General features: G+C 42.6%; 3 protein-coding genes across 7 annotated transcripts; all 3 read left to right on the top strand.

Moving 5' to 3' along the window:
* Positions 1 to 3,307: 3,307 nt before the first annotated feature.
* On the top strand, positions 3,308 to 7,382 carry LOC143170339 (TLC domain-containing protein 5-like). Of its 2 annotated transcripts, none has more exons than XM_076358542.1 (3): positions 3,308 to 3,349; positions 5,969 to 6,165; positions 6,844 to 7,382. In XM_076358542.1, the coding sequence occupies exons 2-3, from the start codon at positions 5,970 to 5,972 to the stop codon at positions 7,380 to 7,382; spliced, it is 735 nt and encodes a 244-aa protein (XP_076214657.1). In that variant the 5' UTR covers positions 3,308 to 3,349; position 5,969. The 2 variants fall into 2 exon arrangements, with proteins under 2 accessions (XP_076214657.1, XP_076214658.1); XM_076358543.1 differs by lacking the exon at positions 3,308 to 3,349 and adding an exon at positions 5,537 to 5,594.
* LOC143170338 (TLC domain-containing protein 5-like) lies at positions 7,380 to 19,214 on the top strand. Of its 2 annotated transcripts, none has more exons than XM_076358540.1 (3): positions 7,380 to 7,615; positions 14,674 to 14,873; positions 15,296 to 19,214. In XM_076358540.1, the coding sequence occupies exons 2-3, from the start codon at positions 14,675 to 14,677 to the stop codon at positions 15,832 to 15,834; spliced, it is 738 nt and encodes a 245-aa protein (XP_076214655.1). In that variant the 5' UTR covers positions 7,380 to 7,615; position 14,674; the 3' UTR covers positions 15,835 to 19,214. The 2 variants fall into 2 exon arrangements, with proteins under 2 accessions (XP_076214655.1, XP_076214654.1); XM_076358539.1 differs by lacking the exon at positions 7,380 to 7,615 and adding an exon at positions 11,913 to 11,959.
* An 8,009-nt stretch (positions 19,215 to 27,223) lies between these two features.
* ARHGEF12 (Rho guanine nucleotide exchange factor 12) lies at positions 27,224 to 104,832 on the top strand. Of its 3 annotated transcripts, none has more exons than XM_076358662.1 (41): positions 27,224 to 27,858; positions 60,924 to 60,947; positions 61,672 to 61,760; positions 63,397 to 63,453; positions 70,788 to 70,886; positions 71,350 to 71,399; positions 72,224 to 72,281; positions 73,018 to 73,196; positions 73,804 to 73,881; positions 74,505 to 74,624; positions 75,254 to 75,388; positions 76,985 to 77,056; positions 77,853 to 77,945; positions 78,557 to 78,667; positions 79,150 to 79,248; positions 79,850 to 79,892; positions 80,299 to 80,404; positions 81,237 to 81,374; positions 81,864 to 81,896; positions 82,648 to 82,762; positions 83,875 to 83,980; positions 84,202 to 84,414; positions 84,867 to 84,996; positions 85,309 to 85,344; positions 85,999 to 86,153; positions 86,827 to 86,973; positions 87,779 to 87,864; positions 89,365 to 89,490; positions 90,300 to 90,414; positions 93,026 to 93,126; positions 93,380 to 93,457; positions 95,037 to 95,112; positions 95,524 to 95,691; positions 96,205 to 96,292; positions 97,248 to 97,337; positions 97,490 to 97,566; positions 97,930 to 98,157; positions 100,012 to 100,497; positions 102,182 to 102,495; positions 103,283 to 103,355; positions 103,980 to 104,832. In XM_076358662.1, exons 1-41 carry the CDS (start codon positions 27,827 to 27,829, stop codon positions 103,988 to 103,990), a joined length of 4,635 nt encoding a protein of 1,544 aa, XP_076214777.1. In that variant the 5' UTR covers positions 27,224 to 27,826; the 3' UTR covers positions 103,991 to 104,832. The 3 variants fall into 3 exon arrangements, with proteins under 3 accessions (XP_076214777.1, XP_076214778.1, XP_076214779.1); XM_076358664.1 differs by lacking the exon at positions 27,224 to 27,858 and adding an exon at positions 49,716 to 49,795; XM_076358663.1 differs by lacking the exon at positions 63,397 to 63,453.
* The last annotated feature ends 214 nt before the right edge of the window (positions 104,833 to 105,046 follow it).

The raw sequence follows: 105,046 nt of genomic DNA on the forward strand, positions 1-105,046 counted from the left end.
TTTCCTGGATCCCCCCACCACTCATTTACCTCTAACTGAAACACTTTCATCATCTCTGTTTTTCAGTGGAAACATTAAAATTAAATGAAACTTTTTTTTTTCAACAAAATCTGTTGTGATTTTAAAAAACATTTTATGTTGGGAAAGCAAGAAATGTAGATGGGAAGTATTAATCTAACTCTCCTGATTGCTATGGCCCTTCTTTCTGCCATTAATTAAATTTTCTTATATGCTTGGAGGGTTGATTTCAAGCCTTGTTCTCCATTGCTTTCCAACTATATTTAGAGATGTGAAACAAATTATTTGAATATAATCATTCTAAAGCTAAGCCGTGACAGGTTTGGTACAGCTGCACGGGTGGGTTTTCTTGGCAGATTTCTTAAGGTTCCCATTACTGTCTTTAATAGGGACTTCCCTGCGAGAACTGTCTTCTACAGCTGGAATGACAGGGATTAAACATGACAGCTTTTTCTATGGTGTGCCTTAATCACAGGATTCTTGAGGAAAAAACGAATTCTCCTCCAGCCAAGAGAATGATACTACAGCAGTATTTTAAAACAACTGCGCTACGACAACTGCATTTAAACTCAGCTAGTTAGTTGTTCGCTGGGTCAGCTGCAGGGGATGGATCATGCCAACGTGCCCTCCCTGCACAAACTTACCCCTGCCATTTGCCTCCATGGGATTGCTTATAACGGTGGGCTCTCAGAATGAGCTAAGGCGAGCTCTGCAGACACAGAGCGATACCTGCTCAGCTCCCCTCCGGCACTGGCTCTGTCCTGCTGGAAAAGCCTGCGTGACCGCTGCCGAACGCTAATAGTGGAAGATGTCTAGAAATGAATGCACCTACGTATACGCAACCAGGGACTGGTAACGGTTTTTATTCGCACGCGAGATCCTTGTTACCAGATAGAGATTTGGGGTTGATACTATATTTAAGTATTTTGCCTGATTCATTTCCATTACTTTCACATAAGCAGCTGAGTTAAACTGGCTGGGAGGCTGGTGGGGTGAGACTAAGGGATCTGTACTAAAATGGTGGAGGGTAGAAGAAACAGGAATGAACAAGTCAGCAGAAATTTGCTTTGCTTTTTAACTAAAGCATGCCAGCGTTTTGTTGTTTTTGTTGGAAAGAAACCTTTCCAGAGTTCTGTTTCTCTCTTATCTGGTCTAAAAGATTAGAAAAAAGTATAATTTTACATGAAAATTTCAATTCTGTCATAAAAAAAAATCCATTCAGAAAACAGATCACTGACCTGTACTCGTGTGCAGATAAAGTGTGTGGGAGGAGAATTTTCCTCTCCTGTCTCTGGCTGGGATGGCATAAACCCCACGGCGTACTAAGATGAGCCAATGTGTGTTCATGAATCAATCATACCTGCCACGGCTGAACCCTGCCAGGTGCATTGCTATGGGCTTGTGCCCTTGGAGAAGAGATGCTGCAAGTCCTAAGGGAGAGGTGTAGGTGACAACGGGCAAATTCATAACCCCTCCCTCAAGGAGCTGCCTTTCCTCGCAGGCCTTTCATTGAAACATCTCCCCCGAGCTCCTGTGAGGGCTGGCCGACACTGTGAGAGGAGGATGGAGGGTGAAACAAACAATCTTTTTTCATGCCAGCCTGAGAAGTTATTTGCATGTGACTGTTCACTGAGTGTGCTGCAACCCTATGAATAAGTCAGCAGGATTTGGATTGTGACCAAACAACAGCCCTGGCTGTTGCTCTGTAATTATAAAGACCGCTTAAGAAGCTTCCAGCTTTTACAATCCTTATTCAAAGCCAGTTCCATATGAAAAAGATGTTCAAGTGGCATGAAGGGATCTTGCCGCAGTCTCTCCCTCCTAAGATATAGACCTTCTTTAATACTCTACATCATGGAAATAAGTGCATGACAGGATGGCACGCTGCTAAGACAATGACACTTTCTCTCTTTTACTTCCCCCCCTTTTTTTTTTTTAATTTTGGCTATTATCAATATTTAAAGATTAGCAGATAGGAAGAATGAATTTAAACCACCGATCTGTACCTTTGGGACACCCTATCTTATTTTACTTCCTGCATGACCTTGAACAAATGACTTAATCCCCATTAGATGATGGTGATAATAATCCTTCCCTTCTCCCAGTCCTCAATTTGTGCTAAATAGCATAGTTCACGAATGATGAACGTTACAGCTGATTCTGCTGCCAGCCATCATAGAAGACATTTATTACACTGACTCTCAGCAAAGCTCTAGTTTCCAGCTTGTTTCTATTGTGAAAAATGTCAAGTTATTTCATAGATTATAAGCAATTATTTAAAAGCTCAGAAGCGACCATTCTGATTGCCTTCATAACCCTAGCCTGCAAATCTTACCCAGTAATTCCTGCGTTAATCCTACACCTGGTAGCTGAGCTGTAACTTGGCTACTGATTTCAGAGTCAGTTGACAGTCTACTTGAACACTTGGTAAAGGGTCCCAGGGGTTTGTGAGCCTCTTTGTCAAAAGAGACCAAAAATAAAGTTGTGAAAGGCAGCTAACTATTTACAACAGTATATTTACAAGTAATGGTACACATATACACTCTTATAGTATAGAAAAGATACATCAGGATCAAAATCTGGCTCTTAACTGACAAGGACTATTCCATTTAATTTTCAGAAATTCCTCTAAGTCATTTGCTCCCACAAAAGCAGCACTGCATAAATTTTGGAATATTATTTCTGAAAGCTGGGAGGGAAATTACAAATGTATTAAATGCTGAATAAGGGTATCTGCACATCAGTATTGCAGCTGAGATCAAAGCCAAGCTGTGCCAGGTGTGCAAACACATCACAAGAGTTGCTCTCCACTGAAAAGTTTATAAACACAATAACAAGTCTCTCAGACTTGTTGATAACTGGTCCTAAATAGGAAAACAAACACTAGGAGCCTGTTTGTTTCACAAAAAGCTACAGTTGGAAGGCAAAGGTCTTCACTCCCCTGTCTTCCAGGAATACTTCTGGCCTCACAGGAGCATCTAAGGGATGAAAAATATATAGAGCAGGAAATTCCAGCTTTCCAAGACTAATAGTCACCTCCCACAGCCATAGATAAACAATGCAGGGAACAATTGCTCACAAGCAGATGTGCCTCACAGTGGCTATAAGAACTCACATAATCTCCTGAACAACCTGATCTGCTACCAAAGCAGCCCTTGTGCCTGAACAGTCTCCACGCTCTCTGTGCCTGCTCTTCTCCTCAGGAGCTCCTCCGCTCCTCCACCGTTAGGACTCAAGCATCAGTGACGTGAACCCCAGGTGTGAGTGAAGAGCCAGCTGTCAGCTGAGTCCCTGTCTAAAAACACCTCTGTGGGTCCCATCTCTATCGCTTGTGAGTATAAGGGGTGCAACCCCATTCATCTTTTACTTTTATCTGTGGTCTGGTCATTCACGAGCTCTCTGGAGAAATGAGCCAGATCCCACTCAGCTCCAAAATCAAATCAAGGACATGGTATACCTTTGGAAGTTATGGTCTGTCTGTAGGTAGACCTCTCTCTCTAGTTCCGGCTCTTCTCAGCCAGAGACAACTGAACTGGCATCCTCAGAATATAAAAATGGACGAATACTCCTGACTTCCCCCTCTGTTGACAGATGCTGGAGTGCGTACAGGAGATGCACTCCTATTAAGGACTGACATCAAGGGTGACTTTTCCACTTCACTGCTGTAGCAACTGCAGAGCTCTAAGCGAGTGTGCAGACCAGATAGGAGGTGGGGTACCTGATACATCCATGATGTTTAGCAGTGCCCAGGTTCAAGCAAGACTCGGAATGGCTGGAAAATTAACAATTTGCTGTTGGTATTTAATTTCTTTTATTGGTCATTGCCCTTTCTTTCCTCCTCTGCTTTCTACCTGTGAGGAGAATGAGTGCAAGCTGGGAGAACAGGGCTCTGTTCCTTGCACTTCCCGTTTTTTCCTGTGGCCTGAAGGGAGACTTTGAGCATTTCTAACTGTTCAAGTGATCCCGTCAAGTGCCCTCATCATTCCTGATGCTCACAGCCTTAGGACTTACAGTCCCGGTAGAATTAGCATAGATCCTAACACTCCAATACAACGCCTTCAGCAGCTGAGCTTACATTCTTTACAGATGCCAGCAGGGACTAGTGCCGGAGCTGCAGTGGGACCCCCTTTCTCTGTGCCGGGGGGTCCCTGCTTGCACAGCCCCAAGCTGTGGGCTTGCTTTAGAGCAGGGGCCAAAATGCTGGCAAAGGAGGGAAAAACCAGGAAGTTTTAGCTCAAATATAAGAGCAATGTATAATCTACAATCCAGCTAGAGGCTTATTTTAATGTGTTACCAGAGTTTTACAACACAGAGAAACATCCTGTGGAGTGCAGCACACTCAACAGACCTAAGTGACCACAGGTGAGGACTCGCATGCTCTGAGTGATTGGTTTCACTCCCAGCATAGAGCTCTTTGGCTGTAAGGGAAGGTTTGGGTTGTTTGGGACACACAATCTCCTTTAGACAGTTTTTAAAGCAAATGGAATAAACAGAAATTACATGAGTCCGCTGTCAGGGCTTGGAGGAAGCACAGTCCTTTCCTGGTTACTCACTCCTGCCTCTGCCCGGCCCTGGTGCTCGGCCCCAGCTCAGCTCCTCGCTCACTCATCCTGTTCTGCGTGTTCTGTGTCACATTTCCCTGCGTGTCCCGCACCACTCCCCAGCTCCGGACCCAGGCAGTCCCAAGCTCACCGACTCCTGTCTCAGCCTCCCCTGCTTGCAGCCAGCACAGGACTACACAAAGGTGGTCACCGTAAACCCACCCACCCGGCCTCTGCTTTCAAAACCAGGTACAAAACTTGAAAGAGGACTCCAGGACGCTTTTTAAAACAACAACAACAAAAGGACAAAAGCATCTCCCCTCTTGCCTGATCCAGCTTTATTCTCCACTTTATTCTCCATCATCAGAGAGAAAAACATTCAACCAAATTAAAGTCTGGGGACCCTATGGGACACTTACAGCCGGAGGGCTGAGGCTGGATGGAGGTACCAGCCCGGCTGACACACTCCAAACGCCTGTCCTTATTTCTCCTACCCTGTTCCCCCTTCCCCGCACTGTCCCCCAGCAGCACGGCCCTCTCTCTGCCCCGGAGCACGCAGCTGTGCTGCTCGGATCCCTTTTCGCCTCCGGGGTAGGTAAGCGGGGCAGAGCAAACGGGGATGGGGAGCGGAGGGGCGGGAGGTGCCCAGCGGCGGCTCGGGGCAGGGGGAGCATCCGCCGGGGGCGCGGAGAGCTGGGGCGGGGGAAAGACCCTCCCCGGCAGGAGCTGCCCCGGCCGGGGGAGGGAGGGAAAGGGAGAGGAGCGGAGGGGAGGGGAAGATAAAAGCCTCTCGGTGCGCGCCGGCGCCGCCTCCCTTCCCGGGGCCCGCAGAGCCGGAGAGGGGTAGGCGGCAGCGGCGAGCCCGGGGTAAGGAGCGGGCAGGGGGCCGCCGGGCGGGCGCCGGGCTGCTGAGCAGCCCCGGGGCAAGCGCCGCTCTGGGCCGCTGCGGGGGCGCCTGTTCTGCCCCCCGCCCCGTGCCGGGGAAGGGGGTCCGGCGTCCCGGCGCCCCGCCGCTCCGTCCACCGGCCCCCGAGGGTGAGCGGGGCGGTCGGGGAGGGCCGAGCCGAGCCGAGCCGAGCCGCTTTGGCTCGGGGGGGGTGCTGCGATCTTGTCTTTCCCCAAACACGGTAGGGTTCTGGTAACGAGGAGGGGCGCGCAGGGAAATGGTGCTACAGAGGGTCTCGGGAGAGCGTCATGCTCACGGGAAGGGTACAAGGCCTGTTTTGGTGGGGTTGTTTTGTTTGTTTGGTTTGGTTTGCTCGTGTGTTTTGGGTTTGGTTTGTTTTGGGTTCCCCCTCCCGGGGTTTCTGCGAATGGGCTGGGGTGGATACTGAGGCAGATGGTCTGGATGAACACCCTTTGCTGACAGGGCTGCTGTGTTCATAACGTCCTCACTCTGTGTTCAGCAGGATGGTTTCCATCGTTCTCGAGGTGACCTGCAGCCTGGTTGCCTGGCTGTCTCTGTACGCCTGCTTCTGCTACTGGAACAAGCGCCGTTCCTACGAGTGGAGCTGTCGCTTGGTCACCCTGGTGCATGGGGTGATTGTCACCTGCCTCTCGGGTTACGTTGCTCTCTTGGATGGCCCCTGGCCTCTGACCCATGCAGGTACGTTTGGAGTCTTACCCTGACACATGTCCTTGTCATGCAGTGTGGACACCTCTGGTTACAGGTGGGGTTGGGGGGCTGATTGCTTTTGCTGTCTGTTCTCTTCTGCGTATGTTTTTGGGGCATGTTTGGGGCAGGATTTTGTTTAACTCCCTTGCTTCTTCTCCAGCCCTTACCACTTGTTGCTGTTAATCTTTTTATTCTTTTTTTTGTTTTATCCATGTACATATTGAAAGTTTTCAGGTTGGCAGCTTGAGTTTATTGCCACATTAGGTGTAGCAATGTGTTGAGAATAGACTAAGTGCTGTTTGCATCTTTAAGGGTGTAATAACTCCTGGCATTTGGCTGTGGGGTTTTGTTTGCTGTTTCCTATCATTAAATCTCAAATAGTTCTGCTGATAGGGGTCAGGCTTTCCATCCCTGATTTCTAAAAGGGTGGCGAGAAAAAGGAGAAACAGACAGTGTGGCAGGATGGGATGGCCTGCCTGGGTCTGCTGGGCAGGCTGAAGTGTGAAGGGAGAGCAGAACCAGACATCCAAGCTTCCAGCCTGGCACGTGGCCCATGGGATAAGGCTGGAAACTAAGGAGGAAAGAGGCATGCTCACAACCTGTATTGCTCCATATTGTAGAAGAATGTCTTAAATAAGACCCCAAGCTTATGTACATTTTTCATTTCAGGTTCACCAAACACATCTCTTCAGATCCATGTGCTGTCCCTGACCTTGGGTTACTTTATCTTTGACCTGGGCTGGTGCCTATATTTCCAGACGGAGGGGGACCTAATGCTGTTCCATCACATGCTGAGCATCTGTGGCATGATCATGGTGCTGGGGCTCGGGAAGTCTGCTACAGAAGTCAATGCTGTTGTATTTGTTAGCGAGATCACCAACCCACTGCTCCAGACCCGGTGGTTTCTGCGGGAAATGGGGTGTTACCACACTTTTCTGGGAGAGGTGGTGGATTTCTTCTTTGTGTTCCTCTTCCTGGTGCTGCGAATCGGGGGAGGAGCTTTGATCATGTGTGCGATGGTGACATCCCCTGATCCCAGCTGGCTCCTCAAGGCTGGAGGCCTGGCCATGTACATTGTATCTTTGGGGTTCATGGTTGAAATCTGCCACTTTGCCAGGAGGAAAATGTTGAAAAAATACCGTTCCTGGACAAGCCTGAGGAGTATGAATGCACCTGTGAAAACTAATGGGCACTTGACAGCTCATTAACAGCGTGTGGATGACAATCCCTTGGGCTAGGAGCCTGGCTACTGAAGCCTATTGCTGTGAAAAGAACTCCTAAAAGTGATGTGGAAACGACTTTCTGGCACTGGTCTCCTACCCCTGGAGGAGATGAATCAGCGCTAGGAACACAGGAAAGCTGACAGAAGAGGGGTTTGAGAGGAAATCTGAGGAACCTGGCACGTCTACTGAATTCTGATTCCCTGACTTCTCCAGCAATGGTACAGTCTCGAGGAGGGTGGCAATGCCAGACCTATTCAGTCTGCAACCAATAATGGCACAGTCTGTATGTTCTGTAATCATTTTGGAGCTAGACTTATTTTACAGTGTAGAGCCAGGAAATCAAATCTGAAAAATCCCATCTTCCTGCCAGTGGGACCAGGTAGAGGTGTGACCTAGCAAGATTTACTGAGCCTCACTTTCCCTTAATCCTGGAGTTGGACAACACACCTGACTGAGTACTTGGATGAAAGCCTCTGAACAAGACTCCAGTGCTTGCAGGGTTATAGTGGAGTTGTTCTTTGAGTGTGTGAAGTGATGGTACTTGAGGTGAGGCAATGTTTTGCCTCGTTGTTTTTAATTATACTTTTTTTTTTAAAATACTTGCATTCAAGCAGATACAGATCTTAGAACAGTGTGACTTCACTGGGATTGAGTCAGGTTCTTGCAAACTCCCTTGCAAACAAGAGTCATGAATTAGACCTGTGCCAATAAACTCTGTAAGCAGGTGTTCACCTAGCCTTGGATTGCTTTAAAGAAAAATCAGGCATTTTGTGGGTGAGGGATGACAGAGAAGAGCCGCCTCTGGATGCTCTTTCTGTTCTGGGGTTGGCTCATTTACAAGCCACTTTAAGCTGAACGCATGGCTAACGAGTCTAAGAAGTGACTATATTTTCAGGGGTGACAGTAACGTTTAGGCAGATCTCAGTGTAACATCTGCTCCATACCAGCAGGTCTCAGAGTATGGACCAGTTCTCTTGTTTTCTTTACCTCTCAGAATTGTGTTCTGACACTTCCCCTGGGGTTTTAATGTGAATTTCCCTCTGTTTAAGGCTGCAGTTCAGATTTACTCTCCCATTAAAACCTTGCTTACAGCTGAGGAACAAATGGCCTTGTGGTGCCCTCAGGCTTAGCAAGGCTGGTTGCCTTTCCTTCCTGCTTTCAAAGACCTTGTTTAGAAGAGCTTCTTCATGGAGCTAAAGAGCCCCTGAAACAGCCTGTGTGGCTCTTGCTCAAGTGCCGCAGAGGTGAAGGAGGGGAGCAGTGGGAATACAGCTGCTGTGGGGATGCAGCTCCTCCAGGCTTCTTACCTCACTAACTTCGGCACTGTTCAGTGCAGATATCTGCCTTGGCTGGGGGTTAGAATAAGGTGTATGGAGAGATTAAAAAATGATATGAAATAACCTAACTTTTGACATGCCCTCTGAATGCATTGCAGCTGTGAATCCAGGCAAGTTAGCAGGCTAATAAATTTAGAAAAACAGGAGCCTTGCACTCCTGATACCTTGCCAGCATGGCTCTGGGCGCCTGGCCTCATGAGGTATCAACTCCTGCCAGAGTCACTGTGCTCTTCTGAAAACTCCTATGAGCGATTAGACTTCTAATAAAGTTATGTTTTCTTTTAAAAAAGAAACAATTGCTGTAATGTTCTTTTGTTCTGGGTCTTAAGGAGGCAACTGAAGTTAATGCTGAGGAAAACAGGCTTGAGGGTAGCCTAAGCATGCTAAGGCTAGTAGCCACTGGCAAAGCTCTGACTCGGGCAGTTCAGGAAGGAGTGAGCTGGTGGGGAAACAAGCACAGACCGAGCCATGTGGTCTGGAGCTCAGGCTTGAGGTGTGAAGGATAGATGAGGGTCAGCTGAAGCTCAGATTTGTGACTAATGTACCCATAACCTGCCTTGCCAATGAGTCCCGGTCAGTATCGCGGGGAACTTAAGAATGGGCCATTAAACTGAGGTGTTTGCTCTTGGCAGACGCCAGGTCACAGGGTAACTTAAATTCTGGTCACGGCCTACATCCCAGGTTGCCTTTTTTCTCTGCAGCACCAATGCCTCTCTGTTGCTGCCTTTCATCCTAGGAATGACCAATTCAGAAGGCTTGGGTTGCAAGGTGGTTTGTCTACACTGTCTTTGGAGAAGCAATTGAAAGCATGAGAACACCTTTGGTGTTATGAGATGTCCTAAGCTACTGCTGAGTGGCTGTTTCTGGCTGAGAACCTGCTACTGCTGGGCCAGGACTCCGCTGTCTGGAGTGGAGGTGGGCCTGGGCTTGGCTTCCAACAAGAAAACTCTCTTCCTTTGGCTGAGGGACGGTAACCCAGTGCACCCAGCTTGCTTGCATGCAAAACAGAACTGATGGTAGTTACCCTCTGAGATCTGAAGCAAAGTAAGTGCCCTCAGGTGGTCATGCACCACATCTCATCTAGGGGTAGTTTTAGTGTTAAACCCTCTAATGTGATGCTAGAAAAGCAACTGGCTCCACCCTCAGTATCCCATTGGATTTCTTACTTGCTAACATTTCAAATAATGTAACTTTTAATACAGGTGCCTGATTTTTATCTGTCAAATATCCTTGAGGGCTTTTCAGTCACAAAAAGTGAGCATCAGTCTTGGCCTATCACTGAGGAAGGCTATTGGACTCTTCTGTATTTCCAGTTCTTGTATATTTCCAGTTTATTTTTGAGAAGAAGTTTCCCAGTGTTGGCAAGCTAATATGTTCTGTGACCCTTCAGTGTTGTAAGCTCTTGTTAGAATAGGTACAGAAGGAAGACAAGAAGAAAGAATGTACTGCTGAGGGAGGGTGTAGCTATACTAAAACGGGTAGCAGTGTGTGAATAACTGTTAGCAGAGGTTCCTGTCCTGGGCTGTTTTGCTGAACGCTATTCATCTGCAGGCAAAACGAGCCAGTGCAACTCAGCCGGCCTATTTAAATGGCTGACTCTGCACAAAGCAAACAAGAAAATTAGTGTATAAGCTGCACCTAACTTCTGGTACAATCCACTGGGAGATGATTTAACTTGCCACCTTGCATCTCACTAGATGCAAATTTTGCACACTGTATGATCTAGAACAAAAAAACCTGCAACTCCTTCTCTATATTCTACCTCAGGCATTAAATGGTCCTTGCCTTGTTAGGACTTTTGGAGTATTCTTTTGCGACCATCTCTGTTGTTCTTCCTGGTGGCTCAGTTTCTGTGCTATGAGTCAACATTAGCCCTATAGCTTTCTGTCTGTCAACACTGTTCTGTGTCCTAAGCTATTAGAACAGCTCCATCTCAGTTGTTATTGAGGCTATGGGAGGGGGCCAGGTGCCTGGTCCAGCAAAGGTGGAGGAAAGCAAGATGAGACCTAAGATTTGTCAGAGAAGCAAATGGACTATTAATGCTAGTGAGGATGTTGTGCTGAAAAAGCTGAAGGATGAGCATCGTGTAGCCATAGGAACCTGTGCCTTGCCTGAACTGGAAAAGTAAGATAGATATCCAGTTGAAAACAGGCTCATTACAAGTGCTGTAAGAGGCAGGACAAGCCACTCCCATCATCTGTATTTCAAAAGGTAAAGCTTGACAGGATGAAGGGGAAAAAAAAAATATTTTGATTGCAACTTACGAAAGGAGTAAGCGTGTTGGTTGGAGGAACTTTTTTGTAAGCCACTTTAGGTGTCCTGCCTAAGTCCTGCATTTTGCTACTCTGGATGTAGATGAAGGGAGGAGAGAGAAAAGATGTGGTTTAGCACTGAATGCTTGTAGCGAGAAGAAATTGCTAGGCTTTGTAACTGCTGCATAAGCATTGGATGAGAGGGTATGTTTAGGGCAGGGCTGTGTGCTTTCCCAGCCTGCTGAAGCTGCATGCTCTGTGCTGTGCCTGGATGATGAACCCTGCGGGGTATGTTACCTTGAAGCTGGTGCTATACTGACGCAGTTTTGCAAGTCCTGTGGAAGAGTCGGTTCACATCAGGTGCTGCCTGGGCGCGAGTAAAGCAAGCCCATGTCTGCCTGCAGCTGTGTGGTCATGCCTGTTATCTCGGGGACACGTGAGATGATTGAAACAGGTCGTGGGTGCGTGGGACTAATTTTCTGTGCCCGCAGGCTAAAGCGATGCTGTATGCGTGTGTGCCCGGTGGGAACACGACCTGCCTCTTGTTCTGTGAGCAGCAACCTGTTGGGCATTGAACCGAGGTCCTCCCCGCCAGCCAGAGAGGCCTGCAAACCTGCGAGTTAGAGCACTCGGGGCCAGCGCCGAAGGTCGCCAGCCTCTTGGCTGCTGTTAGGAGGGATGCGCAACGGGGCTGCAAAGGCCGGCGGGGCGAGGCAGGAGCGGGGCGGCTGCGGGGGAGCGGCAGTGCCGGGCGGTGCGCCCCGCGCCCTCTCTGCGGGGCCGGCCGGGAGCGCCGGGGCCTCTTCCCTCCCGCGGCCGAGGCGGGCGGCGGCCCCCCCTCCCCGCGGCCCTTGCCGTCCCTCCTCCCCGCCAGCAGGTGCCCCTCGGCCGCCGCCGCCGCTTCCTCTTCCCGGGCGCCGGGGGGCGGCGGAGGCGCGGCGCCGGGCCGGCCCCAGCAGCCGCGTCCCTCCAGGTAGGTACGCGGGGCCGGGGCGGCCCCGGGAGGGCTGCGGGTAGCCGGGGCGAGGGGAAGGGCCTGGCCCCGCAGCCTTCCCCTGCGACTTGCGGGCTGCGGCCGCCGGGCGCTCCCCGGCCGTGCCTGCGCCGCGGGGCGGGCGCCTTCCCCCGAGGGCGGCTGCGTGCGGGGGCTCGGCCCCGCCGGCCGGCCCCCGCGAAGCTGCGGGAGCCGCTGGCGAAGAGCGGGGCCGGGAGGCGCGGGGGCGAGCGGTGCTCGTTCGTCGCCAGGCCCGCGGGCAGGTGGGGCGGGTGGCCGCGGGGCGGGTGCGCGGGCGGCGGCGGGGAGAGGGCGGCTGCATCCCGGAGAGGAAGGCTGCCGGCTGCGGGCCGGCTGGGCAGGCTGTGTCCGGGATTTGGGGCACGTTGTTTTGGCTCTCTGGGCGCCTCCATTTTTTCATTTGTACCTAAAAAAAAAAAAAAAAAAAAAAAAAAAAAGAAAGGAAATAACGGTGCTTTGCTGGAGGTGCCCATCTAGTTTTTAAGCTCTTTCGGGTAGAGCAGGGCTGTTCTGGACTAGGTTTTTAGGCACGTGTAATTATCGTAGAGCCTGCTTTTGTTCGTGACCCCATTGCTACTGGTGGTACAAACGATTATAATTACTGATGCTTTTAAAGGATGTTGCCCTTTCCAGTGTGTGGGGACAGGCGTAATTCACAGGTGCAATATATATTGTATATGCTAATGACAAATGTTGAGCTTTGATGTGTAGCCCCCATCTTTCTTTCCAGGGAACGGAGAAACATCTTTTTCACGAGTAGGTGTGGAAGACACCTCAAAATGTTTAAAAGGTCATTCCTGTTCCTTCTACCAGGCTTCTCCAGCTGGTCAGTCCCTTTTGTCACATCGGAATTCTTACTGCCTTATCTGCCCTGACTCTAAATGCATACAAACCTCAAGTACCAGGGATGTCAATGGAAACACCTGGTCACAGCAGTTAATTGCATCCTTATTTCATCTCCCCATGTTCCCGAGGCCCATTATACCATAATGGTTTTGTTTACCCAGCTCCTAAGTCATTCCTGGTAATAGTTGCAACAGGCCAAGCAGGAAAGTTGGGCATTGCAACTCTGACTCCTCGTCATGTGTAGTCCTTTTGGTGTTCCCCAGCCCTGGGTGTGAATCCAGCGCGCTGGTCAGCAGGTACCAGCAGGACCAGCGGCGCTTTTGCTATTACACATCTGGAAACTCGCGTATCCCAAAGCGTGACTCAACTTCTTTTGATGCACTCCCCTGAATGCTCAGGAGTAATGAGACGTATCTTATATTTCATGGAAAGGTATTATAAATATGAATGAGATGTAGATATTAGAGTATTATGTATTTGGGGGGCTTTTAGCAACAACAGCAGTGTCCTCCACAGATGTTTATGCACTGTGATTTTGTTCTGGCAGTATGTCTTCTGCTTGTTTGAAAGATTGTGTATTGCATAGTGAGTGAGGGAAGCTTCTTTTATAAAAGAAATACTGTTGAAAAAAATCTTTATGGGCAGCTTCTACAGCTTTTGTATCAAAAAGATTTGGAGGTCTTGGTGCCAAAAAAGATGAAATGAAGTCTGCAGTTAGGAGAGCTAAGTGGTTTTCACCTTGTATCGCTCCTCTCAAGCTGCAGAGGAGGGAGCGTCCAGTGCCTCGCCCAGGGGAGGTGTGGGGCAGGGCGGGGGGGCACTCATGGAATGCGGCTGGGGGTAGGAAAGGGACTGGCTGTATGAGTGCCTGGCTGCTCCCGAAGGTGGTGAGCCACTTTATCCGATCACCATTTGCTGGGGGATGCTCTGTTCTAATCTGAGCTTTGTCCTGATGTGCTTATGAAGAAGCTTGAACTGTATGTTGTTCCACTGGAAGTTTTCCTTGGGAGGACAAGGGGATTTTATAGCGTTTTTTTCCCCAACTGTCCTGGAAATGTGTTAGTGCTAGAAGGTTAAAATTCAGTAGCAGGAGGAGATGGCAATGCCTTTGTGTTCCTCTTGACCCATTTGCAGTTGGTGTCACTGCACTGGGAACATTATCAGTGGACCTAGCAAAAGACTGTGTGTTTTTTGGGTTTTCTTGGGTTTTTGTTTCAGGAGAGGAGGAACCAAGCTAGCAAACAGCATGACAGGATGAGTAGGTCAGGTGGGGCAACACAAGCAGACCAGTCAAATGCAGATATATGGGCAGGGAACTAAAACGAAGGGGGAGGCGTAGCTCTGGATCAAAGCCTTATTGCTGGATGTGGCGCTTCTCAGCCTGTCCCTCGGGCAGTGCAGATGAGCACTAACATATCCCAGCAGATCCTGCATCATAGACTGGTTGGGGAAGTCCTCCGAGGTGCTTTACCGAGTCATGGTATGTTTTCTGTTCAGCCAGGCTAAGAACGCACTGCCTTACAAGGTCATTGCTTTCAGCGTGTCTTCCCACAGCTGAGGTGACACTGGTGGGGGTCTGTGTGCTGGTGGCCACATGGTGAATCTGCCCTCATTCTCAAGGATACGCTTCTTTGATGTAGGCCTTTTCCCAGAGGAACCGCAGTTCCTCTGCAGAAAAAATTTGTCATGAGCAAGCAACACCATCAGAAAACGGCACTGTACACTCAGTGCTGGGATGGTTACGGGTGAAATGCTGCACTGGGTTGTGCTAACACTGCCGAAGGCTAGACCTTCTGATGCATTTTGTCTTTCCGTTCCTGTGACAGGATGCTGTTCCCCCTGCCTCTGCGGGTAGCCTGCAGTCTGCTTGCCTGGCTCTCTCTCTACGCTTGGTTCTGCCATCGCTACAAGCACCGGAATTATGAATGGAGCTGCAGGCTGGTCACGCTGACCCATGGCATCCTTGCTACCTGTCTCTCTGCTTACATTGGCTTTATTGATGGTCCCTGGCCTTTCAGTCACCCAGGTAAGTAAAGAAAGTTGTGGTCCCAAGTCCCCCAGTGGGCGATGGCACAAGGTGGGGTTCTCCTACCACCTCAGTATCCAGCCCACTTGAGGAATGATGATTGTAATGATATCTGAGCTGCTTTGTGGTGGAAAGTACTAGAGAAATGGAGGGACTGGTACTGTATTTTGCTAGTGTAATGGCCCTCCCCAGCTGCAATCTGGCAGAGTGTGTGATCACGTTGTGTGGCCATTACGTGTGTACAGCTGTTAGACTAACAACTGTAGTATTGTGACTTGTCTGACTTCTCCAGCTGAGCTGTGATCAGTACAAGCTAATACCAGCCTGCCAGTGCTGAAGGTGAATACCCCTTCCTTGTCTCGGATCCTGCCTGCTTGTTGCCTCCATGCTTTAAAGCTCTGTGTGGTGTCTTTATGTTTCAGGATCACCAAACACAACTCTTCAGGTACATGTGCTGTGCCTTAGCTTGGGCTACTTCCTCTTCGACCTTTGCTGGTGTGTGTACTTCCAGACAGAGGGTGCCCTGATGCTGGCCCACCATCTGGTGAGCATCTTGGGCATCACAGTGTCATTGGCACTCGGGGAGTCAGCTGCAGAGGTCAATGCCGTCATCTTTGGTAGCGAGATCACTAACCCGCTGCTGCAGGCCCGCTGGTTCCTGAAGGAGATGGGGTGTTACCACAGTTTCACAGGTGATGTGGTGGATTTCTTCTTCGTGGTCCTCTTCACTGGGGTGCGGATTGGAGTCGGGGCCTGGCTGATGTACTGTGAGCTTGCTTCTCCCAAACCCAGGTGGTATATTAAGCTGGGGGGCGTCATCATGTACGCTGTCTCCTGGGTTTTCATGGTCAGCATCTGTCGCTTCGCTAGGAGGAAGAGCATGAAGAAGTACCACACCTGGAGGAGTTGGAGGAGTGATGAGTTATACTTGAAAACTAATGGACATCTGAAAAACCATTAGCTGGATGCTGAGTAAAGACTTCCTCAACTTCACAATCTGGGAAGAAGGGGATCGTGCCTGAAATGCCACTGTCGGGAGAGGAGCCAAAACACGTTAGCAATTCTGGAGCCAAATTTATCCCTGGCATAACTCCATTGAAATCCATGGAGCTATGCCATGGATTCATTGGATCTGCAGTGTTTGGCCTGGCAGAAGCTGGCTCCGTGTGTACGTAAGCATACGCTAAATGATACGAGTGAAAGAAGGGCTAATTTTACAGGCTAAACATAACTAGTCCAGCAGTGCAGGTGTAAATAGTAATGTTAGTAGCTAACTCCTTCAGCACTGGTAGAATCTTGGAAGAGAGGAGAAAATAACACTAGATCTTCATGTTCAGTGTCCTGTACAGTCTAGACAGCTAGAGTGACTCTTCATACCGTTAGGAAGAAGCATGTTCCAGTGTTTTGTCAGAGTTGGGATTCCTGGCTCTTCCACCAACTCGTTATGTGACCTTGGGCAAGTCACATAACTCTAACTCTGTGCCTAATTTCCCCATCTGTGAATTGGGGGTGATGGAGCTGATCCATCTGTGTTATGCACTTTCAGATCTTTACTTGAGAGGTGCTATATAAATGCAAAGTGATGGTTGTTATCTGCACTTCGTTCGTTATCCCTGCGTTTCCTTTGGGAGAAACGATTTTGGTGGTTGAGCTAGAGTGTGACTCTAGAAAGAACAGTATTTTAGGTAGGTCGTTGTTTCCTACCCTTTCTAATTCCTTTTAATAACTTATTTAATAACATATTGGTAACTTATTTTTCAGTAGTGTCCAGAAACTCTAATCAGCACTGGCACCTTGCAGGACTAGGTGCTCGGTGAATACACCCAAAGGCACAGCCCCCGATGTGAAACGCTTCTCTGACTTTTTCCCTCTTCTTCATTCCTGACTGTTAAAACTCCACCCACGCCCTCCAAATACTGCTTTTAGCTCCTTGAGTGACCAACACTCCGTTACGAGAAGCCCCATCAGGACTTGCCAGTAAGTGGTTTTCTTGCTGATGGCCCAAGCCCTGGTTTGTCTGCAGAATGCCAAAATTCCCTCTGCTGTGCATATTGGCCCAAATGCAGGCATAGTGTGGAGCCAGCCTGAGACCAAACGGCATGCCTTGAGATTGTCAGACAAATACCTTCCCCAAATTGTAAGTAACTTTTAAAAGTAAGAACAGTAAATGCAGTGTGTTTTACTGCAGCAATCTGCAAACGATCTGTACTTGCCGGTTTTGGCAATCTAAAGGGAGCAGGGGCCAGAACCTGATTTGTAGTGAAGGCTGTGTGTTTCTGTTGCCCTTGAAAGTGTCATCCCAGATTCAGATCAGTGTATCTGAACCCAGAGTCTGCCACAGTGTTTGGGGATAGTGAGGTACTGTAGGTGAATGTCTGGGAGTTCTATGGAAAAATGATTGAAAAACACTTGAAACTAGCGTTGATGCTTTTCCTCAGGACCATAGATACCAGTTTCGACAAGAGTGTTTCCTCAGATCCAACTTGGGATTTCTGGTTGAAGAGTGGCCAACATGCGTCTTCAAAACACAGTGGCTAAGGTGGAAGAGCTATGCAGCTTCAAATCTGTCCTGTTCAAGCCAGAGACCTAACCTTGGCTCTCCTTCATCTGAATTGATGCCTTGACCCCTGGACTTTGAATTCACTTCTGTCTCCCTGATTGGATCTGGGTCACTTTATAAAAGTGAGCATTTATAGGGTAAGAGAGACTTATTTTACAGCCTAATTAAAGAAGTGAGAGGCACAGAATCTGGCCTTTTTTAAGTGAACCTAACTGGGAGAAAAAAATAAGCGTTACTTACCTGGTCCCATTTGCAGGGAAAAACTGTCCCCCAGTCGGCAGCTTCTGGTGTTTATTTCACTGTATGTTCTTAAGCGCTGTTCCTTTGTTATTGCTTGTCATTATTATGATCATTTATTTTGAGCCTCAGCACCAGGCATCCAGTGCAGCTCAGGTGCCAGTTCTGCTGTGAGCCTTGCCTCCTGCAGCCAAAGACCTGAAGAGCCCAAAGCACTTCAGATTAGCAGAGCCAACTGATGGGTGAGCTGGTCCTGAAAAGGAAACTTGACTCATTTTGCACAGCACAGTGATACGACTGTTGAGCCTTGAAGGGAGACAAGAAGGGCTAGTTGGGGCTTGCTGGTTCTTTCGCAGCTCTGCTGCTGCTGTCGGGCACGTCAAGGAGCCTTTTTGCCTCAGCTTACCCACTTTATTAAGCGGGTACAGTACTACCTACCTCGTGGGGCGTTTTCATTTGTTAACACTAAGCCAGCTTTGATGAATGCTTGGTGGTCTGTGTCAAGCTGTGCTGTACAAAGGCAAAATGCTGTTGCTTTGAGTGAAGCACTTCTCACTATGACCCATCATCAGTACTTTGTCACCTGAACATGGCACTTCACAGCATCTGGCTTGCCTTACAAAAGCAGGAGTCCAGGGTGTTTTGCAGTGGTGCTTATGGGTAGGAGTCAAAAGGAGTAAGCTAGACATGTGCGTAAAGATCAGCCGTGCTACTTCTTGTTCAGGTGGACTCCCAAGTTGAAGAAAGGATGTCTGGAGGGTTTTCCCTAGTAAGGATTGCAGTAAACCTGGAGCCAAAAGAGTTTCAGCAGCCAGCCTGACCAGGGAATAAGGGCTTTCAGCAGCAAGTCCTGAAGAAATGTAGGTGAAAACATCCTGTTCATTTCTCAGTGCAGCTGTTGACTTGCCCACCAAGAAGAGTTTCCTGAGCAGTCCTGATGATTTGGACTCTGACCTCTGCTGAGGTTTGGTGTGCAGCTTAATGCATGGTTACAGCCCTTCTGTGGGGGCTGTACAGCCCACACCTGCCCAAGTGAATAAGGACGTCAGTTAGTGACTGCAGGTATCTATGATACCTTGTGTGAAGATGTTTTGAAAGATAATGCACTTAATGGCTGAGTGGTCTCCTTCTTTGAACTGGGGGGAAACTTGGTTGGAAGAAGTAGAGGACCGTGATCAATGTTGAGGCTTTAGCAGTTAAACCAGGGCACCAGAAAACAAAAGAGCAATTAGGAATGTCTTTATGAGGTAGAGCTAGCAACGATGTCTCAGAGCAAAGCCTTGTAGTCTATCTGGTGGGCTCCAGCATAGAATCACAGACCCATAAGAAGTATAACGTTCAAGCTATGGAGCACATGGTGGGACCTGTCTTCAGGCTAGTCCATAGTGGCTAAAGCAAATTGTAAGAGGAAACTGCAGAACTAGTGTGAAATAATAACTTGTGTTTGAATTACTGTGTAATAGCAACTAATGTTCCACCAGTGAATGGTGTAGATGCTTTGTATTATGTTTTATAAAATAAAGATTATTTAATTATATGAGGAATTTGTCTCTTTGGATGCGGTTTTTAAGTCATGTATTGCTGGATGAGTCGGCATTGCCAGTGTAAATGAACAGAGTGGTGGTCTGTGGGTGCTTTTTAGGGACTGAGCCAACAACGTGTACAGCTTTCACCATTATTGCTTCTTAGACATGTTAACAGGCAGAGAAACCACTCCTCTTTGCAAGGTTGTCGTGAGGAGTACTTAGTAGTTCGGTGTTTGCTAATAGGTGCTTTCAGGTTGTTGACTGGCTGAACAGGGTGCATTTCTTCCATAGTGTTTGTTCCCAGGCTTTTCATGTGCCTATCCTCAGGCACTCACGGAGCAAAAATGTTTCCTTTGTTTTCCATGCCCTATATGCTAAAGAAGAAGGTTCTCCTGTGTTTCCACACCATGAACCATGAGCTCTTCTCATTCGTAAACTAAGCATTGTTGCCTAGGAATTGCTTCATTGGAAAGTCTGATAGGAAGAGCGTATATTTTAGCATTATTTAATGTTGCCTTGTGTGGGGGTACTTGCAGCTGTAGAGATGAGCCAAAGTCAGCACTGTGCAAAGGTGCAGATTTAATCTGGGGTCCAGGTGGTGCTAGTCTGTCTCTCCATGTGCCTGCTGTGGTGTTACTGCTTATGTACTGGGGAGCTGTCTTCATTCAGAGCCAGAAAGAAACTGCAGGGCTGTGCAGCATGTGTATATCATGTTCTTTTCATGCCCCAAAGCTCCCTGGGCAGGACTGACTGTGCCACATAATCTGCTGTGGGAGATGCGAGCTGCCAGGAGGATGTTGTGCAGGGCTCAGGTCTGTTTGCACAAGAGCTTCTTTTGCCCTTGATGCAATAGCTTAGCACCGGGAAAGCCACCAACAGAACAGATTTGTCAAGTGATTTAGAAAGTTGTGCACTCTTTTTAAAGGCTCTGCTTCAAAGGATGCTCCTAAAATAAGAGGAGAGGAAAACATATCTTTCAGTGATGCTTTCAGCGATTGCAGTGAGAGACCTAGGCACCAACAAGAATTTCTGTGAACCAGGCACTGTACAGACCCAGAACCTAAGAAGGGCCCTGCCCTGCGTGGCCTGTACCAGCAGCTCTGAAACTGTGTGTAGCCAAGCCATGCTCAGGGAAGACCTGAATGTCGTGTTGTGTGTGTTGTGTTGGTAAAGAATAGCTATCTGCCTTGCTTATGGTCACAGCATTTTACCAGAGGTCCAGCATGCCAAAAGTCTGTTTTTTATAAATAGTTAAGCCAACTTAGTTTGGATGTAACCCTTAAATCTACCTCAAAATCCTCCAGCGCTGGGGAGCAGCTGTGTAGTGTTGAGCCCTCTAGAGATGCTGGCCTGTTTATACTCTACAAGCAGCCTGGCTGCATGATGAAGTGGTCTCGGGGACTGCAATAATTTATCCTGGGAGTTTGTTTAACCTCTGAGGTAGTCCAGAAGCAGAAAAGAAAGCACAGCAGCATTCTGAAGCTTTGCTTTAGAGCTGCAAGCGTCTTCCAAGTTTCATGTCTTCAGGAATGACATGCCAGAATCTAGCCTTAAGTCAATGGGCAAATGTGCTTTGACTGTAAAGACTGAAATCCATACCCCTCCCCATTTTATTTCACTTTTTATATTCCCATTATTTCTTTTAGCCATTTCTTCTCTGCTGCCTGCCTTTTGCTGCTACTGGCCCTGCAGTGGAGCTTTATAAAATTAACCTCCTCTTTCAGTCCTCTGCCCTCTTTTTCTAACTGAACTCCTTACTTGTATTTGAAGAAATTGCAATTTTATGATATTCAAGGCTTGATTCCCTTGCATATGTAGTCCAAGCACTGATGTAAAAGCATAGCATTTTAAGTCTTTGGAGTCTGCTACTAGACTAATACCAGTGCTGTCAGCAGGTCTGTTTCTTGGACAAAAAAAATATGAGAGAATGTTTTAAGCTTCATGGAAGTTGTGGGTATGTTCCTGATACTTGCAGATTTTGTATAGCTTGGCTGGGAGTAAAATAACACGTCTGCTGCCATTTCTAAAGAAATCAAATTTCAGAGAGAGAGAGAGAGAGAATCAGTCAGCATTAGCTTTGTGTTGCATAAGCAATTTCTGGGCAAGGAGCAACTCTTTGGTTATACCGATATACCAGCACTTTTCTCTTTCCAAGTCAGCTTCAATATGTGCTCTAGTAAATCCATGTAAGAGAAGGTGTTAGCTTTTGCTGGCTTTGTCCTGTTTCCCTCAAGTTCCAGGGGGAGTTTGGCAGCTGGTAAGTTGGCAACATAAGTGATCTGTAGAAAATGACTTTAAGAAGGAACTGAACAGATCAAGGTCGATGGAAAAGCTTTTGCAAAGTAAGAACAGTTTACCGGTAGTTAATTTCATATGGGAAGGAGAAAGTGTCACTTTCTGTGGCTTCTCAAATGTTACAAAGTCTAGGTTTTCAGCAATGCTTGTATTATGTTGTTGTTTGAATTGTGTATATGGTGTCAGAAGGTTAAGATCTGTTCAGTGTAACTGATAATTCTCAAATGTGATGAGAAATAATGTTATTCTCCATCTCTTTAGATTTTACCCTAATAACAAATACCTCTTTTTTTTTTTTTTTAAAAAATCCCCCCTCCAATCAGAAGATATTGATTCTAGCAGAGAGCAAGAAGGAAGCTTGTGACAGAATGCACAGCAGCTTTGTCCTTACAAAGGTTGCTGCTTTAATTATGCTGATATGGAAAGAAAGCTTAGTGCTATAAAAATGCTTACTGTGATGTGGATTATCCAGGTTTAGGAACTGTAATAAGCGTCACAGTAGAAGCTCTGATAGATTAGGCTATCTGTGTCTCAACAAAGTCAGCAAAGTACTGCATTTGTGTCCAAGTGACTTAAAAGCATCGACCAGCTCTGTATGCATTTCCAGCATTTACAGTGAACTGGATGCAGAACAAGCTGCCTGGCTGTAGGTAGCAAATCGTGTGCCTATTTTAAGGTATGAGATGGTAAAAGGCTTTGAAATTGCATAGCAATGTGGAGCACAGCACAAATTCATGGGGGGTTTTTTCAGGTTAGAGTTGCAGCCAGACGGCCGTTAGTGGCCATTGCATTGGTCGTATCAGTTTCTGAAGCAGGTTGCATCCATCTCACAGTGAAGCTGGTTAGCATCAGCCCAGCACCTGGCTGGAAAATGCAGTGGATGGGCAAGGAGATAGACACATGTCTGGATTTGATTCAGGGTATTATTACTATCTTCAGGTCCCTCAAAAGTAGAATCTCAGTAAATAATGAAATCCCACACACATTCTCAGCTGGCTCAGAAGTCTCATGTTGGAGCAGTTCCCTGGGATCAAAGGATGCTGAACTAAGCAGCAGCCATTCGTGCTTAGGTGAGTTTGACTGGATGGAATTGCAGGGCACTACAAAAGATCGGTAAGGCAGGAAGGTTTAAGTTGTGCTAAGCTTGAGAGCAGAGCCAGGCTTACCCCAGTCCTGACACAAGGTCAAGGTCCTATCCGTTCTTCAGGAGTCACAAATTCATATATGCACATTTGGGAAATGAGCTGTCTTCTCTGTTGGCCTTGGGAATAATTTCCCCTGTGCCTTTCCTCTCCAGCTGTGCAAGGTGTAAAGGTTCGCTGTTGCCTTCCAAAAGCAGCTGACTTTTTTTGCCAGAACAGCAGCTGGCATAGCAATTTATGGTAAGTTTAAATAACAGTACAAAATACTGGTGCATTCTATCATTGGTTTTAAATTGATTACTTGTAAATAGCAAAAGTTAAAAGACTCTTTATCCATTTAAGTTTTATGATGGAGGTCAGCAAAACTCAGCTAGCAGCCCATCATGTCTGACTTAGAGCGCACGATTTTACAAAGCTATCTATTCTTCACTTGAGGTCTGCAGGAGATCCGTTGCACTCACAGGTAAGTTGCTCTAATGGTTGATTATCCTATCTGAAACGTTGTGAGGGGAAATTTTCATACTTAAAATTTGATGTATACGAGCTATCAGAGGCAAGGCAGTGTGATAAATCTGGCATCAGGGAGTAAAAAAAGTATCTTTTGCTGATTCCCTACCTTTGTTTGCGCTGAGCCCATAGCGGTGCAAACCCTGATCAGACCGCCACATCTGAACCCTTAGGTGGTCAGAGTGCAGCGACCAGAGCACCCCAAAGCTCCACAGTCTGACACCGCTTTGAAATGCTTGTCTCAAAAAGGGACCGAGGGTGTTAACCCGCCAGCGGGGACGGTTTCGGGCGGGAGCTGCCGTTCAAGGGTTTTCCAGCAGATGGCAACAGCTCCTCAGTGAGCTTCGGGTGCGAGGCTGGAAACCTGGGTCTTCGCGGAGCAAAGAACCTCAGTGCAACCTTTCTCTGTGAGCCTGCCTTTTCAGGAGTCCCGTGTAAGGCACCTCCAAGGATCTGTCCTTTTTGTGCCATCCTTTACTTTAAGGCAAAGTGAGAAGTCATCCTTCGTAGGACTCAACCTTCTTCGCTCCAGGATCCTCCTTACTTGAGCCGCTTAGCTCTGCTCTGGACCGTAAAAAATACACTGTTGGGGACGTTGGTGCTTTGCCCTGGAGACATGGACTGATGAGGTTAATACGCAGTTTCCACTTCCAGCGCCTGTCTGTGTGACAGTACTCTCTGTAAATTCAGGCTAACTGAGGACTTTATAGCTACAAAAAAAAAAAAAAAAAAAAAAAAATCTATTTTAATTGTTACTGCACAGTGCAATTGCTTATTGATTTCCCCTTCCACCCCTGCCCTGGATTTCACATTGTAAAACTGTCCAAGCAGCAGAAGTGTCATAAATAGGCATCTATATTAACGTAAGTACGCAATCAACTCCCACCAAAAAAATCATTTGCAGAAAAGAGAAGCAGTTATGGTTTCAGAGTCTACTTTTGAATTGTTTTATTAGCGCTTTTTCTTTTTAATTGTTGCATTAAAGATTGAAATGTGAATGCAGCCCATTATGAGCTAGAGTTAATCTACTGAACATAAAGGTTTTATGCTTCCTTTTTGTCGTTGGTGTAGTTTTGTGTGATGCTTCTTTTGAAAACACTGAGCAAATTTTTGGCGAATGTTAATCACTGTCACTCCACTGAATTTTACGTCAATTTACTGCAGCAGGGGATAAGTTTCCTTCTTGTTCCTATTTTTTTTTTTTTTTAGGATTTCCTCCAGCTAATTGTTATTGCCATCATGTTGTCATGCACAATAAAATGTAATTAAAGTAAAAAAAAAAAAAGCATCGACGCCTAATATGCAAATGCTGGGCCTGCCATGAAACAGAAGGTCTCCCAGGAGCCTTCCTCTCTCAAGGCACCGTACTTGATGTTCCTTAAGTTAAAAGCAGGGAGGGATTTATCGCAGAGAAGATGCAATAAAGAGATATATAATAAATATAGATAGCTGGAGGTATTCAGTCACTCGATTACTACTGACCAATGTATTGCGTACAGCTGCAGAATGAGAAGCAGGCATGGCTGCATGTCGTGCACACACACCCCCTTTTTTTTCCCCCTGAGCTTCTATCTTCCTCAAAAGGAAACCAAAAGAGGAAGTATATATGTCCTGCATATATATGTCAAGTATCACGTAGAAAATTATTTCATCCCACGCTTCCCCTCTTTGCACTGAACTTCTTCAAAACAAATTCTTCAGACTATCAAACAGTCTCCTGGCTTCCGGATTCATGCTCACTTCGCTCCAAGTAAGAAAAAGCTATATGCTGTAGAGCGGCAGGGTCCTGAATATAGCTTCAAGCAAGGTATGGTCCTGTATGCTTAATGATGTAGCTGGTCCTGAGTTTCCAGAAGCCTGTTTTCCAGACTATTTCCAAGTCCAGTGTCCTGGCTTCGAAGAAGTACATCAAGGTAAGATTAATTAGAGGGAAAAAGGATGGTGTCCTATATGATTGGGATTAGCTAATAAGATTATTTTGGTCTGTTGGTGTTTGGTAGGAAAGACTGATGTTCCACAAGTTCCTCTGCGCTGGGAGGCCAGGTGTTAATGCCCACCCGCCCCGGCAGCGGAGCCGTCCTGCTTTCCATTCTGCTTGTGTGGTGCTCATGAGCTTTAATTCCTGGCAACATGAGGCACAGTAGCGTGGAGGGTTCCTGAACTTCTGGTATATAGATGTTATTCCTAGGTGTTTGAGAACAAGAGTGCCTGGCTGGAATCTTATTTGTCCCCTTGTGTTGGCAACGAGATTTTGGGATTAGGTAACGTACCTAGAACTCGACTTCTGATCTGTTACAATTCGCTTCATGCCGTTCATGCATTGTCAGAAACAGGCTCTCCTGTTTAAATGCAGGGGGAGTTGAGACAGGCACTTCTCCCTGAAGCGGTGTTGTGTGCGGCATAAATGGCAGGGAGTTACAGCAGCGTACCAGCACGGATGTGTTTCTGTTGAGAGCTGAGGCCGAGGAGAGGGAAATCCACGCGTGTTGAAATCTGAATGTCCAAATAGTCTGTGTTTAATAGGTATGGTAATATACAGTCTGTTGCTCACCTTTTCATATCGGAGGAAGTTTTTTGCGTTAAGAGAAGGGGAGCAGGAACAGGCCCTGGGCTGCAGTGTTTCTGGAAGGCCGAGGTGTGCGCAGGGAGGGATCAGTTCTCATTCTGATCTCGGATTTTTGTTGACCCTCACCTGTGAGAAAAATTCCTGATGAAATGTGTTGTGGAAATGCAGGGAACGTGAGATTCCATAGGGAGCTATGAAAGGTCTGGGAGTAAACAGCACGGCCGGTGACCGTCTGAGGCTCCAGAGCTGCACAGCCCCTGGCACCCTACTATTTTAATTTGCCGTTTCTTTTCTTTCTGTTACAAGATTTTTCGGTGTCGTATTTCCCACACGGCATGCCGTGCAGATGGAGGCACGGACGCTCCCTGCCCCTAAGAGCTTGTGACAAGACGAAACGGAGGAGCGGGCTGGGAGGGGAGGGAGGAGGATGGCTGGAGATGGAGCTCCGGGAGGGATGGGAAATGCAAAGGGAAACCTCTTCGGCAGCGATACGGCAGGCCAAAGGAGGAGTAACTGTTAGTAAGTTGTGATGGGAAGAGAAGGAAACGCCCCGCCGGCCTGGGAAAGGCTGAGGCTGTCCCGGCAGGGGCCAGCGAGTGCGGGGGATCCCGGCCTGGCACCCGCGTTCCCCGCCTCCGCAGCCGGGGCGGGCACCGCGGCCCGCGGGGAGCCCTGGAGGAGCGGGCCGGGGCGGCCAGCGGGGATGGCGTGTGTCTGCCGGAGACGAGCCCGGGGGCGGGGAACGGCGGGCCCCGGCCCGGAGGGAAGGGGCTGGATGAGGAGGAACGCCCCGTGAGGAGACGCCCCGTCCCGGCCCCCTCCTGCACCGAAGGGGAAAGGAGAAAGACCCCCGGCACCCAAACACCCCCACAGATCGCCCGGGGGAAGGGGAGGGACGGCGGCGCCGCGGCCCGGAGGGAGGGAGGAGGGGCGGCCCGCTGGCGGCGGAGGGGTCGGGCGGGCGGAGCGCCGGCGGAAGGATACGGCAGGAGGGGCGGGGGCGGGTGTGAGGCGGCCCGGAGGTACAAGCCCCCCGAAAGCGCGGGGGAGGGGCGAGCGCGGAGGCGGCCCGGCCCGGCCCGGCTCGGCGCAGGCTCTGCCGGGACGCGCCGCTCCCGCCTCGCAGCAGCGCGGCTGGGCCGGAACCGAGCCGGGAGGAGCGGCGGCGGCGCTCGCCGCGGGACTTTGCCCCGAACCGGGCCGGGACCGAGGCGCGCGCAGGCCGAGACCCGCCGGCTCCGCGGCTGAGCGGACCGAGCCCGCCCGGGGCCTCGCCGGCAGGCCGGGCCGCCGCGCCCCGCTCTAGCTCGGGCCGAGGCGGGGACTGGCGGAGCGGCGGGGCATGGACCTGCGGGCCTAAAGGCGGCGGCGGCGGCGGGGCGGCCGCCCTTCCCGACCCCCCTGCGGGCGAGCCGGCCGGCGGGCGGGGGGTCGGGGCGGGTCGGCGGCGGGACATGGGCCCCTGCGCGGCGGCCCTCAGGACACCGGCAGCTGGCGGGGCGCGCCGCCCGCCCCCCGCGGGCGACAGGCCGTAATCAGCGGCGGGGAGGGGGCACCCCGCGGCGGGCGGGCACCCCCTCCTGCCGAGAGCGAGCCGGGGAGGTGGGCGTGCGTCCCCGGCGGCGTGGGGGGCCCCGCGAGCAGCCGGCCCCGCTCCGGCGCTCCCCGCTCCTCCTGCGCGGACGCCGGGGGTTGCCCTCCGCGCTGAAACTCCGGACCGGCGAGGATTGGTCGCTTCGGAAGATTTTCCTTCTCGGCACGCGTAACTTTTCCCCTCTTCCTTGGGGCTAAGGGAGCATCGAGGGGAACAGCTTGTTTTGTTGTGGGTTTTTTTTTTTTTTTCGTTTTGTTTTTTGTTGGAGTTTTTCTTGAACATCCCCCACACCCCACTTCCGTGATCTGGATATTCTGGGTGACTGCAAGAAGAGTTTTGGAGTTGTTTGGATTTTTTTTTTTTTTTTTTTCCTGCCCTTGAACTGAATTTGTCCTCTGTGCATGCCTCTTCTGGAGCAAGGCTGGATCCTGAACCTCAGTGCATGTGGGGGGCAAAGCCTCGTTAATATTCCTGCAGTAATAGTAAAATGTAAATTGGATAATACGACTTCTTGCCAAAGGCTCCAATGAGTGGCACACAGTCCACAATCACGGACAGGTCAGTATAAAATGACATTCCTCTTTTTCTTTTTTTTTTCTTTTCTTTTCTTTTCTGAAGTCTAGGCTCTTCCCAGAGCTTGTTACTTTGCGTTCTGACTTCAGTGACAGCGTGACAGACGGGATCAGAAAAGCAGGATTAAATCTGAGTTTCTGGGAATTGGTACGTACCTGGGGTGGCTGACTGTCAAGACAACTGGGTTAACTTTGAAGCTGGAGTATTTCAAGTCCATCTGCTTTCAAGCCTGCTAGGCTGACTTTGTAAGAACTAGGGATTGTAATTCAGCTTCCAGCACAGGTTGGTGCTGGGAGGAACACCAAAAGGAACTATTTCTGTGAGAAGTTAAAGCAGAAAAAGTGACAAGAGTTTAGGATACAGCTTGAGTCTGAACTCAAAAAACGTGTAGAGGACGCACTTGCTTCTTGTAAGGTCAAACGTTGTAGCCGTCCAAAGAGAGGTCACTTCAGGTGAGGGCAGGAAGGGTAGTTCATGAGCAGGAATGTCTGCTGGTGCCTACACTACTTTAGCAGTAATCTGTTCCTTGCTTTAGATACCTGCTCACGCCTCTGGGCTTCTCTGCAGGTGCTGCCATGTGCATTTCATTAGCAGTCTGGGATTCTCTCACTTGTACTGGGATGCTTCAGAGGCAGGGGAAAAAATGTATTTTCTGTTGTGGGGAAAAAAAAATCAAGTAGGAAACCTCTTATGTGCTTTTGAGACAGAAGTATGGAATGAGTGTCTTCAGGGGTTTTTTTGACAAGAGGAAAAAATACCTTTTTTGACACTTGCAAGCTGAAAAAACTTCTCTTTTATGACATTTTTTATTGTATTCTCCTTTATTGTGCATATTTGGTGGTTAAGGTGTGAATGTGTGTGACAAAGGCCTCGCTGCTTGGGCTTTTCATGGCCAATACAAGCACTTCTGGCACAGGAGAGAAACCAGGGCTGGGACAGAGGAATGATGCTTTTGGGTGCCTGAGATCACATTTTAGACTCCAGGTGTGGGCAGGAGGGAGAGTGAGAGTAGATCTCACTTACACTTAGGCCTTTTCATAACTCCACAGGTCTTAACAGACAGTACAGTGCCTGAGCAGTGCGAAAGGGCTCTAGTACAGCTCAGAACCACATACAGTCTGTGTTTATGACTCTGCTGTTCATAGAGTACCAAGTCTTTGAAATGCATTGTGTAGTATTTTTGTAGTAGCAGAACAGGTGACAAAAGAAAACTCTTTTCTCTTTTGCAGTGCATGTGCATGAGATATTTTTGAGTTGCAGGGTGTTTTTCTTCTCTACCAGACAAGACAGTGACAGTAAAAAGAAGGTGGCATTTCAGTGGCTTTGTGAGAATTTTGTCACGTGCTTAAGAGCGTGTGTCTTATGGTAGGTTGCAAGATATCAAAAGGAACGACAGGATTTTCATACTTTCCAGAAGCAGTTGAGTGATGCTTGGGAAGGAAAAGCACAAGGACAGGGAATTTAATTTGCTTGTTAGTAAAACAAAATACTTTCCATTACTGAATTGGAACAGCTAAATTGAAAATATAGGGGAGACAAAAAATGTCTCATTTCCTTTTGCTTTCAGTCATGTCAAGAGGATGTTTCTGCTTGGTGTTCCATTAAAGTTCTGGTTCAAAAGACTTAATGTCAGCTAAGGAGCTGTATCCACAGCCCTGGCAGTCCGAGCTTTCTGGCGGCAGCTTTGTGTGACGGTTGGGGGAATGCAGAGAAGCAGGGCCTGGCCTTGCCACTACTCTTCACCTCTGGCCCGAAGGAACCCCAGCTCTGGGGGTGCGAAGGGAATTCAGTCGTCGTGGCCCATTTATTCCCTGGCTGAACTTCAGCAGAGCGCCAGATGTGGTGGTGGTGTGTGTTCTCATCATGTGGACGTCTGCTTACTAGTGTCTGGAGCGAGGCTGCTCCATTCTGTCTACAGCATTGTGCAGGATCTGGAGGGGGGTGTTTTTCGGTCACTCTTGTCCTAGCAGTACGTTGGTGAAAAGCTTGCTTTCCCATTAGGCCCAAGAAGCCTCTGTATTGCCTCTTTAAATCCGACTCTCAAGCTTGGAACGTAAAGCAGGTGAAATATAAATAAACTCGATGCTTCTAGTGTCATTAGATCTGCATGGTATAAATCATATGACATGTTAAATTGTCTCCGTATTTATCAGTGACCTTCCTCGGTGGGATCGAGTTGGGAACCGCCTTAAAACAGAAAAACCCAGCTTGCATCTGTGCCAAATGGTATTATGAATATAATAGGGTAGCATGGGCCTGCATTTTTCTCCACATTAGCTTTACATATTTGCATTTTACATATGTATAGCTGCTTAAATCCCTGTTACAGACAGCAAATATTTCCTTTTGTACCCCTTCAGTTTAAGATGGCAATCATTCTGTGTGTTTTGATAGCTGTTTGACATTTCCCTTGTCCAGGTTGCACTTGTCCCATCCTTTCTGTGTTTTATGTCTTTTATGTTCTTGTTGATGGTGTCATGTATGACATTAAAGTATATGTGAATTAGAAGGAATGTATGAATGTCCATTTCTAGTGCTGTTCTGTAGCCAGTATGATAAATGTTTTTTTCATGAAGCCCCCTCCTTTTTTTTTTTCCTTCTTTTTTTTTTCCTCATGGTGTTTTCTTTTTTTTCCCAAGAAAGTTCAATGGATTTTAGTGTCTGAGACTATGCTGAAATACAGCCATGCCAGTTCACATCTCGCGTGTCTGGGATAATTTTCTCTGTGGACCAAACGTTAACCCAGTTAATTTTGATAATGGTTATGCTTCATCCCTGAGTTGGATTCTGTTATCCAGCTGGCTCATGAAGCAATGTCGTTTTCTTGTGTCTTTTTCCTCCAGTGTCTTAAGACTGGAGGGAAGTGAGTGCCTGCGGGAATGGGGGAATAGCAGGTATTGAACAAAAAGATGTAACAGATGTTAAGACTTCTGAGAATGTAATGACTGTTCAGCAAAGTTACTGAAGAAGCATCTGACACGTGCTGTTCCCGGTCAGCTACTGAGCATTTGGAGAAATGTCTAAAGGGTGCTAGCAGAAAAAAGATTATCTTGTAACGCAGTACTTGAGATTTAGAAATGCATAAGCAAAAAGTGGTCCAGGATAGCCATGGTGCTCTGTGTGGCTTCTGATGGTATGAGAGAGTCAGAACTTTAAGCAGTGACATTTATTTCCCCTTTCTTTGAGGATGTTCTTTTACTTTGTCAGCTGCTTCTTTTCATTATCCTGTTGCCCAGTGGACCATATCAAACAATTCATCTTCAGCCTTATTGCTCTGCCACTTTATGTTTGTAAACATTCACACCCTCTTAATTTAATCCTCTCTTAGCTATGCTGTATTTGTTTAGAGGCCTCCTAAGGTGGCATTTGTCTTGCTTAACTTAATAAGTCTTTGAGGTAGACATCTCTATCGGAGCTGTTCGTTTAGATTGCCTTTATAGTTAGTGGAAGAAAATAGGCACATCTAGGGGACCATTTCTTATCCTAAAGTAGGTATCTAAAATTATGACAAAATGCCTGCTTGTTTTCATCCCGCTCTGGATTTAGGTGAGACTTGCCATACCTTTTAGCCTGAAAATTTCTGGTTTTTTCTTCCACAGATTCCTGTCTAGTTACTAGTGCCACGTTGGATTTTTGTTGCTGGATGCTGTTTTGGGCTGTCAGTGTGAGGATTTTGGAAGGGGGAGATTGGACTACAGGGACTATCTAAGGCTAGCTTTGGGACCTCACTCTGGGTAGTGGGTGGCTGGGTAGGGTATGTTAGAGGAGGTGTTTTCCTGTTACTTCTGTGAGACTGCGTATGAGCGTGCCTGCGTTCGCTCGCTTCAGAGCTCTTCTGGCCCAGACACACTCGGGCAGGCCGGCTGGCTTTGGGCGTTGCTCTGTTCTGCCGTTTGTGGCAGGCGACACATGGCTGAGCGAGATAAGGGTTTTATTCTTTGCAAGGACATACTGGGGCCAGGATGAAATTCGGCCATTTGCAGGCTCTGGTTGGCCACTAAAGGATGACCAGAACTCTGCTGTATCCTGTTATGACATTAAAGAAACATTTGTATGCGATTACTTTTTTTTTTTGTCTCATAGTTAACTGTATTTTTCTTCCTGTAACCATTCCAAACACACTGCAGAGTTGAGCAATTGCACGGCTACAGAACTTGCTTTATGTTTCTTTCTGTTTATTAAAGCACAATAAAAGAATGGAGGCTCTTGCTGCTTTTGCAGTACCTTGTTGAGGAACTGGTGACTCTTCCTATGCAGTTGCTTGCAAATGAGTTTTATTTATAACAGTGCTGTAGTTTCTGTTGCTATGATTGGAAAATAGGAGAGGTAGAATTTACACATAATTACCCTTGAGAGGTTTTAGTTGCCGATTTGCTCCTGACTTGGTACTAAAATAGACCCTAATTGTTTCTTATCTGCTTAGATGCACTTTCCCTGTCTTTGGCTGTTTGTAAGTCCCTGTCGTAACTGGGACTTCTTTAACTGTATGGTGGGGAAAAAGGGGTTTATTTTTTCCAGCAGGGTAAGGGTAAGAACTTCATAGAAAGTCACACCTTAGTGTTATTGAGTAGCTAGATGTTATTATCATGCATTTATTTAATTAGTAGAGTTAGTAAGATCTAATATTTATGGAAAGCTGCAGCACAATGTCTGTTTCTATGGACTAAAAAGCGTAATAGTCATTGAGGCAAGTCTTCTTGTGCTTTCCATTGTTGTGCCTTCACTATGTTTGCAAATTAGTAGTTGACATAGTCTGTTCATAAATTCATTTTCTATTTTGCTTTTATTGAAGCTGTCAGAAGAGAATACTGTCTGTGATGTTTACTATTGGCTAGGAAGCAAATGCTACCAGTTCATGCTGCATAGTTTATTAGGGTTTTTGCTGGAGACAGAAGTTGAGGTGAGCTTGATTTTCTAGTTTTGAGTAGAGCTGTGGGCGTCATGATTATTTGGGTGGAGGCAGGAATGATATTTCATCTGTTAGCCCAATTGTATAATTCTCCTTGTGCACATAACTCCTATTATGGCATTTATTAGTGTTTCAAATGGATAGATTACGAATGGTACTGGGATGTAGGCTACTTCAATTTTAGACTTTTAAAAATCTTGTCCAGATTCACAGGAATTGGGGCACGTTATATTCAGCAGCAAAAAAATACTTGCCAGAGCTAATTATGGAAAGCCTGGAGGGTATGTGGGATTGCATGAAAAGTCTGGAGAAATGGTCTGGTGATAATCTGAGCTCTTCAGATACCATTCCTGTCAAAGTGATATCCATAGGGGCCTAGGTAAATATGAAACACATAAACCCTGCTGCAAGATGGAGGGACCTCTTTGACTTTTCCAGCCTGATACGGTCTGTTCTACAGAGAACTCTTAGACTGACTTATCATGGTAGCGTTTGAGTGCTGGTAGCGCGTTGACACAACTAATGACTGTCATGTATGGGTTGTCCTTCTCTGTGTTGTGCCCCTCCCCTTTCTTCCTCTGGAAAATTGTTTGCACATTGGAGTGCTTTAAGATCACTGTTCTGTTTTTTTAATGCCTGCTGTTGTCCTGTTTAGAGATGCCTGAGAAGAAATGTGCATCTTGCCCTTGGAGCAGAAGTTGCTGAGGTCACTGGTGAGCTTTGTGGGTGTTCATTTGTGATCTTCTCAGACTGATCTTTATAAAACTGAATTCTGTATTGATGAGCATGACCCATACAGGAGAAGACTTTCTTGGTCCTTGAGGGTGGCAGCATTGACCACAGTCTTCCTACTGGAAAGTAAAGTAGTCTTCTGGTTACTCTCGGAACTATTCTGTATCACATTGTAAAAGTAGTGATTTAGGCATTGAAGATTATTTGGCAGTCCATCTGAAGGTAGTGTAGAGCATTCATGTATTTGCCTGGGGAAAGCGGTGCAGACACCTGTACCAGTTATTTTACATATTTCATGACTATATCCCAAGATCTTTTGATTATTTCAAGAAGTGGGGTCTCCTAGTGAATTTGTGCCTTAAGCATTTTGTGTGAATCCTGTTCAGTGAGTAGCTTCAGCGCCTGTTTCTGTTTCCCTGCTTTCCCAAGAAGCTTTGGAGTATAATCAACACTATTTTTGACATTAACTGTTTGTTTTCCCATTTTTTCCACAGTGTTTGGGGTAGCACTGTTTGCCTCTCATGGTTACAACCGTCAACCCCCACCCTGGCCAGCCCAGTGCTATAGCTTGTAGTTATGCAACGTGTCTCAGAGAGGAGCAGTGTTTGCCTTGGTCTGGAGACTGAATTCTCCACTTAAACCTCTAGGTGGTCCTTCTGGGTCACCGGGGAAGTATGTTGGCTGTGCTGCTTGAAAGATAAGCTTAGGCTCTTGCTTTCAAGGCTTTATCCTCCAGGTTTCTCATTGAATACCTCTTCCTTCCCTCTGAAAATTAGCAGGAGGAGACGGATTAATGAATCCCATTCGTATTATCCTCGAGTTTCTAGACTGGGTGATCTGAGATGCTAATAAAAATGCTTCTTGTGGCACCTAAACACTCTCTCTTCTTTCACTCTAGTCCTGATATTTTATCTACTTTTGAGATAACTAGATCTTTCTTCTGTAAGAGATGTCAGTAGCACTAAGAGAAAATAGACTTGAATGCATACTTTCTGGTAGGTGATGCTATGTTCTGTTCTGTGGCCCTGTTCTGGATAATTACTAGGTTTAAAGAATAGAAGTGTTAGTTCATGTCTCAGCTTGATGAAACGAAGGGTCAGGAGCCTGGATATAGATAATGTCTTAAGGTCAGAAGAGAGGGCTCAAAATAAGGACAGGGGAAGCAGTAGCAAAGTAATTAGTAAAATGAAAAGGGATGTAAAACCTGCAGTGTTTGATTAAAAATGTACAAGGGATAAAATACAAGGCAGGATACATACAAAATAGGAACAGCACACTTAGAAAAAGACAGGAAGAAACAAGGTTTACTCATTTTTCTTTTAAAAGAAAACATTTAAAAATAAATATATTAAAAATGACAGGAAAAAGCAGTGTTCTTATGTTTAAAATGTAAGCATAAGTATAAATAGTAAAAACAAAACAAACAGAATTCAGTCTGTGACATTCACAAATCGTCTACTAAACATCACTTACGCTTTGTTATTACTCTGCATCCTTTCCTTGACTATTTCCAGTATTGTGTCTGTTTGACTTCTGAGACCAATGGGCAGGAACCCTTTCTTGCATAGTCGCACCATTTAGCAAAGTCTGATGGTAAATAAGAAATGCTGCTGTTTACATTTGTTGGCAAATGCTTAAATATTATCTGTGTGGCTGGCTATTTTAAGCTTTGTTTTGACAACACTGAAACTTCTGGGCTCTGTGATGTCAGTTGGTAAGGTACTTCATTAAATTGCTCTGGCACTGGAAAAGCAAATGAATGGTGTCCTTCCTGAGGCTGAATACTTGAGGTGGAAAAGATCCTAAGGCATAGCACGTGAGTTCCTGTACTTGAAACAATTTGGTTGTAATCTGTCTGGATCATTGTCATGTTAGTTACTTGGATACTGTCAGATGTCCTGCTGAAGATAGGCAGTCCCCCTTGTAGGACTGGCATGCTAACAGTGTGTGCTGTCCTGGAAGTGGCACTTGGGTCTCAGTTCGTTTAAGGGTTCAGAAAAACTAACCCTTTTGTGATCAGGGAACAGGGCTATGTAAAAGATGGACTGAACTGTGTGAATTGAGCAAAAGGGCCTCTTTTGGTCGTTATAAAGAAGTTGCAGCACTGATGCTAGAAACCTAAGGGAGAATCCCCAGGTTATGGGAGTTCTTGGTTGCTCTCAGTTGGCACAAGAAATGTGTATGCAAGGGCAAGACTGAAACTGGTTTCCATCTGCTCCTGAGCTCTTGAAATATGTATTGGAAGTCATATTGGGGGAAATCTTAATTTTATCCAAGTGCTGTTCCTCCTTGAAACTGTGAGTAGCAGCACAACTATTCTTGTGTATGTGAGAAGCTGATCTTGAATTTATTTGCAGACTGTGAATCCTGGTTTGTGGTATCACAAGCAATCATTTTACCAAGAGCTTGGGTGACTTCCCAAGATGAACCAGTAACCTATGAAGAGTTAGATACTCTCTAATGGAGTCCTGAGTGAGCTGTAGGGCTGGAAGGGGGTTGGAAAGCTTAGGTGGGACCTAAATTGACCTGAGCAAGCATTTCCCAGTCTGGAGGAAAAGACCCATCTATTTAATAAAGCGCTAGACTGATCCGAGACAGGTACAGGATTCTGAGTCCACCACTCCCATAAACATACAAGCTTCAACCTGCAGGCTTACCTAAAGTATCTGATGGCTGCTTGAAAGTCTTTTTACCCTGTTATGATAGTGGCTGTTAGTGTAGCTTATTGGCAGCACATCAGACAAGGCGTCTCCTCAGTACTCCTGTGGCACAGAGGCACCATTGCATGCTTCTGTTGCGCCCAGATGCAAAAGAATATTCTGATGAGTAGGGACTGAGATCAAAGCTACCAGAAAAGTGTTGGAAAAAGGGGAAAAGTAGAGAATTGAAGGAGGGAAGCTGTAATGAGCGAGGAGAAAAAGGAAATAGGAAAAAGCTGCAATGTAAGACATGGGAAAGTCAATAGGAAATGAGGGAGAGGGAGAGAAATGGGAGAGGTGGTGGCAGTTGCCAGATAGGAGAGAGGTTTCCTGTCTGCCAGTGCATTCTGCAGGCACACGTCAGCCGTAAAGGGCTAAGACCTGCTGGTGTAAGGCAAAAACCCCTGACAAGCCAGGGCTACAACTGTGTTGAGTTTTCTGTGGAGGACTGAAGATGTGTGTTTGGTGTCTGGGTGTACCTGTCTATTTCTTGAGGAGGCTGTGCGGATACCGTTTGGGGCCAGAAAGCTCTTTCAGCCATTGTAATGCCTTCTAAAATTTTGCTCTGGTTTGAGTGACAACAAGTCCCATGTGACAGTGTTTGAGCCATGATGATGATAATTCCTGTTCTTTTGTTAAGTGGCTTTTAAAGTTGGTGCTTGCAAGTAAGAAAATAATGAGGTTTTCTGATCTGTGTCCATAGGATATTTCTTTCCACCTTCTGAAAAATTATGATTATGTGATGTCCCAAATTAGGCAGTGACTTCAGCCAAAAGTAAGCTGCTCTTCTCAGATCGTTTCTGGTTTTAAAAGAGTGATTTTTCCCTGCTGCTGCAGACCGCTCTATAGCCATCTAACCTGACTTAGGTAGGCAGCATCATAACAACTTTGAAAAAAATATTCAGGGGGAACTGTAATAGGGAGAAGGGGATGAATGTATATGATGTGAATTCCCTAAATGTAAGGATGGGGGGGGGAATGATGGTTTATCAAAAATACTTCTGTGTCAAGGGTAAAAGTTCTTAGCTTAGAGATCTCATAATGATGAACTGCAGCTCTCAGGTTGGCAATTTGTTCTCGCTGTCTGTTGAGAGACACAAAATGATAGGTTGTGGTTTGCCCTGCGTAGTCCCTGCGGTTTCAGTAGCGGAAGTGGTTCATGTGGGTGCAGATCTGATCTTAGCAAACCAACAAGCTCAATCATTTTGGCTGGTGAAGGTGGTATGGGGATACTGCAGAGAGAGCTGTTTGCAATTGTTGTGGGATTTTCTTTGTTGTAAGGATGCGTCAAAGTCTGTAGGGCACTGGTAAAATGAATACCTTTGTTGCAGACTTCTTCTCTACCCTTGAGTTATAATAGAACCTTCAGCAGTAAAAGAAAATATCTTACAATAGTTCAGAAATGGGTACATGATCTAAAAGAACTTTGCTCTGTATCTGGTCTAGTTGCTTCAGTGGCGCGTGCCTTGGTGTATGAGTTTGATAATACTTACTCAGCGGTTGGTAAGTATAATGTCGCCAAGCACTGCGGCCCTCTGAGTAGTATTGAAAGGCCCAAGTTTTACACTCAGATATGTCAGGTCTATGAAGTTATGTAAAATGTTCAGCCCACTCATATTATGGAAATTGTTGTGAGAATAAAGCCCTGTAATACTTGGGGGGGGGGGGGGAAGGCAAGCATACTTTCCTGTGCTTTCCAACGTAGAAAGATGTAGGAATGTTGGTGATAGCTTTAAACGCTGGAGTGTTGTTTACTTTGGATGTTAACCAGTGCAACTTCAGCTGTATGTATTGCATAGCAAACCTTGACCTCCTCTCCCTTTTCCTTTTAGTAGACTTATTATCAGGTTTTGCACTCATCAGTGAGACATTAACTATGTTTTTTGGTGTCTGCACCTGTTCACCCGTGCTTTTGACTCACCCCTCCGTAGATTGGTTATCTGGCTGTGCTCTGGCCCTAGTAATCCAGACGCGCAGTCCCTGGTTTAGGTCAGAAAAGTGCTTCTTTCCTGGTGGTGTGAAACGTGCTTGCCCGGTTGTGAGATACAGTAATGCTGCCTGGCGGGTGCCAGGCAAAGGGGACGAGTCGCTGTGTGCGGATCACGGCTTGTTTTGACAGCACCAGCCTTACTGGAGGAGGCTCTTTCTCTCGGCAGAGCTCCTGGGTCACGTGTAAAGCAGAAGCAGATAATTAAGCTTAGCTGGAAGGGGGAGAGCGAAATAGCCTTGCAACAGGTTTGAGTTTTGGGCAGCCTGCAAATCTAAATGCTCTTGCTGGAATTCAGCCAGATGGAGAGAACCTGCCCCTTTCCTCCTTTTTTTTTTTGTTAAAATTTTTTTTTTATCATCATGGCTCTGCGGCTACTGGGAGGCAGCTTCACTGAGCCTGCTTACTCACTGCAATGACAAGAACATCATCGTAGCTCAGAGTGTGCTGAAAATTTTGCTCCATCTGTTGCTCTTCATGTACAGAGAAAATGACTCCTTTAGTTCTGTAACATGCATCTTGGAATATTGATCAGTTGTTGGATCAGCAAATGGCTTCAGAAACTTGCTGAAGCTTACTCCACCAAAATAAGTTGGTTCCTCTGCTTTTATTGGGAAGTGGAAATATATTTTCCCAAAAATAAGTGTTCCTTTAGAGTGTATGTAGGGATTCAGGGGTTTTCTTTTTTCTTCTCCCCCCCCCCCCCCCCCCCCCCCGTGTTTTTAAATGAACTGTCCTTTAGGTCAAAACTGCGATTGGCCCCAAAAGAGCATTTCAAGAGCTAGGTAAAAAGGAAAAAAAAAACCAAACCAAAGAACATACAAATAATGAGGTGCGGGTTGGGTTTTTTTGTTTGTTTTTAAAAAAAAGATTTGTAATTGGTTGTGAGGATAGGCACAAAGGGACTCTGGACACTTCAAACAAGGACTGTTCTGTTCAGGGACCTTGTTTGTTTAAATCCCCATGTGAAATCTCTTCATCTTCTTCTCAAAGTTGTATTTGGATCTGTTTGCTGTGGTAGTAAATTTGAAATACAGTGATTAGCTGTATGACAATGAGAAGCCTACTCAAATATCTGGGACCCCAAAATGGAAAGCTTGTTTCCTGTGGGATTTTAAGAAATACTTTGAGTTGCACTAAAACTAGTAGCATTCCTGAAGGTGGTCGCATGCTCTGAGAATCCATGGGCACTGCATCCTCCCTTTGTCTCTGTTACCTCTCCAGCTGTGTGCGCACTGGATATAGATGTCAGTCTGCATGAATCTGGCACAGAAATAACAGATCTGTGGGGCAGCCCTTTGTCAGTGACAAATACTTTGGCTGTCACCGTGGCCCCAGGATGTGTTTCTCAATGGCAGTCAACCCAATTCAGTTGCATGATAATGTGCAGGAAGAAATGCCCAGTAGCAAATGGATTTTGTCTTGTAAGATTGTGAACCGCCTCTGCTCTCCCCCTCCTCTCTCTTTTCCATCACGTGGAGATGTTTGCTTTAGATTAAAGCACTTCTGTTGGCATCCTGGTGGTTTCCATGCTGCAGTGGGTCTGATTACATATATTCCATTTCAGAACCCCGAGCAGAAAATACCTTGGGAGAAATTGCCTTACTGCGGGCTGTTCACAAATTTAAAGAAAACTGTATTTCCCTTACTGATTTAATGCACTGAGTACTGATGTTTTGCTGGTGACAAGTACTTAATTTTTATGTTTGCAAGTTTCTTGCATATGTGGTAACTTGAATAATCTCAGTTACTTAAACTCAGCTGTTGGTTATGGTGATAACACAACATTTTGTTTAATCCTGTGAGGATGTTTGACTGTGGACAACTGCTGATGGGTAGTGAACGTGTTCAGTTAATACAGTACAGCGGAAATTGGAGAGGGAGGTCTGTATATTGGCATTTGGAGCATGCTTTGATACAACATTGAGGGAGTTGTGGTTTCTTGCAAGCATGGATGACTCTCAGATCTAGCTGATAAGAACAAGTATATTAAAGTTTCTGTAGGTAAGCTGCATGCATGCTCTGCTTAAATGGAAATGATGATACTTAATTTTGTATGTTTGGTGATCAAATGTTATCTGAAAAGCAGCTGCAATTACTGTGTTAAAATTTGCCTGGTTTTAGCACTATTGCCTCTCCAGAGGCTAAAGCAGGAAGCGTCTCGTGAGGCTGCAGCAGTACTCAGCTTGTGAGCAAATACTAAACAATTCAGATGAATCAGCTACCAGGCCCCACTAAAGTGCTGGCCTGCCTCTTTGAGGAAATACACCATCATAATTACACTGGTATAACTAGCTACGTGAACGCTCTTGCTTTGGAATTTCAAAGTAAGAGGCAGATGCACTGTTGTAGTTACAATGGTAAAGCTTTTTGGCAAGATCTAAAACCTTCTTTTTCTCCCTGCCCATCTCCTGACCCCTTGCATGGCTTCGGTGGTGTGCTTTAGGCACGATGATTGCTGTGAAGGGGGAGATGGAGAGCCCTGGAAAAGACTGTTAATTGTGCATTGGCCTGAGGGCAAAGGAGAAATTGTCAATAGGACAGACTCTGAAATAAAATTAATTCTAGGGGAGATAACTCAAACTGGTATTTGGCTCATAGACAATGTCTGGACACACTGTGAACTCGAAATACCAGTGGTTGTATGTTTCTTGTCGCACTGAAGCGATGAGAGAACGAAAGTATGTTCTAGTGCATTAAAGAAATGGATTTCTGCATTTTCAGAGGCTGGGGCTATGCATACAGGTATTGCTACCTTGCATTTTGTTCGGGGTTTTTTTTTGTTCCCCCTGCTTATAGAATTTGGGAGTGTAAGGCTACAGATACGGAATACAGTAATGATAAAGCCAGTGCTGACTTGCTTATGGGGTCAACATTTTGATGCAGTTCATGTCCTTTAATATTTTTATATGTATTGTACTGTAAAGCTGGGGCAGGATGAAGTCTATGATGAGTTGAGAACGCCCTGCAAAATGCTTTGGAAAGAATAAGTCAAGCTCCCCCCCCCCCCCCGCACCCCCCTCCCCCTGGTTCTCAATACGTAGTAAGCAGTTGGTAGAGTTTATTAGGCCTGAAAGTATTTATTGCTGAAAATTTCCAGCTCTAGAGTGTACCATAACTAGGTATTGAGTGCTAAAACTGTTATTGGTCTTGTGTTTTTATGTCTTTGAATTATGACACAATTTTAGCAACTATGTTCAGCAGTTTGCTATGAATGATGTAGATTTTGTCTTAGAGAACGGAGTATCCCTGTTCTCATTTTTCTCTCTTTTCAAATTGTCAACTATACAATAATTACTTGTCTCTCTCTTTAGTTTCGTATGCTGTTTTGGCATTGATTCACGTTTGAAACTAGTGACTGGCATAAATATCGTATTTTGGAGCTGTTTTGGGGGGCTGCTTTTTTTTTCATAGGCTTACTGGAATTGGTTGAACTTAATTCAATGACAGGATAAGCAAAAATTTGTTTAGATAGGCTGTTCTGAAATGTTTAATGCCTTCTAAAATTGTTCATGGTAGAAGATCAAGGAAGGAAACAGTATGACCTTTTAAATGAAGCTCCATATATCCTATTTTCCTATGCCAGAAGTCAGCCCAGACAGTGAGAGACTGAAAGAATTAGGGTTCTCTTTCATAGAGGATCTTTCACTTTTTGCTTTTACAGATAGGGTGGGTTTTTTTTTTATTGTGTCACAGATTTAGCAAACTTTTTACAGCTGTCTCTTAATCTGTTTCCATATTTGTACCAGAACTTTCTTATTTTAATTACTGTCTGTAGAAAGTTGTCTGGTAGCATGTGTGTCATAGTAGAAAACGGTGGGTCCTTCTGTGATTTTTTTTCTTTGGTTAGCAGATTCTTTACTTCAGTAATATCTATTAATAGTAAATGCTTGCAATTAACAATTGTGATTAAAGTTTTAATGACTTCAGTGTTTTCTTTTTTGAAGATGATTTTTTTAAGCACTGCATTTTGCTTAGGGTTGATGCAGCCATGCATTAAAATCAGACAGATGTGGTTCAGTCTTGTAATGATTGACTCTGTAAAGTAGGTTGCCAGTCTAATCCTAACTTGTGCTGATATGTGCTTTTTAGTCAGCTGGCTGGAGCCCGGAAGGTGGGTTTTGTTCAGAGCAGAGCTAGAGGATTTGTATGGTGAATCATTCAGTGAGGTGCATAATAAATTGGGTTGTATCTCAAGCAATAGAGAGCTGTTTTATTTTTTTATCCTCTACCCCGCTTTTGTATTTTCCTGCCCTGCCCAGTTTATCAATTTCTTTCATGTTTAAATCATCCTTGCTTTTTTCTTTGTGGGTAGTACTCCTCTTGTTTCTTTTATGCCAGGTTTTGATTTGAATTTTGCCTGGCATTCTACAGATGTTGTCCCTTGAGTTTCACATAGTGACTGCTGAAGCTGTGTCCACTAATGTACTTATAAAGCTGGAGGTATTTCTTAGGGTGTTCTCATCTGGTGGTATCTAGGATCCTAAAAGCATTTGGTTAACTCTCATGTAGCATAATGCTCTGAAACCCGAAAGCTTGCAGGTCTTTTGGCTTACTTGCATATGCATTGCTAGCACTCAGTTTAACTTTCCTTCCCAAGTGTGTTGTATATGCCAAGTGTCTGTGACTTGGTTTCTGTACCTCACAGGGTGCCATGCAGACTTCTCTCACTAGTCTTTTAAAAAAGGAATTATGGTACTGATTTAAGATAGAATGGCTGAGTAGTGGTCAAATAATCTGGATAGCATTTCTACTTCAGCAATTGTTGGTCTACTGTTTTACTGCAAAAATAATTTCCTGTGTCTGTACCTCAGTTTCCTATTTTTCAAACTAGGTTCCAGTAATTTAAGGCATGTTTCTAAGGAGCTGAAATAATGAAGGGTTTGTATATGTGAAGCAGTGGTTTTGTAAAATTACTACTTTATCTGACGCAAGTGCTCCTTAAATTGTCTACTCTGACTTGCAGAAATTCCGAAGAGGAAGCTTCTGTATCTTTAACTTCCCCGGCCTATTATGTAATGCAACATACTTCGGATACTCAAATGAAATAACAACTCATTTGTTCATCAAGTGTCTTCTGTTTTCCATAAAGCATGTCCAAAGTAGCCAAACAGAAGATTTCTTAGTCATACGCTGCTTGTGAGTCGTTGATATTTCAGGCCAATAGAAGTTTATGGAAGAACACGATCTGTGCTGTGAAGGCAGAGAGGGTGAACTTACCCACCCCGCGTGCGTCAAGTCTGCGCAGTTCTGCACGTGGCAGAAAGGAATCGTCTGTAGGCGATGGAACAAGTGTGTGGGTAACAGCTGCAGGTTGGGCAACGTTTGTGTGCTGCTGCTGTCAGAAACTGTATTGAAGGATCAATATCGGTTCTGTAAAGACAGAAGGTCAAAGACCAAGATGTGTCTAAAGCAAAAATAAAATGTACGTGACTTGAAAATAAGGCAGCATAGGCATAGAGGAAAAAAAAAGGTGTAGTTTGTAGTTCTCTTGGTGACAAGAAAGAAGTGCCATTGTGAATGAAGTATGAGAGTTCTGACCTTTTTCTTTTTATTTGGGGGGGGGAATACATTCGCCATACTTTAGTAAAGTGAAGTTCAATGCCTCTGACATCTTTGTGACTTCTTGGTGGGTATCTACATTTTAAATACTGGCCCATTTTGGCCCACTATTTTTGTACTTGAAAACACTCAGATGTTTCTCAGATGTGTCTAAAAGATGCAGGTCATCTAGTGCACTCTGTGTTCTTGCTATATCTTGCTGAAAGATGTCAGATGTCTTGCATATCTTCTTGTCTATGCTTTTATATTTACATACTCTTGTTCAAAAAAACCCAACATGGTAACCTTTTGCTAGTTGCTGTTTATTTGAGATGTGCGGGATGGATTTTGTTGCTTTATATAAAAGATAGGAGAAATAAACATCCTGAGCACGTAAATGAAAGGGAGAGAATGAGGGTCAGTGCTCATAACATACGGCTTTATAAAGTATTTAGACACTCTAATGGGGGAACTGGACAGCCTTTCTGCCTATCATTTATAATTTTAGGGGCTAAGGAAGTGCGTTGGCAAGCTTTTTGTATATTGATGTGATGTGTTATAATGTTAGGGATTCATTGATTAAGAATGCATGTATCCATCTATCCCATATCCTGGTAGTATCTGAACTAAATCCTTTTTGGAGAATAGATTTCTTCATCTGTGCCTCTTTGAACTTCCCAAAAATTGTGAGCAAGGTTCGGCCTCTTCAGCTAAGCTGCAAACAGGATGCTTAGCGCTCAGTGTGGTGAGGCCTTAGGTTTTGTTGTTTCCAGCAGTGGTAGTGATCAGATGTGGAGCTCTTCTTGCTGCTCCGTGGATTTTTTTTCACAGGGGTGTGGACTCCATTCCTTGGGGACCACTTTGCTTCCGCTGTATGGAGCTCTGGGAAGCTGTTCTTTTCCCATGCCTGGCTCCTTATTGGGGTAAAGGTCTGTGAATTCTGCATAAATATTTACCATATCCCAGCCTGAGCAGCTGAGAGCTGCTAATACTGTTATTGAACAAGAAGAGCAACTTACATTGCTTGCTTGCCGAGTGTATGGTTTGTATATGGGCAAGAAGTGAAGCATTCCTTAATCAATAGAGAGTGTAAGGGAGGCAGTAGGGACCAAAATTGTGGTTACTTGACAAAGAATGATGAAACAAAGAGACTTGAAAATTCTGGAAAATGAAACCTGAAATATACAGGCTTGTAACTTGTAGTGAGATATTTTAGAAGCACTTATTTAACTTAATTGTCTTATGTTTTATTACACTTTTTCTAAAAGGACACAGAAATCTGGCTAAATGAAGAGTTATCTAATTATTCTTTTACCATCTTTCCTATGTTCTTGGGAGAGATTTCTTTTTTTAATGATACGGAAAGTGACATCTCTTTTCCGTGTTTTCTTTCCTTATCCTCCTTTCCTGCTGTTGTCCAGGACTGTAGAAATCCCTGTAGATTTAAAATAGTGATACTAAATATACGGTCCTTAGCTATATCTTAGCCATCTCTAATTTCTTCTGAAAACCTGGTTGCACCAAACTCTTTCTCGCTTTTTTTGGTCAAAGATTCCTCCCCCCCCCCCCCCCCAATTGTTTTCTTCTCGTGTCCTGTGGCTGAGAGAGTACCGAGGGAAGGAAATCTGGGAAATCAGAGTAGGAAGCAAGATATAAGCTTCCATTCCTGAATCTTTCTTGTTTTTACACTGTTTCCTGGCAGCTGCATTGGTTTCTACTTGAAAGGAATGCATTGTGTTGCTTTTACCCAAAAGCTGTAGATAAAATATAAATAAAAATTAATACTGTAAAATTATAAGTTTATTATGTGCGTAAGCAAAAAAACTGCAGCCATCAGTTAAGTCTTACATGACTGGTCTGTGTAGTTCTGTGGTGATCATACTGGCTAATAATCCTGTTAAAAATCAGTTATTCATAAGCCCTTCCCCATTGTAAGTAAGGAAGAGAACTTTGTCTCAAGTCATGATGCCTGCCACCTTTGTGATATTTTGAGTCTGGACATACATAATAGGCTTCAAAAGGTGGTTGGTGCTTTAGAAAGCAATGTTCTTTCGGAAATTCAGTATTTCAGGAAAGCAGCAATCTGCAGGACTGGCCCTGTTTACTTACAGCAATCCCTTCCGTATTGTTTTTACAGTGTAAAAGAAATGCTAGAGCAAGAAATGAAGAAATTCAATGTTGGGCTCAAGAGTTTGTTCTCGTAATAGTTTTCCAAAAGTGTTGTTGCTGTGCCCTGTGCTTAAATCCTTTTTCTACTTGATACTTTTCCTGATAGACTGAAATTTCATTTGGATTCTTCAAAGTGTTTTTGACTTTGTTGTAATGAAGAGAAGGCTGCAGTATCTATTTCTGAAGCTTCTAAGATTGTTTCATGGTACAAATGCATTTCTTTTCCCAAGCATTGATATCAGTAACAGTTTTTATGTTTAAGGGGATTGAAAATGTCCCTTCTGAGGTAAAGGCCTAACACAGCCTTGAAGCGTATTCCTGTTGTATTCCTCCATTTGTTCACAGACCTGAATGGTTTCAAATTAAATATTTTACATGCAAATTTCAAAAAGTAAGCACTCTGCTCAGAGGAATTTGAGTTTTGCAAGGACATAGTAAGTGATACTCTACAATGTTGTACATATTTGTTCTTATGATTGTAAAGCAATTTACAAATCTTAAACTTGTGGTATTTCCCTGCAGTAGGGTAATAAGCGGTTTTATTGAAGGGTAAACTGAGGCGTGCAGCTAGGGAATGTGAATTTCTGTGGAGGGGAGCAGATCTGGTTCTGATCATCTGTTCCGAGCTCCGCTTGTTGGAGTGCGTTGTTTGGACTGCTGCAGTCAGTAAGGGTACTCTGCGCAATGAAGGAAATGGGAAACAACAGTGTTTTAAGCAAAATGTAGTTTAGTAAAGTAAGGCATATTGGCCTGCTAACATTGTTTCATCTATGTTTCACTTGATTATGAGGAGCATTAGGGAGAAGAATTAGGAAATACTTGATTTTAAAATGTAATCCAGGTTTAAAAATATCTCTGTTTTGACACCCTCTTTATGCTTTAGCAGTGGCTGTTTGGTGCACGTGATTCTCACTCAGGCATGAATAAACTGGATATGAAGCTCTGCTCTGGGATTTGCAACGACTTTTCCCTTGCTTCCTTAACTCTGTGATTTCGTGTTTGCTTAAAAAAACCATACTGTTCATGTCTTCCCCCCCCCCCCCCCCGTGCTTCGGGTCATATAGCGGGACTCTGAAAGGAAGCGGTGCTAGCCAGTGAGTATCTGAGCAGCTGGCTATGTACTGGGTTTTTTGCTTTCCTCTGGTTACCATTTTCTTTTTGAGAGCTGACATTTTCTTTTCTGATTTGTGAAATTCCTAGAAAATGAGGAGCTGGGCAAATGTTTCAAAATATGAACCAATGAAATAAAGCTTACTACTATTTAGAAAATGATAATGCATGCCACTGGAAAAGATCGAAGCATGGAAAATACAAGCTCTGGCTGGGAAATTATTGCATGCTTTGAACCATGGAGCAGATAGATGTAGGGGTAGGAGTTGATTTCTTTGGCTTCCTGTCTGCTGTGTAATTGTAGCCTTGATGCAGTTGTGGCTTGGAGATTATATTTGGTACCAGCATGCATTGAACTGGGCAGCACAGAAGCTGTGGTGAGTGTAGTCTAAAAAATTTGGTCATGAGAACTGAGGAAAAGCAAAAAAAAAAAAAAAAGTAACTACTATTAATATATTATGTGGTTTGCTGCAGTTTCATCTTTTTAATAGGCCCCATGATTTGGGAAAAAAGTGGGATTTAATTAGGAATGGTAATTCAAATCAAATTACCAAAAATTATTTCGATTGAGTTAGATGGTTATATGGCAAAGGCTAATATAGAGATCTTGCTTTCTCTGTCATCCCGCTGTACGTGGGGGCTTGGGTGCTTGTTAATGGAGAGCCATGCATCACACCGCCTGGGGCATGGTTAGAGCCCTGGGAAGATTTACATTAATCAAACACAAACAGACAGTGTAGCGTGAAGAAATTTCTATCCCGCTAGCAGTGCTCACAAACTTAATTAGGTTATTGGGGCAGAAAAAGAAAACAGCCCCTTCACCCTCCAATCCTTCTTCCCCAGGGCTTGACCAGTCATATAAGCTATAAGAGCAGTAAGCTCATTGCCCCCCTGTTTTGACCTCCCAGTTTCTTTCCCTGGGTGACAGAAAGAGGCATGCTTTCATTCTCGCCCTCTTTCCTGCGCTCTTCTCTTCTAAAACAATACAGAGGCTCTGTTTTCCTGAGACTCTGTGCCTTTCAGGTGCCATGGTGGTCGGGTGTTTTCAAAATGCCTGAAAACAAAATACATTACGTGGCACGGTGTGACCCTGTAAAAAGGCTGAAAGTAGATTGAAGGAAAAAATCTTGCTGCCCTATGCCAAGCCTTTGTTCATGTGCCTCATGTGGTGCAGTTTCTTTGATCAGTGATCTGATTTAAGAACATGCATGCACATATATATATGTATATAGACATATACATGCATATGTGCATATACATAAATACATACAGAACATACATATCTATGTATTGTATATACATATACAGGTATATATTGTTCTGTCCCTCAGGACAGTTGGAAGTGCTAAATTCTAAAATCCTAGCTCTCTTCTGCTTTCTTGTTGCATGCAGTCTCTGTGGGATGTACGTGGATGCTGTTCTCTGTGTGTCCATTAGCAGTGCAGCATAGGGCCACAGCTGATGGTGGTTGGGAGGAGGTGGGAGAGAAGAGGTGGAGTTTCTTCCCTTCCCTCAAGTGGTCAGTGAAAAAATCAGGCAGATGCCTCTCAAGGATATCGGATAAGCGTAAAAAAACCAGAAAGCTTCCAAGAGGGGTAGCTGCACTCCTTGGACAGGACTTGGTCTCAGTGTACTCCCCCGGGAAATGGGCCTTTGGGATCTCCCTGTTCAGCTGACTTTATCTTGTGAAACAGGTAATATCGGAGTCTTTGTTCCTCTTCTGTAATATATGAATATACTGAAAGATGAGAAAATAGCTTCCTTGAAGGCTGAGGATAGAGAAAGAATCTTTCCTTTAATATCTATTGGAAAAAGCGCCGGGGGGGGGTGTGGGGGTGTGTTGGGTGTTGTGTTTGTGTTGTGTTGTTTTTTTTTTTTCTCTTAATAGCTGCTGTGTGAACCTTAGTTATTCTTTTGTATTTTCATTGTGAAAATGGCCAATTAAATATGCTTGCTGTGAAAATCTGTGCCTCTGTGTTCTCAGCTCAAGAACAAAGGTTTTGACAGATAGGAAAGATGCCTTAGATGTAGATGCTGGCAGCACTACCTTCTTTCCATTTCCCAATGCTGAATTACATACCAGCATGTTAGCAGAACCTTCTCACCAGCTTTTGCAGTCTAAGTGAACGTGATTTTTGATAAGCTGATATTTTATATATGTTGATGTTAAATTAGCTATTGGTGTTCAAGAAACCATCTTTGAGTGTTTTGGGTGTTTTTTTTGAATACAGTTTTCACTGATCTGTTCCTCTTTTTTTGGATTTCATTGTAAAGTGTTCTAAAAATTAAGCAAATTGCGTCAGTAGAGGATAGTCACAATAATGGTCTGGACAGTACTGCTGGTGCAGAATTGAGACTGTTAATACAGTGACAGCCATCAGAGCATTGAGAGACTTTTCTCCATTTGCAGTAGTTTCTGTTAATGTATGGGTAGGAGGATTTGATGTAGAAGGGCTGTGAGATGCTAATCACCACTGGGGGGATTTGGTTTTTACATATATATATATATATATATATATAAAAGTATATATGTAAAAAGCCTTTTTTTTTTTTTTTTTTTGAGTGGATATGCTATAAAGTGGTTACTTCCCTTTGTGGACAGATGCTCTTTTTCCAGGAAGGCAGCACTGTAGGTGGCTCTGACATGAAGAGTTAACCGTCTAAAATACTGAGCGACAATCTGCAAGTTATTGCAAGCTCTGCTCTCACCAAAGTCAGTGAGAGCTGGCAGTTCCCAGCATTGTGCCTCTATGAAGAGGAGGTACCAAGAACTGGGTAAGTGAAGTGAGTGGGGAAACAACTTAAAACTGGTATCGATGTTTCTGATAGCTTGGTTACCTCTATACCGCTGCCACATGTCTTGAGGAATTTTGGTGCCATTGCTTCTTAGCAGCTAGTAGGTTTCCTGAGTAAATGTTTTTTCTTTTCTTCTATTTTTATTTATTTTAAGAGACCCAAGAGGAAAATACTAATACAAACATATTCGGAGGCCTATTAATAGCAATGTATTTGACTCACATGCTGTTCTCAGGGTCTTGAGCCATTTTACAAGTACCATGGCTTCGCTACTGGTTTTTTTCCTCTTCCATTTTATAGTAGAAGAAACAGGGCTTGATGTTGCCATGAAATCCTAATCCTGTGTTCTGCTCCAGTCCTTTACAGTTGGTCTTTCTGGATTTATCCTGTAATTTAGATGGAGAGGATGAAATGTGAAGGAGCAAAGCATGCCACGAATGTCTGTGTAAATTTTTTCACTTCTCATGCAATATATGATATGTGCATCTTTTGTCTTGTGTTTTATAGGTGAGACCTGTGTTTCAGGGGAGAAATAATAGGTTTGCATATCACAGAAGTCCTTTTATTTTTCTTAGGCCGTGTAAATATCTAAGATAGTTTTAACTTTAGTATGTAGCATTGCTAATCTCTTCATAGTTCAGTTTACATCACATATTTTCTTTTTTGTAAATTCTGACAAACTGAGATGTATGGTTGAGAAACTTTCCATGGATACTTTTAAAATACAAGTTAATGCTGGGATAGAAACCCTCTTGGGAGGTGCTGAAGCAAGTAAGGTAAAATATTCAATTAATTGCATATTTTTAATTTAGTCTCAAATAGTTTAGATTTCTATTGCCCTTGGTGTTTGCATCTACATGAGCAAAACTTCACCAGCAGAATTAGCTACATTGGAAGCTGTGAAGGGCTGAGCTAATAATACACTATACAGGTTAAGCAACAATGTGGTAATGATTTCTTGGTCTTCTCTGTGCTACAGCTTTCGTTTGTAAAATTGTGTATCCAATTTTTCCCTGGTGTAAATTAGGCCACTGGGAGCACTTTGCCTTTGGGTAGTTTAAGACATATTAGCTGTAAATTAGTTTATTGCAGCTGGCAAATATTTAGAAGCTTTGCAAAGGTCGTAAGGGTGGATGTTGTCTGCACATCGCATGCAGAATGGGTGTAGTTTGACCAAAGGTTCATGACTGGGTGGGAGAAGGAAAGGCAGGGCTGAAAATGCTTTTTGGTTGAGTGGCTGCTTAGCTGATAAATTCCTAGTTCTTGATGAGCAGGCAAGTCTTGGGTTTGAAGTGTTGGCATGACATTTCTAGACCAGTAAACGTGCATTAACCTTTAAAACAAGCTAACGAAAATTGAAGGAAAATTTAAATTAAGACAAGGCGCCTTTCTTGGAGCTAAGTATTTTAGTCATGCTCACCTTATTTATCATAGGAGTAACTTAATGAAATTTTGCATTGTACAGGAGGTCAGACAAACTGATAATACCTTTTGAATATATAAATCCATCGGTGAAGGTGTTGCTGAGCTATGTACTTCTGCTAATGTTTTCAAATTGTAGTAACATCTGTGTCAAGGTAAATCTCCAGTGAAATATTAAGTCAGACATGAGTTCATAATGCCGAGGAGCAGAAGAACAACTTAGCCTTGTTGGTTCCTTAAAACATCTTTTGAAAGACATGTTGGAGGAGTAGTAAATATGTCTTAAGGTGGATACTTTCTTACTGGTATCTAGCACCTGAGCTACATTTATTAGTTAGAAGCTATAGAGGTGTGGTGTTCCTGTGCCAGGCAACTGTACGCACTTACTCACCAGAAATGTGAACTCTGGGCCAAATACTCAAATGTGGCTCTGAACCTTGTACATATATTTGCAAAACTTAAAGCTGGGTAATTGGAGTTAGTGTTACGGTATTTTGAAAGCTACATTTCCAGTTGTATTACGTGCACTGTGTTTTTTCTCCTCCCTTTCTAATTGCTGTCTTTTGCTGTTTTTAAGAAATGTTTCCACACTAGTCTCGTTGCTGGTTCATAACAACCGCAAGCTAGATATGGCATTAATAAGGAACTAGGCTGTGTGCCTAATGAAATGCAAAAACTGCTTGACACGCTGGGGCAACACGAGTGATCTCCAAGCCCTTATGTGTGCGCTGGGTGAAAGCAAATCCCATGGCAGTTGATGGCTTTAGGTTTCTATGGTTGGTTTAGAAAAATAAAATTGTCTGGTGCAGCGCTCTTGTTCCTTTGTCTCTTGCTTTGATTTTTGTGTGCATCTAACTAGAAAGCTTTTCCAGACGCCGTGTAGGAGGAGTGGTGGTAGGGAGGCGGGGAGTAGGGCTGCTTCCATTGAGCCAGTTCTGTATTGCAATTATTGGCAAGCAAAGCAAACATTTCATTTCCCCGTAATTAGCTCCAGTTTAGGGAGGCAGGTTAATTTTGACTGCCACGCCCTGTCTGTGCAAGAAACCTTGTTGCTTTATTTGATTCTTTCAGAGAGGAGCAGTCTGTGGGCAAAGGGATTTAAAATGATTTTCAGCAATGAAAACTGGAGAAAAGAATCAGAACACACGTGTTCTGTGCTTTTTTTCCCCTCAAAGAGCTGAAGCTCAGGTTGCCAAGATGATATGAAAATGTGGAGAAAAGGGCTATTTTGGAGCTCCTCTAGTATAGCCAAACTGTGCATATTCCAGCTGCTTTTCCTTGCTTCAGGGAAGCTTGAGCTCTCTATGCCTGGGAATATTTGTCTATAGGCTACTTAAAAATAAATAAATAAGGGAGAAAACTGGGTCATAACTTCTGAAATCACAAGGCTTGACCTTTCTCCTGTACCTGGTCAATTCTGTTAAGTGGGTCATGCAATAAAAGCTTGCAGCCAACAAATCGTGGACATTTCTTCTCTGCAGTGCACTAGAGTTTTGCTGAATTTTTTGTTATGATAATGTTTTCTGAAGGTCTTTTTAGAAAAATACTTGGCCCTTTTCAGTATTTCTGGTGTTTAATTCATTTAATTTTTTCCATTTCAAAGAAGTCAGTTTTTCTTTCCCAGACGTGGAAACTGACAGATTTAGTAACTTGTAACCAGTCAGGTTGGGAAGCTAGTAGGAAATCACCTGTGACTTGGCAACCTCTGTTCTTCATCAGTTTCTGAACAGAGTTTATTCCTGCTCTAAACTACATTCTGTGGGCAAACCACATCCCTGTTGCTCGAATCTTGCTTCTAGGCTGAATCTAAAAGCAGCGTTAGGGAAACACGAGCAACTTGGTTTATTTATGTTCTCTTCCACTGCCCCCCTCCCCAGTTTTAGTTTGTTTGCTTCTACCCCATTGTAGAGATATTAAACAATAGGTGTCCTTGTCTTAAAAGGCTGTAACTTCAGGCCCCGTAGATGGAAAGCTGATGCTTCTGAGCCTTGGAAGTCAGTCAGGAGTGGAAGAACAGTACTGGCTGCTGAAAATGTCTCTGTCCCCTCCCCTTTGTAGAGTTTCTGCGGGGACTAAGAGTTCTTGCAGGGTCCTGGCTTCAGCAGCAGAGCAGCACAAAGGCCACATTGAGAATAGCTGCTGGGGAAGCCCTCCTTCCTTGCCTGCCCTGTAAATGCAGTTCTTTCTCCATGAAAAGCCCTGACATCAGCTCTTGGAAAAATCCAAGTGCTTGTGTCATGGAAAATAGCTGAGGCACTTGCTTGGGCTGGGACTGAATGACTGAACTGTGGATGAAACTTCTGTAGAGATGCTTTTCTTCTACCCTTTCCAAACGTTTCTGTTCATAGAGAAATATAAACCTTTCCCATCTGAAAGTTTTACAGCAAAAGGGTGCTAAGGAAAGAACACAGTTGGCTATACTATATTCAAAGTACCCTGCTTGTCATTTTTCTTTTTTTTTTTTTTTTTTTTTTGTCTGTTTAACAGACATGGTTGCGAGCTCCTTTTAGAGCTGGTCACATCTGTCTGCAAAGGAGTATTTCCCAGAGGGAGCAATGTTCATTTGGATGGATGTACTACCTGTATCATCAGCAAATTCCACGTACCTCCTTGTGTGGAGGCAAAATCTTCATGTTCTTGTAATCCACTTTATGAAGAAGACTTACCTTTGCGTTCTGTTTTTTTCATCATCTTAAACTGATGTTTTTCTCTTTTCTTGCTCTCTTCCCATGCTGCTGCCTTCTCACCCCTCTTCATGAAACCCTCACCCAGAATAAATCTCCAGTTAACTGCAAGAATGAAAGAGATTTACATATATAGATACAGAGGGTTGTTTGGTTTTTTTTAAAAGCTCAAAGAGGAAACATCCCTGTGATGGAAAGGTGCTCTCACTAGCACCAGTGGAATGCTTTTTTCCTGTAGAAATACCTTCCTCTTGGGAGTCCTCACCTTCTCTTCTTAAAGACCATCAGAAACCTGCTAGCTTTCCAGACTTGTGAAAAGGCATAATTTTTTCCTTGATTTTTACCAAATTTATCTTAACCTAGTTTGCGTTAAGTGCTTAACTCAGCACTTACGGTTGCCATAGCGCTGGTCCCTTGCATTGGTCCCTACACTGATCCATCAAGAAGTATGTTGATGGGCTATATTGGCTACTCTGAACTTCTAAGCTAAAAGGAAGATTAAATGGCATATTCTAGTTATGTATAGAAACACTGGCGGGCCAGAAAAACAATATAACATTGACTGAGTTGGAGGTATCCACTGATGCTTTATTAGGGCAAATCCAACACTGACGTTGCTGGGAATGTTTAGAAGGTGGAGAACGGCATAGAGTCGACGCAAGAAGATATTAGCAATATGGGCTCTTCAGTCACTTCACTGAACTTCCAATGTTCCTTCTCAGAAGGCCTGTTCACAAAGCTGCCGGTAATCTAAAGCTAATAATGCCAGGAACGATTCTTCCATGAGTCATTGCGTCAGCTGTGGTTGCTGCCTTGGACTCCTACAAAAATAACATGGAAACTTTTATTGCCTAGCTTGGTTTCACCTCCTTGTGCACTTGCTACAAGTTCATAAGATCTGTCTGTAGGCTCTGACAGCTCCCAGGAATCCACGCTGCTTGGGTCCCTTCCTCAGCCTGGCTGTTTCTCTGCACCTTGCGTTACAATCTGTTGTCATCAGGATGCAGTGGGTTGTTTTTTTTTTTCGGAAGAAAACTCTGTGGTTTCCTGAGGTTATGTACTTTGATATGGGGAAAAGACGACACTGCATAAAACTGCTCTTTAAGTGGGTTAATGCTAAGGTAAATAGACTTGATGTGTGGAATCAGTGTTGTCCACAGAATAGCTGATGTGGTTACAGCTGTAGTTTGTGGGCAGTACAGTGAAATGGCAGACTTCTGTCTGCGTTTTTTCTTGGTTGCTAATAGTTGCCCACTTGCTGCATCCGTGTTTCTCTCTATCCGCCTGTCATTTGCTATCTCATCAGTTCCTTTTGCTCAGCCACTGTCCCATACAGAACGTGTCTACCCCTTTTTGTTGTGACAGAAGACAGCCTTTAGCTCTATATTAAGGTCACATTGGTACTGCTTTTGTTCAGGTCATGTCAGCACTCTCCCATAATACCTTTCTCAGGGTTTTTAAGCCCAGCAAAAAACTGCCCTGGTGGATATCTACATCTGCAAACTGGGAAAACAAACAGACTTTCTTTTTTTTTTTTTTTTTTTTTTTGTTTCTTCCCGTCTCTTTCAAGATTAAATTCTGGGAAATGTCTGCAGAATGGCATTTAAGACATCCATGCTTACTGTGCTTGCAAGGCACTTACTTAAACCTACTAGATTTAGACAGAAAATGTAGCCTTTTTCTGACTGCTGTCAGTGCAGGTCCAATCAGGGTGTTGAAGCTTAATAGGTACTGAAGGAGTTGTATGCACTAGATGCACTTGAAATAGCCATGAGATTGTTCAGTGGGTTTTATTTTTATTTATTTATTTTTTTTAAACTGTCACCCAAGAACAGACTTCAGTTCTTCCAGTTACAAGATCTGTTTGGGTATGTATGAGCAAGAGGAGAGTACGATCCAGCTCAGCCTTCCAGAACTGTAGCTGCGAGTTACACAACTCATTTTGTCACCAAAATCCATGAAGGTAGTGCTGGCAAAAGGCCTCTCATTGACTAATTACTCGGTGAAAACCTCCTGAAGTGGGATGATGTCATTTTAAGTAGCCATAGTTGGGGGTTTTTACTGGGGGGGCAGATCAGACTTTGAGTTAACCTTTGGTTTTCCTCTTCTCTTTCTAAATGTGTGAAAAAGATAAATGAGTGAACCTGTAATATTTTTCATCTCTCCTGAGTTTGGGGTGTTTTTGCTGCTTTTCTTTCAAATTTAGATTTCTGTAAGAGGGTTTGTCTGTAACAAGCAACATCTTATTTAAATGAAACTAGTAAAGCAATGAAGAAGCTTCTATTGCAACTGTTCATCTCCTAATTAAAGATTAGTTCTGTCAAGCAAGCAGTTTTTGGCTGTTCTCTTTTGTATGGGTTTCACAATATTTCTTACTCATCCCGGCACAAGTTGTAGTAATTTATACTTGCATCGTGCAAACACACACAAGCTTAATTTCAGGCATGTGAGTAGTCCTGCTGAAGTAAATGGAACTAAAGTTAGGCACATGAATAAATATTTCCAAGGTTGGGGCCCTTGTCTGAATCTAAATATTTTTGTCTTTGATCGGTTTTTGAGATAGCAGATACTTGAATTCTGGTAATATTTTAGTATGGGAGGAAAAAACCCCAACATGGTTATCTGAATGCTGTGCTATTTATGGTCAGCTATATTTTCAACCTCCCGGGCTAGAATGGAATGCTTTGTACTGTTGGAAGCTGGGAATCCTTCCTCGCTCTGGTGTGTTTTGACACATTAGGTCTTAAAACTATCTTTTTCTGTCTTGGCTTCAAGGTAGTTGTTAGGTGCTGGTCCAGTACTGAATGATGCATGCATGTGTGAGCTAACTTGGAGAAGTGTAATTTTTAATCCGCAGTGTTACTAGGTGTATATTTCTCACTTGGCTTTACAGTAAATAGATTTTCCTAATGCAGCATGACTAACAAGACATAGTTTTAGTAATTTGATGCATTTAAATTACTTAAATTATTTGACCCGGTATTTTAAAAACAAAATGTGACTTGGCTTTTAATTGTTCCTGGTATTTGGGAGAGCGGAACAACTTGTTTGAAAATGTGCTGATGTTCATCAGTTATCAGACAAAATGTCTACAGGGTTTTATCGTGTAGCCTAAACTTGCCAGCTAGATTTGGAATTAAGTCTCCAGCTGTTAACCGCACCCTGCTGTGCCTTCAGCGTGCATGGTGTTTACAATAGTAGGTGAAATACATTTTATATGTTATATATAGTGCTGGATGCTGTAACACAGTGGGGGGAGTTTCAGTACTACTTTTAAACTTAATACTATTTCAAAGTGAAGATAAGTTGCACTGAAATACAAATAGTTGTTGGATAAATCCATGGGAGCTCTTCTGGGTTCTTTGATTATACTCCATTTATCCACTTACACTCTGCTTTCTGCTGCAGTATACAAGTGACATAGTGTTTGGGAACTGAAGAATGTCTTCAGCAAATCAAGAAATGCTAGCTACTATTCAGGTAGGAAACTGGGAAAAGAGGAGGAACTTCTATACTGGGTGCTCCCCACAGGCTGGCTAGCAAGGATGTTAAATCACAGTTGTAGCCTTAGCTCAGCCAGCACTTCCATCTCTAACTTCTGTGATTTCATAACTCAGTGGCCTGGAATGATTTCAGGTCCGGGAGGGGAGTTTTTCCGGGGGTGCTGGGGAGCTTCACCTCCAGCCTAGCTGGAGAAAGCCCACCCCCTTCCTACTCCATTGGTTTTACGGAATACCTCTGAAGTAAAGCTAGTGCAGGAGAGGGCCTGGAGCTCCCTCAGCCTCACCGCCTCTAGTGAACGTGCTGTGTGTGCCCGAGAGGCTTCGCTGTGATGGTGACCTGCTGCCTGCCCCGCTTCCCCACCGCGTCCCTCCCTCCCTCCCCGCTTCGGAGAAGAAAGAAACGCAGGAAGCTGGCGGGCGGCCAAGGGGCTCCGGAGCTTCCGGGAGCTGCTCCCGGCGTGCTCCGCAGCAGCGTGCCCGTGGACGCAGCGGGGACGGAGCCCAAGGGGAGCGAGCGCTGCCCTCGTGCCATCCCGGGCCTGGGCTCGAGCGTCTCTTCCCGTGGGTGTCAGCATCGGTGTGGTGGGGATTCTTCGGAGCTAGCCGGCTCCTTGCGAGTCCTGACCGTTTGTACTGAAGTGCTGTGTCCACAACTGTTAGTGCAGCGACGGCCTCAGACTAGGAAGCTGTGGGATTTTGGCTCTCACTCAGAGGGACTTCTGTGCTCACCGTTAATGTCAAAGCACAGAAAAAATCCTGATGATTTCAGTGCCATTTTATATACAAGAACTTTAGGATTCTCTTTCTAAATAATGAATGCCAATGGTCTACGTATAATAGGTTTTACGCAACTTTCTAGACCTCTAAAATAGAACATTTGCACTTCATCCTTGAACAGATAATAAATAGCTCTGAACCAGCCAAACCGGTACAACAGTGAACTGACTTTATTTTGTTCATAAATGGTTTCTTTTGCTGCAGGAGCATAAGCCTGGAGTTCTGGGTGCCTAATAAGAAACACTATGGGATAAAGGTTTTCACTTAAATGCTTCATTAAAATATTTGTTAGTAGTGTTAGGATTTTTTTATGCAGCTCAAAAGTTCAAGTGCATTAAATAAAAAATGTGGCATAATTCATCTTAAGCATCTCTTCCTGCCTTTGGAGGGACGATAGATTGTCTTTCCCTGGATTCCTTTGTCTCCTTTTCTGCTTTTCAATGAAACACTTGATTACTACTGCATCTATTTACCATACAGTGTTCAGGCAGGGTTAGGTTGGCCTGAGATGACTTTTGGTTTTTTTGCTTTGGGATTTGGGTTGTCTGTCTTGCACAAAGTAGTTCTTTACTGGCCAAATTTTGTAAATGGGAGGACTGAATGGTGAAGAGATCTGGCTTTGGAGGTAGAGCAGAACGAGGAGAGGCTTGATTACCTACATGTTTCTTACTTGAATCAGAGTGGATTTCCCAGACTTCTGAGGTGAAAATTGTGCTTTTTGGGGGGAGGAGGAAAGAGGACTACCACTTCTTGTGGAATCTGTATGCAACCTTTTTTCTTCAATTAATTTACTTCTGTGCTGCTTTACCCATGGGTTCCTAAAGGCTTATGCAATCAAAGGCCCTATCTATCCTCTTAATTTTGAAGCCGTTGTTGTATTTCAACTAAATTTGATGCTGTTATCTAAAAGATGGCAAATGTCTTGATGTGTATAATTATTTTCAGTAATAGACAATGTTTTAATTTCACTTGCCTAATGTGTCATCAGATGTTCGTTTCAGAGTTGCCATATTAGTGCATGCTTGCATAGGGGATTGGCATGTGGGAGCTGGCCAGCGTTTTGGGTGTATACGCGTTTAATGGAATACCTATTATTCAAACAGAAGGATTAAGTTGAGTACTTCTGCTGTGTATCCAGTTATGTTTTTCAGGTAATGGGGAGGGAGTTACTGTAGCTCTAAGACTGCTATTTTTTGCTGGGCCACTCTATGTATAGTTATTGAGGAAAAGAGAATAGGTGACAAGGTGCCCCTCCATTGGAGAAAGGAGCTTAAAACATGAGGTGTGCATTTTGGGCAGTCTTCTTGGCAGTGCTCAAGGAATCTTTTGTTGTAATGCTCTGAAATGCTCTCGGAGAATGGTTTGATTCTGCGCGTTGGACCAGTTTGGTCGGACAGGGCCATCGCTCAGCTCAGTTGAATCTGAGTTTGGAGGTGGTGTCCTTGGGGCTATCCTGCACTGATGTTGTCTTTTTCTAAGGCAGACATACCATGGGACTTGATCTTTACCAAACAGGTCTGTTTAAGTTTAAGAAAAAAAAGGGGGGGGGGGGGAACCCCAAAAAATTGAGTCATTTAATGCCCTGTTAACTTTTCTGGTATTAGATGTCTTTTTACCTGAATCTCTTCCCTGCCTCACACTAACCCTCACCCCATTACTTCTTGGAAAACCTGTATAAATAGGAGAAACTGAATGCAATAAGGATAACTATCACGTGTATCGGGGAAATTATCAGCTATAATAATTGTAGGTGTCTTCATTTAGAACAAAAGGTGACTTAAGTCTTTCCTTATACATACACATACAGCTCTAAATGTTGGTAGTGCTTTCCAGCCGAAGGATCTAAAAACATTTAACAAGTAGGAATGGAGCTAAACTTCTGAAAAGTTCTAAGAAAAAACTAGTTCTGCTTTATGAAAGTAGAAGTTGGTGCCTTAAGCTGGATGGCATACACCTCGCTCTGTGATTTTTCTGCAATAATTCAAGGAAAAAAATCCTGGTTTCATAGTCCCACATCTTTTCCTTACTTAAAAAATGCCTATACACTTCTTCCTCCCTTTAACTGTGGGTTTGTGTTGACTATTTTATCTTATGTCCCAGTAATACTATTTGGAATAGTTAATATAATTTCAACTTAACTTTATTCTGTTGTGCTTGTCTTAAAGATGGCAAGTTCATACAGTTTCATGAACATAGTTAGAGATCTTGTTAGGAGGATGTCAGCATGAGCTCCTGTATTACTAGGTACCACAGCACCCGCATAGGAGGGAGATAACTGGAATGTCTCAGTTATAGGAGATTTTTCAGTTAAGTGTTTGGACCTTCATTAGGTACCAGGTACTCAGTCCATCAGCAGGACAAAAAAATCAAGCTACATTAATTTTTAGTGTATGGAACTAGTTGTTTTGAGAGGAAGACAATCCATGAGCTATTATACTAAGGAAAGACCTACTAGATGCTGGATTTGAGAGCACAGATTCTGCTTCTGTTCTTAGTTCTGTTTGAAACCTTAAGGATATTGCTAATAATTCTTTACCTAGTTGAATCAACTGTAAATGGACTAATAATTGGCTGAAGTAGAAGAACAAAAAAGACTTGTTCTCTTGTGAAGGCATTACAGAATTGTAAAATAACTTCGTATTTAAGCATTAGTGTTGATATCAAACATAATGTTGAGAAACAAAAAAAGTTCATTAAACTTATGTTCTTTCTTCTTTTCAGGTTTCCTCTCAAAAAACCTACAAGGTGAGTTACTGAAGTTCAACTGTTTATCTGTATGGCAAATTATGATATAGCATTTTTGAAGGAGGAATGCTTTTAAAAGGAAAAAAAAATATGTACAACCACAGATAGCAATACCCATTACAGATGTGAGGAAATTAATATCCAGATCAGGACAGGGTGCCAAAAATATAGTTGGTGGTGTACTTAAAAGTGCATGGCATAGTATTACCATTTGCATTTCTGTTAAGTACACTGGTGGGTCATCTTACCTGAGATTTGAGATGGTCAGAGAAAGTGACACTGTGTTGGTGTATGATGTACAGACACTTCCTTTGGGGGGGTGGTATTCTAAACCTTTAATTTTTGCATACACTGATATTTAAGGTTTGCTGGGAGAGGAAGTGGAGTTTTTTCAGTTTTATGTAACTTACCTTTATTTTGCTTTTAAAATAAAACATGGCCTGGCGTTGAACGATAAAGAGAATGCACTTGCTGTTACTAATTTCAAAGGTTAACAAGACTGTTTCTAGGACCTTGGATGTGCTCCCGAAGATTCTGAGAGAGATCATTTTTCCACTTGAATTCAGTCTGGGGATAAATTTTTTAGGCGCACTTAATGCGGACCTTTTTATCTAAATTCCTTGTTAGCAAACAGAACTAGCTAAGGTGATTTCCAAGAGCCTCACCAGTTAGGCAATACTTCTGTGGTACGGTAGTCAGGATCCTCTGCTTTGGTTTGACACAGACACGGCAGCATTCTGAGCAGAGAGTCTCCAGCTGACAAGAAACAGAAGGTTGAACGCTGCAGTAGTACACACGACTTTGATCCGACAGGTAAAGTCCTAAAAATTCACAGGTGAAAATCTAGACTTCAATTTGAAAAGTACTGGGGATCGGAAATGTTAAATGATAAAATCAGATGATTTTAATGTGTCAACAAATGTGGTTTTCAGAGTTGTGGTGTTCTGTGACTGCAAAGCCTTTTTGAAGCATGTGGGCATTGAAATGAATATGGGCTTGCTTTTAAACATGCTCATGTACAAAGCAGCTGTTAGCTGTGCAAGAATAAACCTAGATTAGTGGTATCAGTGAATAACTATAACTACTTCCTCTTTCAGAAAAGTCAGTCTGAAATTTCAGTAGGCAAATACTGTAATTAGTTGTGAGTTCTTTTGGCTGTTTTAGTCAAAGTGTGAAATTGGAGATGATATGGGCTTGACTAGGGCTGGTATTCCTTGTTGGGGTGTTTTTTTTTTTTTGAGCCTTAGTGGATTTTCATCCATCTCTGTCACTTGTAAAGTGAATTTACTTTCCAACATGATATATTTTAAGATAAACGTCTATTTTTAAAGGATATGCTATCCTATTTTTTAACCTTCCAAAAGGTTAAATCCGGGTCAACTTGGTAAGCCTGTCCGGTGCTGTCTTGGAAATTAGGATGCATGCAGGGATTCTTCATTCTCTCTCTGAAACACTAACCCAATGACTACTGTGTATGTTCATGAAATGCATGACAGGCTCTTGTCTGAGCCTCCTGGCCCCATGCAATGTGCATTTTTCACGTCTGTGCATTCTGCTGTGCAGTCCAGTCTTTCCCCTGGGGCTTGTGGAAGAGATGAGAGTTGAATGTAAAGGTGGTAGAACTTGTAGAATGTGTTTTTGCACAAGACATTTGAAGCTGATGTTTATAAACCATCCTGTTCGTTAATGCTTTCTGCCACTAGCTGCATGACTCCTTCCTAGTGTGCACAAAATAAATTAAAAAGAGCTTTTCATGTCTGTTTAGAAAGAAAAAAAAAAAAGTCCTGTAAGGGAGAAAACCTGAATTAGTGCTTGTCTTCTTTTCCTTTGTCCTTGGGAATAGGTGATGTAAAATTATTTCGGGTTGGGGTAGGTCTGGGGAGGTCTCAGGCTATGAACCTGTTTTGCAGAAGGAATTTGTTTTCTTCAGAAGCAAACTTCAAGAACCCTCTAATCTTAATTTGATGAAAGTCATTCCAATTTTGAGAGCTGTTACCTGGCACTGCTGTTAAGATGCTTGTGATCTGGTCTGATAGATGAACTCTGTACTGTAGCCTTCATAAAATTTCTTTCTTTTTAAGGGGTGGATTCAGAATGCTGAACTACTATGCGTGTATCGATTACTTGCTCTGGAGATAAACGTTACCAGAGTTTCTATGCTTGGACTGTTTTTTATCCAGAATATTTTCTGTAGTTCATTGCAGAGAACTTCTCTTACTGTGTCTTAGACTCTGTAATAGATTCTTTGTGGTGTTACCTGTGTCTTCACGCTTGTATTATTCACCCCTTATTCCAAGTGTTTCACCTATGTTTTGTTCACATCTTATTTGTGTTTTGCACGATTTAACCTAATAAATCAGTCTGTGTTTTTTTCATGAAGTTTTTTTTTCTCATGTTTGGTCTCCATATTTTCTATATCTCTCTCTCCTTTTCTCCTGCTCTCGTGCAGATAGCTCCTCCAAGAAGACAAAGTCTAGTTCGGAGGAGAGTAGATCCGAGACGTATGGTAAGCTAAAGCAGCTGCTACAGCCTTGCACCTTTGCAGTCTGCTCCATGCTTTTTGTCTGTGCACCCAAGGCTTTTATCCTTTACATGATCCGCATGGTTGGCTCTGCAGCAGGGAGTGGGAAACTGGGTTTAAATGTTGCTTCAGTGTATCAGCTTGTAGTTTTTGTAGTGGCTGGAAACTAACCCATACCTGGCAAGCATAGGCTGTCACCTGGATTCTCCTGTTATCTATTGATAGTTGGGAAAACTTGCTAGGGCTGCCCTTGGAGATCTTGTGCCACTGAGTATTTTTGACATTGTATGAGGACACAGGTCATGCTGGACTCCAGAAGAGTTTTTGCAGTTGTAGAAAAGTGTGTCTTGCTCTAACTCTGGAGGTTAATCTGTATGAGCCAGCAATTCATCTTTTTGCATTATTTGTAGAGGATCTTGTGTCAGTTCCTTTTCATGTTTCACCCAAGTGGAAAAATGTATCTGTAAATAATTGCAAAAAATGTAAGAATATGAACTTCACCGTTCTTTGTTCTGAAGAGGGAGTAACTTCCCTGGCAGTCCTTTATTGTTGTGTATTACTACTGTGTTGTGGTGCTTGTAGACTGGAACAAATTGGCATATAACAGTTTGGGATAGGAGTAGCCCCATGCATCATTATGTTGTCAGTATACCATGATGGGTGCTGTTGGAATGTCTACCAAACACAGCCTGTTTGCTCATCCTCCTTCTTTAGCTTACATCAGATATGTCAGTCTTCGGGCTGTCGCACTCTCTCCAGCCTACCTTTATGTTAATGACTTGTTGAATTTCCAATCTTTAGAGAGAATTGCACTCATATCTTAGAAACTAAAAGGTAATAAGTTTTCACAAGTTGGTGGGTGGTCTTTTGGATCCTACCAGCTTCTTAAGACCCTTGGACCTAGGCTGAATCTGGCCAGTACCGCTACATTTCATGTTTCTAAGTGTGCATGTCCAGCTCTGTCTTGACTTCAGTCATGGCTTGCCTTTCTTTTCCTTTCCTGTTTTTTTTTTTCTTGATATTTAAAACAGTCTGTGATACTTTCTAATTTTTCTCTCTAGAGAAAATTGCTTGCTGCATAACCTGCTGTGGGCTTTTGGACAGATGCAATGACTCTTCCAGTATCAGCTTTATCATTCCACTAGAATAAAACTGCCAGGCGTAAATGGCTGTGATCCAACTTCTTAAACCACCTATGTAATACAAAATAATGCTGTCATAGCTCTGGTTGTAAGGAACATTAAAAAATAAAAGCAAAACCAAACCCAATCCCAAAAAAAACCCAACCCCAAAGGGTTCCTTCTAAACCAACATAGGCATGTTAGCAAAAGCCCTTTAGTTGGTGCAGTTTAGGGAGGCGTGTTCTGTTCCTTCTGTGAAAATGAGATCTCTTAACTTTCCCTGGAATTTTGAGTCGCGCACTTTTTTTTTTCTTAAAAGAAAAGTAATATGACAGTCATGTTCCTCAGAAATTCTAAACAGGTTTTGAGAGTGCCTTGGTTTGCTCAGTAGAGCTGGAAACCTGTCTTAGGGAGACCTGGCTTGCTGCAGCTTGTATGTCTTCCTCCCATGCTCAGAGAGAATGAATGGGGAAATGGCCTGCTTGAAAAGCATATATGTTGGGATAATGCTTCTCATGAGCTTGTGTTGAAGCCTTGACCAGTTCTTCCCCTTGCCAGGTAGATGCTGGTTATTGACAGCGCAGTCAGGTTGACTAGATCCCTACGTCTCGAACCTGCATTAATTTTTGCCTAATGCTGCTTACCCGTAATATACTGGAGGTGCCATCAAACCATTGTAGGTTAATTACAGGAAACATTTGGTATGCTTGATGGAATGTATCTGTGTTTATACTTCTCCCTCAGTCTGTACAGTGTCCTGGTTTTTCATGTGTGGCAGAAAGAAACATGACTTCCTAATGTAAGCCTTTACTTCCCCCAAAGCTTCCTGCAGATGCTCTATCCGTGTCCAGTATCTATGGGAGCAGTTTCCACTCATCCTTCCTTTCCAGTGGCCTTTGCTGTGTTGGACCTTGCCCTGCCTTTTGTGTCTACCCTCTACTTTTCCCAGGTTCTGTGGTATGTGTAGAGAAGTGTGCTGTTTGCTTTGAATGGGACCAAACTATTTGAAAACCTACAAGTAGAAACACTACTGATATTTTTCTCGCTGGTGACTGGATGTTAGCTGGCTCTTTCTTTGGCTAGCCATTGGAAAGTGAATAATAGAAAAGTCTTTAATGACAAGAGGAAAAGGAGGTGTGGCTTTTGTGTATGTGTTTGTTCTTACCTCTTGAAATTCTAATTAAGGAGCAAGAGACCAGAATTTCTTGAAGTATGAGAGTGGCTTGGGGGTGGTAGAGTGGGTAGGTAGGGAAATTGTTCTGATATACAGAAGTTGATTTATAGTGACATGAAACTTAGGGTGCGATATTCTCTTCCATAAATCCAACCATCTCATATCTGTGTATTCAACAGAATTTAGATGATCAGGAAAGAGTTTGAGTGTAGTTTCAGATATGCTGCAATTTACTAATTAGTGCCACAATGTTCCACAATACTTGATATCTGTTTCTCGAAGTAGAATTCTTGTCTCTTAAATGAACTTAAAATTGAAATTAGCTTTCAGGGTGGTAGGTGAGATATCAGTTACTCTTCCCTTTTCCCCCTGACTTGGTTGCTCTCCAAAGATGTCTTCCTTTTTATTTAGTAATGGTCAGTTTCTGGCCAAAATACTAGACTAGACCATATACATACTCTTTCACATATTCTCTCCAACTTTGGGAGAGGTTTTTAAATCTTTTTGTTTTGAAACTCCAGATTTTCCCCCTGTTGAGATGTTTTTAAATCAAACTTGCTCTTCCTGTTTTGTTTCTTGCAGTTCTTGTCAGCCTTGTGTCTTTATGTTGTGGCCACCGTTTCTCCAGACTCTTGAAAGGACTCTTGGGAGCCCCTCGTACTACCCTTATAATAGCCAGAAACGGCTGTGAGTGCAAGGGGCACTCGACCACAGGGGTTGAATGTGTCGTTGCCATGGGAGCAGATAGTCCTATTTATCATGATTAAAATACGTGGTTCTTTTTTCTAGAAAGGTTACCAAGCCTTGTTTTATGAACGGTATTCAGTGCCATTGTTATTAACAGTTTTATCAAGACACTATACACTGCACTAATTTCAAACAATATAGTTTTTGCTCTGACTTTACATGACTTCTGTTACCAGGTTAGTGGAAGAATCTGAAGAATGCTGCTAATATGGCATGTGGTATGAAGATCACGGTAATAACTAGAACTAAGTGAAATTCAGAATTTCATCCTGTGAGAAGTTTTCTTTATAAAAGCTGATAGTTTTGTTTATTTTGTGGAGTGGGGTTTCTGAAAATATTTTATAGAAATAAAGCTTCCCAAATGAAGTGAAACATTTGGACATTCTCAAAATCCCAAGGAGTTTGTTTTTGTTTATTGAATGATTCATTTCAAATCACTATATTAAATTGCATTTTCCCATTGTGGCCTCATGCCTTCAGGGAGGTTATAGTTCACAAGTCTCCTCCCATGCCGTGTCCCACACAGTTGGATCAGAGGAAAAGCTACATTATATTATGGGAGATGTACTTCATGTCTCCATTCTCTGTAGTGAGTCAGGTTTTTAGAATGAACCCCGGCTCTATTTGTTGTGCACTGGTAGGGAAATGAAATTTCCTATTTTGCTGAATAACTTCCAGATATTTAGGATCTGTAGAAGAGAAGAAGGTAGATGATCTCTTTACTAGAGAAGCTCTTGGACAATCGAAATGTATCTGGCAAAACTGTTTGAGGCAATCATTTTTACCAGGGTGTGTCCGTGACCTTGAGAAGTTCGGACTTCACCCTTTCCTGTTATCCAAAAGGCACACTTGTAACGGGACTGGAGAACTGAGCCACGATGTCGCGGAGGGAATAGTGCCACCTGTTGAAGAGTTGATTGTCTAGCTTTTCTTGCAATTCCTTTTTTCCGAGACTGGGTAATTTCTAACTGCGTTCATTTCTAATCTTAAACCTCTTTAACTACAGCACACAGTTAGCTGCTTTACTGTACTCTTGGCTTGAGGCTATACCAATGAGTTTGGGGAATTATAATATGCATGAAGATGAAAAAGGATTTTTAAGATTGATTTTTTTTTCTCCACAGAATTTTATGAATCCACTCAAGATACGAACATATAGTCTGATTTTGTGTACTTATAGCATAGTTACAGTGATGTCTCCTCATTTCATGCCATCAAGATACTGTCATGGGAGAGCGAATGTGGGAATAAGATTATTATTGATTTGATTTTGAGTACTATCAATGATGGGTTCTGTTGACCTTGTAATTTTTACTAAGCTTCAGCTGGAAAAAGTGAAATATCATGGTGTAAGATATTTCAAAATGAGTGACTCATGATTTCCATCCAGGGAATGCTAAGAATTGGAACACAAAAGCAAAAAAGGTGAATGAAAAGCTGATTGCCACTTGCTAACATGGACTCTTCAGTGTTGCCCCAAACTCATAGACTTTAATTAAAGTGGGTGAAGTTGGTTTAGTTAGTAATTTAATGTAAGAGTTCCTGTATGTACTTGTGATATCCAGGCGTGACAGTAACGGCTATTGAAAACTTTACGCTGCATGTCATTGGGCTCTCGGTGGTTTGTGGCTTTCCTTTCAGTCTATTCCAGAGTGTCTAATGAGGTGTTCAAGGTACAAGACGTGGGTTAAGAAAACACTGCTGCTCTGGTCTTAAAATTCCACCCCTAAGAAGATTTCAAATTGAATGTATTTTACTTAAAGAACAGAAGTGAGCAAATAACAGATTTGGGGGGTTTCTTTGCTAATTTTTCCTCACAGCAGAGTACAAGAGAGCACTTGAAGGTTGCTCCTTTTAGTCTACCTGGTTCAGACAGCTATCAAAGCTGATCTAGTTCTTCAGGTAATAGTGTTATCTTCAGAAAACTTTCAGATAGCTTCATTAAAATCACTACAAAGCTACTGTGTATCTCCGTCAAGCACGGTATCTCTCAGCTGGCCTATGTAGACCTTGTTCCAGCCTTTTGTATTGTGTTAGGAGAAGGATTAAGTGCCTGCTTCTTGTCTGAAGGGAACAAACACAGGGAAAAGCAATTATGGACTAATTTGAGTTTGAGTTGTCCTAATTTCAGTTGCTCCCCATTCTAAAATTGTCGTCTTGGGTGAAATTGAGCCTTGTGGTGTGAAAAAGTTTAACTTGATTATTCTTGGAACTTAAACTGACCTTACAGAGTATAATTTATGTTGCATCTCCTACTGCATTGCCTCTGCTTTGGCATCAGGTTAATTTAAGGGGAAGCTTATCAGTACATCCAAGGGTTATTCCTTCTGGAAAAGAAAGATATTCAGTGAAAGAGCAACGGGTATGCAGAGCTATACTGTGCCTTTAAACAAGGACAGTTCTTATGAGTCAAAAGATTAGTTAGTGTCTTACTCATAAAACCTGTACATCTGGCAGCAGGGTTTAAAATGAGCTGTTTTTATGAAATAGCATATGTTCTCTTTCCCACACCCCACCCTGGGGCATCATTCTTGTGAAGTGAGACTTAAAGAAGCTTGGCCATATAGAAAAATGGGAGGTACAAAAGGGAGAGGCATGTTCTTTCACTTAACCATATAAAGAGGGTGTGAAAGGTGGTGGGTTTTTTTCCTCTTGTCTGCTTTCACCTTGCATCCATTCCATCAGCTTACTGCAGATTGCTATGTGTAGCATAATTTGCTTCTACTTTATCGGCAGAAGGGGAGTTACTGGGATACGATAGTGTGACCAGACTGCTGCAGAAGTGCTGGAATGCAGCCTTTTTCCACTACTCCCACACCCATTTTTCATATATGCCACACTCGAGGAGAACAGGGCTGACTGGGCAGACAGTATTTTCACTTGAGGCTCCTCCTTTCCATTAGGAGTTGCTCCAGAGAAGTGAAAGGAGCTGTAGTGGTGTGAGAGTAATTTAAGACATGGGTATGACTCCACACTCTGTTACAATTCATTCCTTAAAAATGATTCCAGAAAAGACAGTCTTGTTGGGACAGCATCTTCACAATTCCCTTTGCTCCCTCCATACTAAATGAAATTGCTACAATTTTGGTATCTGATTGTGGAGAACTCCAATTCTTTCTCAAGATGTTGGTGTAAGAATTTGGCCTGATGTGGCTTTAGAAATGAAGAAGCAAAGCAAGCTGTTAGAAATAAGGGTGATGTTTAGTAGCTAGTAGTTTCTGCTGTGTAAATGAAGGAACATCTGTGAAGCGTTTTGCAGAGTTCCTAAAGTTGCTTTTCAAGATAAGGGCTCCATTGCGGTGGGCTTTTTGCAGATGCTCCTAGGAAAGTGCTCAGCAACTAATATGCCAGGACTGTTGCTTTGTTTTGTTTTGTTTTTCCCTTATTTTGTTTTCAGATGAACAATAGACATACACAACATTTCACCTTTTCAAAATGCTGCACCTACTAAGTACATTTATTTCTGCAACAGTATTTATGTTCACGTTAATCTGAGTAATCCTAACACTGGGAAACAAAATAAGGTGCCTTTGATGTCACACAGCAAGTTAAAGGAGGAGCAGATTCAAACTGTCATCTCCTGGGATTTTGGCCCTGTACTTCAGTAGCTCAGTGGGAAGCATGGTCTTGATTTCAGAAGTCTCGTTCAGTGTAGTAAGCATGGCTTGTACTTCTTTACTGCTGCTGTTCTGGTTCTGTGCGATATTCTCACCTGGAACAGAAGGTGCCCCGAGATGAGATTTTTGCTGAGAACTGGGAGAACTTTACCTGATCAATGAATCTGTTTTAGTCCACCCCACTGATGTTAGTCTGAGAGATTTGTGACTTCTTTTTCAGAGTAGCTTGTAAAAGTTGTTTGGTGTTTTTGATGGTGTACTGGAACATGACAGCCCTCTGCTGTACTTTGAAGAACTATTAATACAGACAAAGGGAAATTGTGCTCATTGGTTTGTGTACATAGCTGCTCTTCTTTAAAAGCTGCTTTTACCTCAAGTTGTGTCTGATGTGCCAGAGCTGTCTGCATCTCTGCTGTTGTATATCTCTGTTTTGTGTAACTGAAGCAATAAGCTTGACCTGTCTTGACATTCCTATCTGTTTCTGGACTGATGCCCTGTTTCTGTCTCTCATATATTTTACCCTCTGTTGTATTGTACCAGTTTCTTTCAGTGCTCTGTGATTATCTAGGAGGATAAGGTTTTGGACTGATGCCTAGCTTGTGTCTCTTTGTATTTCTCTCCTTCTCTTTCTTCTGCCCTTTCCCTACCTTTCTTATGCAGGTCTTGTTCAACGGTGTGTTGTTATCCAACGGGATGAAAACGGATTTGGGCTGACAGTCAGCGGAGACAATCCAGTCTTCGTGCAGTCCGTCAAAGAAGGTAAGCAGACTTGCTAAATGTGCTAGCCAGAGAGCAGCCTAGAGGGTTTTCATGTGAATCAAAGAAACGTGCATGAGCTGGAGGAGAAAACTCAAAATGCCTTCCTCACGGGTGGGATGGCTGTAGCTTCAGAATAGATGTGCAAGGACGAAGAGCGTTGCACTGTTGGGATGCAGTGAATTTCCTCCTCGGTGTCTGATGTATTTGGAAACTGACCTTTTGCATCTGAGAGGAAGTAAATGACTCCTTGAAACGTGGTGGGATTGTGGCTTGATGTATCCACTGCAAAATGAGAACAGAACTGCTCTAGTCTAGATACTCAGAGATTTTAATCTGATAGAGACAGAGGAAGCTTGAGTGAGTGTGGGAAGTAGCTTTGCGTGGAACTACAGAAGTGCTTAAACCATTTTTGCTTTGAATGTTTCTACTGAAATTGGAACTAAATGATTTCTTGCCTCTCTAGATGGAGCAGCCATGCGGGCTGGAGTGCAGACAGGTGATAGAATTATCAAGGTAAGGCATTCAAATCATCAGAGAAATGGATCTTTTGTATTAAACGAGCTCTTTCCCTGAAAGAATGTCATTGATATGTCTGCTGTGTTGTTTGCATTTGCCTGTGGGATAGAGGAATGGTCTAAGTTTCTGTGTTCTGGGGGTACCAGAACAGTGACCACTGAAAGCCCACTGCTGAATGTTAGTTTTGCTGTGGATCACTCTCATTTCAGAGCTTTATGGGTGAGTTCAGCATCCTACAAGGTTCAAGTATCACATGTACAATAAAAACAGAAATGGAAGGGGAAAGAAGGAACAGAGAGTTATTAATAATTACCCGTAAATAAATAGTCTTCTTGGATTATTGTTTTTCCCCTAACTACCCCCACTGATGTGTTCTCTTGTAGTCCCAAACGACTAAGAAATCAAGTCCATAACTAAAAGGACTATCTAAACTATTGTTGCAAAATGATGGTTGCGCTACAGCAGCTACTAACACAGATAGAGCTGGGATTTCAACTAGGCATTTAAATTGATGAATTACATTAGTTACCTTAATTTTTTTTCTGCCCAGTCAGGGGTGGATTGCTTTTTTCTGTTTGGTTGTTTAGTTTTCTTTGATATGTGTGTATAGCTTGCTTTTTGCAGAGCTCTGCTCACCAAGATAAACTGTTAGAAGGATAAAATGTTTATCTGTTAGTGTCTTGAAAGACATCGTAATGGAGATGGGGGGACAAAAAAAATACTGTTCCTCATTCTACGTGCTTATTGTGTAGTGTGTGGGTAGCTTTGGTTGGAAATCAGTAGCTAAACACTGTTAACTTTCTCTTCCTCCCTATGCCCAGGTGAATGGCACTCTTGTAACACACTCAAACCATTTGGAGGTGGTAAAGCTGATCAAGTGTAAGTAAAGGCAGGTTACTATTTTTGTCACTGTGCTCCTTTAAAGCGTGAAAGGCATAATTTTAAAGGACCAATGACTGATTCAGCTATCAAGTGACAAGGACGAGGTCTAACCATGCCCCATGCTGAGAGATAAGGGGTGTGTATGAAACAGTGAAGTGAAATGGGGGTAATTTTGACTTCTCAGGCTTGAGCTGATACATGCTTCTGCAGTTTCTCCTTAGCTTGATGTTCGAAGTTACCATCAAACCTTGTCTGCGCGTCTTCCCATTTTGATTCCACCTTAAATGCTGTAGCTATTCAGGCACTCTTAATGTAGGTTATTGTATGATGCTTGCAAAGTACTGGCGTTTCTAAAGGAATTGCATTCTTGGTTGATTTTCTTGCACAAGGAAGAAGGTGGTAGTGGTTCCTTCCACCCTAGCACAGTTTATTTTGTGGCATGAGCGTATGTATACTGTAAGTGCAACCTGGTAAATGTAACCTAATAGACTAGAAATTGGATTGTGTGCTTTTATTAAGGATGATTATCATGAAAGTTTTTTGATTACCTGAAATTTAAACAGACATCTCTAAAACAGAGCTGACAGTGCTCTCAGGTTCTCTGGTTTGAAGAACGAATGGGTGAAGGATGGTCTGAGTTTTGTTTTTAGGGCGAAATGGCGACCAGAGAAACAGCAACCGTAGAAATCTGCAAGTGTGTCTGAAATGTGAATTGTTCTTGTTCTCTCTGCAGCGGGTTCCTATGTAGCTCTCACTGTTCAGGGGCGCCCACCGGGGTCGCCCCAGATTCCATTAGCTGATTCTGAAGTGGATCTGGCAGCATTTGGGCATATGTCTCCCATCATGACATCTCCCCATTCGCCTGGCACATCAGGAAATGCAGAAAGGATTACTAGCCCAGTGCTTGTGGGGGTAAGATTTAAAGCTCCCTTTCCAAAGAACCAGCGTAGCAGTGGAAGAAATGTAGTCATGTATTTTTTTTCTTGAATTGTTTTGCGCTTCTTGCACAAATCGCAAATTGGAATTGGAATACTTATCCTGCCACCCAGTGGGCATTTAATCACATGGGGAAAAACGTTTTGCAAGTAAAAATATCCAGTCCCATCTGAGATAATACAAAGACAGTGGAGGGGTTACTCACAGGTTGTCTTTAAGATACACCGCAGATTGCATGATGTGAGTTTATACATTGTCTGGTCCAAACCAGTCATGCTTGAACTTCTGTTAAAAAGCAGATTGTAAGGTGTGCAGACACGTGGCAAAGAAGAGTAGGGAAAGCAAATAAGCAAACACTTCTGGTCTGTCTATTTTTTTTTTTTTTTTTTTTTTTAATGTTGATAGCTATGTTCAAAAGTAGGAAAGAATGCGAGGATAGGATTTAGAAACTTGAATTGCTTCTTGTAGGGCTTTTCAGAGGCCATGTTTAGGAAGTAGAAGAAAAGTGGGCATATACATTTTCCTTATCTTTCTTCCCAGCTCCACCAAAAAACCTGACCCTTAATCTCTCCATATTTTCTAGGAGGAGAATAATATTGTCCACAACCAGAAGGTGGAGATTCTGAGAAAGATGCTACAGAAAGAGCAGGAGCGGCTGCAGGTACTGGAGTTGCATGAGTTTGAGAGGGGTGGAGGAAAGTATGGTGCAAATACAAAGATCTGTTGTTGAATCACTACTTAGTAGCATCTTCAACATTCTCTTGCATAGCTTGTGTTTCAGCTTAGCTTTTCTATATACCGGCCTAACAGCAGAGATCTAATCACTCTTACACATCAGCTCTTGAGATTTTAATCCTTGACAGAGTAAGGAAAAAATTGTGAGAGCTTTCTTAAATGGAAATGTATATATCCGTCAATCTGATCTAATCCGTGGGCAAGTAAGCCTCTTTGACTCTTACTGAGAGAGAGCGCTCAGTTTCTCACTAGGAGCTACAATTGGCACAGCACTCCGTGGTGGTGCTGAGTTATTGTGCCATCAGCTGTACGTTCAATGTGGTTGTGATTTTCAGTAAATCTCTAGAATGTGGTTATTTTCATATGGCACAGGAGAGAGAGAGGAGAGCTATATAAAATGGACGTTCTGTAACATCTACTTAGTATGTGTGCAGATGTGCTGTTTATTATTTAAAATGTGCAAATGGAATGAAGATTACTAGTAGGTTGTAGTTCTAAGCTTTGATATTGAGGAGATACTGAGTGAAAGCTCATTAAATTATTTTTCAGTCTCTGCAAGAAGAGTATAGCCGATCACCCACCACACGACTGCTCAAAGAGATACAGGAGACGAAGAAGCACATTCCTCAGCTGCAAGAGCAGTTGTCCAAAGCCACAGGCTGTACTCAGGTAACAGAATGTGTCAGGCTTCTCTGTGGTGTGTTCCAGGTGAAGATTCTTGGGGGATGATGATGTTCTGGGCAAGCAGGAGTTCCCTGCCATGCTCTTCTGTGCTTGTACAGGCAAATTGCACCCTCTAGCGTTGAGACTTGTAATTAGGCTCGCAGAGTCTGTCAAGCAATACAGTGCAATGTCAGTATATGAAGTAGACTTAACAATGGCATTCCAAACCATCTGTGAAAAACTGCTTTTAAAAAAGTAAGTGCAAGCTACGACGTGTTTATTAGTCTGTCTGTCCATACAACTAAAAGAAACCTGTGAAGTCATTCTTACAGTGGAGAATGAATAACTGGAAGCTTAAAACAGCTTTGCCTTTGCTTTTGAGAAAAAAAAAAAAAATGCAGGTGATATTATTTTTCCCTTTTTCCTCTGCCTATAATGTTATAAGTCCTGAAAACTTGGTGTGATTTTTCTGTTGTCTTCTCTTAGAAAAGCATTGCAGCCTTTTCTAGATACATGAAGAAAGTTTTATAAATAACGTGAACTAACGGGGTTTTGAAACAGCTACTGTTTAAGGATTGTCTCTTGAGATATTCTACTTGCTCTGTGCTGTCTCCCAACTCACTTTATCTTTTTAGGATGGAGTCTTGTCCTCCAGGTCTGTGACGGAATCGCTGCAGATCAGTGAAGTGGAGGCAGAGAGCGGGGATTGTGTGAGCAAGCTGGATTACAGTGGTGACAGCCCCTCCCGACCAAACAGTGACATTGCTGATGTGAGTCTTGAACAGCTCCGTGACTTTGCTTCTATACATTTCGGATTTGGTTTTCTTGTGCAGATTTTTTATGTTGTTCTGTGCATCATACATATGTACTCTGTCTCAGTAACACTGTGTATTACTAGAATAGGCTTCTCACTACACACAAAAAATATTTCCCTGAGGAAGCATGCTATATTGGTCTTCCATGAGGGACTGGGAAAAAAATACTGTGGGGTTTGGGTTTTTATCCAGGATTAGATTTTCCTGGCACAATGCCTGTAACCAGACCAAGAAAGATGGATGCCAGCATCTTTCTCAGAACTCAGAGATGCCAATTAGAGCATCTTTTAAGGGTATGGTAATGTTCCAATTGCGGTAACTGTGACTCAGATCCAGTCAGTGGGCATGTTGCCATGAAAGTGGGGAAGAGCCTTACTTCTACTAAATAAGCTTCAATTATTGCCAACAGTAAAGGCTCTTAGTCTGTTCACTCATTAGTTGTCAATCTGTGTGCTCGTATGGTCTCCCTAATCGAGTGTCTTAGTGACTTAATTAAGGATTAGGTGCTATCTGATTAGTGCAGAGGAATTGAGACTCTGTACTTGGGTTTTGGCCTACGTTTGTTGTTTAACTTAAGGATGCGGGAGCTAAATTTGTACTAGCAGTTGGAAGTGAAAGGAAGGTGCGTCAGATATACCTCCAAAATGTGAACATACATGACTCTATTTTGAAACATTCCTCCTCCAACTGCAAATCTGACTAGATATCACTTATGTTTGTATATAATAAATGCAGAACAAAATTCATAGCTATCTTCCTAATAAACTTAATCCTGTCAGTATTGTGAATGGTATTTGATCACTGGAGGTGATTGACACACCAAACGCTCAAGCTTTTCAATCCAAAGTGACCCTGAGAAACTTAAGGGTTGGGGGCAGTAGAAACCTCTCAAAGTTTAACAAGTCCAGAGTTCTACAGCTGGGGTGAAATAATTCCATGCATCAATACAGGCTAGAAACCAACAGGCTGAGTAGTAGCCTAGCTGAAATGACCTGGGTGTTACTGTGGCCACGCTGAAGATGAGCCAACAGCACATGCTTCTTTTTGCAAATAAAGCCAAGTGTCTACTGGGCTATATGAGAAAGAGGATTGCCAGCAGGTGGAGGGAAGTTACTAGCCCCTTCTGCTGGGCACTGGTGAGACTACACCTGGGAGAGCCTTTGCTGGGAGCCTGCTCTTCAGAGGGGATGTTGAGAAAAGGGCCTAGTCAGAGAGCTAGCAACATAGGTACTACATAAACTGTCAGAAGAGGTGGGGAGAGCAAAGAGAAAGCTAGGGACAGGTGCACTAGTAGATTTTACAGCTCTACTATTATTCAGTGTCACTAGCTTTCTTACCAAAACTGCTTCTGCATTTGGTTGTTTAGTGGTTTTTTAGGAAACTGCATGTAGGTCACACGTTTTAGTTTGGCTGTTCATACCTCAGCTGTTTAACAGTTCACTCTGTGAGAAAGGAGAAGTTTTGGTGGTTGTGGCTGAAAAACTTACTGTGCAGTTCTCATTTTCCTGGATTTGCTGGTACTCACCAGGACTGAACTTCCTTCTTTCCCAGAGTCCTCGCAGTGGCTTGAAGGAGCGGATTTATCCGGATGAGAGCCCAGAAAAGACTGAGGTTCAAGATACTGTGAGTACAAAACATAAAGTGTCACAACAGCATCTCCTGTAATGGGCCCATTAAAACTTTGCTGGTTTTCCTCCGCTTTCTAGATGGAGCACGCATGAACTTTGCTTTAGAAAATAAAATGCAATTAAAACTGCAGGGAAAGTTGATTAGCTGAGTAAATGTTTATGAAGCTTAAGAGCAGGCCCATTTAGAGGCGAGAAATATATAATGATCAGTAAACCAGCTGGACCTAAAATAGGTAGAGCAGTTGTACCTATTTTATTCCTTGAGTCCAGCAGTAAATGAAAGTCTTTTCTTTAGGATAGTTAGTCATTACGAGGCTGGCATTATCAGGGATGGCCTCAAGAGTAAGTAAAAGTGGAACGTTGTAGAAAGTGCAGACCTATCTGAATGTACTATTTTCTTCCTTAGGATGACTTCTTGAAGTATTTTTCCCCTCATCTGCTTGACTTTCCAAAGTTGTATTTCTCCATTTGTACTAAGATGGCATTTGTCATATGCCACATGCTCAGTGTGCTCGTGTCTGTAGATAATGCAGTTGATTTTGAATCATCTGATTTAATGTTTCTGAATGCTTGCAACGTGGCAGAAGCATTCGTAAGGGGATCTCACAACTGCAGACTTGGACAAGGTTGAGTAAAGACACATGGGTTTCCATTGAGTTTTGAGAAGGAGAATAAAAATGATAGTAATGTCTCTAACTTGGTAAAGAAGGTTTACTGTGCCAAGAGAGTACATTGTACAATGTACACTGTACATTTCTTCCTTCTCTTCCCTCATTTCCCACTCACCCCAGGATTCCCAGTCCAGTGTTGGAAGTCCTTTATCCCGAGTGGGGCCTCAGATCATTGGAGCAGAGGATGACGACTTTGACACTGAACAGGAGCAGGTGGGAATGACTTTTAGCCTCAGCCACCTCTTTTCCCCCTCAACCAGAATTCTGTTCCTCTGTGCCTAAACTACAAGTGCTCCATGACTTGTTTTTATTGAGCAGTTCTTGTGTGGTGAATTAAGAACTAGAGAATGTGATTCCTGTAGTGGCTGATCTTGCCAAATAAAAACATTTGGGGAGTTTGTGACAATATGCCGTCTTTGATTCTTTCTGTTACTCTTTCTTTCTTCTCATAACTTCAAGCTTTCTAGAAATTCATTTGCCTTACTTAATTTTCTTTTGCTTATTTAGTTTCTATTAAGTTCTGCGTTATTGTCACAGCAGTATAGCTGCTGTGGCTTTTGACATATTCTGAGTTATTTTAGCTGTCCTTTGCTCTGAATTATATTTCATTATTTTGTACCCAGTGTTCAGGAGAGTATTTAAAAGAAGTGTTCCTATTGTAAGCTCTTCCTGGGATGTTAGAATGGCATTGCAAAGGTTCTGGAATTGATCAGTTTTTATTTTAATTAAACAAATGAGGAGCTAAGCTGTTGGAACAAAGCTTCTTGGTTTTTCTCACAGTAGCTTTCTTGAATAATTCAAATAGTTTCCATGTATCTCTACAGATTAACGGACAATGCAGCTGTTTCCAAAACATTGAGCTCCTGAAATCTCGCCCAGCTCACCTGGCTGCTGTTCTGCATCATGTAGTGTCCCAGTTTGACCCTGCAGCATTGGTAAGATGTTCTGGAATTGTTTCCCTGACCCAAATTGGTAGTCTTAACCAGAGTGTATCAGGATCTCCTTGTGTAGCATTGTCAGTGACATGGTTGGATCGGCAAGGAGAGAAATGCAGATCTGTGCAGGCATGAAAGTATTTCAGATAAATGAAGAGAAGCACAAAGAACTGTATCCCTGGCATTTAGCTGTTTACAAATAAGTGTTTAGCTCTTGAAAGCATTTCATTCCACCCTAAGGTGGTGGGATTAGTTGTCTACAGGGAAGGTCTGACCTCTCTCCCCCCGGCTCCTTCTCTGCTGATTACCGGGGCAGCCTAGCCGAGGTTACGTGAGCAAGCTAGATGGCTGAAGGTAGCTAGGAAGAGTTTCAATCCAGCAATGCTGAAATCCTTGAAATATTTGAAAGAAAACTTGGAGTTAGGAGTGTTAGAAGAGTTCTCATGGTATCGCTTAATTTCTTCCCCTCCTGTTTCCCACAGTTGTGCTACCTTTACACAGACTTGTACAAGCAGACCAACTCCAAAGAGACTCGGCGTGTCTTCCTTGAGTTTTACCAGTTCTTCTTGGACCGAGCTGCAGTAGGTTCCAGTCCTTTCTCTCATTTTCAAGCATATCTAGCAAGTTGACTTTTACCTTTCTCCACTCTCCTGAACTGGAGAAAACTAAGGAGTTATTTAAGTCCTCCAAAATAAAAAATTTTTTTGTTTAAATGTTACCAGTGAATAGGGGAAAATGAATGGTGTATAGCCTCAGATGCCTGGTAACTCAATAAATCACAGGGAATGCATTGTCTGATAGGAGAAATAATTTTGTGATATGTAAGCAAGCTCTAAGCTGTTATACATTGCATTTTAGTTAATAATTGCTGCATATATTGGTGTGGCTATTGCAAGGATTGGGAAATTTTATGTGTCTGTTGGAAAGCCTGAGAAACTTCTTCACTGTCATGAATTGGACTACCAGATAATGTAGCAGAGGCTAGTACTACATGTTTAGATGAAATAATCCTTGTGTAATATAATATATATTCAGGATGGGAGTCTTCCCCTTAATACCTTCAGGTGTTCAGGTTGTATGATTTCGGCTTTTGTGTGGATTTTCTTGTATGTTTTGTACTCTGTGTTTTACTGGGGTGGTGTTTGTTGCGTATGTTCTCCCAGTCTTTCTTTTCTTTCACAGAATCTAAAAGTTCCAGTTCCAGATGAAATCTCCTTAGAACTAGGTAGGGTGCTCTTGCCTCGGGTATCTATTTCTGCAGTTTCTACTGTCTGAGGCAGTCCAAGCAAGTTTCTGAAATGTATGTGGGATTACTTCAAACATATGGTGTCATGTGTTACAGGGAGAGACAAATACTTCTTATGTTTCTTGGGGAGGGCATAATGCGTGCTCTGATACATGCGTAAGTGGTGGGAAGCATTGGCCACATTGGCATGTACGTTTTTCAGTATGGTAACGGATGTGACCAAAGCTGCTTACGCTTAATGCACTGAAAGTCGTATTATCAGCAAGTGAAAGGCAAAAGGGTACTCTTGGGTGGGTTAAAGTATACATGTGAGTGATTTTATTCTAAGGTGGAGAGGACTATTCTCAAAAGAATGATCTATTAATTTTTCTCTTCTGACTTACAGACAGAAGAAGGCCAGAACTCCTTCCTGAAGAGCTTCATCGCCAGTTTATACAAACTATGCAAGATAAAGTCTGTCCAGAAGTTCAAAGGAATCTGGAAGATTTCAGGTAACAACAGTTGTCTGTGCAGTTTTCGTTTAATTCATACCTGCCCTCAGTCAACATGTCCAATACAGGGAAGTCAAAACTCGGGGGACATAGTAATTCATCTTGGACTGAATAGGAAGATACCACTGGAGAAGGCCTCCAGGGTCACCCTGTGACCAATCCTTGAATGTTTTTTGACACTGTGTTGCAAGTAATCAATTGCAAGATCAGTTTTAGAGCTTGGATTCTTCATTCCTTGAAGCTATTTGAGGCAATTTCAGAATATTGTTACTCAGGTGATGTTATATAAATCCTTCTTACTAACTGTGTTTATAATCAGCTTACATATTTTTTTTTTTTTTCTTCTCCTTTTTTCCTTCCCTCTCCCTTTTGGGCACGGAATAATCCACTTTAGAATGCTGTGATGGGCATATAGTAGAATTTGATAATTAATATGCCCTTTCACGTGGGGTCTTAAGAGCTCTGTGCCAACATGAGACATTATACCAAGACAAGTGTTCAATAATGGACTTTTTCATACCTAAAAATGTCTCTATTCAAGTATATGCTTCAAATACACAGCGTGGGATGCTGCAAAAAGAGTAACTACTTTTTCTTGACCCTTGCAATGGTAGCCTCTTAATAAATATCATACAACTTTATCCCTCCAAAGGCTATCTTCCTACGTTTTACAGTGAGTGCAAATGTTATGGAGAAATGTTGTGACTTCTTCATTTTCATACAGAAACCAATAATGAAACCTGTTTGACATTCTGAATGTCAAGAGATTGCTGCTGCTTGTTACAGGTCAGTATTCCATTTCAAGTCATGCTTCCCTCTCCCCGTTTTTCAGGCAGAAACGTAGTATGGGATTGACCCTGGCAGAAGGGGAGCTAACCAGGCTGGATGCAGAAAGAGTTCGTGACCGGAATGCAGTGGAGAAGGAAAGAGCATGTGCAGAACAGATCATTGCTAAAATTGAGGAAGTGTTGTGAGTAACAGCAAGTATAATTGTGGGGGTAAAAAAGGTTGTACCCTGGACCTGACAACAACAGAGCAAAGGAATTAGGAACTAGAAGCAATTTGACATCACTACGTTTACATTGCTTCCACTGTTTGCTGTCAATGTATGTTTGAGTAATGATAGCCAAAACTAAGCTAATAGTTAGGTAAAGTCCATATATCTTTTCAAGGAGGCTACTGTTCAAATAGCAGAGGAAAAGCTTCCATTGTCAGCTTGTGCATTATTAGATCAGAGTCCTTTTTCTGGGTTGTAGAAACCTATAGCCCATTTTTTCTTTTCATGTGAGCTGAATCCAGTTTTCCCAGCTGAACCTTTGTTTTTGTTTACTCCCCCCCGCCTCGGGACTTTCTAACATTCTAAAGGACACTTTGAACACAACTGCTGATGCTCTGGGTGGATGTAACTGGGTGTTAATTGATTTTTGAGTTTCTTTTCTAAATTCTTTCTTGTTTTTAGGATGACATCTCAGCCTTTGGAAGAAGACAAGAGGTAATGGAAGTTGTGTGGGCTGTCTGTGAAGTAAAAACCTCACTGTTGGCTCCCTGTTCTGCTGAGCAGAACAAGACAGCCCTCTGCTGGCTGTAGCCACAAACTCTCATTTTCCAAATCCCCTGGCATAGTAATTTGAATTCAGAGCATCAGCCTCTTGCTCTCAACCTCTTCTTACTCTGAAGTTTGTTGCCTTTGTTTCAGATCTGAAAAAGTTACTGTCGCTGAGAGTTCATGTTTCTTTTGGTTTTGTTTTGTAGCTGTTTCAATCTGGTCTAACACTTATTTTCTGTATGTGCCTTGCCTTATTCAGTGTGTGTGTGTGTATACAACCGCCTGGGTAGCTTTTACTGTACTCTTTACAGCAACCATACCTTTTACTGTTACTTATTTTTACCATAACTCAAAACTATAATGTGACTTCAAGTATGTATTTAGTATATAATTTTAGGACCTTCTGTGTAATTCTCAAAATATTATTTTTACCTCCTAGGCTGGTACGCCTTTTATATACTCCATCTTTTGTTTACAAGAGGAAAAATTCTGATATTGGCTGAGTCTTTCCCATTGTCTGTGATAGTTTGTTTCATATTAAAAAAAAAAAAAAAAGCCAAGTTCTTTCAATCTAAAAATGGTTAATTTCTCAATAGAAGAATTGCATTTGACCTTTTTCATTTTCTTGACAAAATGTATTTTCCCCAGTACATTTCTCCTTATCCTCCATTTTCTTTTTTTTGTATATACTTGGCAGTTCCACAATGCAGTATGTGATTCTTACTTACATGAAACACCTGGGAGTCAAAGTTAAAGAACCTCGGAACCTGGAGCAGAAGCGTGGCCGTATTGGTTTCTTGCCAAAGATCAAGGTAGTAGTGTTGTGGCCAGAGTGCATTTGTTTAAAGCTGCCCAGCATGAGTGCTTCATTAGAATTCAAAATCCACTTTTGCATGACACGTTAGAAGTTGGTATGATTTTACAGTCTTCATTGCTGCATCAAGAGGGTCTGGGATTACTGAGCTGCACAGAAAACCTAACAGCTGAAATTGGGTTCTACATATGTTTTCAGACACGTGAATTACAAATGAGTTGCCTTCTTTCTTCCTTTATCTGTATGCCTGAATTCTAACTGCTTGTTTTTCACACTTCTAGCCTTATTAAAACTTTGGGTGAGAAATGTGTCATATAATACAACTTTGAATCACTTGAGCATCTCATTAAGGCTAATCAGGCTGTTGGCCTGTATACTTTTAGTTTTTGTCTTGAGAAACTTGCCCAAAAACTCATGCTTCATGATGCAGGAAAGCTACTCTTCCTGCCACCCACACTTTTCCAGTTATATAATGAGATTTTCTACCAAAACTCCATCTCTGTGGGTGTGTTCAGTCGTCTCCCACAGTATGGGGGTGTATCTGGTCACAGTAGCTACTTACTTTCATCAGCATTTCAGCTTCCTTTGAAATGTTAAGACTGTTACGAGCAGTTCCGCACTGACAGTGCGAAAAGGTTAGATCAAGCGTTCGCAACCTTTCTGAAATGGTAAGATAAGTTGTATTTCTCTCTCCCAGATTAGAGTCTCTATGCTTGTGGAGGTTTGGAGTCACAAGATGTTGTGCCTTACAGAAACAAGGTGCTACTGGTCGCTGTAAATTGGTCCCTTACCTTAGAGAGGAGAGTGGTTTCTAGCTCCTCCTAAGTTAAAAGCAGGGTGTGTGAGTTTTCGCTTATAACAGATGTCTCTCTTAAGATGCTGTGGCTCCTCACTGCTAACCCTGTTACGCACCACTTGTAGTCTGTCCGTAGGCTGTCTTTCCTCTGATGCTGCAGGATGTTGACCTCTCAGTAACTTGTTAGAAATAAATTTCTCTTGTACCAAACTCCTGCAGTTTTAAAGAATTAGTCAATATCTCAGTAAATAACTGGATTTGAAGAAATGAGTGATCTGTTTGCTTTTCTTTTCTTTGTTGTATATTAACGGCAGCAAAGTATCAAGAAAGAGAAAGAAGGAGAGGAAAAAGGAAAGAGAAGAGGCTTTCCTAATATTCTGGGCCCACCAAGGAGACCGAGTCGACATGATAGTAGTGCAAGTATGTCAGACAAGGAAATATATGTTCCCTAACTATCAGTCTGAAAGCCAGATAAAGTCTCTGCTGTCTTTTAAAATTCCATGCTAAGACGACTCAGTAAACTTTTTGTTTTTAAAACATGTTTTTGAAGACACACATTTTGTCCTGAAATGCTTCCTGTCTTCATTGCTGAAAATAGGTAAAAGCTCTTTCAGCAATATAATGGCTCTGTGTTTGTTTAGTTGGCAGAGCCATGGAAATGCAGAAGCCCCGCCATCCAAAGCACTTACCTACAGCGTCTTCTGTTAGCCCAGAGCCACCAGATTCTAGCAAGATGCGCCAGAGCGGGGCCTCCAGTGATGGAACAGATACGCCATACCCACCTGCCAACCCAATGTCTCCCTTGGCAATGGGTCCCTTTTCTTCTCCAGAGGGAAACAAGGACAGCGAAACAGGTAGGATGATACTAGCAAAGAGGAATGATTAAAGATTGTGTTGTGAATGGGATATGCAAAGCACAGTTTTGATGCAACAAACTTGACAGATTAGGAAATGTTTTTATGTCATTATACATGATCTTCCTCGGTGCTTAGTCATCTTTTTTGACTTAGTCTCTGGTTCAGGTTTGGAAATCTTATCGTGGCCAGAAATTGTTGTTAGGTGGGTTCTATCACTGTGGCATTGGATCATCTAACAGGAAGAAAACCAGTCTCGGGTGCCTGCTTTTGTAAGCACAAGTCCAGTGTTGTCTGGAAACATTTGTCACTGAGATTTTTCTTACCAACCTAAGAATTCAGTTCCTCCAGCTCTAAACTGAAATGAGGCTGTGAATCAAGAGGCTATGAAGTTCTCTAATGTACTCTAATTTGGTACAGATCGTGACATTTCGTACTCACTCTCTGTTTAGGTTTGAAGCAGACTGGAGAAGCTCCACCTGCTAATGACTGTATGGATGGCACACCCCGCACACCTAATAATACCTTTGAATTCCCATCTCCTTTGGAAAACTTGCAGGAGGAGGAGGGAGAATCAGAGAGGTAACTATGGTGCCCTGGTGGCTTGAGCCTTGGAAGAGAGTCAATGTGACAGTGGCTGTTCAAGCTGGGTCTATAAAACTATTAGTGACATCATTTGCATTAAACATTATTGGTAGAAGTAGGAAATGCTGATCTGTGTCTGCTGCTATGGTAGTACTAGAAAATTCTCTATAGATCAGGAGGGTGAGGCTGACAGATGGACAAAATGTTCTAATTAGGAGGTTAGGCCTTTACTCTGAAGTTATGCCGAATGTCTGAGTGGGGTGAAATTCTTGCATAAGCTTCCGTAATAATTCCTTTCATTCTTTGCAGAATGGTTGACATGGGAACACCAAAGCCTTTTCGCAAGTGAGTATGCTTATGAATGTTTGAACTTCACTGAATTTGTTGAGATTTTAATAGGTTATGAAGTAGAATGCAGTCGAGTTCATTGTCCTGAGCCAGTACAATTGTCTGCATGATCTTTCCTTTTCTTAAATAACACACATATGAAATGAGACACTGGCATCTGTATATAGGACAGGTGGACTGAATCATATGCAGATAAGCCCTTTGATCTATGAGTGAAGCATGGTGATTGTTGTATCTACTGATTTGGTATCTACTGATTTGAATTGATGGGTTAGGGAGTTGAGATTTCCACATTTTGTTTTTAAATGTGTGTGTTGCTGTTAGCTCTGTATCTGCAGATAGATGGAGGAAAGAAATTGTAACCTGCCCTTTCACCGACTTGATATTTGACTTCAAGCAAATTATTTTGTCTGTATCATTAAAAGGAGGGTTATGGAAATACTGTAAGAACAGATATTCACTCTTAGTTGTTCTGTAAAGGGCAAAATTAGAAAATGTGCCTATAGGTTCAGACATCTAACAGCCTCCAGCTGTTACAGAGAGCACATTCAATGCTTTACAACTGATATATATACTTAAGATTTTCTCTTCTTTCTTCCTTACACCCGTGCCTAAAATGTGAAGTATCTGACAGATATTTTTTCATGTTAGGATGGACAGTGTTGGTTTCACAGATGTACAAAGTGAAGATGAGCTGTATGATTTTGACATGGACATGGACCCTCCCAACTGGCAGCAACTTGTGAGCCGAGAAGTGTTGATGGGGCTGAAACCCTATGAAATCAAGCGCCAAGAAGTGATTAATGGTGAGATGGATATTTTTTCCTAGCTCACCCAGCACAAAGTTGAAACCTATCCTCTGGAGCTCTGAAGTTCTTAAAATTTAAAACTAGGTCTTTCTTCACTGATTTGCTCAAAGTAGTGGCCATCTATTACTTCTGGTTTGCAGAGTTTGTGTGTGTGAAACTTGTACTTGTTACTGAAAAGTATCCTGAGATGAGACTCATGCAGTCCTTGGAGGAGAAATAAAAAATACTAAATGGTTTGGCACTGAAAGGCCAGTTTGCAGTATCATGTTCTAGAAAAGAAAGCAAGAGGCACTGTCTAGACCATTGGAAAGCACATGATGCAAATGGAAAGCTACTACCAAACTTCATCTTCAAAGCTTCATCTTAATTTCAGGTCTTGCAATCCTGCAGGACACTCCAAGTGGCTCTATGAGCTGCTGAGAGCTCGCTGTTTGTTTGGGTTAAACTGAGTCACGAATCTATTGGCTTCTCCATTCTTTCAAACATGGAAGTATAGCAGAGCATGGCTCCATTCTGGAGCAAGCTGGAATGTGGGCCAGCAAGGGAAGCGTTGGTGAGGGAGCCTTTTGTAAGTTCATACTTCTGACTTCTGTTTGCTTCACACTTGGATCCACGTTGCCACACCTCCTTAAGTAGGTAGTTACAGTCCTGCTTTCCCCTCTCTCTTCAGAGTTACTTTACACCGAGAGAGCTCATGTCCGCACGCTGAAGGTTCTGCATAATGTCTTCTACCAGCGTGTCACCCGGGAAGGGATCCTGAACTCAAGTGACAAACGGAAAATCTTTTCAAATCTGGAGGATATCCTTGGGCTTCATGGTAAGAGCAGCTGAGGTGCCTTTCAGCTTTGTAGTCTCAGCTGGAATTCTGGATACAAATATCTGAAAAATTTAAGCAAGTGACCCTGAAACAAGAGGCAACCCTGTACAACACTTCAGATGAAAAAGAATACTACAGCTGTTCTTCCTTTCGCACACGGTTTTTTCCATTTCTGATTTACAAAGATATTTTGATAAAGAAAGCACGTGTCCACTGTTTCAGATACTTGCTTTTTTCTTATCTGTGCACACAGACTCTCTTGTGCTGATTCATGCTTTGATAAAAGGAGCAATGCTTTGATGAATGGTCTTTATGGGTCAATGTTAAAAACATTACAACTGTTGTTGAAGAGAATATGAAAACAAATCTGAAAAGATTGATGTCTTGCAGGTGGTTTTGAAGGGCGGCCCTTTCTAATTGTTTAGAGAAAGGACTGTTCAGAATCAGAATTTCAGCTCTGCCACTGAATAATCAGCTGTATAATTTTATGCAGGTGGCTTGAAGTGTGTTCTACATTATTCCTATGTTTTTAAAAGGGCAGTGATGTTGAGCCTCAGAAAAGATAAGACTGGAAAGGTTCTTAGGGGTAATTTGAAGACAGGTGAGACAGAAGTGCAAAGGAGTTATGTAACATTTTCTTAGATATTCTACTAAATTTATCATGTTGCAGGACACTTTCCATTTTTTTCATTTAATTGAAATTACTGCAAATCTAGTCTTTTTCCTAGAATAGCTTTTATTTTAAAATAAACGCTGAAAATTAAGCAAACAATTTGAGCAGTATTAATTTTTTTTTTTTTTTAAGTTGCATTGAACGATCAGATGAAAGCTGTCCGAAAAAGGAACGAGACTTCTGTTATTGGCCAAATTGGGGAAGACTTGCTTTCCTGGGTAAAATCCTTTTTTTCTTTCTTGTACTTGAAAATAATGTTTCATAGAATGACAAACAGAGCCAGAGGTTAGTGAAGGTAATCCCCAGCTAATAGGAACTGAAGGTCTTAGAGTTGCCATTTCTATGGAGCCAACACAGAGCTAGAGAATGAGGGTTGAAGGAAAGCAGGAAGAACTCATAGGATTTTCATTTGGCTAGAGGTAAGGGTAATTTAAGGAAGAAAAAATAACTTCCTTATGATGTGTGGGTAGAGTAGAAAGGTAGTTTTGGAGACACAAAGATGAGAGTAGGATTTTGAAAAATCTAATAGCACAATTTATTTCTGTAACACTGAAATATAAGTCTTGTGTTGCCCGTGGTGCAGTTAGAAGACAGTTAAAAATACTGATTTCCAATCCTAGAATTTACATAGCTGAACCTTTTCAAATTGATAGCACTGTTGCAGGCTTCCTTTCTGAGATCCAAATGACAGAAGCAGGAGTGATGTAGATCTTTAAAAAAAAAAAAAAAAAAATAAATTCTCTCTCAGGAATTTCCCATTTTCATTTTTCAGTTGTTTGTTTTCAAGCCTACTTAATTTAGGATTGAAGATTGATCTGCTTATTCTTTTCAGCTCTTCATGCAGAAGTCTCTTACAGGAGGTTTTTTTTTTTTATATCCCACTGTTTGTCTAGTATTCCAGAAAAAAAGGAAGAAAACAAAAATCAGATGTGGCTGGTAAAGAAACACCTCCAACCTGTCCAGTTCTCCTGTTTATTATGAAAAAACAAGAAAATACTTGCTAGAGCAAGCTAGACCTTAAGCTAATAGTTATATGCCCTTGCGTAGTGTTCTAGCTAAGTGGCTAAAACAAAAAAAACACAGGATCTCATTCTCCAGAGTGATTATTTTCAGGCGTTACTACGCTGCATCACAGACTGGGTAGCAGGAATGGGAAGAGTTGCAGTTGCAGTAACAGATGAACCATCTGTCATCTGCGGCACGTTTCTCGGCCCTGCTCGTGGCTATCATTTCCCCTAGCCATGTTTTTGTAATACTTTTGTTTAGGAAATAAGATGTTATGTTATATTCTGGTGTTTAAGCATGGGTGTCCCTGAGAAACAAGATGACCTTTGGTCTTGGCTTTGCTGACCAACAGTCTGGTAAATAATCCCTTGTCATTCATGTGAGTGCAGTTTTTTCTGCTCTCCTTCTGGCTGACAGCGGAGACATGGCACTATATTCTCCCTCTGAATCAGGAGTGCATTTATGGAAAGGATTGGATGTGCTAGGGCTGGAGACAGGAGAACTGTATAGAGTTTGAGATGTAAAGGGGTTCCTCAGTAGACTGGGAAGACAAGGCCTTAAAAACAGGATGGAAATTACTTCTCCTATTTTGCCAGTAATTCCCTTCTTCCCTGGCGAGACTGGTTCTGCTACGTGGCTATATGTCTGTTGAAAGTGGCACATGCTGAACTTGAGTCTTGTCTAAATTTGGCTTTCTTGGCTTTCTGGCACAGTTTAGTGGACCAGCAGAGGAGAAGCTGAAACATGCAACTGCCACGTTCTGCAGTAACCAGCCCTTTGCTCTAGAGGTCATCAAGTCACGCCAGAAGAAGGACTCTCGCTTCCAGACTTTTGTGCAGGTGAGTTTTATGCAAGGGTTTGAGCTGCCTGAGGATGTGGCTGGTGGCCAGCATAGCATAATGAATGGTTGTAGATAAAGTTACTATAATTAATGACATCATGTCTCACATTGTCTTCAGATTGGGATCATTTCCAATACCGTATTTATCTCTGCTAATCGTTTCTGGAGAGAGGAACCTTTAATTCTGGGGAACACAGAATGTCCTTATAGAATGCAAGAAAGCAAATGCTGTCCCAGGCAGGAGATGGCATCTCACTTGAGATGGCTGTTTCCCAAGGATGAGTACTTCTGTGGGGAAAACTGCTTATAGTAGTGCAATTTTGATGCATGCCACGGGCAGAAGTCAGATGACAGACACCTGTTCTGCCTGCCAGGAAAGGGGCTTGAATACACGTGGCATTTAGAAGAGAGAACATTATCTTCATTATGACAGGCTGGGAAGAACTCCAGTAATACAAGGGTTGAGGTTGTATTGAAAAATGTACTGTAGTTTTGCTATAGCGTGAAAGCCTAAACTGATGTCTTCCCTGTATGGCAGTGACTGAGATTGATTGTAGGTGGTACCAGGCCTCTGCGAAGTAATGAGGGAAGGAAGCCACTGCTTTTGTGATGAGCCTTTCCTATATGTAATTGCAAATGGAGAGAGGATGTGTTGTCTGAATGATAGATCTTGGCATTTCTTGTCTTGTATTTAATTACTGGAAAGTGAAGTAATAGACGTTTATGTGATGAATAGATGTTACACATTCAGGTAATTATAGTCTTAATAAAAATGACAAATGTAGTTACTGTGCTGTTTAATTTTAGGATGCTGAGAGTAATCCACTGTGTCGCCGGTTGCAGCTGAAGGATATCATTCCCACAGAGATGCAGAGGTTGACTAAGTACCCCCTTCTGCTGGATAATATTGCTAAGTACACAGGTAAAGCCTTTCCACCAGGGTTTGTGCATGCATCCAGCAGGTTTTCTAGGCAAATGTGATTTCAAAGCACATGTTGAAGAACAGTTCAATTTTATGGGTCGGTATCTGTTTTCATTGTGACCTCACTGCTGCCTTCCACACAGGAGGGCAGGTTAAAAAAAAAAAAAAAAAAAAAAAATCCAGTCTGTTTCTAAATTAAATTCATTTTCCTTCTTACGAAAAAAAAAAAAGGGAGGGGAAATTCAATGTGAAATAAGGGAATGACAGTCTGCATTGGGTTGTTGTGTATGTAGAGTGCAATATAATCATTTAAATGTAGTTTTAAAAATTAGGGGAGGGGAATGCTAAAGTTTTGAAGATAAACCAAACCACTCTGTTTATGAAAGTTACTGGCAAAACAACTTGATTTGCTATTAGTTTTTGAAGAAGGAAACCAGGAACTCCTGACTGCCTCCTCTCCACCCTCCAGTTCCTAGCCTGTTTCTTAGTTTTACACTGACTATTACTGTTATTAATGGTTTTTAATGATTATGACAACCAAACAGAAGTGAAGAAAATATTTTCTCTGCACCCTTATGTTTCTGATTGTGTAAGAGTATGTGATAATGTCAATAGCTGGAATTACATTCAGAAGAAAAAGAAACAGAGGGAAAAGAGTGGGTATCGTGTAACTCTTCTTTGTTACATGCTCTTAGCAACCAAAACTTCAGGAACTTACTGAGAGGCAAGTTGCATTTGTGCTATTATTTTGAATAGTCATTAGCTTGCCTGTTCTTTCTGTAAATTTCTGGATATATTTAACTCCTTTCTACAATCTTAAAGAAGGAAATAACCAGAAAGAATTCAGTCACTAAAGATGATACTCTATTTGTTTCAATAAATCAGTTTTCAATAATAAACATGCTCTGTTAAACATTTTTTTTTTTTTTCTTGAATTCAGGAAATTAAGATAACTAAATCAAACTATTAAGAGAAAACACATTTAAGTGAATTCCAATTTCCATGTAGATGCATTTGAGAGAGAAAAAGAATAAGATCTTCCATATCAGAAATCCCTAATTGTCCGTTACTGACACAAAAATGTGAAGAATGAAGAATCTAAGAAAAACCTATCAAGTTATGTCATTGCTTAAATAAGCTTGGATAGACATGGATAGGGCATGCTTCCGAGCAAGGAAGAAAAAAAGGAAAATATTATTGAATCTGAACAAAAATCATGTAGTATTAAGGCTTATGGCAAATCAACATCTTGCTTTAAGAAGAGAACAAAAAGCAGATAATACAGAACAAATTGATTTTTTTTTTTTTTTTTTTTTAAAGTCAAGGTTTTCTTGTTCTCAACCAAGGGTAGGGTTTTTCTTGGGGTTTTTTTTAATCAATCCTGAGTACTATTTGTTCAAAATTCCCAATATCTGGGAAAAATGTGCATTCACAGAATGCAATCTGACCTACACCCCTAAAGTTTGATATAAAACAAGTTTCATATAAAAATATTGGATGTTATCAATATAACGTCAACTAAGAATTTGAAAGAGATTGAAATTGGAAAGAAATACTTCCCTACACAATAGACACTAACATAATCTTAACCTTCCTCATCTGTTGAATCTCTAAAGCACTACAGAACGTTTTCATGTTCTTGCAGAGGGTGGAGTTTAGCTAGGATGTGTTACACTGAAAGGTATTTCCAGCATAACAGGCAAAAATATGATTAATAATTCCGTGAAGTGCTTTTTCAGGTTTACTAGCAGATACCTGCTGCAGTGTAATTTCATTACTCATAAAAAATACACTGCATTTACAAGTTGACTCTAATCATAATTAGGAAAGCTTGTGATACTCCATTATCCTTGATGTACTTATTTGCCTCTTAACTAAATTTTTCATGTGGCTTGTGGTAGTGAGAATTGATGGGGTTCACCTGTGTCTATCTGCATATGATCAAGTGACATTGGCTGGAAAGATATCTCTTGTTGTGATAAAAGACTGGTTTTTATAATCAGGCTGCATGAATGTAGCCAGAGATACTTCTTTTCCTAAGCTGTTAAAATAAATACAGGCTGGCTGGATGGAAAAAGTTACTATGTAACACATTTTTGGGATATTTTGAGTTATGTTTCTTTGTCTGTTTCTCTCTCTTCCAAAATAAATAAATAAAAAGGATTGAGAGAAATGCAGTAGCCATTAGGCAGTTGCTGAATCCTGTGACTTTGGCAAGCTGGCTGTGTGTGATCTTAAATATCTACCCCGAGACCCTCTTTGTACCACGATGGAGCCTTATTAAACTTTTTAGATTTCTCAGAATACTTCTCAGGTTGATGTTTGTGGAGTGAATAGTTGTCACAAGCCCCTCAAAAAAGGGAGAGTAACAAGTGCTGTGCTGCGTACGGTGATCATCAGAGGCCGGTGTCTTGTGCAGGGCGGAATGAATTCTGTCCTGTCACAAATCTACGTTTGTCATTTCACCTTTGAAATGCAGTGCTTTTGTTGATAGGCTATTCTGAGGATTTAAGCTCTCTTTCTCAAATTTGAGGTCAGCAAACTGCACTAGATTTCTGACTTTTTCAACCTTTATTGGAAACCATTATTACATTTCCTTTTTCTCTTGCAGAGCTGTGTGAAGAGAAAGAGAAAGTGAAGAAAGCAGCAGATCATTGTCGTCAGATCCTTAACCACGTGAACCAGGCTGTCAAAGAGTCTGAGAACAAGCAGGTAGGAGGTGAACGGAGTGAGCATCAAGGGTTGGGGAGAAGAGAGTTGAAGGGCAGCAAGCTGTTTAAGACACCTGGAGTTTCTGTACTAGTGACTTTATATTGTGCTTAAAGATGTTTTGCGGCATAAGTATTCCTGTAAGAGGCGGAATCCCAGGCATTTAGGAACGTGTGGAAGTATTCATGACTGCCTGCACTCTGACGCTAGTGAGTTTCGCTTATCAAAGTGACCATCTTCATTGCATTTTCTGCAGCATTTGGAAGATTATCAGCGTCGTCTCGACCTGTCCTACTTGAAGCAGTCTGAGGATCCCATGATGGATGAGTTCAGGGTGAGTGACAACATTGGAGCAATCTCTATGTAAATCGTGATTGCAACCCTGTTGTTCAGTTTGTGGCTCTTTCTACTAGTGTCTTCTGATGTACAATCAAATAGTCTTTGGAGATAAATATTTCTATACAAAAATTAAAACCATTAGTCTCAGAAATTTGAGTTTTGCTACCTTCCTGAAGATCTCTGTGGATGTAACAACTTGGTTCTGCACATAGAAGTGTTGATGAAGCTTGTAAGTTCTGTGAAACAAATCTTAATGGTCTGCAAGCTAATGCACTTCTGCATTACATAAGAGAGAGCTGGTGGACGATAAATCTTATTATGGATATATATCTCACATGATCACGTCTTAGGTGTGCTGTTGGAACTGGGGAGGCCTCAGAGAGCCATGAGGTGTAGCAATGCAGTTGGCTTTAGAAGAAGAGCTTGTACACAGGCTGATTTGTACAGGAGATCCACAGGTATAGCCAAATAAAGTCTAAGTCCAGTGCTAAAAGTACTGTGTTTCAGGGCCCTGTAAATTCTTGCAGTTACGTTAGTGAAGCTATCAACTTCCTTGGAGCAGGACTAACTTTATGAAATTCTCATCTATCAAGTGAATGATGAGCACCCGTAGGCACTTGCAACTTGAAACAAATCTTTTCCTTTTTTCTTTCACACGTGTTCCAAATAGGTAGCTTCTATACAAGGACTCTTCTCCCTTCGCTTCTGCACGTTTTCCTCATGAATTGGTACTTTATCCCCAGTTCTTAATTTTTGCCACTGTCTATTCCTGTGTCTTGTATAGATTCTCTGTTGTTTATTTATCACTCCCCTGTCTTCTCCACAGTTAGTGTGTATCCAAAGAAATTTTTATATGAAGGCTCCTCTATAAAACTGTGTCATGTATCCTTCCATAAATAAACTTGCAAGCATTTAGTTAGGAAATGAAGAACTTACTGGCAGTTATGAAATCTTGCTGTCATTGATTGTAGACTCTGTGACTTGGAAGGAATGACTTGTGAAAATTGTCACTTCTACTTGCCTGCTGATCTAAATGTCACAAGCACTGAAATGACTGAAGAATCCATTGACATTATAAAGCCCATCAGATCAGTGGAATAATTTGTATATCAGTATATCATTTGTAGGCACACTTGACTTGCAAATCGAGTGCTGAAGCATTAACCAGTTGTAATACTAGAACTGCAAACTTTATATGGGATATTGGAAAAACTCCTCCTAGAAATCAGACGACATCCTAATGCCTTAGTAGCTTGACTTAGTAGGAAAATTCTCTACCTTGAGACCCCAGCATCTGCAGAAGAGCAGGGAATGAGGAAGAGTGATAATAAACACTCTCACAAGATTTTCGTTCTACAAGCGTACTGGATAACAAACACCTGTCTCAAGATTTTGGTTTACAAGCATACTGCTTGTAAACCTGCTCCACGTTTCTTTTTCCAGACCAGGTTTAGCTGCATGTGTCCAAACCGGAGTGCCTGTTCTAGCCTTCCCTCTGACACTCCTATGCTTTACTGTTACTTGCTTCCACAGAAATTTCATAGTGCTACTTTTTTTCTTTCCCCTGGTGACAGAACTTGGATTTAACAAAGAGAAAAATGCTTCATGAAGGACCCCTAATTTGGAAGGTTAATCGTGACAAAACTATCGGTGAGTCCTGTTCCATCAACTGACTTAAAGTTGGGTTTGTATGTGTTTGCTGAGAAGGAGAGAAAGAGAAAGCATTTCTGCAGTTTCCCATTATGATTCTTACTGCCACCTATAATAATGCCTGTGTGTTTCTCAGAGCTGATTAAATTATTCTTGTCAATTCTGGAATGTGCTGGAGTATCATTAAGGCCATGCAGGGAACAGCAGTCAGTCATGAGATGATCCAATTCTATCTGTAGCTTTCTGCTGTAGTTTTGATGAGGAAGATTTGCAAGCTTTGCCTAGAATGGCATAGCACTGATTACTGCCTCTGCGTGAGTAATCAAAAGTGCAGCTTTTTTCTTTCTGCAGGGGTGTGATAGAAAACTATGAATCTTTAACTCATTCTGGGTTCTTTTGCACTCTGTGCAGATCTCTATACTCTGCTTCTGGAGGACATTCTGGTGCTGTTGCAGAAACAAGATGATAAACTGGTACTGAAGTGTCACAGTAAAATCTTGGCATCGACAGCTGATAGTAAACACACCTTCAGTCCTATCATCAAATTGAACACCGTTCTGGTTCGTCAGGTGGCAACAGGTCAGTGTAACCAACTGAGAAAGCAAAAGAGGAAGCAAAAAATGAAGATTAGATCAGTTGAGGGTAGATGTTTTTGTCTAGAATTCCAGAGTAGAACATGGAAAAATGCGTAGGCTTAATTCTTGGTTGTCCAACGTCTTGCTTTGTATGTATGAGCTGTTTAACTTCTTTGCATCAGTAATAGGCATGGCTTGAGTTTTAAATAGACTTCTAAATTAAAGTACTCTGATTGTATTAGATGAAAGGTACTCTAGAAGTTATTAGGAGGGGAAAGAGGAGAAATAAATCTGTTTCAAAATGTTTTGGGTGGTAATGGCTCTTCCTTTCAGGACTAATAGACAAATTTCCTGGATAGGGAAAAATCGATGTTTGTATATTATAGCATTGGAGGGTTATCTCATGAACTCTCCTTTCATTGCTTCTGGTTGGGGTTATGCCCAGTTTTAGGAATTTTCAGAAAGCTATGTGGGACAAGGCATCTAGTTAAATTCTTCCCTCCCTGTGTTGCTTCAGATAACAAAGCTTTCTTCGTCATCTCCATGTCAGAAAACGGCGCCCATATTTATGAACTGGTGGCACAGACTGTTTCGGAAAAGAATGTGTAAGTAATCGGTTCAGCTCCATCTGCTGCTTGATTTGTTGTACCTGAGAGATCTTTTACATCTGCTTGCCTGTAGTAATTGTGCAGGTGTCCATGAATTACCTGAGTCCCTTCTCTAAGCTTAGCTGAAAACATAGCTATGTTGGCTTATGTAGGAAGTATCCAAGGATAGTCTCTCCCAACTTATAAAAAGAAGGGGGAGGGTGTATACACATACGTTAGTGAGCGTGTGTGTATGTGTATATGTATATATACACACACATATGTATTAAAAAAACCACCCCATACATACACTCAATGCTTTTGTTGGTGGTGGTTGCTGTCTGGCTCACTCCAACCCCTTTTCTGACCTCAAAAATGCTTTTCTTTACCCTTGCAATTCTGGTCTTATGTGACTGACTGCCAGATAAGTAACTGAAATAATCCTGCATCTTCAAGCAGAACCAGTTAGCCTTGCAGACTTTGATACTAGCATCATAAGCACCCCAATGCATGAATTTGATTCCCTAGCTAAACGCTTTTTTCCCTCTTCGGTAGAAATGCTTTTCTCTAAGGTATAAGCAGGGCATAGACTTACTTGTATGATACATAGCAACTGTTCTAGCATGTAATATATGAAACTCTTCAGTTATACGTGAAATGTTACTTAATGTTTTCATATATATTTATATATAAAATAACTGCCTCACCTGACAATTCCTGCTAAGGTCCTGTCATTCATTTCCTTCTGCTGAAGAGTATCCTGGTGAGGTGAGTGTTATGCTGTGGTGCTTCACTTGCGGCTGCAAGGTATTACTGAGGAACTGAATGTAACGAAATAAAAAAAAACAGAAAAGAAAGATATTTCTGATAAGAAAAGCAGTAATAATATTAGCTGGATTTAAGAGGTGTTAAATAGAGAAGTATTCATTATGCTTTACATCTTGCATGTTTTTATTTGGTGTTTCTACTGCAGATGGCAGGACCTTATAGCTCAGATGGCAGGGACTGTAAAAATGGGGAGTACCAGAAGAGTGATTCCATTACCACAGTCAGGACCTGGCGAGTAAGTAAAAGTAGCTGGAGTTAGAAGGGCTGGTTTTTCTTTTTCCAGTACCCCTTCTTCTGCTCAAAGATTGCCAGCCAAAGCACGGATTCTCATGTAGCAATTCAGACATACGTGACTAAAAGAATGTGTTCATTCTTTCCTTCCTGCAGAGAAGAGCGTGAAGAAGAGGAGCAGCAGAAGCTCAAAGAGCAGCATGACATTCCTGCCAGTAGTCTACAAAGTCCAGGTAAAACAGTGGTCCAGGTAAATGGTATTGGTAGATTTGCTACATGGAGTGCAAATGTGCCAAGCCATATTCCTTGTGGTAGCTTTGACACTTTTCTGGAAAGGAATGATTTCTTTACAAGTCATGTAGAGAAGTGATACTGAACCTCTTGGAAATGTACCTCTTACTATTTCCATCTGTTTTATAAATTAATGGGAAAGATTCTTTTTTCCCCTGGAAAGAACTGGCCTTTTACCAAGCCCATGCTCAAGAACTGTATTTTTTAGCGTTTTCAGAGATTTCTGTTTGAAGCAAAATTTTCTGTAGTTTATCATCATATTTGACATAGTTGTTTAACCTGAATGTCTGTTTTCTGTTTACTAGATAAAGATTTGGGCCTCGAATCTCCTTTAATACTGAATGCTCAGTCTTCTTCGCCCATCATGTCTGAAAAGTCCAAGGTAGAAAGTCTTCTTGTGTCAGAAAGACAGTTTGATAAAGTGCAGCAGGCAGACCTGACACTTAAAGATTCTTCTGCGTGCTATGAGCACACAACCACCAGTTTACCTTCGGTATCAGAAGGGCAGTGGGCATTGGATGCGTTAAGGAACTGTAAGTATCTGTGGGCAGTGTCTGGTGGGATGTGATTTGGAGATGGAAATTGTTACGTCAACCGTCTAAATCAATGAGCTAAAATAAAATCTAAAGCCCATTTCTATTAACTATCAATTCTCTCTGTGCTGTAGATCACAGCATAGCAAAACAAAATGGATCCGCCAGCAAGGAATTCTAAGTTCTGAATTCATATACTGGCCCTTTCCTTGGCTTTAGGCATCTCATTGTTTTTCTGTGGTTTTCCTGTGTATAAAATGATGGTGGTAATGAATTGTTACTTACTGTCCATGAAGTGCTTTGATGACAAAATTATATTGCAGAACTTTGTGCAGTGCTGTACAGTGCCATTGCTAGTCAGCAGTTTTTTAAAAGGCAATGCAGTTAGCCTGTGGACTTACTTTCATAGCACTAGAGCAGAATAGGAGAGGTTGCATGAGTTGCAGAATATGATTTTGCATATTTTTTTGTAAAATCCTGCAAACAAGATTGGATACATGTGAGCTTGACAAAGTCTAGGTTCAGGTTTTCTGAGGGCTTGGGAGGTGGTGGCATATAATTAGTTCAACACCTGTGTGTGTTGAGAGGAAATTTTCCTGATGGACAGATTATTCCGTAAAATTGTTTATAGAAGATTTTTAATCATTTTGTCTGCGGTCTACCTCCTTTCAGAGGAAGAATGCAGGGCTATGCAACCTACTTGATCAGATCTAGAGGTGCAATTCCTAAATATAACTTCCTAAAATTTGGATGAATTCATTAATCCATATATCTCTTCTTGGCAACTCTGAAAGGGACACGAAGTCCCTTAGTTGTACTTGGAGGGAATAGTCTTTATTGCTTCTCTGTGGGTCATTTGCTTTTACCAAAATGCAGAGCGTACATATCCTTGGCCCGAATTCCCTCTTCCGTCTCTCTGTACAAGTAATGTCAGTTCTCTGCAATCTAATAGTTTATATTGGATCTTTTGATCCATTTATACTTCTCCTTCTTACAGGATTCAAAGTCCTTTTCTAATTCTGAATGCTGTACAAATGTTCTTGCTACTTGTTTTCAGAGACCAGTGATAAGATAATCTTAGTCTGCGGGGTGTGTAAAGATAGTGTTAGTGGCCCAGCATCTCACGACTATTCAGACTTAAAAGAGCATCCCTCTAACAGCAGAAGTGGATCGCTCACATTTTGACAAGAGCCTTCCACTTAGATGAGTGACTGTTCTGTTGTATGAAATCATAGCTTATCTTGGGTGTTATAGGAGCATTATATGGTGAGAATGAACAGTGTTCTTATGCTCTTGACAGTATCATATTTTTGTTTTGAACAATGTGTCCTTATTATGAAGTGTTTGGTTGGGATAATTTGAGAGCTAAAGGAATGTGGGTTGAAGTTCAAACAAGCATAAATTTGCATGAAATTTTAGGGAAAATGTATCTTCAATTTTTTTGATCTGTCATTTCAAAGTTGAGTGGAATATTCTCAATATGCCTGTTTCTCAGGTGGGAATCCCCTATTACGGCCATAGTTTTTAGTTCATTTGAGGGCATGGGTAAAACCCAGGCATTCACCTGCACTCCAGCTCGCTTGCTGGATAATTTCACTAGATGATTTCTCTGTTTTTTCCTAAGCAAGATGGAACTTGTACTGACGTGTTTGCTCTTGCTTGTAAGGCAAAATGTGGAGTAAGACTTAAGACCTTACATATTTATTTTTATCCCTGTTTTTCCTACCAAGAGCAATGAGAGGGCTGGCTGCTATGAGATACACCATCTTGAAAGGATGGCCTTTATGTCTAGTTTAATCACTGTTAGAGAGGTTATGGTCTGTGAAGCCTTGTGAACATTATCTCTACTTGCAGTGGGCTTGCTGAAACAATTGTTGGTACAGCAGCTTGGCTTTTCTGAGAAGGGGACCCTTGAAGACCGGCAGCGCTTTCCCAGGTTTAGGACCGTTTCTCAAGAAGCCCAAACGGAGAGTGGAAGTGAGCCTGGACTACAGCACTCTGACAATAACAAATTTCACCAGCATGGAACAGACAGAATGCTTCCGAGAACCGGAACTAATGAGTCCACAGCTAGTTATGGCCTCCGGACTTCAGCTGAATCACCAGCTTCAGGGGATGCCATGCAGCTGATAGTGAGAGACCCCAGATCAAGTAGTAACTTAGCAATAGACCGCATGAGTATGAGTCTGGAGATCTCAACCACAGAGCTGGAAGGGGTGGGTACTGATGAAAGCGGGGAGCATTTTTTTGATGCTCGAGAAGCTCACAGTGATGAAAATCCATCTGAAAGTGAACTAATGGAAAGGAAGGAGGAGGAGGATGTGCAAATACGGATCTCAGGTGAGCATATTTTATTCACTCATTGCACGATAGTCTGTCCAGATTCGGTATTGGAGACTTGAGTTCAGTTTTAAATAGAAGATACTGAAGAAAATCACAGTATGTTTTCCTCTCATGCTTACATGGTATAGGACATTTAAAGTTAACTCTCAGTCCTTGAAGTTATTTTAGCCCTGAAAAGGGCTGTGCAAACATGTACCTGATGAATTCTCTATTTTGTGAAAGAAGCAGCTGAAATACTGTGGGGTTAATACACTGTGACAGACTGTAATTACAGAGGCATGGGCACAATGCAAGCTCTTGATTGCGATTGCCACTGGACCACTTTATCGCTTAACTGACTGTTGGGACCTGTAGGGAAAACGTTTTCCCTGAAGGCAAAGCACTTCCTTAGTCTGTACGCACAGAGCTCCCGTGACTCATGCTATTTTGTAGATACTGTGTTGGCTTCTCCTGATCAAGCTTCAGAAAAGAAACTTACAGTTTAGCTTTGCACTGTTAATTGTCTCCTGTGACCTCACCCCCAGTCTGAAGCTCTTAAAAGCTTATTATTTTTGTTATTTCTATTATTATTACTACATATGCTATATTTGGCAGTTACCTGAGCAGCATCTCAAAGTGTATCTATTCTAGCCTTCAAGAAGGTTGTAGAGCTGTTAACTCGGCAGAAAATTAGCTCTAAGACAGCAGCTGTGAGCACTTTCATGGGACTTTGCACGCTTTGTGTTTGGAAAGTCCTGTGATTTTGATCAGCCGACATGGTGACACTCCACAGTACACAAGTTGAGGTTTATCTCATGTGCATGTTGTAGTAGAAGTAGCTACCAGTAGGTAGATTCTATATGACTATTAGTCTTGAAATCTCTTACCCATAAATATGCTTTTATTTACAAAATGGATTCTATCAATGTGAATAAGCCAATTTGTGACTGTCTGAATGCTGCCTTCCAACTACATATTGAAAATCATTTTTCTTTCCCTGAATTACTGAGATGTTTTAAATTATTAAAACTGCGCCAACAACTTGAAGCATCTAATTTATTTGTCACCTCTTACGCTGTGTTTACTTTCTTAACTGCACAGGGACATCAAAATTAGATTGACCTGGTTTTAGTCAATTCTGACTACACATGCTAGCTTTGCTGTAATACTGTAGAGAAATTATTTAATATAATCCTATTGCTAGGTGCAGGTTGTGAAAGCATTTCTATCTATAATTGCTTTATCTTTTAACGTATCATCAGCAAGTTAAATTTTAAGGCTAACCCATCTAAAAGCATCCTCAGGACCGTAGCTAGTTAGTGGAGGTTAGAAATCTAGCAGTCTGATTTGTCGGGTACCATTAGTGTAAATGCAGGATTTTCAGACGCTATAATAGAAACACAGATTCTGGAAAAACAAGAAGATAGGCGATTAGCTCATCTAATCATGTAATTCTCAAACTGCAGTCCAAAAACCAGGCATGATCTCTGAAGCCCAATTCAGAACCAAACTAGTCTGGTTTGATATAATCACTGTTCTGTGTAGCGTTCATAAATGCTTTTTCTTATTCATTTTAAAATGTCTCGGGAGATGGGCCTCTCACCACTTATCTTTCTTAAAGTCTGCTTAAACTGTCTACAGTTCAGTGGTTCTTGGTGATTATTTAGCTGAAGGTGTTAGTAAAAAGCTGTTCTCTTAACAGGAAATTATTTGATCCTTGATGGATATGGAACAGTGCAGGAGAGCTCCACGGATGAGGAGGTATCGTCTCTAGTTCTCCAGTGCACTGCAGGTGGCCGCACCTCTTTGGACTCTGCACGGCAGCAGCCACTTTCCCCACGGGACACCCAGTCGGATGGAGGAAGCTCCCCGTTTGCTGAGGAGATGATGGCCTCACGCTGGGGGGGAGTGGAAGAGTCCTGCTCATTCGTAGCAAGCCCTCACTTCTCTATAGAGTCACGTGTGCAGATGATGCAGTATATTCAGAAGATAGAGGATGACCTTGAAAAGTTAAAGGTATACTGTGTTTCTACTTGCAGTATCGGGGTTTTCATATTCCTTTGGTTTTATTTTAGAAAAGAGCTTGAAAATAATTTTGAGGGGGAAGAAAGGCAGCCATGCCTTTTTTTGTCTTTGGTTCTTATCTCTGGAAGCTTTTTGAAGCAGAAACTTAATGCTGTTTTGCTTGCATTAAGTTGTGGGTTACGAGAAGCAAATAGTTCCGGTAGAGCTAGCGGGTATGTATATTGCTTTGATTTGAATTTGGAGAGATTCCTGAGGGATAGGACAAAACTGATGCAAGTCTGCAACAATGGAGTTTCGAAGGGCCCACTGACCTAAGAAATATGAATTCCTGACATAAAAAGACTTACCAAATCTGTTGCATGCTGCTGTTAAAGTCAAATGAAGGTGCTAAGTTGCAGTAGACCAATAACGAGGTTTTTAGCGTCACTATATTCAAAATGATTTTTTGTATGTGGTGGGGATTCTCTATACATAATAGTCATTGCTGTAGAAGGTTTATAGCATCTTGATGTATGAGACTTACTAACATGTTAAATCAGTAGCCAGCCTTTAATTTAGCTGAAATCTGAAAAGAAAGTGGAATATTGCATGCAAATGGAAGGCTTGATAAGGATGCTGATAAAGGAGTTGAGATCCATTGTGGGTCACTGTAGCAACATGGATGATTCCAGTCCGCTCACATGCAGTGAAACTTGTCTTTTCCCATTTGAAGCCCTCTTTGTTCACTTGGTAAATAAAGAGCCACTTGAGTTTTGGGGTTTTTTTGTTTGGTTTTTAGGAGGTTGAGGAAGACTACACCATTCTCCGACGCCAAGGGCTGGCTGGATCAGCCTCCACGGGAGAGCACTCAGGTATGCAACCAGACTGTCTGTAATTGGTAGCATATACCATGCTGGCTTCAGACATTAAACAAAGAGGACAAAGTCAATTATTAATGTTTCACACACACACACAAAAGGTTTCACCTACTTCAGCAGCTCTCACAGGGCTGAGACCATGCTGATTCCATGAAAGGTCAGTTGAATCCATTGAGACTCACATGTGCAGAGGAGCTTGTTCCTTCCTCTGAAAAGGTTGTTTTCAAGCTGTCTCACCCCTACCTGCCAAACACCTACATCTCAGGATGTACAACTTCTCTTTCAAAGAAGGCTAGATTGATGTAAAGTCCCAAAGGAAGATTTTTGAATGTGTAAAATAATTACAGTCTGTCTTTCTTTTCTCTGGGGTGTCTCTGATGCTGTGTTAAGTGGTTGCCATGGGTCCTTTTAAATTGGCCTTAGGCATCCTAGAGATGTAATTGCTGGAATTACTAACAAAGGTCTTAGGGTTAAATGGGTGTGCTGTCTCTCGCATAACACGCTTTCTCTGCTAGTACTAGTGTTCAGAAATGTTAGACATTCATCTCTCATTATACCCCCCCTCTCTCTCACCACTCTTTTTTTTTTTTTTTTTTTTTTTTTCCCCTCCTCCTTCAGACAAAAGCTAGTCATGTTTTCAGGAGTGGCTGAAGATTGGATGAAGAGTATCAGGACACAGCACCCGCTGTCTTCCTTGTGGACTCTGAGACGACAGGGTTTGGACCATCCAAACGTAAACCATACTCTAGCAAAGTGGGCATGGGGTGCTTTTCCTGTGGGGCATCTGCACTATCTTGTCAGTGAGGGAGTCTGTTCTATTCTGCTCCTCTCCTTGCTACCAGAAATTCATTTTTCAGAACAGAAAAACCAAACCAAATGTACAGAGCTTTGGGTGTAGGATATAAAAATGTATTTAGACATTTAAAAAAAAAAATCAATGTATTTATTTGACTTCATTCCGTGTATCAAAAGCACATTTTAATTTTTTAATCTGCCTTTTTTGTTCTATTTTAATTGGGTAGTGACAGTTCTAGCCCTCTGCATATAGTACACCCTGCCTGCCACTGCTCCTGAACCAAAAGTCAGGTCTGAGGGGAGAGGGTGTGCCTATGTGCAAGTGTATCGTTACTTCACTGGACTGGACTCTGCACTCCCTGCTGGCAATCAAACTGCCATGTGAAGAGCTACTTATGAAGGTGTTAGGATGACTGGTGGCTGGAACTATCTGTATTCAACGATTGCATGGGAACTGCTCATGTCACCACATGTGTAACAAGAATTTTCCATGCACTAAATAGCCAGGCACTTGAGATGGGCAAACTTTCTTTTTCCCCTCTCCCATTAGGGGTCTCCTTTGTTGACATGCAAGATTAGACTGGGAGAGGAGAAAGATAGGTTTAATTTTTTCTTGACTTTGTTGGCTTTCATCATTGTCTCCTTTGTAAAGTGATAAAAATACTTGGACCTGCAGCACTTTTGTAACTCTTCTCTGGATCAAAAAGAAAAAATGCAAACCCAGAAGTGTTTCAAAGATGTGGGGCAGATCTGCCCCTGATTCACTACTGAATGAATAAGGGCTGCCATTTGAGTTAGCCACAGGTACTGCTGATTATAGGGCCAGTAAGTTTTAGTACCTGAAAGTATGTCTTGCTGAGGGCTTGGGGTGGGTTTTGGGGTTTTTTTGG

The sequence above is a fragment of the Aptenodytes patagonicus genome, chromosome 23, assembly GCF_965638725.1.
Source record: "Aptenodytes patagonicus chromosome 23, bAptPat1.pri.cur, whole genome shotgun sequence".
Classification (NCBI taxonomy): Eukaryota; Metazoa; Chordata; class Aves; order Sphenisciformes; family Spheniscidae; genus Aptenodytes; species Aptenodytes patagonicus.

Coding starts and splice junctions, on each gene's coding strand:
- LOC143170339 (XM_076358542.1), top strand. CDS start 5,970: ATGGTTTCCATCGTTCTCGAGGTGACCTGCAGCCTGGTTGCCTGGCTG. Junction 6,166..6,843: donor CTGGCCTCTGACCCATGCAG/GTACGTTTGGAG, acceptor TTTTCATTTCAG/GTTCACCAAACACATCTCTT.
- ARHGEF12 (XM_076358662.1), top strand. CDS start 27,827: ATGAGTGGCACACAGTCCACAATCACGGACAG. Junction 81,375..81,863: donor GCTAAAATTGAGGAAGTGTT/GTGAGTAACAGC, acceptor TCTTGTTTTTAG/GATGACATCTCAGCCTTTGG. Junction 100,498..102,181: donor TGTGCAAATACGGATCTCAG/GTGAGCATATTT, acceptor TTCTCTTAACAG/GAAATTATTTGATCCTTGAT.
- LOC143170338 (XM_076358540.1), top strand. CDS start 14,675: ATGCTGTTCCCCCTGCCTCTGCGGGTAGCCTGCAGTCTGCTTGCCTGG. Junction 14,874..15,295: donor CTGGCCTTTCAGTCACCCAG/GTAAGTAAAGAA, acceptor TTTATGTTTCAG/GATCACCAAACACAACTCTT.